At 35.3% G+C, this 144,179-nt stretch overlaps 1 protein-coding gene across 2 annotated transcripts; it reads right to left on the reverse strand.

The window, feature by feature from the left end:
* Nucleotides 1–8,155: 8,155 nt before the first annotated feature.
* On the reverse strand, nucleotides 8,156–84,580 carry LOC149562150 (uncharacterized). 2 transcript variants are annotated; one of them, XM_089825685.1, is made up of 7 exons: nucleotides 84,562–84,580; nucleotides 84,094–84,196; nucleotides 83,951–84,022; nucleotides 35,542–35,658; nucleotides 21,476–21,510; nucleotides 8,617–8,717; nucleotides 8,156–8,504 (listed from the first exon to the last, which is right to left on the reverse strand). In XM_089825685.1, the coding sequence occupies exons 2-7, from the start codon at nucleotides 84,180–84,182 to the stop codon at nucleotides 8,418–8,420; spliced, it is 501 nt and encodes a 166-aa protein (XP_089681811.1). In that variant the 5' UTR covers nucleotides 84,183–84,196; nucleotides 84,562–84,580; the 3' UTR covers nucleotides 8,156–8,417. The 2 variants fall into 2 exon arrangements, with proteins under 2 accessions (XP_089681811.1, XP_089681810.1); XM_089825684.1 differs by lacking the exon at nucleotides 84,562–84,580 and adding an exon at nucleotides 84,303–84,364.
* Nucleotides 84,581–144,179: the final 59,599 nt, after the last annotated feature.

Below are 144,179 nucleotides of genomic sequence, written 5' to 3' on the forward strand. Positions count from 1 at the left end.
AACTTAATTTTGATGCCTCCCACCTTGTTAATAGAGAGAAGACAAGTATTGGGCTTAAGATCTTTGTGTGCAACACCCATCTCATGGCAGTAGGCCACATTGTAGCAAAGATCCCACATTAGCCCTTTCACCAAGTCATCCCTATCAATGTTCCTAAAATATAACCAGTTATGCTCATCATGATTATATGGATATATTAATGATCCTCCATGAATAGTTTTCTTGATGAATGACATCACTATCATATGCATATTCATAAACTCCATAGTAATGTAAACAATCTCATTTGCATGAGCCACACCCGAATCATCACCATTATTGTGGGTGGTGGTTAAAAGCAATATAAAAAAAACTTAATAATTTGACTAGCTGTCGCAATTGTCCTGGATGTTCTAATGGATAGCTGTCACTTACACAGCACAGTCATTGCAACCGTGTCGCAGTTACGATTTCCCATCCCGACAATGAATGTCACTTCTATAGTGCAATTGTTTCATTGACGTCATAATTGCGATGATTGACTAGAAGCTTAAACTGCAATGTCAGTACAGATTACCTCCCTATCGCAATTTGCAAGAGCAAAAGTCTGAAGTATGGTCTTGTCGCTAGGGTGATGGTTAGATGCTGCAATTGCAATGGCCTGTCATTGGTAAATTTGGGTCCAAATGTACTAGTGTCACCCTCTTCTCTTTCTTTGTTTTGGAATCAACCCAAAATTTTCATTCTTGTGTCATAACCATGAGTTGTGGTGGCTCTTGTAACTCAACCATTCTCTCCAAGAGAATTTAATATGATAGCATATTTGGTCTCAATTGATTTCAAGAACTCCTTCATGAAGCTCTTGAAAGGTGCATGTGTTGGAAACTATTGTCCACCAATATAACTAAGTGCGAGGTAGGGGGGTCAATTAGTTATGCACTTTAAACAATTTAAATCAACTTTATCAAAATTGAAACATATAACCAAAAGATATAATAGTCACAAGATGATAGCCATGCAAAGTGACACAAGATATGTTAGCTAGGGAAACCTTTGATTAGAGGGAAAACCCTGGTGGGAACAATGCTCAAAAAATGATGTACTAATATAAAAATTCCTTGTAAAAGGATATAACCCTATCAGGAGCCAAATGAATACAATCAATACATATGAATTCATGTTAGGAGACTTTGAATCTCTTTCACAAGACTCCAACCATGCCAAGAGCTAATAAGAAGTCAACTGAACCCACTACCCAATTTGCTTCAGAACGGTTCTCACTAAACAATTCAGGATAACATATCCAAGAAAATGACCTGACTAAAACAATAACTTATCTTGCCAAAACAATTCCTTTGAAGTCCTCAACATCATCCTCTACTCTGATCGTATCAAATTCACATCCAACTTCACATATAATAATGAGTATACATTTAAGCACATATAACTACTCACAACCAATGAAAATATCTTTCCTATATACCAAGTCCTAACCGCTAATTGAGTCAACCTCGAGGCTCCCCCAATGTACAATGAGTAATATAGGACCATCATAAGATATTGCAACTTACATGCTATAATACATATTACATCAATTACATAATACAACCAACTCCAAGGAATAACCCACATGTTATCCTTCACAAGTTTGCACAGAATGAAAACCGAATTCTACCATCTCAAACATGTAGTGTCTACCCCTAGTTTACATTTTTTTATTATTGTTGAACTCTTTTAGGCCAATTTATGCTTGATGATTAGTGGTATTATCTTTCAGATTATCAGATATTGTTTCATACTTGGTTGATTTTATGATGAGACTAGTTGGTACCAGTTACTTCATGTATCCATGATTATACCTTGATGATGATTATTACAATGATTTCAGCTATTTGATGATGTTAATTAGATGGATTATTATAAGCGTTTTCTTATGGATACTTACCCCATACTGCATGCGTATGGTGTGCGTGTATATTTTTTTATGTATGACATTTATGATGTGGTTAAAGAAGGAAGTCCTAGTCACCTGCTAGTCGAGATCTACACGATGCACCACTCCTTGCCATTGCTTGTTTAGCTTAGAATATATGTGTTTGTACTTGTATGAATTTTATGTAGATTGCAGGTACTGAGTATTGACTTCCTTGAATTACCAGGATGAGCGTACCCTATCGCAATATATCAATGGTAAGAGAGGGGATATAAATTCTTGAGTCCAAATCCTAACCTTTAAACCAATTGTCCTAGAAAATTAGGACAAGTATCTGAGATGATTACCCTTCTGAATGTGTCAAATGATGTAAATTCGTGATTATAACCCTTGAGTTTGATCTTGTATGTGGTATTTTATGATGGGTTTTCGTATTTTGTCTTGTAGTCTTTGGTGATTTTTCTATTAATTAAGTCAAATTAAAAGATTAAATTAATGATTTAATTTAATGGAAAATTATTATGATATTTTCAACATTTAATTATATTTAATTAATTAAGAAATTAATTAAATAATAGAATTAAATTTAAAGATGAAATAATAGTCCTATTTTGAGAGCATAATAATATTTAATTAATTTAATAATAATATATTTAGGAGATCATTTTTAAATAAAGCTAAATATTATTATTACTTAAGTTAATAAATATTTTATCAAAAAATGCTTCGAAAATAAATTAAAGGGTAAAAAAGAAATTAATTTATTAAAGATATTTAAAATTGCATAAAGTACGCATGAAGTTTTGGAAAAGTTAATAAGGAGTTAAAAGATTGTGATCAATGAGTTCCCTCGCATGATTGCACAATCAGTGCCCCAATTTTAGGGAAGAACTCCTTATCAGCAATTGAGGGTTCATTTCGCAAGGACGAAAAATTTTCAAAGAAGGGAATTTTCAAAGAGAAGGTTTTGAGAGAATATAATTCTTTCACAAATCTCCGGGTGATTGCAAATTAGCGTCAGAACCAGGTAGATCCTTGTGATTTGTTCACCTAGTTAATTATGTAATTTAAATATTCCTGTCTTCATTGTGATTGTGATTTGTTTTTCCAAATTGCGTTGTGATGAACTCTTCAATTCTTCGTTAGAAAATATCGTTATGCATGTTGAATTCTTTTGTATACGTGAGGATTAAAATATTAGCAAAAGCCTCATTCTATAAATTTAAAAATGGTTAATTAAATTGGGAAGGGTTTTGAAAGAAATAAAAAATTTAGAATATGAATTTGGCTGGTTGATCGTATTTTTCCTATCAGAGAATTGATAGAACTTTTGTAATATATATATATTAAAATTTAAATTGGGTTGGGATTTGTTTTAGAAAACAAATTTTATATAAATAATAAATAAAAAATGATTGGGTGGGCGGGGGCCACCAACCCCCCACTCCCCTTTTTACCTTTTTCCCCCCTGTTGCAGCAAGTTACTACTATGGCAGCAGTACTGATGTGATAGCAGGTACTGCTGATGCAACAGTACCCTGTTGCGATAGTCTTCTTGCCTGTCGCACAAGCCTTAAATGCATTATTATGTGTTTTCTTTTTTTTTTAAGTTTTTCTTTAAATATTATTAAATTTAATTTTATTTAAATTTAAATTATTAATAATTTTATTATTATTTATTAAATTAATTAATGATTAAAAAATATTAATTTTAAAGAATTTTATTAATAATTTTAATTATTAATTAATTATTGATTAATAATCAATTATTAATTAATTATTAATTATTGATTTAGTAATTTAGATTATTATTAATGAGTATCAATCAATAATGTTAAAACATATTTACTTTATTATTATTTAATAAATTGATTATTAATAGAATCATGAGTATTTTATTTAATGGTCGATATTTATTAATTTAATAATTTGATAGATAATTATTTTAAGTTATCATGTGATATTTAATGGGGATAATTGTGACTTCATAAATTAAGGATAAATTGTGCAAATTGTTCTAAAACTAGAATGGGTTAAGTTGTAAGGATAAACTATAAAATTCATATGTTCAAAAACTTACATTGAACGAAAATTCAAACCTTACTATTAACTCAAAACTATATTTTTAAAATCAAACCAAACTATGAAACTACATTGTTATCTGTATGTTGTCTATGTTTTGGATTTGGGTTGACTAGATTGTTGACTAGTCTTAGGACGTCTACCAGAGGCTTGGGAGTTCTGTGTTTGTGATATTATGATAATTTGATCTTTGATTTTTAAACTATAACCATGGTAATGTGTCTAATATGCTTTATGATAAGTTTTGGATCTATTGTTCGTTATTGTTTTCAATTTCTTGTGGGATAACAAGATGAATGTTATGATATAATTGTCTTGACCTTTGAGTCTTCGAACAATTATTTTTGGGATGCTTTCCAATTACTTGTAAAAAATTGTGAGGTTATTATGAATTATCTTTTAATGTTTTCCAATCACATGTATAGGACTAAGGGGAAAACTATGATTCTTTGATTTGTACTTTTATGAACTTAGGGTAGGTTATCTATATGTAATGTTGAGAAGTGGCTTGCAATGGAGGTCAAGGCCCAAAGTGGCTGCCAAGGTAACTCGTTGTAGGTTGTTTAATAAGTGAAAACACTACATTAAATAAGAGTAAAATGAACCTAATAAGAGTCTTTGTATGTTCTCGTCCATGCCTCGAGTGCTAGTACAGACTAAAATGGGAGTAGAGAGGATGCTTGGTTGCAACCATGCATCATTAGTATGCCTTGTCAATGCGAAAGGATACTAGTGCCACATAGAGTCACTAGGGGACCGAGGTCAAGTTAAACTGCCAAGGTAACTCTAGTGTTGATTCGCGTGATGACACTTGCCCTCTTGCATAGTAGATTCCCTACGTGTCTTTGTTTGCCTCTAGGTCTAGATGTCGATTTATCTTGGAACCTTTGAGTTAGATTACTTTTAGGGTTTCCTTGACTTAGATATTACTTTTGATTTTGGGATTGACATTCTATTTGAGACTTGAGACTATCTCCTAAGTGCAATGGGAGTGGACATTTTTGGGTTACCACGAGGTTAGGTGGTAGTGTTTTTTACTTTTACCATTGAGATTCGTTCGTTGATGTCATGGCTGGAGTTCCTTGTCTGTATTTCCTTTCATTCTATCTTTGTGTATTATGATGGATGGTTATATCTTTATGATGGATGATTTCACTTATTGTATTGTACTTAGTTTTATGGATCTGAAAGGGATGATGTAATCTGTTTTTATAATTGTATATTCTTTCATCCTTTCATACCTTGTGACATGTATAGTGGATGATTGTGCATTCAGAACAAATGTATATTACAAAACATGTATAACCAAAATCCAAGCCCACTGAACAAGATTTAACCTCATTGACAACATATAGCTCAATCTTCAACATATTGTCCTTTGCACACTAACATGTAACCAATCCTCTAGAAAACTTATGTAACTCACACAAAACATCATAACTCTTTCCGTGAAAATAGACATACCATAAAGATATATCCACAAATACACTGCTAACCCCACTAAATGTAATTCTGCATCGATGACCCACATTGAACAATAGTGTCTATGCCACTTTGCATACATTGTCTAGAAAGTTGATTTGTTAACATCAATGACAAACCCAAGTCATGAATGCAACACATAAACACTCGATCATCTCCCCAAGCATACTAGAAATCTCCCCAAGGCATTCATGCCAACCTGATTTTTAGTGTGGTGATAACATATAAACATTTACACATCTCTCACATCCTTAACTACTTCTTTAATCAAGTCAATCTTCCCTATCTTTGAGTACATAGTTTATGACATGCGCACAACATGAAGTCCACCAAATATGTCTATAGGTTACCTCAACAAGCCTCCCTAAAAATTTGCAAACGTGTTGCATTTGCCACTACTTTGACCACATTTTGTTGCATTACCTCCTCAATGGCCTCCCTACGAATGTGAACAATCAATTAACCTCGTTATAGGCCCTCAGTTATGACCATGATGATGAGTGGACAATGTCTAATGTATGCCCATCCATCCATAATAATTTTGCAACCTAACTCTGCCTGCTCCATTCAAACATTTATCTTGTTATATTGCCTATCCAAGATTGTGGTTCCCAATTTGTGTTCACTTAGAGGCACAAATAATGTCCATCCTCCTTTTCCACCAAGGACTCATCTCCCTATAATAAGGAGATCAAGCTACATTCAATGAAATGTCATTGACAAAGAAGAATGCACCAATGGCATCATCTAATCGATCCTTCATTTGCATGTTAATCAAATCAACAATGGGGATACTAGAACTTCTTGCCTTGTGTTTACGCATGTTGCCCTCCCTTGCTAAAATTTGGATGGATGGATGAAACTATGGAAGTTGGTACAGACATAGTCCTTGTACTTAGATGCAAGATACACATAGAAGTATCTTGGTGCCCTTGAAATTGTTGGATTACCCAAACTTGTCGCCTAGCACCTAAAGACTTAGGCACTAAAAATTCATTATCAACAAGATTGCCTCACATATTGTTTATTTCAATTCTAAATTTGACATTTTCAACATCTAATAGGAATGTGCATGCACTCACACCATATTCAATCCAAAAAAGAAGTTGTGAATTAGCTATAGTAATGCTTCCAAGCCATCCTGTGCCACAAAAATTACTTTTTCATTTTACATGTCACCATTTCAAAGTGTTTGGGGTGGAACTCTTATAGCAATATTTTTTAGAGGAGACTTTGGACCATAAGGACCCTAAACAATGGTGCCAAAATCATCTAAGAGGGGCAATCAACAAAAACTATTCCTGATACAACATAAGTAGATTGGGCTATTGGATCAGCCCCAGTGTCACTTTCCTCATGTTCAAGCTCATACCTTGATAAACTTGCACACTCAAAATAAAATTTCATGTCCTCCACTATTACTAGAGGCCCTTTAGACAATCATTTCACAAAAAAGATAAATTTCAGCCTAACTAGTACTTTAAAAAATAGAAATAAATTGTTAAATAACTAGTTTGAAGTTTCAACTTAGTTTAGAAATTGAAATATGTTTCAGCCTAACTTAATAACATTTTTTTTTAATAACAATGCATTCAAATTTTCAAAATTCAAGATTTATATTTGGTTTTTTTTTAAACGACGTGCTCAAAGAATCAAAGTTCAAACAAATTACAAAAATAAAAATATTTTTAATAAGAATCTAAAACTCAAAAAATGCATTCAACCTTCAGTGTTTTTTTTCTTTTTTGAAGTACGAAAATAAAACAAAGAAAAATATTAAAACCCTACCATGTGCTTGATAAATCTCGGTCTTCTTACTCCTCTTTTGATCTTGCAATCACTCTTTCAGACTCTTTTTCTCTCCTACCTTTCAGTTGTTGCAAAATATGAACACCAAATGAAGTATATGGACCTTATGAAAGCTTAGAGAGCCCTATGGGACCCACGTCATTTTAGGTTCCTCACAAACCATTTTTTTAAAAAAAGACTTTAAAATTTTGACTTTTTGCGGCCCTCGGCCAGCCACACCTTGTCACGTCCTAGGTGCAAGTAAGGGGCTTCTAGAAGTTCCCAAGTACCATCCTACAAGACCTGAGTTTCAGAGCTTCCACGCAATGCAAGTATAGGTGTCATTGTGGTACAACGGAGCTGCAACAGTAGTGAGGGTACTTGGGTATGCGGAATACCTGTCCCAAGGCCGTCCCATCACCCAGTACTCTACGGTTTTGGGTCGGGTGTGCATCCCTAGGTTTCACTTATATTATAAAAAACGCTTGCATAACATGGAACTGAACATTCTTTTAATTCATTTTCAGTTGAGTTTCTCGAGGCACGTATTGTAAGTGTCAACCCCCAAAATATGAGGGGGTAACAAATGAAGAATGAAAAATAAAAAAATCTAGATATCCAGAAATTCAAGCTAGGAGCACTGTTTTTCAAGAGTGGTGAGGGCAACATATCCTTTTCTGACGAAAAACTGAAAAAATTCCCTCTGAAGGACGAGGTCTCATGCACTATATTTGTACTGATGTCCAGCAAAGCTATAACGTTTGGTTTTGTTTTCCTTTAAATGTCATCCATATAGAACCATTTTCTACATTATAACTTACACAGGTTTTTATTTTATGTTTCCATAGATTTTTATGGCTGATGTTAATTTCCAATTTTATCCACATCAAATTTGAACTAAAACCCAGTGAAGCGCCATATATTACAAATATTTCTATCAAAGGGAAGTTCCAACAACGTTCAAAATAAATGTGTCATGAAGAATGCCCACTCTGGATCATCTTTAGGCATTGCATTGATTTGACCCATGTTACAGTAGCAATCAGGTAAATAACAGAAAATGACCTTCAGAAAGGCTCAACATCACATCCCCATCATAGAGTAACAAGGCATTTCAACACTGTTACAATATTCAAATAACAGCCATGTACTACTAGCTGGAAATTCCTAATGGCAAAAATGCACCAGCAACCACTCTGCCCTCTTCATTAAGAAAATTGAATGTTGCCGCTGCATTCCACTGTGAGAAACTCACAAACGTCAAATATTAATGAAACATGTCATTTTAAACACAAGGAAGCAACTAATTTCAAGTGTGGAAGTCAAATAAAAGGAAGACAATTAATTATTACCGAATCAACAGATTCCACTTTCATGCCATTGGTACGAAGAAAATTTCTGATGCCTGGATCTACCAACTCGCTGCGTTTTCCAGATCCAATTACTAGTATCTCTGTCACAAACAAGATCATAGGTCACCTCTTCAGAAACAACCAGTTTTGACATCTAATATGGTGTATTGAGGATTTATCTGAAAAATAACTCTCCATAGTTTTCTTGAATAAAACACTGCAAATTATCTGATTGTCTCTGCAGTACTAAAATTTAAAATGAAACCAAGAAGCATGTGCTGTACATTCATCCAGAGATCTTAAAGTCATTATACACCAACTTTGTTTACAAAAGAAGAATATGAATCACTCCAATGTCAGAAAAGACAAACAAGATTGAATTCTGTTTACCTACAACTACAAGTTAACATGACACAAAGTGAAAAGATTTAGAGGAAGATGCCATTTTGTGTAAATGACGGGTCCAACTTTTCCACCAAAACATATTTTAACAAAATAATCAAGTAGGAAATAAATAAACAGGCTAAACCAAGGAAAGAACATGATACTGAAGGAAACAAGGTTAATGCAAGTTATGAGCACAGAAAAGTTTAGAAACTAAGAAACATGAAACATGAAACAGGATACCTTGGGCATGTTATAGGGGCCCATGGGGTCAAGGTCCATCAAGAAAAGATTATTGAATTGGCCGCACCTAGAAATGTTTCTGATTTGAGAGGACTCCTCAGTTTATATTCTTATTACAGGAGACTTGTTAAGAGGTTTTCTCAGCTTGCAACACCACTCATAGATCTCACCAAAAAGAGTACTTCTGGGTGGTCAGATGATGCAAAGGCAATATTTGACAAGGTTAAGCAGATCATGAGCACTTGTCCCATGATGTTGGAGTGTGATGTTCTTGGTGTGGGTGAGGGTATAGGTGCAGTGCTCATGCAGGATAGGCACCCCATTGCTTATTAGAGCATGAAATTCAAGGAGCATAAGAGATTTGTATTCCACCTACAATAAGGAGATGATGGCCATTATGAATGCTTTGGCCAAGTTCACGCAATACTTGGTAGAAGCACGATTCATGGTGAAAACAAACCATAACAATTTGCAACACTTTTTGGCACAGCAGGAGCTGAATGAGTGACAACAAAAGTGGATCAGCAAGGTCCAAGCTCATCATTTTAACATCAAGCATGGCAAAGGGAAGAGCAATGTGATTGCAAATGCACTATCCAAGAGGCCGACTAGTGGTACCTGTGCTATGTCAAAGATTTCAACTGATTGGAAATCTCATCTTTTAGTTGAATTCCAAAAACACATTTGCTTGTGAGTTTATGGATGAGCGGGTTCAAGATGACACGTACAGGATGATGTGATATATTATAAAAACACAATTTATTTATTTTTAGATTCCAAACTTAAGGACAAGATTGTGCAGGTCATACATAATAGAGTGTTAGTGAGTCTTCCTGAGTACTTTATGACATAGAGGCAACTTAGAGGGACGTTGACTTGGAAGGGTCTCAAGAATGATGCCATTAAGAAGGCCAAGGATTGCTTTGATTGTCAACAGAAAAAATCTGAGTACATGTATCCAGCTGGTTTGTTGCAGCCCTTACCGGTCTCCAAGAAGGAAAGGTAAAGTATATCCATGGATTTTATCATAGGTCTTCCCAGAGTGCAAAGTAAGGATGGCATATTTGTGGTGGTAGACAAGTTGACAAAATATGCTCACTTCTACGCTATTGCAACTGATTAGTTAAGGATAGCATATTTGTGGTGGTTGACAGGTTGACAAAATATGTTCACTTCTACGCTATTGCAGCTGATTGGACAGCCTCAAAGGTAGCAGAGTTTTTTTTAGAGAGGTTTTCAGATTGCATGGTCTACCTAAGACCATTGTTAGTGACAAGGACAAGTTTCTTAGCATATTTTGGCAGGAGTTCAAACTAGCCGGGACACATTTGACTCCTAGTACCAGCTACCATCCTCAAATGGATGTCCAAATGAAAATGGTTTAAAAAATGGTTGGAAAGGTTATCTCCACAACTATGTATTAGGACAACACCAAGCATGGGTTAAATGGTTGTCCTTGAGCAAGTATTGCTACAACTTTGTAAAGTTTCTGCAAATTCTAGTGCTTCAGATCTGAGATAATACCTTTTTCTTTGTTGCTGTTCTGATCTTTCTTTTCTTCAGAATGTAGGAGGTAATTTTCAGAAATTAAATGCTATTCTTAAACTTGTTTTTCTCTGCAATAATTCGTATAGGATAGTGTTGATTACGAAGCAGACATCTCTATTTTGTGTGTCCTTAAACCTTCAACAACAACCTACCTAAATACCATACCAAACGGGTATGTCCCTAGAAGGGACATGACCCTATCTAGGTCGGCCTAGAATGTCTCTTCAAGATCACCACCCAGTCAAGGTAACTAACATGTAAACAAAACTTAACTAAAACTAGTTGAGATTAATACACTTAATTACTAGAAGGGACGCCGATCATGTCTAATAGAAACAATATATATTCTAGGCATTTAATAAGGTATTCTAACAATGCTAAGGTCTGTGCGATCTGCACATTCATACCAGTACGTGATCAGAGTTATAGTTTAAACTAACTTGACATATCACATGACCATTGGTTCAACTCCTTTTAGAGCACTGTATGATTATGATCCTTTGTCTTTCTTAGATGTGGCATTAGCTGACAGCAAGACTCCTTTAGCAAAAGACTGGTTACAGAATTAGCAAGATATCCTTGTAGCTCTCGGGCAGAATATGCAGCGAGCTCAAAATCGGCAGAAATTTATGCTGATGCCATAGGAATGAGAGGTTTTCTGAAGTCAGTGGCATGGTGTCTCTACATCTTCAGCCCTACAAGAATTCATTGAAGAAGAGTGGTACGGAGAAACTTAGACCCATGGTTTACAAGCCCTACAAGGTGGTGAAATATCCCAAACTGGATATTTACTCGATTTTTCCTCCAAATATATTCAGAACTAAACATATGTAGATGAATTACACAATACAATAAAAACCAGCAAAAACTCCAACAAATATTAAACCATTCTTTCTCAAAATGATACTTAGGATTCAAGCATATAAAAATGCATTACAAACCCACAATATAAAACCATAAAACTCTAATAAAATTCATCAAAAATGTTATTGCATTGTACATCAGCAATACAATAACCAGCATTTAGAATCCAATCTTAAACACAAAGTTTACAGTCAGATTGGAGCACCCAGAGAAGAACTTGTAAGCACATACGAGACACCTGAAGTGACGTCTCCACGGACAATGGGTTTGCGTCCACTGTCTACCAGCACGAAGGCTACATCCTCACACTGTTTGAAAGATGAAGCTTTCTGAATACTCTCACAAGAGAGAAACTAAAATCTGAATAATAAATCAAGCATGCCAAATGAATGAGTCCCATCTCCTTTTATCTTCACAGCTGTGACTCTTTGATTCCCTTCTTGGCCTTTCGTCTTATCTCTCTTTGTCCTTTTTACCCTACTTTATAATATTAATTTGACCTTTTATAATTTGAGACCACGCTATCCAAGTCAATTTTAATATTATACAAATATGTCTTTAAATTTTCTAATGTCCCAAAAGGGGGACATCACAAATCTCCCCTTCTTGAAATTGCTTGTCCTCAAGCAATCAGTACCAGGATCCATATGAATCTACAAGTAGGTCTACAGCCCAAACTGAAAACGAATTCGGCCATGCTGCAAAGCACGGTGCCACTCTGTAATCCATTCGTCAACTAGATCCTTGGATCCCATATAACTCTATGAAAAAATGTTGCACGTGTAAACTGTACAACTCCAATCATCATTGCATCCAGCCTCAAACTAAATAGAACTACAACCAAGTCCCCAACAAGCCATAGGTACATACAATCAACACCTGGATCCCAAACCATGTCATAACCAACCGATATGATAAGGTAGAAATGTATCAATGAACTATGCATAACCCAGTAGATGGTGACAACCTGACCTAAATAGATTATGTAAGAAACAAGTTGCTCAAAAACTGAAAGTAACACCTTGGGCGCATCAAATACTATACTGTCATCATCAATCTAGAGAACTCCTAGGTACATAGGTACTATGAATAAGAATGAAGCTAAAAAACCGTTCCTTGAGATTGAAACATAACTCTTATCAATACTACACCAAAATCTATCCAAAGGCCGATGTATGTAATTCAACCAACTCCTCTATGTCGTGAAATCAGGAACCCTATTTGGACTGATCCAATGACAAACAATTGTAGTCAATTCACCACTCTCATCCTGTGACCAAGATTCGTTGTTAGGAGTTGTACCCAGATCCAAAATTCTGAAATCAAAATCATCCTCTTCATGGCAATCAAAAGGAGTTCCCCTATTTATCACAAAAAGGGGATTATCGAAAGTCCAATCAGCATCAACTTCAAACAAAGGGTTGTCTACAAGCTGAATGTGATTTGAAGTTTTGGCACTTGATCGTTTGGGGTAGCTATCCAAGTCATATGTTTGCTGAATGCTATCAAGTTCATCAATCACTTCTTGGAAAAACTCCTAGCTCTCTTTATCCTCATGTTCCTGAGAGTGATTCATGGTCCTAATCTGATTTTCTACTTCCTCAAGGGAAAACTAAGCATCATCTAATGCCTCATGAGTATACATAAGCTCTCTATTGAGCTCCATAATCTCATTCCTTTCTTTATTCAGCTAATCAACATGTATTTTAACAACCTTAAGAATGTCATCCCAGTCGGAAAACAAATATAAATAATTTGATTTCATAGTTTCAAAAGCTGTTTTAATCACTTGCAAATCAGAAACAAGCCAACCTGCTTCCACTCCCTTTTGAACCTTCCTGTAGAGATCTTCCACCATCTTGTAAGTGTTGTCATAATGTACCAATGATGCCACAACCATATCATTACTAACCTTCAACTAATTCTTAAAAGTATGCATTTCATTATTGTCCTATTGAAGCGGTTCATCGTCTTGTAGTGTCATCTTAGATTGTTACACTAAATTCATGTCATGGGTATCAGAAATATATGGTTCATAATACAAAGATTCCAATTTTTTATTACCTCGTGTGCAACCAACCTCATCAACTTGCTTGTCAAAGCTAACCTCCAAATCACCAACAAAGAAATTTGAACCCTGTGTAACATCTTCTACATGATCGCGAGAAGGCTGCAAATCAATGGTAGTTGACTGCTCTTTTTCAAGAAACTCTATTCGATGGTTTTGGTTTGCCGAAAATTCTTCATACACACCTTTGTGCTGGTCTTTTGCAAGGAGATCCTTAACCAATTCCAAATACTTTCTTTTTGCCATATCAATCTTATTTTGTTAATCTAGATGAAAATCCATGTAACCACTCAATGATAAATCATTCTGAATTCGGATTGGTGGGAGTTTCTTATATTCTCTATAAATGTTGAGTATTTCTGCTCTTATATCGGATTCATAATTCTGGACTAACTATGCTTGTAGCTTCATAGTACCTTTCCTGATTTTATCTAAACCTTATGAGGAAGATAAATCATTTTGGCCAACACGATTTAATTTTAATAATCCAGAGTCATCAAGTCTATGTGCTTTAATGACCTCAATCACCTCCTCAGGGAAGAGATTTTCTACCTCCTCTATGTCAGTCAGCTTCCTCAAGTCTTCCGTCTAGCGCTATTGCTGAAGAAAATTCTTGTTACCTCTGATAGGTTTGGATTTGTCTCCTTGGTTTGCAAAAAATAGCAGAGTCAAACAAGTGTGATCACTAGTAAGCTTACAATAGGTACACAATTTTATTTGATTTTGCCATTTCTAACACGGTTATGGATGAGCGAACCTTTTTTTTTCAATGCCATGGAACCTCCAATGTCTAACAAATGTCCCTAAAACAAAATCATTAAATGACTGCATCAAAAGTCACTTTCTTCGAATGTCTGTCAATAGAATACCCCAGAAACCAAATCCGTGTTCTGCACAAATTCATTAGAGTTTACCAACTTTGCCTTCAATTTGACAACATGATGAGGTAATAAAGAATTTCAACACCGCTTGATTAATGAATGACCATGCACCGCCGCTATAGACCCTGTTAGGGGAAGTGTCATTCCCTATATAATCCTATGTTGCTTCCACCTACTTCAAACTGTGTGATTTATCAGCTACCTTCCAGGAGAAATACAATATATGACGTGATTATGATATCTGCTCTTGCCTGGATGATACTCTCTGTCTTGTTCATCTAATTTGATCATCGGCTCTACAGTGTTCGACGCTACAATGATGATCCTCCGTTAACCTTTGCTATCACCCGAGTAGCTTCCAACTGAATCCTCTTTCATTGTTATGCCAATGTGAATCCCAAAATGTCATACATCTCCCTCTACCATCGATGGTTGCTTGGAATTTCCTACTTCAACCAAACTCTTCCACCCATAAACAAATTTACTAGATTGCGGACACTTGTCGTCTCAAGTCTTTTCAAGTTACAATTACAAGATGATTTCAAATTTACAAATGAAAATTACATTTGCTTCCAAATGTTCGAAGATGTTGGGCAAGAAGATGTTACTACTCCACCCAATCTCATGCACCCAATGACATTTGTTACTCCCTTATCCTCTATTCTCCTACAACTTTTCGATTATAGGAGTTAGCTTAAGTCTGATACCTATACTCGGCAATTTCTTTGTAACAGTAGCGAATTTATTAAAGTATCCAAAAACAACAACAAACTAGGATTCTAAGTGGGTGCAATGCAATCAAGTTCTGCAAAGTTGTTTGCTTGACGGTTCCTACTAAACTTCACAGCACACCAATCTCCCGTTAACATGGATGATGTAATGTAGAGTTTTCATGTCCCCAATCTTGGTCCCAATGTTTGCTTGACGTTAATATGGGGAGCATCGAACAAGCTATTTGTCAAAACTAATAGCTTTGAGTTACACGACACCACATATACCTTCCTGTGACTTAGCTTTCAACCTTTGCGATGGCATGATGAAACAAATAACATTTCACGGCGTAGCTCGGTTTGAGACAGCTAGATGACACCTTGTCATTTCTTTCCTACCAATCACAGTCTTTGACCAAACTCGAAACCTTCCAACTCCGCCAGTCGTGAGAAATGAAGCGACATGGCAATCCAATGAGCCAGTTCTTTCGTGGATTCAGGTTCGATTTATAATTCTCATCTTGAATCTTTAAACAATAGATGATACTCTTTATGCATTGCAAGCGGTTGCCATTACATAGCACGTAGTTCCTTGTTTTGGACCTTCAAGAAATAATAGGCAGAGTAAAGGCAAGGTTCATAACAATGATTCAACATCAGAAACCTTTGCATCCAACAATGACAATTTCATTTCCTCCTATAACCTCATGTGCTCCTTGACGGCAAAAAGGCAGGAAATCCCTGTTTTAAATCACCAGAATGTTTTCTAATTTCTTATCTTCTATGCAGAGGTGGCATAATTTTATGTATTCAACTAGGTCTGGAATCTTCTGTTCTTCTTGAATGTGTCAAGTCTTGCAAGTGTTTAGTGCCCTAGTTTCTTGAATGTGCTTATAGACCTACATATTAATATTGATCACAAACCACCTTCAAGGGATGTATTCTATGCCCTTGAGATAAAATTTCAGCATGTTATTCACTTCAATATTCAACACCAGTGTTCTTTTGCTTGGAGTCCCGATTCCCATTGCAGTCGTTGTTCACTTCCATTCACCTCTTTTAGAGTAGCATCCTGAAATAGATGTAAATGTTGATGGGCTTGAATCCTACCCTCTTAAGACAAGTGTTTGATTTGTCTTCTCCACCTCTAGAACTTGACTTTTAACTCCTTATCTCTTCCTTTTATAGATTGTTCTCAATTTTGCAGAATGTTCAAGAACTCACAAAATTCCTAATGTCTTCTTTGATAAAAATCTGGGGGTAAATGGTATCAAACTAGCTGAGCTTGATAATGTAGACCCTAGCTGGAGGCTGCACAAATATTCTTGTTTGTAGTAAGCTAGTTTATTTTCAACTTCTGATCACCACACTCCGATTTTGTTCTTCTGTCATCCGACCTTAGTCTTGCATCTATATTTGCTATCCCACGATACTGAAAAATAGTTTTCCAAATTCTATGCTAAAACTCCACAAATAAAACCGTCACCCTTAAAGTGATATTCTAGTAGCGTTGTACTTTAAATATTCACTCGGACTAATTAAAATCTTTACTATAGATTTGTCTTTACAGCCCGTTCTGAACATACATCTTAGATAAAAGAATCTCTCATACATATTTTGGGTTCTCAAAATGATAAATTCCTTTCTATAATTGTGTTTCACAATAAACTCCACAAGTTCAAGAATTAAATAAAACTTCTCTTACTTTTAAACCTCATAGAACAACGAGATACACCGGTTATAAAAAAACCCTTGTGAATCTCAGTTTTTTGCAAATTCCACAGGATGGTAGGATCTTTGGCTCTGATACCACTGAAATATCCCAAACCAAATATTTATTCATTTTTTCCTCCAAATATATTCAGAACCAAACATATGCAGATGAATTACAAAATACAATAAAAACCAGCAGAAAATCCAACAGATATTAAACCGTTCTTTCTCAAAATGATACTCAGGATTCAAGCATATAAATATGCATTACAGACCCACAATATAAAACTAGAAAACTCTAATAAAATTCCTCAAAAATGTTATTGCATTATACATCAGCAATACAATAACCAACATTTAGAATCCAATCTTAAACACAGAGTTAACAATTAGATTGGAACACTCAAAGAAGAACCTGAAAACACATACAAGACACCTGAATCCACGAACAATGGGTTTCCGTCCACTATCTGCCAACACGAGGGCTACATCCTCACACTGGCTGAAAACTTAAGCTTTCCAAATACTCTTGCAAGAGAGAAACTGAAATTTGAATAATAAATCAAGCATGCCAAATGAATGAGTCTCATCTCCTCTTATCTTCACAGTTGCGACTCTTCAATTCCCTTCCTGGCCTTTCGTCTTATCTCTCTCTGTCCTTTTTAGCCCACTTTATAATATTAATTTGACCTTTCATAATTTGAGTCCACGCTCTTCAAGTCAATTTTAATATAATACAAATATGTCTTTAACTTTTCTAATGTCCCAAAAGGGGGACATTACAGGCGGTGAAGAGAGTAGGCAAAGTAGCTTACGAGCTTGAGCTACTAAGGGAAGTCATATCCACAATATCTTCCACGTTTCTTGCCTTGAGAATGCCATTGGGTAAAATACTATGAGTATACCGAGTCTACACCCTCTGGTTGAGGAACAAAAGGTGGAGTTGGTACCCATAGAAGTGTTGGAGGTAAGAGAGAGACAATTGAGAAACAAGTCTATTAGAAAGTATCCAGTATGCTGGAAGGATTTGCCCATTGCAGATGCAACCTGAGAGGGTCAGCACATACCTCAAGAACACAACACAACAATTGCTTAAGGGCAAACAACTTTGGGAAGGAAGGACTGTCATGTCCCCTCCCATAGAGTGACCATTTGAACATACACTTATCCTATTTTGCGTCCCAATAGGCTAATGTTGTAATCAAGGGACAATGTGCGACCAAATATAGATATTATTATTTTCTATGTGGTTAAAAGTGTCTTACTATTCCAACATTTGAAAACTATATTTGGTTTTTATTCCTTGCTCGATGGCAAATCCTGGTGTTATTGACATTGGTCGGTGTCTTGTATTCATATTGGCGTATTCCAACAATTAAGTTATTTTGTGTGTTTCAAATATAATGGACTTCAATGACAAATCCACGAGATGTTACATTCAGGAGATTTTGCTTGTGATTTGTTGCATGTCGAGAGCTTTGCAACACCGGTCTTCTTCTTCCTATGGCTTAATATGGATGATCAGGGCTGTGGGAAAGGAATATCGGAGAATTCAGAAAAAGAAAACTAATCACCATTCCAGTGACTGCAAATCTTTCCTAAGGACGAGGCCCCTTCAAGAATTGAGGTTGGATGTAGCCCCAACCTTATGTATGAAACTACCTTTGATCGTATGGATTTGGTCTGAGATTAGCAATGGGAAACATGTGATATTTCTGATGTTTGGCTCACTGTAGTTCTGCTTTGATGGTTCTGCAAATACAGAACACTTGACCTGGTTGCAGTCACATAGTGGGGTTGCAGAAGACATGTTGAGGTTTTCGAGAATATTGGTTTAAAGGATATTTTGTGCGTGGGAAGCAGTGTTAGTAGTTACTGCATCCAAGCTGCCCACATGGCTCAATACTGGAAGACAAGTTCCCAACCATAGTTGCGTCGGGTGTAATCAACCTTGACTGGGCCATAAGAATCAGACAAAGGCTTCTGGTAGCTATCTGCAGAAAGACCTCAAACTTTCATAACTGGTCAGTGTAATCCTATTAGTTCTGGTCTGTGACATCGGGTTAGCAACAAGGAGACGAGATTTCTAGTGGACTGTAAACTAGAGAAACTTTTTACGAGTAATCAATGTCCAGGTGCTGTCTCCCATATCTTATTCCCTATTGAAAAACAGATTATTTGTAAGCATGCATCCATGAATAGAATGTTAAATCAGTCTTCCATATGAAACACCATGAGTTGCATCTCTGGATATTTCATGGGTAAAGGGGAATATTACTGGCTTATGTATGGAGTGAACAAATGAATTGAATAGTTTCCATTGCATACCTGGATGTATTGTAAATCGTCATTTCTGATTTATTTCTTTAAGAGTGCAATATTTGCATTAGACGTTCAAGCAATAATCTACAGGACAGTCTGAAATTTCTTTATTTTTGACAACTAGAATTTGGTGAAAAGCTCAGTGTGTAACTTAAAACAATAACATATTTATTGAGTCAGCATAATTTGGTAGCTTAGCACACACAGGGATACTACAAGAAGAAATAAAATAACAAGCTCATAAAGAACATAAGAAAAAAAACAGAATCCTTCTACTACTTTCCAAAAGAATTTGAGATCTCTTCTAAAGATGATAATCATAAGAGAAGGTCAGTTCAAGTTGTAAGAAATTTGATCATGATGAACACAAATGTATGAAGAAAAAATGATCAGCTAACACATTCTTGAGAAGATTAATATCAGCATTCCTGATTCTAACACTATGGGTTTATTAAATTTATGGTCTTAATAATTACATATAGGAGAGGAAAGGAAAAGAGCCTTATAGTTGCTACCACTCCAGCTTCTACATGGATATTTGAATTTTGTTCTTTGAACCACATGCCTTCATCATAAGATAATTTCTAAACTGTGTCCCTCATTCCATGCCACCGATATTGATGTGAGACAGCTCTTTAGTCGATGTAGGAAAGGGTTTGTTGACATGGGTGAGGAAACATTCCATTATGTTTTATGTGTGCCCTCATTTTCAACCAATCTCTTATTAGAATATCAAATCATTCACACTAGTTCCAATGATCAAGTTGAGTTCTTTCCTAATTCTATGGTTATCTGAGCATTGCACAGGGATTTTATAGAGTCAATCTGGAAGACAGATCATCAATCCAGACTATACGCCTTCTCTTATTTTGATCTTGATTCTGCTTCAGCAGCACTTCTCAATCACATTAACCGATTGAACATCAACTGACTTCGACACTTCAGGAAAATTTGTAAATTAGGTCAAATTTTTTTTGAAAAATATCAAGAAAATATGTTGTTGAGATAGCTTTCTATTAAAACAAAAAAAATTAGATTTATGATAATTTGAGTTCAATTTATCCATGTCAAAACGAACATATGTCTGAATTACGATTGATGTCACTTCAAAACTTCATAAACCATACAATATTCAACCAAATTGAATCAAACCAAATGAATCCTCAATGATGTGACAAGAATGTGGAAGGAGTGATTTAGTCATCTGAACTACCAATATTTATACAAACTAAGCTAGCAAAGCATAGTTATAAATTTGATTAGAGTCCTCTTTTCTGACAAAACTTGTCATGGTTGCAAATTGGATCCATGATTACTTGATGATGAATTAGCTGAACAAGAAGGAAGTGTAGCAGCATATGAGGCAGAAGGTGAGGTCAGTCGGTCATCAGTGGCAAGTTCATCACATACACAACTTGGTCTTATCATTATAGATGAGGCACCTGCTCAGACTCCTATTGAGGCTACTGTAGCTGTACTATCCACTTAAGCAACACCCACACAATGGGAAAAACCAGAAGCAATAAACTTTTTTGAGATTTAGTCATAACAAAACTTATAATTTATAACCTTTATTGATACTGAAACTTGAACCTCATATGTATTCAAAGGTTGAAAATGTTTTTGGTCTATGATCATGTATTAAACTCAATTTTTTTATTTATATATGATGAAAATCAATATTATGTTCTGCAAATTTAGCATACATGTGTGTTTCTGAATAATTTTTTAAAAAATTATGTACTTTCAAATGTTCAATAAATTTGTCACATTTTTCCTTGAGTTTTTGTTGAGCAAGTTCTTAAAATTAATGACATGCTCAGTTATTATCAAGTGTTTTCAGCTATGTTTATTGTAATCAATTTAAAAAAATTCTTAATGGAAGAATGTTGTAGAATAATTTCTACCAAACAGTCATAGTAAAATGATTTTGTAAACAAGAAAATAATAAATATTGACCAGCCAGACATTTTATATACTTCACAGTTAATTATAACCTTCAAGAGCAACATAAACAAACTCTGCCTTTAAAATAGTTTGCAGGGATGAAATAAAAACACCACTTCTAAGTCAAAGCTTCAATGGTAAGAGTACATCAAGTATAAGTTTATTGGTTAAAAAGTCACCTGGAGTGGGTTGTAAGACCTGAAAAATGGACAAACTGCAAAATCCAAAAAGAATTCCAGCCAGCAATTAGCATTATGAAAAAAAATTCCAAAAGAAAAACCTTCATTGACCTGTGATTGAAAAAAAAGTTTTCCAATAATTACATTACTAGTTGTACCATTATCTTGTAATCCTTGAACTGTCATTATATATTTGTTAGAATTCAAAAGACATTTTATCATTTTTCCTTGCTAAGAAAGAGGGTTGCTTGACATAACTTCTTAAACATAATATAATGCAATCAAACAATAACAAACATTGCCTTTCTCTAATATATTTTGTTTGCGTCCTCTACCTTTTTTACATAAGTTTTCACACCATTGCTCTATTGTAAATGGAGACCCCCTCTTTTTGCTTTGGCAGTAGTAATGGTCTTAGTTGTGTAGAACACGGTTACAATCCTAAGAGGGGAGGGGGTGAATTAGGATTGTTCAAAACAATTTTAATCCAAATTGATTTGCTTTGAGGTTATTGTTTTAAGCATAGTTTTTAACTTGATATCAACAGTATAGAAAATTGAGAAGACCATAAAAGAAATAATACACAATATGTGACATGGAAACCCAATATGAGAATCTACAGTCCTAATCCAGTCTAATAAATGTTATATTCTGCTACAACTTTAAGGGCTCCAGCCCCTAGGAGCAACAACCCCTTTTATAGTGCAACAACTCTATGAACTTGAGCACTTACTCTATCTTTCTGGACTGCAATCCAGTTACACATATATCTGAAGTACATTGAATCAATAGTTCTTCTGTGATAAAGTCTTTGTAAAACAATTATTCAAGACAATCTGAATCTTCTTATAAACTGTATCAAATGTTCAACATAATAACTTCACCCTGTTAATATATTGCCAGAATGTCTGAATACTGTATTGTGTTTCTGACTGTGATAGACTATTGTGTGATTAACCAATCTGGAATTAAAGTTTTGTTCTCAAAATAAATTACCAGTACAGCTATCCAATGGTAGAATATCACAATACTTCTTTCTATTTGACTGGGTACAACAAGAATTCTGAAAGTAACATACCAGAATGACCTCTGATCACAATACCTCTACTTGGAATCCACTTTTAGATTATCTTGTAATTTGCTTTGCTTCCTGCATTAATTCTTACACATTTGTGACATTACTTCAAACATTCTTTTCAAACAGATAAAACCAAATCTCTTCTGGTATGCTTATATCTCTTGTATCTGTGCTGCTATTTTATTATGTCAGACTTCTTTCTTCAGCCAAATTCACTTTCATCTTATGACCTTTGCAATCGTACAAAGCATGTTTATAAACACTTATTCAGTTGCAACTGTTTTTTGTTATTATTTGATAAGGATTAATAATTAGATAATGAATCAACACCATCAGAACTTTCCACCATTTCAACATAGCTTACTTAGACTCAAAAATATTCCTTAATACTTTTGTCTTATACAGCTATTAATAAACCAATACATGCAACAACAGAATTTAATGGGTCCTGCTTTGTTCGTGACTGTCCTGTCTGAGTGTGTGTCCGATAAAAGCTTCCTCCACGATGAATATATTTCTTACCAATTCCATGGTTCAAACTAATCATCTTAATTTTCCTGCTAGGGTGTGTGCCCAATAGAATGAAACTTTGACCTGCTGAGTAGCCTGCCTGTCTGTGTGTCTAATAAGACAAAATTCTTTAAAATCTGACTTCAACCATTCAAATGTACATGTACATACAAGTGAAGCATACAGAGTATTACAGACACTAGCATCATTTCTTATTCATTATCGGGAGTTTTATTATCAAACATATAAAATGAAACCTTCATATATACTTTGTTGGCAATATCTGAAGAAGTTTCCATGTCAAGGATAATACTGTTACACATAGTAACACAAGGATGCGTCCCCCCCTTTTTGCCCCACGTCCCGGAGACTTCAACGCACCAGGGACTTGGGAACTCTGTCCCCCCGTCCCTAGTGGCACCACCAAATTCCGCCACCTCCACCAAGGATGGGGGACATCTAGATGTTGACTATTTGCAGATTTGACTATTTATGTTTAATGTTCGATGTTCCAATTCAATGCAATGTTCAAGTATTCACTCTTTTACATCTTTATATCTTATGTTGCAATACATATTTTCATAACTAGCATTTTAAGTACCATATGCATATATATACCCCCCCCCCCCCCTCCTATCCCCCACTGTCGTCCCCCTGCTGTCCCCTCACCATCCCCAAATTTAGGCCCCTCTGTCCCCCCATCCTGGTGTTTACCGTATGGATTAATTAAGTAACGCACACAGGAAATAAACACGAACACGAACAGCAAACAGCAGAACTCTTATTATTATTCGCATATGCCAACAATACATTATGCTTCCATGATTAGATATACGATGATTACAATGCTTTCCGAAAGGGTTATAAATACTTTCCGAAGAACCTTCCCGAAGGTATCCGTCAGCCAGATACATTATGTCCGCTACATAACAAAAACCTTTCCGAAGGGACCCGTCGGCCGATACACAATTTCCTTCCCGAAGGGACCCGTCGGTTGATACACAATTTCCTTTCCGAAGGGACCCATCGGCTGATACGCAATTTCTTCCCGACGACATCATCCCCCCCAAAAAGAAAAGTCGTCTCCTGACGACGATAGAACAAAACTCAAACAACAAATACAACATTGATTTGCCACATCACTTTCACATATATCCCGTTGCATCTATAGCCTTTGCTAACACAATACTGACTCCTCAAGCTGACCTTGATAGCCACCTGTGCTGCTTCCTCTGCTTCCAACTCCTTGGTACCTTGAGCCAAGTGTCGCTGCACTGCCTCCAACTGGATGATCAGCTCCTCCCGAGCTCTCTACGCATCCACCAAGACAGCCTCACGGCCAACACCTCCTCTCAGTGCTTCTGGTACACAGACACTCCATGCCTGCAGCAGCTCCAAGTCTTCACAACTGGTCAGACTCCCACGACTGATATCCGCAACGACTGGGGGTCCAGGGGGCAACGCCCCCGGCGGGGTTGAGGGGCAGTGCCCCCGCGGGGTCCTGTAGTACAAGGCGGGGTCGAGGGGCAGCGCCCCTCGCCGCCAAGACCAAATTAGCACTCTGAAGCCCACACAAAACTGCACGGAACACACCATTTCTGTCATTTTCTGCCGATTCTACACTCTTTCTGGCAATCGTTGGTTCTTCCTCTACACTGTGGCATCATCTGATCCTCATTCTGAGCATTCTTGATTTGTCGACTTTTTTTTTTTTAGAAAACCTCTTGTCACCCTTCTGTGCTACCAAATAGCAAGTAGAAGCCGTACGCAAAAACCCCACTCTTCAGAATTTGTAATCTTGCAATCCAAATCCGTACACATGATATGCTTGAAAAATCCGTACAATTACCTCACATTCCAAATTGTAATTTTCGTATGCTATCTTTACTTCCAAATTCCATACACCGTATGACCAAAACCTGCAGTGTCAATGGCTTTCCTCAAAAATCCGTACAATGGAAATTAACAATTGGCTCCAAATTCCATATGTTAACCTGGAGTATTGCCAAATTCGAAATTTACAAAATGTATGCTCGCAAACTCCATAAATCCGTACGGTGAAAAAGTCCATACATTCTCAGTCTATTGAAATCCATACGGTGGTCTTGTCTTCAAACCCGTACTTCACATTTGCAACCGTACTATACATTAATTTATCTAGAAAGCCGTACACCATCCTTCAGACATTGAAAACCGTATGGTAGTCTTTCCTTCAAGTATGAAGCTGTACGGTACTTTTCCTGAAAATTTTAAGGCACTCCTTTCCCTGAAAATCGTACGGTACATAAGGAAGCCGTACGATATTCTTCCATCCACTAAGAAATCTGTACGTTGCTTATGGAAGTCGTACGGTACTCCTTCCTTCACTGTGAAATGCGTACGGCACTTTTAAAAACCGTACAACACTTTAAAAACCGTACACTGCATTAAAAAACCGTACATCAAATATGAAAACTGTATGGTACTTTTCCCTTCAGATTTGACACCATACAGTACTGTTTTCTTCAAATATTGAAACCCGTACACCAAAAAGAAAACCGTACACTTGCTGGAAATCCGTACAGTAGAAAGCCGTACATCTCATATTTTATAATATGAAAAAGCCGTACTTCCTCCAAAACCGTACGGTGAACAGTTACGAATCCGTACGGTGCTTTGTTTCCAAAATCCGTACAGTAGCTCCCAACTTAAAAACTGTACAACTCAAAAACCAAGTGAAAACCGTACGGTGAGCAGACAAAATCCGTACAGTACTTTTTTTTCATTTTTTTTTTTAAAAAAAAAATAAATTTTTTGAACAACTATGTACAATATTTACATAGATACAGTACTTACAGTCTTCCTCTCTTAGTTGTTCATCCATGAAGGTGCGTTACTTCTGTCATGGCAGACATTCAACTTCGACCTATTCACTGTGTCGGCAACTTCCTTTCCGTCTAGCATCCATTGTTTTACTGCTCCATTATCACCCACTTCCCGAATTTGATATGGTCCGACCCACTTAACTCTGAACTTGCTTGGGTTGATCTTATTCCGTCCATCATCCCTCAACGCCAACTGTCCTGGTTGAAACCTGCTACGCCTGTTCTGTGTCATCTCCATATCGCCCAGTTTGTTCCCAAAGCTCTGTACCATGGACTCCGTCAGCTGCCCCTTCTGGCTGTGAATAACACGTCCACTCCGTATTGCTGCAACTTTTATTAAACCCTTCCTCTTTGTTGCTTGTGCAGACCGTATCGTGTGTCTTCTTTGCCACCGATACCTTTCTGCTATATCTATGGTTCGACGTAATACTTTCTTCCTGCGCAGTCGTATAGTAGAAACTTTCCTTCTTTTGGGTTCGTACTATATGTTCTGTCCTTCAGCTTCAGTCATATTCGCGTTTTCTTCTTCGACTTCTCTGTGTTGCTTCGAAGATTCATTTCTTCCTTCGGCTTCTCTGTGTTCCTTCAAATATTCATTTCCTCCGTCGGCTTCTCTGTGTTTCTTCGGACCATCATTTCCTCCTTCGGCTTCTCTGTGTTCCTTCGGACATTCATTTCCTTCTTTCTTACCTTCGTCGATCCTTAGCATATTACAACTTGGAAAGAGCTCGTAATCCTCTATCTGCCAATGGTAAAGACCATTTACTGAATCCAAATCGTCATCTCCTTCCAATCGTAGGACTCCCTCCTAATCGGGTTCCATAATCTGCCTCCTCTCGTCGTCTTCTCCTTCAAAATCCGATGATAGAGCTTCTTCTCCAACCATCTAAGTGTGTAGATCGATGACATACTTCCGGCCTTTGCTTTCGAGTGATAAAGTATTTTTCTTCCAATCGTGCTTTGCCTTGGCTTGTATTAGCCATCCCCGGCCCAGAATGGCATCATATCCTCTTCGCTTCAGTGGGATCACGACAAAGTCCAACAGGAATGGCTGTGTTCCAATCATCACTAGTTGTGCTGTTAGGACTCCCAATGGCTTGATTCCATGTTGATCGGCCGTTAGCAGCTGGAATGTAGGTGGCCATAATGTCGGCTGTCCTAACTTTTTCCAAGTGTCTTCAGGCAACACATTGACACCAAACCCTCCGTCCACAATTGTTTCCATCAATACAGTCCCGAGAATTCCCATTTCGACGACTGTTGGATGACGTCCGGATGAGAGGGCTAACAACATCGGATCTTCTGCACTTGCACCACTTTCCTTCTCCTTTTTGTCCACTATACTTGCTCCACTTTCCTGCTTCCTTCCATGTTCTCCTGGTAGTTGAGCAGCGGGAAAAAATGTTTGTGAGTGCCGATCGGAGCTGAGGCATAGTGAGCAACAGATCACTTATCCTGACAGGTATCTCGGTTTGCAAAATTTGCCGGACAATGTTCTGTTCTGCGTAGTTCCGTATGGAAGTACTCGACGTGTCCTTCAGGTGTGTCGTTTCTGCCTGTGTTGCTTTCTGGATCTCTACCCGTGCTTCCTCCAGTCTCTTCTTTTCTTCCGCCGGGTCGGGGTACACTTTCGCTTGCTTCCGTGTGATGGCCAAAACCTCTTCTTCGTCCGTCCCGACGGTGATCAAGTTTACTCCCGACTTCGGACACCTAGCATCTTCATGATCACCAGGTCCACACCCTCTGCATAACAACTTCGGTGTGTTCGCCGTTGTACACTCTCGGGCGAAGTGACCCTGTAGATTGCATGCGCGGCATTGAACAATTGGTCGACCATTCGCATCATACTGAATTCGACTCCTTCTGCCTATATTGTTGTTGCTGCTATTGTTGTTATTTTGACCGTGCCGGTTGTTTCTGTTTGTACTGGTGTTCCCGTTCCCTCCTGACAGGGATGCCTCTTGTGTCAGGAACACTTGCTGGGGTGTTCTGGTTTTCAAGTTGAAAGGGCATTCCTTTACCGAGTGTCCCAGGATCTGGCATATTTCACAAAATTGATCTTTCGGGCAGGATCCCTTCATATGGCCTTCTTTCTTACACTCCGTGCACCATAGGTCATTGCCCTTAGTCTCCTTGTTCATGTTTTTGAATTCCTTCATCATCTGCATCATATCCTTCTGGAGGGCACGGACCTTCCTGTTGCTTCCCTCGTCATCGTTGTTATCCTCTCCTGAAGATGCATCGTCATCTGAATCGGACGAGCTGTTCTTCTTCTTCTTCTTTGTCTTCTGGTCACTTTCGAGGTTCATTGCCCGATTGTACGCTTCATCGTATGTTGATGGTGGCACGATCTTCATCTTTTTCCGCAGCTTCGAGTGAAGGCCTTCAATGAACCATCTTTTCTGGAGCCCATCTGCCGGCTTATTCTCCATTTTACTGATTAAGTCCTTCAATCTCCTAGCAAAGACCCATACTGTTTCATTCTTCTTTTGCTTGGTATTGAATATCTTCGCTACAATTTCATTATCATCGCGCAAAAGTTGAAATTCTGCTATGAACTCCTTAATGTTATCCCAACTATTTAATTTTTGTGGATCAGCATCAGTAAACCAATCAATCGCAACACCCCGTAGGGTAGCAGAAAATTGTCGGATCCATTCGTTTGTATCTGTTATGCCATTTGCCCTCCAAATTGTTTCACATGTCTTACAATGTCGAATGGGATCAGCTGCTTCATCACCATCAAATTTAGGCAATTTTTCCTTCGGACCTGCCATTATCACTGTATGTTGGGGGTTTTGTTGTGTACCTGCGCTGTTTTGCACTCCCGCGCTGTTTTGAGCACCCGTGTTGTTCTGAGCTCCTACGCTGTTTTGAACACCTGCGCTGTTCTGCACACCTGCGTTGTTCTCTACACCCGCACTGTTTTTTGCTTCCGCACTGTTTTCAATACCCGCGCTGTTTTCTGCTTCCGCATTGTTTTCAACACCCGCGCTGTTTGGTGAAGAAGAGGGTTTGTCAACCGAAGTTGTTCGTTCCGGAAGTATATCTCGAACGAAGAGGTCACTCCACGCTCGTGCTCCCTCGGCACTCCGAGCTATGCGAGTCGATCTCCTTCCGTCAGGATTCTCTTCCTGTGGCGTATGCAAGTTCAGAAACTCCTCCCTCACTTCTTCCACCAACTCAAGCTGTTGTCGAGTCTCCTTCAACAATCCTTCCGCGTTCTTGTTTCCGTCGGCAATTTTTTGAAATCTCTTTCAACGCTCTGTCTGCTGAGCCAGAATTAAATTTTCCTGCGCAACGCGTATGTCATCTTTTTCCTTCAGCTTATTCTTATCTTTGTTCAATTGATTCGGCATTTAATTCATATCCGCCTGCGTGTGTACCAGGTCCATCGGGCAATGGAGCCAAATGTTTACTGCATAGATTAATTAAAAAACAGACAATGAATACGAACATGAACAGAAAACATTAGAACTCTTATTATTATTCGTATATGCCAACAGTACATTATGCTTCCATGATCAGATATACGATGATTACAATGATTTCCGAAGGGGTTATAAATACTTTCCGAAGAACCTTCCCGAAGGTATCCGTCAGCCAGATACATTATGTCCGCTACATAACAAAAACCTTTCCGAAGGGACCCGTCGGCCAATACACAATTTCCTTCCCGAAGGGACCCGTCGGCTGATACACAATTTCCTTTCCGAAGGGACCTGTCGGCTGATACGCAATTTCTTCCCGACGACACCTGGAAACTTGTCCCCCCATTTTGTCGTCCCCCAATCCCGCGGGGCGGTGTTTAATACATGAATATTCAGAAAATAATATCAATCATCCTTTTTGATTTAGTTAATTACGTACTACAGGTTGCAGATAAACAAATTGTATAAGTCAATCAAATGTGCCGAAGTTATGAATTGTGTCTCCAGTTGTCAATCACATCTGCACAACCATGAATGACTGTTCCAGCAAACAGTTACCTGTAAGTTATCAGTATTTCAATATTATATCTTCTGACATCAATGACATTGCTAACAAGTTGGCCTTGGTAGCAATTTCAAAGTCTCCCAGACAGTCAAATGAGTTTGGACAACTTTTCACCCACTTAAGGGTTAGGCTGGTTGACAAGTTGAAATGGAGAAGCATGTGAGATGAGAATGCTCAATCACTTTAAAATCAAGACAAAGATGAATCAGGATAATTGCCAAAAAAGAAGTCATCTAAAGGATTAAACTAAGGTTGATTCACAGATGAAAATATGAAGTTTTGGAGACTTAGACAAAGAAGAAATAAGGAGAAATGAGTAGGAGAATGAGGTTGCAAATGAAGAGTGAAGAATGGATCTTCAAGTCTAAACCTTCGCAACAAGGGGTCGGATTCCGACACCCTCTCTGACACCTAACAGGGAGAAAATTTCCATTCTATGAATTTGCTGGTGATGAAAAAAGGAAAAAAAAAGGTTCGAGATGAGTTTTCTTCCAAGTTTAATCAGATTTGAAAGGGATGAAAGGATCGACTGCCCAACAAAACGTGAAAATCAGATCCTTAATGAAAAGAAAATCTCTGATCATGACTTACAAATTGAAATGAAATAAACCAAGAGCGATCGAAATGAAATTGTTGACCAAGAGAGGAGTTTTGAAGCGAAATTGTTGGAGAGGAAAAAAATTGAAATGTAATGAGGGAGGGACAAGAAGGGGACAAGAACAGGGCAGCATTCGATCCCTTCTTGTCCAAGCTTGGACAAAGAGAGATCAGATTCCAAACCCCTCTAGTCCAGTTGTGGACAAAGCACCTACAAATCCTACCACCCCTTTTCTGGGCAAACAATTCAGGTTCACCCATAAAATCACCTCCAAGGTCAATCATAAGGTGAAAATCAATCATTTCAAAGGCAAAAAAAGGAATTTTTATCAATAAAAAACCTGAATTTAGCCCAGGTTGGCTTGATTAGGGGGCGAGGAGAAAGAAATCTCATAATTAATAACATTTTCAGTTCCCTAGGAAAGTCAACCTAGGGTGAGGGTGGTGAGCTTCACCTTGGCTGCCTATTTATGAGAGCAAAGATCATTTCAAATCAACAAAGAAAGAGCAAAACAAGAGGTACGAACTTCAAGCAGGAACAGATCAGTCAAGAGTAGCAGTCAAATTTCACAAACCACAGTTCAAATCTGGAAGAAGCATCAATTTCAGACCTTAGCAACATCAAGTCCATCAAATCTAGGCTGTAAACCTCATAAATTTAAAGAAAATCAGACGCTAGATGATAAACTTGAAGATCGGAGCTTTAAACTCAAAAATTCAGGGCAATCAGCAAGATAGGAAAATTTGATAGTAATTTTGACACAAACGGAAGTTATAGATACATGAAAAATCTACCTTTACAAGGTCTTCTAAGCAGGGAATTCACTTGAAATCATTATTTTAGCAAAGGGAGCAATCAGATTCATGGATTAGAGCATTCAATTTTGTTATTTTTGGCATTCCGTAAGGTTGGATTCAGTTGCACTGATTTTCCTTCTTCACTTGGCAAGTTTGATTTTATAAAGAGCTACAGAATCCAAGCTTTTGACAAATGTTGTTGTCTTGTTTTACAAGGAAAGGAAAGTGGAGGAGTTGACGATTAAAAGAGGCTATGGAAATATTTCATAAAAAATTTAAAAGAATAAGATCATGCTCGAGACTACAAACAAGAATAGCGATGTGATTGATTTACAATCCTTCAATGGCTTGCCTGCTGCTGCAAGATACTTAAGTCCGCAATACTTCAATGGCTTAAGATGTTATCCTCTGGTATTCACCAACATACTCCGCCTTCATTTGCATGACCATTTCACATCCCTGATTTAAGAACTTCATTCATTTCCCTATGACGAGTACGCCATTGCGTAAAATTAGGGTACTGCCTGTGCCAATTTTAATCTGCACTCTTCTTTAAAAACATTCTAATATCTGATTGCGTACATATGGCTGCCATCACTATATGTCAGAATTTGACAGGTCAGAATTTGTTGGACTGACTCTTTCTCAGTAGTACTTGGATGTTCCAACTCGTAGTTTCTTAAATGAAGACTTTTTTAAAGCTTCCCTGAATAGCTTAATGGTTCCTTCTAATTGCAGCTACAACAACAACCAAAATGAAAAAACTGGGACTCTTCAAGGTCGGTGCACTAGTCTGCAAATTCGTATCTCAAGGGAGATAACATTCAAATGTCAGTTGGACATCCAGAAATGGCTAGAGGAGATAACAGTATAGAAAATGATAATTTTAGATGCCAATATGTAATTTACATTTTTCTGATTACATTCACGACAACTCCTTTCAACGTTTTCAATTAACAAAAATTACTTAACTCGATTCCTAGAAATATTGTTTCTTAGAGGGTAGAATCTGTTGTCTACACAAACTCGGCTGCAGTAATGTCACTTATTGGATGACTCCATGACATAAACACTTCGACTCACCTAGTTTTCTTCTGCTAATTGGAAGATAGAACCTGCTTCTCTCTTGAACCCAATGGAATTCCCTAACTCGAAATTCTTCTCTCTTGAGCACATTCAACAACCTCTCTATCTTCTGTTACCATTCATCATGTATCAACAAATATGTCGCTCTAACTTTGAATAATTGTAAAGCATTTCATGAAGCATATGTTTTTTGTCCAAAAATAATGCCAAGGAAATATTCCTGTTACCAACTCCGATGGTAGTCAAAATTGGTTCAAATTATTGTCTTTAATGCATCAGCTTCTCTCATAACGTACGACAATTTGTATATTGCAATCCCGATTAATTATGAACTTCCTATTTAGACAAATGGACTACCGAACTCCAACTCATGAACCAAACAACTACTGAAGTATTTCACCCATTATCATGCACTCATATGATCAGTTCCTTTCTGTCCCTTTCTATTTAGACACAACACGATAATCATGAATAATCCTTTTGCATAAAATCTAATGGTTGGATGAGACGACCACAAGAAGAGTGCCCATTTGAACACAAATCACTGAATTCCCAACTTGTGACGCTTCAAGGAGTCGTTCAAATACTGCTCGATTCCCTTAGCAAATAAACTCCTCGTTCCTAACACTTCAGATACTGTGAGTGTTACCAGCTCAGTTTAATAAATGCTCTGCATCCAATATTCATATGCGTTCAAGATGAAACATTTGCATTAGCTCTACCAGAATTCTTGATGGTTCTCAATAGCTCGCACCATGATAACTACGTTAACAAGAGGCAATCTCTCTACAAGAGATGCTCCACATTGATGTCCCTCTGTTCCTCTAAGCTCGTTCTTGCTCACAGAAATCACGGTTCAAAAGAGATGTCATTAATGGGAATTGCCTACTCACCCTCATATGCACATCATCTTGCCAACAATTTTGGTTATGATGCTTATGCTTCAAAGAGATATCAAAACCCATACTAAAACACACTAGCTTAACTATTGTATCCACCCAACATTAATTGATCATTAGATGTCGCTTTAGACTTTGAGGAAATTACGATATAAACAAAATATGTTTAATCTTTTGGCTCTGACTATAGTCTGTAAAAAATTATGGTTATATAATAGTTCCATGCAATCACCAAAAATAGTCGGCTCTATAATATATTCTTCCTTTATACTCCCTCCATTTTAATTCTTTTCATACTCCTTTGTTTAATTCTTTGAAATTAATACATCCGGGCCCCTTGATACATCTTTGGCAAACATATTGCTAGGAACAACCCAGATATAATATGCGATATATATTTGTCCCTCAAAAGTAAAATAAATAAATAAATGTTGCTTGGTGATCCTTCCAGCGAGTTAAATTATTTGATGGAAATAATTTTAAAACAGTCCTGTGAATTCTATCAAACACCTGCAGTCTTGAGAAGGAAGCTAAATCAAGTACAGAGACTTGATAATATTTCTTACCCTTTATAGAATTTATACCTCAATAATCTAAATGCAATCTATGTTTTGAAAACATACACCTTTTGATAAAACCTTCTGTAATTTTTTCTCTAAATAACCTTCACATGATGGCAAGATCAATGCTCTAATACCACTGTAATATCCCAGTTAGATATTCTCTCCAATTTTTTCACAGATAGTTTTCAGAATATAAACATATATCCTTGCAAATAAACCAACAGAAATAACTAGCAATAAACCATAAAATGCTCATAGAATTTACTCAAAATGTTATTGCATTATAAAACAGCAATACAATAACTAGATATCACATCCAGTCTTAAATACAGAAAATACAGTCAGAATGGAAATAACAATAAAATGCACCTGTAATCCCAAAAGTGTGAATTCGGATATGAATCGGGGCTACGTCAAATCCACCCAAGAAAAGCTCGAAGGTTTCCGTCCTTAGGATCCTCAACAAGAGAAAGCTAGCAGCTTCCCAAAGTTCTCCAAAGAGAAACCAGAAAATCAATCTCAAATCCAAGCATTCCCAGAATGAGTCTCCCTTCCTTCTTTTAATGCATCAAGTTGTGACTCTTCCACTTATTCTACATAGTCTTCTTGTTATCTTGTCATTTCGTCTTTGATTAATGTCCCTTTAATATTAAATTGACCCTTTTAATTCTGCACTAAGCTCTCATAAGCCAAATTAAATATTTCATGAGTTTGACTTTAGAATTCTTAATGTCCCAAAAGGGGGACATTACAACTTGTATCTATAGATGGAGTTGATGAAATAGTAGTTTTTTGAATACCCTTCAAGCATACCATAGAAGATTGCACTAGGTGAGTGAAACAGATGACAAGATTGCATCTGGTAGAGTTACAAAGATATTCACAAAACCTTGCATCCCAGCATAGAATTGGTAGTTTAGAACCATAAGTTTATGTTCATAGAAAGTTGGGAAGTCAAAATATTTTCATTGCACATTGAGAAGCCATACATTTGCAATTCAAGTTGATGAATCTTAGTGAACTAGCATAAGTCCCCTCATGAAACCAGCATATCAAATCATTACAATTGAGTTAAGTCCGCCAGTTGAAGGAACCTTGGAGGCATGTCGATAATTTTTCCTTGAAATCTTTAGAATATATGATGTCTTTGTTCAAGAGAGTTGAAAATTTGATATTCCACTTTGGAATATTGAGTCTTTGATTCTCCATCTTGTAGTGGCATAAAACTCATATCAACAGTAATGAATCAGAAGGTTCCTACCTTGTGCAGCAAGGCTAATCATTGTGACATGATAACTAAAAAAACTAGCCATGCAAGAGCAATTAAGTTTTAATTAAACCAAATTCAGATTATTAGTTTATTTTTCTGAAAAATCAATCAATTATAACAATCATAATTTAGAATGAAAGCAGACTTGACTAGCCAAATTATGAAATTTAGCCCCTTTTCTTAAGCATATTAGGCAGCTCTTTATACATCAGCTTCTTTGCATCCTCTGAAGTCGATGGAAAGTACATCATAGGTTCTTTGGCCACCTTCTCAAGATACAATTTAGACAGACAGAATCCATGTTGGAGGAATTCTAAGGTAACTTCATGATAAATGAAAGAAAAATGTTTCCCTGCACAATAAGCAAATGTAGAAGCTAAAGAAAACAACTCCAATAAAAATTACCTGTCAGAAGTTACATCGGCTAGCCGTCGAGGACTCCATGAAAGAATCAAATTGTTTACGCAGATCAAAGAACCTTCATATTGCACTCCATTGGCCACAAATCCTGTATCTGTACATCTGAATGATCAAGCATGAAGGATTAAGCACTTTCTTGGCAAATGCTCCTACCACATGTACCACATGTACTAAAACTATTCACTACCAACAACTACAACAATGCAAAATAATTTATGAGTAAACCACATGTATCTTGCAACAATTGATTCGATAATCTCTTCTAGTACTAATTCCACAAAGAATATGTACATGAAAACATCATACTCGCAACATGTAGAAAGGAACCATCTGCAAGAGATATGCAGCCATCTTGTACAAAAATAAACGTGACATAGTATAGAAATAAAAATGTCTTCACAATTATGTATGCAATGCATATTTAAGTTCACTATATTATGTCCATTACAGATTTGCACATGATACTCTAGACAAACTTGATACATTACTATAATCCTACCATCTCAAAACATGCATCCAAAACAAAGAAAGAGTAAGAAGTTAGAAAAACACTTTCAAAGGTCATAAATATAACCTGAGTTACCGATGCACCCAGGATTGGCTCGGAGGTGGAAGCGAATGCGGGTGGAGCCGGATGCTGGTCTTGAAGCCTTGTGGATGCCTCTCAGATGCAACACAGGGCTTCCCAAGCACTTCTGTGGACATTTTGAAGAATATTTCAAGGATAAAAAATGGTTCATATCCCACATACCGGAAAGTAATTCCCTGCATTTTAGCTGGCAAATCTATTTCACATTGAGGGTTTTGATTTCTTACTAATATTCTTTCAGTTTAAAAAGCAGAATACATCTATAACCAGTTATTTTATCTCACATATTCCTGTCTGTTCAATGTGTGTCTTATGTTTTTTTCCATGTATATTTATAGAGATTGCTTAGCATTTAAGGGGAAAAAAACATTAAATTTAGTAGTGTACATATTTTATTTATATATATATTTTTTAAATATTAATAGTACTCATTTGACTTAATTAAATAATTATCCAATTTTTTGCTATTTAAATATGGAACCGACGAATTAAAGTCATTTAATTGTTGTTTGATTAATTTAACATTATATTTATAATCTTATAGAATATTTGAATTTCAATTTGAATATGTATGTATACACACACAAACGCATCCACATCCCCCCAAAAAAAACCCGCATTTGCGCACCAACATCTGGATTCGCATTTGAATCGGTAACTAAGTATATAACCTTACCAACCTGTACCTAAACCAACAATCAAATCAAGACTCTCAAAACAATCTACATTAGACATTTCTATAATCTTGCCTTTGTTATACACTTAATTTATCAATACCATTGAAAAGTGCAAGTCACTGAAACTATTGACTACATATGTTCCCTGTTGAAATTGATGAAAGATCAACCCCACAGCTCCCAAGAATCACCTGTATGCAAACACTTTCCATAGAAAGAGAGGAGCAAAAGCTACAGAGGCTGGAATTGTCAGATCCACAGATGAGAAATTCTTGATGAGCAAAAAAAGAGATTGCTATTATCAAAAGTGAATGAACTTAATTACAAAGAGAGATTGTCCTTATAAAGGGGATCAAAACTCTAACAGGTAACTAACCTAGGTTGCATGATAATAATTAATAAAAAAATTAATTATTATATGCCCAAAGTTTAGCTTAAATAAACTAGAGATAATAAGTGACTTAATAATTAAATCAAATATGATTTATTTAATAAGAAAATACTTTATTACTCTAACACCCCCCGTTTAAGATAAACTTAGGGAGTAGCTAAAAACATAGAAACTACTACTGAAAGTAAATTTGGGTCCCGGCAAACAAAACCTGATGAGGTACCCAAACACAACCAAATCTTTGAAAAGAGGAGAAATAGAGAAAACCACATGGGAAGAACCCTACTCTAAAAAGAGATAAATAATGTTGAAAAAAACTAGTGAAGGACTGAAGAAGCCTCCAAACTAGGGAATGTCCCAGAAGATAGGAACAAAAGATGATCATGGAGAATGCCACTGAAGCATGTAGAAGCTACAAAGCTCTATTAAAAAAATTGCTGATCTGAAGAGCCTCTACTGTAATACAACTTGACCAGGTAGAGAAGACTATAATCTGCATCGAATCAAGAGGCACACAAAGGCAAACAATTGAACTCGAAGATACAAATAGCATGAAATACCAAAGCCTGAAGAGTTGATCAATCGAACATGGAAGGCTGCAACCAAAGTAAGAACGAAAAGAAAAGTGACTATATGGTAAATGATCCATCTCACTGAAATGCATAGGTATCCAGCCACTGCATCCACCTAGTACATAGGAACAAAAATTGAATACATAGCTCACTCCAATCGAACCAAGGAAGCATGACAAACAACAAAAGAACCCCCCTAATGCAAACAACAGTGAGGTGGCAAGCAATTAGAAAAGTGGGCCAAATGCACTGCATATCAAGCAACCACGATCAAGATGCACAAAAGAGTACTGTGTACTGCAGTGATCAATCTCTGACACGTCATGAGGCTAATGTCACAGAAAGGAAACTCACCAGACAAAGGAAGATGGCAAAAAAAGGCAAAACCTTAACCCCCCATGGCATTTTAATCAAAGTAGTGCATGTGCAATAAGGCACAAGATATGGTGAATCCTAAGAATACAATAATCTGCATGAGTGTCCTCGGATGACACTGCTTGAATCAGAAGGCAAAACAAGGCAAAACAACTGAAATGAAAATATAGATGCAATATGGCACTTTATCTCAGTGTGTTTGCAAGAATGCATACAAATAATGTCTAAATAGACTAGAAGAGACATGAGGCTGATACAACATAGAGTACAACCCATGATGAATCATTTGAAGCAACGAAATCAATCCCTAAACCTGAAACAACCAAGATATCCACTAGAATGCAAAATTGCAAAAAAAAATGAATAGAATGTGCCTAGAGCAAAACTTGGAAAAACAACCAGCATTACTAGACAGAGCTTTGAAAGACCTTTCCAACAATATAAAGAAATCCTAAATCGGAGATTGAATGCTCAAGATATGTCTCCTGGAGTGAAAAATAGAACTCCTGACTTTGACAGCAAAAATAGGCATCAAAAAAACACCAAAACTTAAAATAACATGCACCACTAGAACGGGCTCGACACCAGCTTTCAGGCAATATCTCGTTTGCGAAAAACAAAGTCCAGATGAACAAGTTATGACCAAAAAACCACATGTAGGTACAAAAAGAGCTAGAAAGACAAAAAAATTTAAAATTACTGCCTTGGGATCCGTGTCAAAATGCATTGGGAAACATACCCACCAGTACAGAAAACACCTCGAGGAGCGTGCCAAAATGCATCGGGAAACATACCCACTAGTACAAAAATCACCTCAAGGAGCGTGCCAATTTTTGTACAAAATTTGTCTTGATTTCCAAACCAAAATTTGCGTGGCAAAAACCTCGACTTATGTGCTGAAAAATCTCAATTTTTGTGCTGAAATTTTTTAATTTCTATGCAAAAAATTATCAAATGGTTACCTCATGCCCAATCTGGGAGCAATATGTTTTAGCTTTTGATTCCAGCTGTGTCCAAATTGGAAAAAATTTATATGAAAATAGGGGTTTTGGGGCGCTCTGAACTCAACGGTGAGGTCTATTTAGGCTCAAAATGCACCCAAAAAAGGTGATCACCCAGATCCAATACAAAAAAACTTTGAAAAATGAAACCCTTTGAAAGAAAAAAAACAAATCTAAAAGTTAGGCCAACCCTGTCATAAATAGAACAGGGGCATGAAGATCAGGAGCTCTGATACCATATTGAAGTTGATGAAAGATCTGTTAGAAATAGGGATTACTGAAGTGGGGAGGTGAATTAGTGATCTACAAACTTTAGTCGCCAATTAGATATTATTTCTTACTTTAAACCATACATAACAAAGTAATAAAGTAATCTTGAACAGTAACAGTAACCATGCACAAAGATAACTCATAACACCATATTTTGTTAACTAGGGAAACCCTCGCCAAGAGAAAACCCCAATGAGGATGATACCCACTAGATAATATACTGATATATAAGTTCCTTGTTAAAGGATGGACCCTGTTAGGAGTCAATGAGCAAATTTAGTATAAGGAGTCTGAGTTAGGAGATTCCAACCCTATTAGGAGTTGTAGTACAGTAGATGCAAGATGAGCCCACTGCCCAAACATGCACTTTCAATTACAAGAAGAGCTCACTACTCAAACAAGTAATCAAACTTTTGGAAAATAAGTACTGTAACTTCTTCCTCGACTGATCTCTAATCTTCAGCTTGATTTTGGATCATAAAATAGCTTTTACAAAACTTCGCATATATCACTTTCACAAAAGTTTTCAAAACAATTACTCAACATCACAATTACATGATAGCACGCTTGAATCACATTTCTCATCGCAATATGTTCTTGCATAAATACCATGCCTTTACAAAAATTGCTACTAGGTTGGCTAAGACCACAATACACTTTTGCAACTTAGAGTAAACATCTAGGATGTCGGCACTAATTGGACAAGTAATTATTTTGTAAACAAAAATAATACTTTTCTTCAATTCCACTATCTTGTTTCATTAAAACACGAATATCTTTGTTCCATATAGTCCGTATTGACTTCCAAGGTTATACACATCATCATCAACATGTATACAATCTCCATCTAACTTTGCTAGTCATAATATGACATCAGCAACAAGTTATAAATAAAACAATAAACTATTATATACCAAATTCCATACTTAGACAATTTTTTGAGTACCAAAAGCTAAGTATCTTTATTTCCAAGGTTTCTTATGAGCATGTACATCATGTGTTGCCATAAATGACAACAATTACATATCTCCATTAGCCAATTGTCATCAATCTCCACCTTTGGCATTGATGGCAACAAAATAGGAAAAATTGGCTACGTGACAAAAGCTACATCTATTATTTTTGTTAAGTTTTAGTCACCATTGGATATTATTTCTTGCTTTAAACCATACATAACAAAGTAATAAAGTAATGTTGAACAGTAATAGTAACTATGCACAAAGATAACTCATAACACCATATTTTGTTAACTAGGGAAACCCTCATGAAGAGAAAACCCCAATGAGGATGATATCCACTAGATAATATACTGATATATAAGTTCCTTGTTAGAGGATGGACCCTGTTAAGAGTCAATGAGCAAATTTAGTATAAGGAGTCCCTGTTAGGAGACTTTGAATCCCTTTTAGGAGATTCCAACCCTATTAAGAGTTGTAGTACATGAGATGCAAGATGAGCCCACTGCCCAAACATGCACTTTCAATTACAAGAAGAGCTCACTATCCAAACAAGTAATCAAACTTTTGGAAAATAAGTACTGTAACTTCTTCCTCGACTAATCTCTAATCTTCAGCTTGATCTTGGATCACAAAATAGCTTTTACAAAACTTTGCATAGATCACTTTCACAAAAGTTCGCAAAACAATTACTCAACATCACAATTACATGATAGCACGCTTGAATCACATTTCTCATCGCAATATGTTCTTGCATAAATACCATGCCTTTACACAAATTGCTACTAGGTCGGCTAAGACCACAATACACTTTTCCAACTTAGAGTAAACATCTAGGATGTCGGCACTAATTGGACAATTGACTAATTTGTAAACAAAAATAATCCTTTCCTTCAATTCCACTGTCTTGTTTCATTAAAACACAAATATCTTTATTCCATACAGTCTGTACTGACTTCCGAGGTTATAATCGTCATCATCAACATGTATACAATCTCCATCTAACTTTGCTAGTCATAATATGACATCAGCAACAAGTTATAAATAAAACAATACACTATTGTATACCAAATTCCATACTCAGACAATTTTTTGAGTACCAAAAGCTAAGTATCTTTATTTCCAAGGTTTCCTATGAGCGTGTACATCATGTGTTGCCATAAATAACAACAATTACATATCTCCATTAGCCAATTGTCAACAATCTCCACCTTTGGCATTGATGGCAACAAAATAGGAAAAAATGGCTAAGTAACAAAAACTACATCTATTATTTTTGTTAAGTTTTTACATATGCTCCCCCTTACAATATACTTTACACTTTTATCTTCTCTTTACCTGATTTAAAAATTTTCTCATTGTATCTCTCCCCTTTGACATCAATGACAAAGATCAAAATGTCAAAAATTGTTCAAAATTGTCCATCTACTATCAAAAATGTTGTCCTTCTGCCTTAGGCTAATAAGATCTTCATGCAATCATCAAAATTTGTTTTCAAACTGTCCATACCTTTACTCCATGTCTCCTTGGTGGATTTAGTAGAGGTGAGAATTGCACATAAGGCATATGATGCAATCTCAACTACATTAAGGTTTGAATAGAAAAAGTTAGAACAAGTTTCCTTGGCCTTGACACATTCCTCCAACTGTTTTTCAACAAAAGATACTTTCAGAGCAATAGACTCTCTAAAATCCGATATTCTCTTCAAAACTTGTTCCTTCTGAAGTTCCAATTTCCTGATATCATTGTGAATATTGGCCACTTGTCCTTCAAAATAATCAATCTTACAAGATGGATGTTGAATCTGGCTAGATAGAGCCTCTAGCTCACTCATCTTTCCTCCAATCTAACTGTCAATGTCTTTAGTCAGTTTATACGATAGAGTACACTTAACGTACAATATCTTACCATCCTGTTGACACTTCTGAAGTTCCTTGATAAAAGTATCAAGACTTATCAAATCATTCTTAATAATTTGACAAATGGTGTTAAACAAGTTAGCATCATGTGAAATTTGTGCCTTTTCTTCTATAACACTTAACAAATTAGCAAATTCTTCATCAAATGACTTTAGTATTGCCTGTGCCCTTTTCTAGATCTACTTCTGTGTGCTACACTGCCAGAGTACTATGTAGTCTGTCAATAACCTCCATCAAGGTTTTTTGCAAGTTGTTCACTATTCTATTCTTTTGAATAAGTTTTGACATGGATGAGATCAAATCAGTTTGATCATCATCATCAGTTGCTAGGCTGGCAAGTGAAAGCGGAGTAGATGAACTAGAAGGTTTAGTGTCATCCTCCCTTTGCTTCTTGGTTGCCTCTTTGACCCTTCTTACTTCTTCTTTCTTTTCTCTTTCCTTCTTTTCATTTTCTCTCTTCTCTTCCTCTTCCAATTTCTTCTTCTTGTCTTCCTCTGTTTTCTTTCTTATTTCTTCTTCTGCTATTCTTTTCTTTTCCTCCTCTTCCTTTCTTTTCTTCTCATCCTCAAGCAATTTCTGCTTGGCCTCTTCTATTTTCCTCTTCTCTTCTTCTAGTAATCTTTTTTCCTCTTCAATTTGCCTCAGTTTGTCTTCAATATCCTCGATATTAGGTTCATTAAGTTTGGAACCTTCAAATGGATTAGTATCATCAATGTTAATGGTAACATTAGTTTGATCTATCTGCATAGTGTCACCGCTTACTGACACTTCCAAGGTTCTGGGTGCTCATGCATATGCTGCCTTAGAGTCTGTCAACATTTGACTTATTGTTGCCGCAGTTTCACTTCTTGTCTTTCTCACCCACCATAAACAAAAATGGTCTCACTTTATTTCTTAGATAAGGTGCAAGATTGTTCAATAATCTCTTAATCTCTTCTTCATCATCAATCTTGCAAATTGTTCTTAGCATAGACTTTCGAAGTTCTAAATCTTCTTCTCTTGTTGGTGCCTTCTTCTCAATAAGTACATTATAGACTTTATGGTTTAGTATGCCCTCAATATCCTTCAATTTCAGATTATTTGCTATAATGTATCTCACAGTAGAGATATCAATCTAATCTTTCTCAAAATTGCTATACAAATCATAAAATTTGTTCATCTAAACAAAGTTACCCTCAGTAGCAATAGCTGAGTTTATCTTTTCTATCTTCGGCTTCCAGGATTGTCGAGCTTTTCCTGTTGATTGCTTAAACATTGTCACCTTCTCTGCTTTCTTAACTTCTTGTTCTTGTTCTTGTTCTTCTTCATCACTAGACTCGACAATTGTCAATAATCTCTTTTGTCTTTTGCCTGGTCCAGTGGCTTGTTGCTTAACCCTTTTAGTTTTTGTGGTCATCACTACCACTAATCTCTCAATTTTTTCTTCAACTCACTTGGTTGCACATCTGACACTGTTGCATACAGAATGCTTTGTTCCTAAGATGTCTCTACAACAGATACTGACAAGGGTTGTATATTCAGTATGCCTTGATTCATGGTTTGCCTGAATGCCTCAGACTCACTCTCAATCATACCGGCCTCTAATAGAGCTTTCTTCATAATAGTTTCTATCTTCTTGTGAGAAGCCTTCTCCAAGGATGCCTGATAAGCTGACAAGGTAATCTCATTATATGTTCCAAATCTGTATTCTGCTTTATCTTTCTCTACTTTCAACAAAAAATCTATATATCCAAACACAATATCATCACTCAATTCATAACCTAAAGGATCAAGAAATGTTTCCTGAGGTTCTACTACTTGTATATAAGTAAAATTTGTATCAACCATAACACAAATGTCATCTTTAAATCTATCTACAATTGCAGATGCAATTCTGAGTTTCTGTCTCATTTCATTCTGAAATGTCCTCATTATTAGGTTTCCACGATCAAATATCTTATCTGCAGGATGTCTTCTACATACTTCTGTGATCTTCTCCATTGTACATCTACCACTGCTCATTATCTCTATGACTGATAAATATGAAAATCTTTTAAGCACATGAAAGAATGTGATTGATTAGTGACTGAAATCTAAACACACCATTCTTAGTCCTTTGATCTTTTCAAGGTTCTCAAATAGTTGCATTCTCAGAATTTCACTGAGGTTTACTTGTGCCTTCTCAATACATATCTTATATTGCATAGATGAATCCAACTAATAATTCATCAATCTTTGAGCTTGCACATACAAAGTAGGCAATAATTCTACTAAGGAATCTTATATCATCTTGCTTAATGGTGTTGATCACCATGGCCTTTCCATTGTACACTGCTTTTGTATAACTTTCAACTTTCTTATTAACCATTTTCTCACCTATAGGTATGCTGCCTTGTTTACTAAGACCAGTTACCTCATGAATAAGGTCGACAGAAATATCAACTACACCATCTTGCATCCACAGTTTCCCATCATGTATTTTGTTTAATATGATTTGTGTCCACTCATCTGTGTCCAATTCTCTATACAAATTGTATTTGAATAGGCTTAATTCCTTCAAGTTTCCAAATCCGAGTTTCACAGTCATATCGTGATTGAAAACTAATTCCATATCCTTGTTCATGTATCCACTCCCAATTGATTCAAACTTGTTACGATAACTTCCTATATCTTCCAAATATACTACATTGTTCGAAGTAATGGATAATCTAGTCAATCTTCTGACAAACAAAAAAGAATCTGATATTCCACCAATAACAGTCATAGGCATAGAGTAGCACAAGGTTCAAATCTGATTAGAATAAGAAAAGTGGAGACAAATGACTTTATAACACTAAAACAAGGCGTCTTTGAACTGCAAGTTTTAATTGGACTACAAATGTCCTGTCTATTGGTGGAAAGACTAGATCTGATAAACTTTATTAACTGGTACTAAAGTCAGATATCCTGCCAGACTAGAGACATCAACCACTTCCATCCTTTGTTTTCTCCAATAGGCTGTAATTTATCTCTAAAATTTCATTTAAATGGTTGTATTTCCCAATTTAGGCAAGTAGTAAGTCTCTAGATTTTGCAATGTGGAATTTCATGATGCTGAATAAAGCCACAACTAGCTCCAAACAGCTAACAACAAAGTTGGCTTCTTATGGTTGGGGGCCTGTCCCACGCAACTAAGGAAATCTTGTGGAGGTTGCAAGTCTTCCGGTGATGGCTGACTATAAGGATAGGCAGCTTGGATAATTGGATTGACTTGAGATATCTAGAACCTAGCTTGGGTGGACCCATGCTGTAATGACCACCCTATATTTTAAACTAAATATTTTTGGCCAATAAAATCACAGTTTTGGGCACAGACCTTTCATCTAACAGTTCATGTTCTGTTGATTGGGTGTGCTATTTTTGCACAGTGATGGTTTAACTAAAATATGCACACTTGCAAAATTTATGAAGCAATTTCAACATAAATACACATGAAAAGTCACTTTCTTAAATAACTGTCCTCATTTAACAGAATGCTTAGATGGTGCAAGAGCACCCTAGGTGGTACCACCTTTGTGGTCAACATGGTCAAAGTTTGATTTTGCTTCCTTTTGTCTTGTTTCATAATAATGTGATCATTTTGGGCCATTTGGACTCATTGTGAAAGTTTGGGATCAAGTGGTTCAAAAATGTAAAAGTTGTCAATGTTGTTATGACAACTTTCCTTGTTAAGTGACAACTTTATAAAAGTTGGTAATGGGTAGTTGTAGGATGGTTGCAGAGGTATAATTGGGTTAAAGTAAAAATTTGATCGTCCAACTAAAATCAATGGTAGGTGTGTGTAGATTGAACAAGATTTTCAATTAAAACTTGAATTTTTCCTGCAATTTTTAACATTCAATCCTGTTCTTTTGCAGGGTATGGATCTGTACGACATTGCATGGAACGGAAATTGATTGGGACTAATAAAGGGATGAATTATCTTTTTTTTGAAGTTGGTTTGGTGGGATTTCATTGAGTGGAAAGAAAATTATGGCCATTTTATCATGGGCAGTTCCATAAGACTTCTTTTTTCTGGAAGTTGCAAGTTGTTGCACCACATTGTACAGACTGTATATTCCATATCTTGATCGCACACCAATTGGGATTGAAAGATATATGAATCTACTTTCTAATTCATTTGGTCTAATCAATTTTTGTTAAGTTTTAAGTGAATTATTGTCATTTCATTTAAAGTTGGTCTGAAACCCCAGAGAGGGTAATCAGTGGCCTAAAATAATGTATTACACTCCATTCCACCAGTAGAAAATGTTAAAATTTGGTGGAATGGTAGTTTCTAGCATATATTTTCAGATTCCATGCTTGCAGGTCTGAAGAGTTCTTTTGGAAGCGCATATAAAGGATTGCATATCTGATATCCTCATGTATCACACAAAGAGAGGCCAGTAAGAAGATATAATTTGCATTATTGAAGTCAGAGAATTGAATTACCCATTGATGATGTCAAGATGATGTGCGGGACCCTGCCAAGCCAAGTAATAAGTTTGGGTGTCACAATATTTTTGAGGGAGCCCTGTGTAAGTGACTGTATTTATGCAACTGCATGTCTCAGTGATATCTTAACAGTAACTTATTTACCTATGTTACAAACCAGTCTCAGAGAAAGTTCCTTGTTATTGTTATCTCTAAGATTTAAATACTGTGCTAAATTTTGAGATGGATACCATACTTAACAGCCCAATCGCTTATCCTCAACCCCATAAATGCTAAAGCATTATCAAATATAATTGACTCAGTAACACCAATCCTGGTCACCAAGTCATCATAAAAATTCAATACAACTGATTTCGTTGGCATCTTTCAAAGCCACGACTTTTGTCCACCTTGTGAAGTAATCAGTGGTTGTGAGTATCCACTTATGTCCTGCAATGACTGGTGGATTTATAGGGTCTATGAAATCAAGCCCCATCTTATGAAGGGTTCTTCCACTTATATTGGCAGACGATGGATGGTTGGCAGCCTCTCTTTTCTTGCAAAAACTGCACACTTCACACACTTCCTTGACCACACATAAGCATCTTTGAACAAGTTGGGCCAGTAATCTTCCAAGTTGTTGTTCTTGGAGAAAAATGTCCATCAGCAACTCCATCATGTAACTCATGAAGAACCTTTCCACCTGGCCTCCATCAATGCACCCTAACAACATACCATTGAGGTCTTTCCAAAACAATACATCTCCAATCAGCACATAGGATATTGACTATAATCTGAAATATCTCCTTTTAGCTCTATTTATATTGGCAGGAACACACCATTTTGCAAAAATTTAACCATGTCGCTTACCCAACTGCTTCCTTCAATTGGTTCACCTTCCCGCTGCTCATCCTGGATAACTAGAACTGCTTCCTTCTCTGCTAGAATAGACCACTCAGCTAGTTGTTCACACAGTCCTTTACCCCTAACTAGCCTTATTATTTTAACTCTAGTGATCCACCCTGCTCTTTTCTTATTCAGATCCTTACTTAGAAGAAACTCCTTCACATTAGGGTCAGCCACCATGAGACGTACTTTGCTATTAGACACTAGCGGTTTAAACTTTTAAAGATCCTAATGACAGATAGAGCATGCTTTTCGACAAAACTATACCTTTTTTCATACTCCTCCAATCCTTGACTATAAAAAAGAAATAGGCTGCTCAAAACCTTCCTCGTTTCCTTGAACCAAGATTGCAGAGATAGTATCAAAACTGTCACACACACACACAAAATAAAATTCTTAGCAAAATTAGGATTGACTAGTGTAGGTCCTTCTGTTAAAACTTGCTTAATAGCTTAAAAATTCTGCTTCCCCTCTCTAGTCCAGCCAAAATCAGTGTCCTTTCTGAGCATGGTTGTCAAAGGCTTCATCAAATCATATTCAGATCCTTGCTATTTTAATGTCCACATGATATTCCATAACTCTAGTTATCCACCCTGCTCTTTTCTTATTCAGATCCTTACTTAGAAGAAACTCCACATTAAGGCCAGCCACCATGAGACGTACTTTGCTATTAGATGCTAATGGTTTAAACTGTTTAAAGCTCCTAGTGATAGATAGAACATGCATTTCAACAAAACTATACCTCTGTTCATCCTCCTCCAATCCTTGACTATAAAAAGCAATAGGCTGCTCAAAACCTTCCTTGTTTTCTTGAACCAAGATTGTAGAGATAGTATCAAAACTGCCACACAGAATATAATTCCTAGCAAAATTAGGACTGACTATCGTAGGTGCTTCTGTTAACGCCCGCTTAATAGCTTCAAAATTGTGCTTCCCCTCTCTAGTCCAGCTAAAAAACAATGTTCTTTCTGAGCATGGCTGTCAAAGGCTTCATCAAATCAGCAATATCATGAATAAATCTTTGCAGAAAATTAATTGTACCTAAAAAAACTCTGCAGTCCCTTCTTGTGATTTGGTAAGGGCAACTCCAAATTAGCTTTAACTCTCTCAAGATCAATTGTGGTCCCTTCCTTAGATGCAACATACCCCAGCAACCTATCTTCATGAACTGCGAATACACACTTTGGGATTTAAAGAGATTCCAAACTCTCTGCACCTTTCAAAAATCTGTCTTAGGTGATCTTTATGGTCCTTAGCTACCTCTGAAAACACCACTATATCATCTAGATACACCAAGATGATCTTGTACATCAGATTATGACATGCCATATCCATGGCTTCATGGAAGGTAGCCCCTGTATTGGACTAAACCAAAAGGCGTTTTCTGGTAAGCCATAGTTCTCCACTTCATGATGAAGGTTGTTTTATATTGATCTTCGTTTGTAATCAAAAATTGATTATAACAACTATAATCATTTTACAAGGAGAAAAGTTCTGAACCTGAAACAAATTGAACAGTTTGCTCCATAGATGGCAGGGGATGTTGGTCTTTCAATGGTGCCCTCTATAGATCTCTGAAATCAACACAAAGTCTCAATTCTCCGTTCTTCTTCCTAACACGAACTAGATTTGAAACCCGTGAAGTACATTTGACAGGAAAGATAATGTTGCTTTCTATCAATTTGTCCAACTCTTTTTGCGTCAATGGTTCTCATTTGGGGTTTATAGCCTCTTTTTTTGGGGTAACAAGCTTAGTGTTTGGATCTTATTCATTGTGTGGTGGGCTAGTTGTGGGTTAAAACCCTTTAAATCTCCATACTCCCATGCAAAAACATCATTAAACTCCTAGAAAAGTTGCACAAAGGAATGCCTTTCCAGGGCTGCACATAACTTTCCCAACGTAAGCATTTTTTTCCTTCAAAACCTCCACCTCTTCATAGTGATCTTGCTGAATTTGTCCACTGGATTTTGGTTTTCGAGCTTCATCACGAGTGTTAAAAACTGATTCAAGAATGACAAGACCTTTTGGCACTTTATTGTTTCTAAGCTGGATGATCTAGTCATCATACTGATGTTGAAGCTTGTCCTGATTTACTTGTGAAAACTCAGCCTCCTCTCTAATGAAATTCACAATTTGTTGATCACTTTCAAAGACCTACCAATGAATATCATTGTCAGGTACAGCAGGTCTAACAAGAAGTTTAATATGTGGGTTCCATTTATCTTTGCTAATCTCCTTTGGAATATCAGATTTGATAACTGTGCTAGCCAATCTGTTAACGCACTTGTTCTTATTTTGTGGTATAGAGATTAAATTGAAAGCATCAAAATCCTCTATGAGGTTCCACACTTTGTGATTATATGATTTCAGCAAATTATTCTTGGTTGCATTCAGATTTATGACCTGATTCACCATTGATTCATTGTCCCCATACACTTTTAAACAATCAACCCCCTTCCTCCTTGCCCATTCCATCCCAAAAATGAGGGCTTCATACTCAACTATATTTTTCAACCAGCTGAAATAAAATCTGCAGGTTGAATAATATTTCTGCCCACAAGGAGAAACTAACACACATCCTCCACTAACCCCTACTCTTCTTCTCAATCCATCCAAAAACAATTCCCAGATCCCCTGTTCATCACATTGACCAGTACCTTTTACCAGATTGGGCATAATTGCATCGGACTCATAAATGACAAAGTTACCTAAATCAACATGTTTTACTTTCTCATACTGAATTTCAACCTGATTTTGACTAGCCCTTCATCCAAAAGAATATTCAGTATATCATCTATTTGTGTTTGACTCTCCTAATCAGTAGGTTGGTCTTCTAGTTCGGCAACAAGGAGATTTGCATTTATTGGGCTTGGATTATGATATGGTATGATATGATAGATTTTAATGACGTCCACGAGGCTAAAGTAGCCTATGGGACTCACACAATCACCCCCCCAAGGTAGGAGCGGAACTAATCTAGCTGCAAAGTTTTGGTTAACTTGTCTCTCCTTTGCTGAAGTTTGATAATCAGAGCCGCTGTTCCCTTCACTTGATCCTCCTCGAATAAGTAGTTTAAGTCCCTGTTCAATGTTGTATTTAGCAATAGGCTCAGGTTGGATTGTTACTTTAGTCTCATAGTTTGTCCTAGACAACGTGTGACCAATCAAAGGACAAATATTTAGAAAGACACAAGGCAGAGTGAGGTGGCAGCTCAATGATGTAAACATCTTGTGGAATTCTAAAAATGGGGCGCACTTGCAAAGTTAAAATCAAGCCCGTAATGACCCCTACAATATTGACTGTTGTCCTGTCTAACTGCATAACCCCCTTCTCAAGCGGCTCATACACCCAACTTCTCCAAGATTTTCTTGGGCATGACCGAGCTGCTAACGCTCGAGTCTATCATATAGTTGTGGACAAGATCTTTCCCTATGATTAATGAGACATAAAACGAATGGGGCTTGGGCTTGGGTACTTCTTGTTCCTTAACATCAATTACAGAATTTGTAAGGATCACCCTCGACTTGTCTTGCTTGGGCAAATTGGTTAAACTCAAATCAGATAGGGTTGGCTGAAGCAAGTCATTTTTGCCAGGGATAGATAATGAATCCCGCATAGACATAGAGACACTAGCTTTTTTCATATGATCTTGGATATTAAAAATGCAGGATAGGAACCTTCCTTTGACTTTTTAAGAGAGGCACTCTCAATGTGAACAACTGGCATGTTTGCTTGAGCAGTGGTTTTTTGTTGGACTTTGTTTTGTTGTTGCTGGTCACTCTGCATAATGGGCACATTAGGAACTCCTGGCTGTGGATCACCTCCTGCAACTTTGTTAAAATTGGTCCAGCACTTGTAGAAAGCCTAATATCACCTTAACTCCTTCATGACAGTTGGTTAACCAGTGATGAAGCTTGCACAACCTTCTGCCCTACATCACGCATTCTTTTCTTACTTCTTGTGTTGTCTATGATTGATGGACAAACATGGTTCACTCCACCAAAACCATCAGCTTCCCAATTAAGGAGTGTTGCCTCTGGTTGTTCTTCCTTTTGTTGTAATGCAGCCTCTTTTGTTGTGATTGGTTGTGGACTTGGAACAGTTTGTACCATCAAAGCTTGGTTGATAATACTATCTGTACATGTGTTTTGATTGTGCAATTGATTACAAGTGTAACTCCACTCCAAATCTTGAGCTAGATTACTATTGACCGGCCTATTGTTCAGAGGTCTTTGTCCATGATTATTTTGCTGATAAAACATTACTATTGACCGGCCTATTGTTCAGAGGTCTTTGTCCATGATTATTTTGCTGATAAAACAGCCTGTTCCCTATTAGATTTTATCAGTAAATAGGCTGATAAGGGGATTGATAAGGTCTAAAATTCTGATTCTGTTGCTTTTTGATATTCACCAATTCATTACCAAAATTTCTGTAATAACCCCTTTATCTCTTGTAGCTCACTGGATTGAAATGGAATGTCACTTGTTGGTACACTTGCCTGCGAAGTAGGTGCTGGTAATGTAGGTGCAGCCGGTAAAACCACCAAAGGGATTTCTTGTAATGGCACCACTGGTTGTACAACTGGTGCTATAGGAAAGATGGGCATAGGTGGCCTTAAAGCTATTTGCCCAACTTGTGTTATTTTCAGCTCTAATAGATATCTGATAGTTTCCAGGAAGCATATTACCTCTAAAGGATTGTATCATAAATGCAATATTGTTGTTAAATGCTTGTAGGCAGTACAAAAATACATGCTCAACAGTTGGTCTCACTGTGGTAGGAATACATTCCCAAGTTTTGTGAAATCTAAAACTAAAACCAAACACTTGTTTGCAGGGAGTCCTATTAATAGTAGATAGTTGTTCTACTAATGATGAGTGGTCTGAATTGTCTTTTTTGAAGCCTCACTGCGACCTGTCATAGCATAGATATTTTACTTGCATTTTGATACTCAGGATTTGGATATTTTGACATTCATTCGAGACTTAGATGGACAGTGGCTTATATTATCTATTCATTTTGGCATTTACAGTAGTGATTTCCATCTATGATATGTATTAAGAACCAAATTTTTGTATGGGATGATTGAACAAATACGGATGCAACTTTACACATGGTAGGATAGAAATTAGATTTTGATGTGATGCAAAATGCTAATTCGATCATGTTGTTTTAAGATTAAATGTGATATGTGGATTTTGATATTTTTATGTTTTGAAATGATTAAGAAAAGAAATTTAATTAAATTATGTAATATGGATTACATAATATTGGAATTTGTATGCATTGATGATATGTATTTTATGTGACCTTTCTTTGGACTACTAATGCTCAAGTTTAGTGTGCAGGAAGTGGAACCATGGAAATTATCGAGAAAACAAGATTCAAACTCATGTAAACACAATTTAGCCAAGGCAAATCTTTGGAAGATTCAAAAGCCTCATTGTGATGTATTTTATTTCGTAAATGTAAGCTTGCATGTGTGTAAAAATTTTAATCTCAAAGATGCATTAGGGAAATGTCATGATGATGTGTAATGTGCTTGATGTGTCACTTGACACTTGTAGATTGTTGTGTGTTAATGACATGTCACCTAGGGTTTTGTGTCATGGTAGCATTTAACCCTTAAACTAATTACCTTGTTAAAGATTAAGTAAACCCACTTGACAAGGGATAGGATGAGTCAATATCAAAGGAAAATTCGAATTTAGACTTGACTAGGGTTTTCAAGGGTCATTAGGTGGTCCCAAAGTGTCCTTTGTGTGAAAATAAGCTACCCATATGTTAGTATAACATGTTAGAGGCCTAAATTTGACCATGTTAATGCTTAGCTAGCCTGGGGGGTGCCTTTACCAATGCATTCTTCCACAAATTCGAAAATTGAGTTGTCACGTGAGTTCTTCCCCATGTTTTCACTAAGTCAAAAATAGCAAACTTGGGGGGTGGGGGGGGCAAGGTTGTAAGACGTAGTGGCTTGATGTTTTTGCCAAAATAGATAGTGGGAGAGCCTTTTTAGGGGGACTTGGACAAACTAGTGGAGTGTTCACCCACTCTCTAAGTTTAGAGACAGTTAGGGTTTTGGGAGAGAAGCTAAGGAGAAGGGAGCTCTTCATCAACTATCATTGCCTTTAGCTTGGACCAAGGTTGGTGCTAAAACCATGACCATCTTTTGCATTTGCATAATGAAGCAGAAAGCATGTATGATTGTTGTGGGTTTCATGCATTGTCATTGTCAATCCTTGTATTGTGTTGTGGTGGTAAAATTGTGATTTGTGTTGCATGTATTTTCTTGATTTTTCTTTCTTGATCTCTTTGTTTTGTTTTGGGATGTTGAATTGTTAATGGGTGTGAAGGCTTCACTCACCCTTGGGAGGGAAGAGCAGCCTTGGGTGAAGGGGTTGATTGGGCTCAACATTGTAGTTGAGAGAGATTACCTCATAGTGAGGAGTTGTTTCTTCTTTCATAGAGTATGGGCTCCATTGAAGCCATATGCCTTTTGTGTTTTGGAGGAATAAGGGGATTGTGTAAGGAGGAGAATTTTTTTATGATAGCCTTGGAAGGCAAAAATGCAATTGCAGTTTGATATTTGTATTATGGATATGGCATTCTCCTCTTTGAAGAGTCCACCTTCACCCAATGTATTCATGATTCCAATGATGAATCAATGTGCAAGCCATGGGAGGGATTGTTATGTGTTGTGTTGTGTGGTTGTATGCATTAGCAGTTGTTGTGTGTTTATCCCATTTGGGCTTTGTTTCCCTAGCTCGGTGAGTGGCCTCTTGGGAGGTGAGCCTCCATGGTTTCTAGTTTTGTGTTGTTTTGCAGGTTTTGTGAGAATGGATCCTAGGAAGAAATTAGGGTTTTACCCTTGGCATGGTTGAAGAATCAAGTGTTGTAATTTGTTGTGATGTCAAACTTCTATTGTTGTTCCTTGAAATGTGGAAGGGATTTACTCCCTATTGTATATTATTGTAAATGTGAAAGTGAGATTTGATGCTATGTATATAACTGACATTGTAAGAGAAAGATTGTATCCCTTTCATTGTTGTATAGGAAGGAAGGAAACAGCTCATGTAGAGATCTAGCCATTGTTGTGAGTCCATGTAGAAGTTATGTAAATTTATTACTTTTCTTATGTAGGTTCATATTTCCATCAATAGTTGAATCTTATATATATCTCATGTGAGAAAATCATTGTAAGAGTTACTCAATGTAGATTTAAGTGATTTCATTTCAAGATTCTCTATTATGTGTTTTGATACAATGGAAATAAAAGTTCATGTGTTGCAAGAGTTCATTTGAGTGCATGGAAAATGATTCATTATGTTTTCAATAAGAAAGAGATTCCATATATATTTCTATTCATCCCTAGAAACATGTAAATTTGATCTTGTACATTAGAGTTTAAACTTTGAGTTATTTAGTACCATTAAATCACTAGACTATAATGATGCAAAGAATCACATCAACTTATCACCAAAGAAATCCTCTTGATTTCATAATAGTAATAGAAGAAAATTAGCTCCAATGTAATAAGTAGTCAAAAATCTACATGAGAAAGTATGGTGTAGGTGCACATTTCACTTCTCTGGAAATTGTATGGTAATGGGAAAAAGTAAATCTCTGCCTGTTATAGACTAATAAAATAATCAGAAGCTTATGCCTAGGGTATTGACCTATGAAGAAAGAAGAAAACCATTGGATAATAAGGGACTTAGGAATATAGGACTAATAACCATCCCATTAAATTATATAACTGCACATGTTAAAGTTTCCATGGGAGTCTTGTGACATTATGTCATGAATCTACACTTGGAAAATCAATGTCAATATTTGTACCCCATAATATTACCACTCAAAAAGCCCTAAAAAAAAACTAAAAAAATAATGTGACCCTAGGCGTCCCTTTCCAAGGATAAAGAAAATTAGATATACTAGTATGTGGGAGGGACAATGGTCCCCACCTTCCCAATCGCCTTACACCTTTGAAAGTACCTAGGCACTTGAAGAGTGTCCTTCCCTCTATAACACATGTCAGGGGACCTTCTAGGCATCTCCACCTTAGAAAAGCACTCATCCCATTTTGGCACCTTGCACCCCACGACTCCCCTAGCATTTAAAGCATGAGTTATTCCTCCTTTTCCATCATTGCAAATCAACCCAACACTTCTTGGGAGAAACAATCCATTAAAAAGGTATATGCATAGAGAAAAAGGTGTTTTATGAAAAAAGGAGCCTTGAAGGTCAATGATCTCCTCCTTCCCAACGTCTCATCTTGGACAAGACGTGACAAGGGAGACGCCACCTTGCTCACACCACCTTGATCCTCGAATCCATACACATGAGGATAGGGAAAGCATGGGTGAGAGTGGTGAAAGAGGTTGATGTGTTGGCGGTTTTGGGGGAAGGGATTTAGAGAGTCAAGAAGAGTATAAGGAATAAGGTAGTGGGCCACGTGGTTTAGTAGGGAGTTAGGGTAGTTAGTAGTTAGAATTTAACTAGTGAGTAAATAGTGTCAGTACTAAAATAAGTTAAGGTTTATATTAGTAATAAAGGTGAAGTGGTAAATAGGTAATGTATTTAAGCAAAGTAATTGGTAAGTACATTATATATGTTTAGTAATACAATTAAAAGTATAATACTAGGTGGTAAAATTAATAGGTAGTGTATAGTGAATTTTTTTAAAATTTATAATTAAGTATTAAATTAATTTGTTAGATGTTAAGGATAATAGTTAGTAGTAAAAAGGATAGCATGGATAGAATTAAATTAAAGGATAAGTTGCAGTAGTACAATTTAGTAGTTATTAGTAGTATGAAATTAAGGGCCAATAATCACATATCAATATAGGGTCCTCTTACCTATTATATTCCCATGGTGCTAATAATGAACTTATGCACTTAGGTCATAATAGTAAGGATGGAAGCAAACATTATACATACTAGTCACGTACGCACTGCATAGCTAGAAAAGTAGGAACTCATTAAAACATTTATTTTGAATTATGGAATTTGGAATGGAAAAGATTGAATTGTGGTTGTTTAAGGAACGTTGGCATTATATGTTACAGCACAATGTGTATTAGAATGAATAGTCACATCCATTTTAGTGTGTTGCAATAGCACAAAACCCAAGTTCCCTATCGATTTATGGATAGAGTATCATAAGGAGAGAACCATTAGACCTTGCCTCCGAACTAGGATCTTGCATTCTTTTGTCTACATCCTATTATTATATGCAACATAATTATTTTTCTCAGGATATCTAAAACCTAGTTGGAAATGTTAATGCAAATTGAAACTGTTAACCATACTACTCTACATCAAGTTAACCAATTTAAGGATCACCTTCAATTCATCGATTGAAGTATGTATCACCCTAATGGACATAACTTCTAACCGAAAATCCTAAGTAAATGTATACCAATCACCAACCTACTCGATAACTCAGTTTCAACATGTGCATGTCATTATGTGATTCCTCAAGTTTAGCTTAATAATAATAATAATAATTAATAAATAAATATATAATTATTATAATAAAAAAAATTAGTTGTGTTTTTGCCTTGTAAAAATTTGGGCATTACATCTTTAAAGAAATCACACAATTCTGCGCCCAATTGATCCCAACTAATGATTGTTCCTACAGCCAGCCTTCTATACCATTCCAAGGCTTTTTGCTAATAATCTTACAGCTACATTGTCCTGTGTGACATGTAGAGCACACAAATTTGCAACATCCTATATGTGCTCTACATGTGTAATTTGATCTTCTCCTAAGAAATACAGCAGGCTCTTAAGGGCAGCCACTGGTATGTCATTATCTTGAGCCAAATTCAAGGGGTTGGCTTGATTGAAGGCAACAAAAGCTCGTGTCATGGGAGCTTATAGAACTTGTCTTCCTGGTGCACAAAACATTGGTGTACCAGAACAGGTATTTGTTGTAGCAGCAGCTAAAGTAGTAGAAAATATTGAAAATGTTGAGCTTAGTGGAGCAGTACTTGAACTTGCTGAAGAAACTCTTGTTGTAGGAGTCGTTGATTTTGCTCTCCTTGTATATACTAAAGTCTCTTGGACTCTTTCAACTATTCTCCCTCTTCCTCTCGATGGAGACAATTCTTTGTATTGAAAATTTTTAGAACTACTCCTTGTCTGCACTCTTCTCATAAATCATACATACACTAATCTCGATTGCACTGCTAAGAGTCGCCAGATGCGTAGCACCCTGTACCTCAAACAAGTAAATTTTTAGTTGTACACACCAATAACAATAAGGAAAATACAGAAGACAGAGCTATGAAAAGTGCTTCGGGTCCCACCAGGCATACCAAAACTGTAATCTCTCAAATTTGCACCTTGTGCTAGGTTTTACAAACTATACACTTCTAGAGAAAACATGTGATTATTCCAAGGTAGTTGGTAACCTATATCTGGAATAAACCTCCGGAGAAGGTTAGCTTCCTAAGGTGTCACCTACAAACTAATTTTCTATTCAGACAAAGAGTTCAAGAAATGACATTAACAGAAAAATGATAAAATAAATTGAATTCAAAATGTTGTAAAATGAGGTGATACACCAAAATGCTGTGAAAAACACCAAAATGCAATCATGAACTCACACAACCCGTTACTCTAATGCCTGTGCATAAGTATTTCACACAAAGGTTTGAGAAATTATGTACTTAGGAAGGAAAGACAAGCTCTCACTACACAAAACGATGACGATTTACGATTTCTTTAACACAAACTGTAACCTGCATCAAAAAACCTCAAAACGACAGAGAAGGCACAAACATGAGACAAAAACTAGATGGAAAAAAACTAGATTTTCACTAATAGTCCTATCAATCATAAACTCAATACACTAGCTGAAAACTGCGTGAAAATGATCTCCAATATATTAGTGTCTGCAAAAATGAGTTACAGGACAAATGCCAGCATGAGCCAAGGACTGAGAAAATAGTCACTAAGTCTCCAAAGCTGCATAAACAAGAACTAACTGAAAGTGAGTGCCAAAAGTCACTAAGTACAAACCTACAACCAACTTGGGTCGGATGCAGAAGGATAGGCTGAAAAATAGCTCCTAGCACCCTCTGAAAATGAAGTCAAAACATGGAATAAGTCACCTCAAGTCATAACCACCTGAACAACTCATCAAAACCTTCCTAAAAAGGCTCCACTAGACAATAAAGACTCTTTAAAGCTCTTAGAAAAGTTGGAAACGACTCCAAAATGCTCTCCAAGACCCCTATATACCTCGTTATGTCTTCAATCAGAAAGCAACTTCCAAGAGAAAGTCTTCATAACTCAATCCCTATCTCCAAGCACCCTCATAAAACCCAGTCATTTCTCTTTTGAACCATAAATATCTATTTTGCATCTCAAATTTATATTGAAGTGATTAATCAACATCACTTCTAACATAATTTAAACATACATATGATGCAATTAATAAAAACCATTAAGCACAAGTGCTCCTTTACTTTGTATTATTCGAGTGATATTAACAGTATGATTAAAAAGAAAAATCACCTATTAATATTATCTTGCATTAATCATTACAAAATAATAAGAGGAACATTTAAGTACAATCCTGTAATACTCTAAATAAAAAGACCCCCTTAGACATTAGATTTAGAAGTTTGAAACGAAATCAGGCAAAAAACAAATAACATCAAATGCCTCTAATTCACGAAGTTTCTAGGGTTAGGATGAAACCCTAAAACAAAAAAGCTTAGCTCATAAAATTTTCACATTTTCTTCCTTCTAGAATTCTTTAGAGACCACCATGAGGGTTACCCACAAGGAAACTTGCTAGAGATTCCTGCAAAAAGATCAAAGTTCAAGGAGCTGAATATCAAGTCTCTGAAAATTTTGAACGTCTTTTCTGCTGGTAAGCTTTGGGCCCCATGTATGAGGGTTTGATGATGAGATTTTCTGCGAACTTTTGATGCTTGTAAGACTTTCTCCTGCAGATTTTCTTCATTTCTTTGCTTTGTTGATAGAAATGAACTTTGAACTTAAATAAAAATTTGTATCAAATGTTCTATCTGCAGCTTGATACCTAGATGCTTGAGCCAAATACTTGTATTTATAAAGCCACCCTATCTTATTTGTCTGATTCTTTTCAAACTGGAAGATTTTTGCTTTCTTGGTCATCATTCATGAGGGTTCTGAGATGAATCTTCTGATTTAATTATTTCTTTCCTCAAAAAAATGAGCTTTTTTCTTCCAATCGAGATCTCTCTGCTTTTGACACATTGTGCTTACATGAGGGTTTTGGTATTCTGTTCATTTGAACTCCATGTTTGAAATTTTTCATGCTTGGTGGATTTGAACTCAGTTTGTAATTTCTCTGTATACTTTTGCATTTTCTCTCGAGGTTTATAGCTCTACTCATTTATGTGACTTCAATTCTTTGTTGAATCTGAACATTCTATTTGAATATTGGATGGTTGTAGAGGGCTATTCTTTTTTTATGTTATGTTTTACAATTGTTTGAACCTACAAATGAAAATGATATTTCCAGTTGGGTAAAACATTATATTTTGCCATTTGATGCTTCTGATACTTAGCATTTTCTGGGTTGTGGTCCTTGCTCGAACTGGGTATTTTGTTTCGTAAACAACTAATAAAGATAAACCCACCATTATGTATTTCATTGCTGTGCCTTTTTGGGGGCGTCTCTTCTAACTTAAGGCTTTCTATTGCTGGTCGAATATTGTTGTTCTCTATATCTGCAGACATGTCTTGACCCTGCATAGAAGTTTCCCCTGTGCATCGCAGTTCTCAAAAACCTTGAAACTAAACTTGATTCACATACATTTCTGTTGAATTCTCAGTTTCCATTTGAGGGGGCCTTTCCAAGGTCCATCCAAAAGTTCTGTTGTGTTGAAGGAATTGGTTCATTTGATTTCTTATCAAATGATTTGTATTTGATGACAACAATGTACTTCTTGATTCACCTCAAATTGTTTTACTGCTCTATAGTCAATCACTTGTCTTTGAGTGTAGCATTTAGAAATCTCTGTTCATTATGACCTCATTATAAGTACACACATATGTTGCCTCTTTTAGGAGAATGAACAATATTCCTAATTGCAAGCAACTGTTAAAGATTGTAGCTGCGATAGAGATATTTATCTCTGGAAATATGGACGTTATTTCCATTATAGTCACCTTCAGCTGAAAAGGACACTCATGTTTAAATTGTAATATTAAATCTAATGACATGTGTCATTCGATATGTGTTAAGCCATTGAAATTTGAAGAGTTATAATTAATTATAGGAGTTATGGGAATCTCAAGAGACTTTGGTTATAATGTGAAGAGTCTCTCCTATTGTTATATATACGCATCAAACAAAGGATATTGTACACTTTGAACTTTTATTATCAATAAAATGATCTTTTGTTGTGTGGCTGGGTTTTTCCCTTCATTCTAGAATGGTTTTCCCAAGATGTCTTCTGGTGTTGATTTTCTCTCCTGTGATTTCTTTATTGCTGCATTTCATCTTTAGTTTTTGGGCTCTAGTTTTAACATAGTATTAGAGCCAAGTTTGATAACAATTTATAAGGAAGTTTTGCAATATTGAGTATATACATTTTTTTAATTGCTCTATTTGTATGGGTGCTTGAGTTCAATTGTATGTTGTGTTGTCCTTCGATGACACTATCAAGGATTCGAGTTGTTTTGCAACTTGTAATGGCATGGAGATTTTCATTCAACTTAAATCAGAGCTTTCACGTATTTTTGACATCGTACTCCTTGATGTCATGTCATGTTTTTTTTGCATTGGGGTTATTTGATGTCATATTATTTCTTCTTTGTGTCAATTTGTAGTTATTTTGTCCTATTATGTTTGTAATAGCTATTTCTTTTTGATATTGGGAGGTATCCATATTTTTTTTATTTTGGTCGTGCCTTTTGTTTCGAAAGACAACCCTTGTGACAATTTACACTTTCTGCCTGAATGCTTTTCACATTATCGGGAGGAGATAATCAAAGTGGAAACAATTTCATTGGAGTCTAATCTAAAAAAATTCTTATAGGAACCAAATATATGCAAAGTGCATAGATTATCTCCAGGTTGCTTGTGGAAATATATTTAAGAGGCGTCAAGATTTTTCAAAATCCTTTCAAGTGGCTCTCATTTTGTATGTTGCTGACCTGTCAGGAGCTGTTTTGTTGGCAATATTGGTTACCGTGATTTATAAGCTGCGAATTTATACTAACATGTTTCAAAAAACTTTGGATTTGGTTTCATTTCAAATGCTCATCTACAGGTGTCATCGTATCAAGCTCGACATCAGCAATGACTTGGAGTATTCTTCGCAATCAACTATTTTGTGTTACCGGTTTGCATAAAATGTGTAACTCATCGACTTGGTGTATTCTTCGCAATCAACTATTTTGCGTTAACGTTTTGCATAAAATGTGTAACTCATCTTGGCTACATAGTTACTAGCATCAGTTACACTCAGCATCCGCAATGTAAAGGAGTTTCCCCATAAATGGTGAGTGTATGACAAGGAAGCTCATGATTTGACCGCAATCGTCAATTACCTTATTGTGAAACATCTGTTACAACTGTACCACCGTCAAGCAAGGATAATAGAAGTCAATCGATTTGTATGGGAAGTCAAGCATTCTTGGTCATTATGACTCAAACCCTACTCAGAAGACATTCTAGACCAAAGACTCATATGCCCAAAGTCTATGCAAGAATTTCTATCGGGCATGGAAAAAGCTATGGCTATTTGATTTCAAGTGTTGTTGAAGGCCACCAACCATATAAACAGTAGCATTGACTAGAGAAGGCACTAGGGGATCTGTTTCCCAAGTGTGAGCGCTATTTTGGGATCAAGAACTTTGGAAATATTTTTTAATGCATTAGTGTTCTTCAAGTAATTTATAAAACTTTATCAATTGATTAAAGCCATGAGTTTTATTGTTGCATTTAATCTGGGCTATGCGGGAGTTTGAGATTACAAATGTTTTCATGGAATTTTGTAGTTATCATTTCTTTTCTCTTAATGGTTTGATCTATTACGATGGGTGAATACGGGATTTTGAAAGTCTAAGATTCATGTAATCAATCAGATCATCTGATTTGATTGTGAGTATTGAACCTTATTCAAAAGCGACCTTCCCTACGCACAATTCATTTTATGCCCACAGGATTTGGGGTCTAGGAATGCATTTGTTAAACTTGCTTCTGGATTTCTTGAGATTGCCCTGCAGTATTACTTGTGACTCAAAGAATGTTTACAAGGCAAGATCGCTCTGAAAGTTTTGTTATTCCGGATGCAAATTTTGGGATCTTAGCCCTAATATGCATGCTAATAACATCTAGTAGTCCTCATTTGTTTGGTGGGTTCTGATGGAACTCTAAAAATTTTGCAAAATTTAGGTCCCATTTATGATGTTAAAAAAAAGGGGATAATCATTCATGCCAAAGTCAAAGATATAACAAGAAATGCATACATTGTTGAATATGCATTGATATAATAATTTTATCATTAATATGAATATATTTGATATATGTTTAATTGCCGAAGGCAAAATCTGAAATAGCTTTGATATAAGCTACAGATATGAATATCATTTAGAGATCTTAAGAAGGCTTCAGATTTGAAGAACTTGAAACAGCAATTAAAGTGTGTGAATCAAGAAAAACCCTGAAGCATCACACTAGCATACAGAACAATATGAATACTCTCAAATCACAGAGGCAAGACACAACAAGTAGCAGCAGCAGCAACAGGAGAGACTCTGATGGAGTCTTCAAATTTCTGCAAATTTAGGACCCGATTGGTAATCATAAAGAGTGGAATTAACAAAGCATTTACATTGACCAAGTTTTGCAGCAAACATATCATTCTTAGTCAAAGTCTGTCAAAGTGATACTGATACTGCAATCAAGATACAACAGCACACAATATTGAATTGACTTATAAATGTTTGAAGTCTCAAGCCATAGTGATATGTACAAACAAAATATGGTATATTGGTCGAAAAACCATTTATTCAAAGGAGTACAATCTCAAAGTAAGACCAAGTTGGAAACGGTAAATAAGAAATCTCAGATTTCAGCCAATGATGGAAATCAAAGGCTTCAGAGATCAGCACCACAACAGCACTTGAATGGAGTAAAGCTACAATAGTAGATTAAATGAAATATGTTTATCACAGGATAGAACAAAATCATGGGTTTCAAACCTATGTCAATGAAGAGTCACAATAAGCATAAGGAAATCGCTGACTTGGCTGAGTCTCACCCTAGTGTTCCCGCACTGAATACACAATGGATATGATAACAATAATCTTGAAGAGAATATTTTACATTAATGGAGGAAGTGATGAATTGGACTAATTCTGAAAAGTGTCATTACCTATTTTCAGAGCCTTGGTACAGAAGCATTGAGTTTTGTATTGGCCTCCAACAATGACATTTACGAGATATGGTGTTTGGAGGTAGACATAAGCCCAGGTCCAATAGCAGAAGTTCCTCAGTGAATTAAAGTAATTCTATTGCGCTTGATACTATATATCAAAATTCATTTAAGGAAGACACGAGGACATTGGTTGCCTTCTGTGTTATACATAAAACTCTTTCCTTCTCACCCGACTTCTCGCAGAAGCAAAAAGCCGATTCTGAAGTGTGAAGGCAGAGAAGAAAACAACGGCTGGAGGAACACGTCTTGCGCAAAAGCATGTTTTTGAATGCACGTAACCGATGAAGAAACATTACAAATATAAAGATTTGTGTTTGATTCGTAAAAGGGAAGGTATTAGATGCACAACAAAATATTTATTAAAAGATTAAAGTCATTAAAAGTTGTAGCTACGACTATGTTAGAGTAGGATTATTTAAATAAAGAGGTGCAATTGGGCAAAATAAAAGTCACAACTTTAAAACAAGATAGGATATAAATATGAGTTTATTATTTCAGATAGATGATTGTAAGAGACATATCCGAACATTCAGACATTCAATAGAAAAGAAGTATTTTATATTTACTGTATGGAGAGATAAGGGCAATAATATGATTTTATAATAAAATTCCATTATTTTATTATTATAAAATTATTTTATTTTAATAATAAAATAAAATGTCTTTTGTTTACCTTTAATGGCGTGGAGATTTAAACTGCAGGCGAATCGTCCTTCATAATTATATTTTAAAATTCTACATATGATTTTGTTATCAGATAAGTAGACATGGTCAATTAAGCATTTTAAATTTGACCATCACAGGTGTTGTGAAATATTTAATTGTTTCCACAGCTGTGTCCAGTTTGTCTCGGTAGAGTTAAAATTCAATCTGGACTAATTTAAGATTGCATCATAATTGGTCTGTCGCATCTAGATTATCAAAATTATTGGCAGTACAAATGCATTGAACATTATGAAGTTGTATGTAAAAATTCTCCGAAGTTGACTCTATCGCCCGGATAAGCGAAGGCACTGGTCTTTTATTTGAAGTCAAAAAATCTATAATATTCCTCCTCCAAGCATCAAATTCGTTATTTACAAAATTTATACAAAACATTCAATCATCAAGTATTCAGCATCCAGTTTCAGTTTCATTCTTATCAAGTTCAAGGATCTTGCCAGCCGAGGAACTTGCAAAGTTTAAATTTGCTATAAGAAAACCCTTGAATTGAGTAGTCAGCGTTCAAGGTGAAGGTTTACCTGCCTGGGTGTAGCGGAGCCCGAAGTGCAGGGGAATCTAAGTGATTTCCGTTCGTTGGCCAAAACTGATTGAGAAGTCCTATCAGAGAAGTGGCAGGCTCTTGGATTTCCAATCTGCGGTTTTGGGAACCAACAGGTTCTCTAGAGGTGCCACTTTCTATCTCCTATTTCTGACAAGGTGGTGTTAGATCTCAGTAAAACAATCCAAGATTTCCAGGGTAGCTTGCAAACATGAGCTGTAATGAGTTCAGTGGGAGTTTATAGTGAACACATAAGACTACTATGGTGTCATGTAAGGATGCAAGATTGGCCTATGAAAAAATCAAGTTCCTTCTATTGGATGTGAAGCATAATAATGTTTTATTGTAGGCTTGAATTCTTATACATTCAAACATCAAAGATAAGTCTTTGATTTACTTGAATATTTGATCGTGAATTTTATGTTACTAGAAATAGTATGCCTTTGATATTGATATTCTCTCTTGGTTGTAGGATGCAACAAGATAAGGATTATAGCTCCAAAAGGAGATGTTGAGCTTTAGAGAGAGATTTTAGCTTAGAGGGAGGTTATATGACATGACTAAAAACAATTGGAATCAAGGGAGTTCTCATAATAAATAAATAAATAAATAAAACACCTTTTCTTTTACATGCTTTGGTATAGTAAATTTTTTTGAGACTCATATTGGAAAAGAGTTTCAATTATGATTTTATGAGCTATGATCCATGTGAAACCAACAATAAAATTTTAAGATCAGCTATGATAACTCTTTCACTATGCAATAGTGAACATCATGTTGAGAGAATCCATGATGTCATCACGTTGAGAGATTCCATGATGGGAGTTGGATGTCATGTTGAGAGATTCCATGACAGTTCACGTTGAGAGAGTTTGTGATTAAAGCTTTAGTTGTGAGTCTTACAAATCGTACATGTTGAGTGATTCTATGATGATTAACAACGATAAACTGTTATAGGTTTTCATATGGAGTGATTCTATGATTATTAACAATAAGTAATTGTTACAGGTTGTCATGTTGAAAGATTCCATGATGATAAACAATAAGTAATTGTTATAGTTTTTCATGTTGAGTGATTCCATGATTATTAACTATGAGTAATTGCTATAGGTTTTCATGTTGAGTGATTCCATAATGATTAACAATGAGTAATTGTTACAAGTTTTCATGTTGAGTGATTCCATGAATTGTATAGGATATATGAGATGAGAATTTATAATTGACATTTTGGTTACAGTCTTGTGCGATTGTTCAGCTAAAGATCTCTCTCTCGCTAAGAGGCAGTGTTAAAGATTGTAGCTGTGATTGAGATCTTTATCTTTAAAAATATTGATGTTATTTCCATTATAGTCACCTTTAGCTGAAAAGGACACTCATGTTTAAATTGTAATATTAAATCTAATAACATGTGTCATTCGATATGCGTTGTGTCATTGAAATTCGAAGAGTTATAATTAATTATAGGAGTTATGGGAATCTCAAGAGACCTTCGGCTATAATGTAAAGAGTTTCTCCTATTGTTATATATTCGCATCAAGCAAAGGATATTGTACACTTGAACTTTTATTATCAATAAAATGATCTTTTGTTGTGTGGTTGGGTTTTTCCCTTCATTCTAGAAGCGTTTTCCCAGGATATCTTCTGGTGTTGATTTTCTCTCTTATGATTTCTTTATTGTTGTATTTCATCTTTAGTTTCTGGGCTCTAGTTTTAACAACCACCCTACACTACATATTATGATATAGTTTCATCATTTTGGCATGTCTTTCCATGTTTGACATTATCTAACACATTCATGTTAATGATTTTCCTTTTCATTCTATTGTCAATGCTCCTATAGTAGCATTTTTTAACCACATGATTTGATATTAATCTATGATATAGAGGTGTCACCATAGGGTATCTATGGTATCACCATTATTTGCATTGGTCATTGAACTTTGACTAGAACTGTACTTTATCAGCACCTTATGACCATAATTGGAGCCCACTATAGCTACATTTGCACAAATGATTCCACATTTTCATTTTTTAATTACAATAACATCCCTTTGATAAAGCAAAACTGTACCATGAAGTTGCTTCTTGAATAATCCATTGCATATTGGAATGCTTTGTTTTTGTTTGATCATTTGACTGTTGCTCATTCACCCTCCAAACAGATTGGCTTATGTCACCCTTGTCTACCTTATCTTTAGTTACAGGTATCTTAAATTCATTAATGCTCTACGAGTAGGTATGGTGGACCACCCTCTGCGAGTAGGCATGGTGGAAATGCATTCCTCTATGGGAGAAGTTTGAGGCGAAAGCCCTTGTTCCACCCTCTGCAAGTGGGCATGGTGGAAATGCTTTCGTCTCTTGGAGAAGTCTAAGATGAAATCCCTCATTCCACACTCTACAAGTGGGTGTGGTGGATCACCCTCTGCAAGTAGGCATGGTGAAAGTCATGTGTGTGACTCCGTGGCTTTAATTTTGTGTGCATTTGAAGTAACTATGGTGAATTACGTTATGCTGAGATAACATATATTTATGAGAATATATGTGAATTGACATCTTTGGTTGCAGTTATGTGTCTGCCTGACTAAAGATCTCTCTCTTGCTAAGAGGGTGTTTTGAAGATTGCATTTGCAATAGAGATCTTTATCTCTGATCTTATGAAATAGAAATTTGTTTGTTATGACTGTTATGGTCATCTTAAGCTGAAAGAGACATTTGTAATAATATTTAAAGATAATATTATATAAAAAGATGTGTCATATGTCATGCGAAGAGGCATGCATATGTAAATATGAAATGTCGAATATTTGGAAATATGAAGGGAAGAGTATTAGAAATTTGAAAGCACCTCCGTGTGTTATATGAAGAGTCTCATTCCAATCTATTTATATGATTGCTCAGTGTATTATTGTAATCAAGTGAAAGCTTTGTACTTGAACATTTTACTATCAATAAAAGAGATATTTTGCTGGTGTGGCTAGGTTTTGCCCTTCAAGTGGAAGGGGTTTCCCAAGATAAATGTATTGAGGCTATTGTGTATTGTTTATACTCTTTTATTGTTGTTTGTCTTTATTTCTGGGCAAAAACTTAAGGGAGCTTTAATGGGTGTCCATTGAATCCTCCTATTTTTAAGTAGGTGAATCTCAAAAGTTGAATGAAGAAACTACCATATCTTTTAATTAGTGTTGCCGTTTTTGTTGATATTCTCTGTGCTAGATTGTCTTGCAGCCTCCTTACTGTCAGCATAGTGAACGCATCATTGACCCCCCTGAAATGTATATGGCTTTCCTATAGTTCAAGCAGAGCATAGTGATCATATATCTGAGTGTTTTGATTAAGCACTCCTCTAGTGCTAAGACCCGATCATGACCTTATACTTGCTATAGCATACATCAGATATGATGATGTGAAAGTGTTGGCTAACCTCAAAGTCGACCAGCTGAGATCATGGAGGCTATCACTGATGATGTTTCCCCAATCGATAACTTGTTTTCCAGCTGAGATGACAATGATAAAGAGATACATCCAAATCTCAAATTCTAAAGATTTTGCCCATGAGCCAGTGAAGTAAGATTATCAGATTTGAAATCTCATCAATGAAGAGGGAATGATAAAGCTGTTTTGGAAGTTGAAATTGTCCTCCCCTCAATACCAATAACCTTTTCTTGCCAAATTTTTCCAACATTTGCTTCAGTACTCACTGAAGTATTCCAATGCCCTTTCTTGCTGATATTTGAGCATTGCTCTCTATATGGCAACTTGAGAACCATTGCTAAGTAGATCGCAACAGTTTTGGCTATTAAGTGGTCATCAAGTCTTCTGATTTCCCTTGCTTCCATGTTGTAAACCTTTACACATTCAATTATTAGATCTGGACATCGCACAGCTATTGGAAAACAAGCTGCATGTGCTAACCCGCTTTCAACTGTTCCATAAGCAAGAGTAGATGCATTTTCCTTCGTCACTGATTTCCAGAATTGTTTAAGGTCAACATGACCCAGCTTGGTATCAGAAATGTTTTGTGAAGTGGTCTGTATCATCGAGGCATAGTCATACCCTTGATAGTTGTACTTCATGATGAGCAGCTTTTAAAAATCAATATCTTTTAAATGCCTCTCTTGTGTTCTCTAATAGTTACTGTTTACAGAATCCAGATAACTTATTCTTAAGGCTATTCTGATGGGATTTACTTTTTTCTCATATCTGCATTCTCTCCTCTTAAAGATTTGCCGCAACTATAAGTTTTCCTCAGCTAGGTTGATGCTCTACAAGTAACGGGCTTCACATGCCTTATTTGTATTTAGAAGTTTAGCATGCATATTTGTGCTCTGATAGATCATTACACTTCATTCAACGATTCATTTAGGCAACTTGGCAAGGTTGTTAAATTGATCCGCATCCACAAACTGCACTTAGTTCTGAGTTTCAAGTCCTTTAGATTGAATCTATTCCCTGTGATTTATCTGAATGGGTCATACCATAAGACAATATCTCTTTGAAAAGCTTTACATAACAGCACAATCTTTTCCTCATACGCTGCTCTAATTTGAGCCACCGCATATATAAGAGTCTAAATTGCAAGAAAATGAATTCACATCTGCAATAAGTACTTGCTTTGAGGATCTCAATGAGATGGTCTGGGTTTACAGCCCAATCAAACTCCCATTTCAATCCTTCTCTGACTGATATTACTCGTGCTTGCTAATGAACTGTCCATATTGCATACAAGCTTATCAACAGACTGAACACACTATGTGTGAATCTTTATGGAGAAGGTCGTCTCTGTGGGAAAAACGATCAGCTTTCATTATTTGAGAAAAGAGTGGGGGGGAGGGGTTAGTTATAATAACTAACTACATTATTTGTGCAAGTTTGAGACATGTCATGTCTCTTTTCCATCATTGGCAATTTTGATATGTTTTGCAACTTCTTTAAACTTGCAAAAAGCCACCAACTCGTGCTAATCTGTCACATTTCAGTACCTATTGGCATCTTTAACAACTTAATGATGAAACCAACAAACATTTGGAGAGCTCAACAATATTGAGGAACTGCAATTCTGCTTTTCAAATGCCAATTTTATTTCCACAAAAACTTTAGCAATCTGTTCATTCATTGATGACACGTTCCTTTCGTATTCAACATCAACTTTGAAGGGAGCGAGTGATACGGTTGTCATAATTATTTTGTGTCGGCACATGTAGGTGTTTTGGATCAGGGAGTTCAATCAGTTTCAAAAAAAAATGGGAACTCTCTATAGTGCTGCTAACTTTCACATGTTTCGCCAATGTAGCATACACGTAACCATCTCAAGCAAGGAGTATGACATAGAACCTGTCCATGTAACTGCCACCAATCTAAATAGAATCATGAAAAAGACATTTGCGATGATATCTCTTTAAGCCATTCTGTCAAGCAGCGCATTGTCTAAGATTTCACATTTCATATGCATGTATATTTGTAACATTTATAACTGTCATATATGATAAGAGATTCATGGCCGATATGCTTTGATGCGTGCTCATAACCCCTGCAAATTTTTTCTTTTGACATGGTATTTGGCTTTACCCTAGCCAATTTCAAGTTCTTGAAAGTTTCCAAAGCCTTATCAATAATTCTATTTGATATATATCCTATGACTATGGCATTTGATGAACCGACACCCCTTTGACAAATTACAAAATAGCTGGTTGTGTTGGCTATGATTCCACATTTGAATGCATGTTCAACCACAGTGACATATGTAATATTCTTTAGAGTTTTTAATTGGCCTATTACACTGGTTTGATGGTGTCAAGAACCATTCCTTCAAGATAGCTCACATTCGCTGTCTATGCTTTACTGCGCCTGAAACTACGACATGCAATTTTATCCAAAAGATGATGATAGAATGATAGGCTTGGGCATCATTTTGTGCCACATTTTTTTCTAAATAGTTCATGCTTATCGTGCTACTCACTTCTTTCTAGAATAGGCAATGTGGTTTAATTTTAATACTAGCAAATCTTGGATCATAATATTACGATAATAGATAGCTTCTATTATTAGTTAATTGTTATCTATTTGTAATCTATTGTAAATATTAGAATGTTTCTAATATTTAGTTAAGTTGTAGATAACTGTTAATTTTCTATTAGCTAGAATAGAAAGTTTCTATTCTTTACGATCGTTTCCTAAGGAAACATTATTTCATTCTTTTGTATATATTGACCTCTCGGTCTTTGTTAATATTAAGCAAATATTTTACCAATTACTTCGTAAGATGGTAACAAAACCAATACTTTAAAAAAAATGACAAATTTATAATTTATTTCGAAATTATTTGCTCAAATTGTTCAAAATTATTTCTGATTCTTTCTCTACAACCCATTTAGGGTTTCTGTTTTTAAAAAATTGACTGCAGAAAATTGTGTTTTTTCCATGGTCATGAGGAGTCCTGTCTCCCCCCTAAAAGACACATCTCGGAGATGGAGACGCATCTAGGAGACTTTTTTAGTCTCTTGAGACTTCATGCTGAAGTCTCCCAATCTCCTAATCCAAAAAGTAAAGTCTCCTTAAAGTCTCCTGATAAAAAATAAATGTAAAAAATAATATTAAATTATTTATGCATTTTAGCTGTCATTTTAATGTTTTTGATGCAAAAATTAAGACCAATGATAATTTAAATGATTTTTCGGAGAGTATGATAGCTGAAGACCTTGAGATGGATGATCACAACCTTGTGGAGTAGATGATAGTACCATCAACATACTAGTACTAAATAGATTTTGGTTTTTGTTTAACGTACTTAGTTCATTTTTTTTGCATATCGGCGATTTAACATCAAACTATACTTTTTTCAATTTAAAAATTTGATATGTAATGATAATCTTAGTGATTATCAATCTGATATGATGACGATCAGATGCAATATTTAGAAAACAAGTATGACTATGAGATACAATAATGTGATTATGTGAGTCTTGAAATATTCAGAACCTCAATATGCAATGCAAAATTGGATTTAATGTGACATTACTATTATTATTTACTTTACTCATTTAGTTTTACACTATTAGTATTTTGTATTTAGTATTAGACTCTTTAAACTATTAAAAAAAATTGCCATCTCCAAGTACCCCATCTCCTATTTTTGAAAAATTGGCATATCGGTACCAATACTAGTACCTGAGACCTCCAAGTCTCCCCGTCTCCCGGTGACCTTGGTTTTTTCTTATGCAATTATCCAAATACAGAAAAACGTGTTTTTTGTGAAAAATCCAATTGAAATCACTATTTTAAGGAGGATCCATCAATTTGTAGCGGTTTAGTGTTCAAGTGCAGATTTCTACTATGTTTTGTGTGCAACCACGACTTGGTATATGGAAGCCCTCGCTGGTTTTCAAAGCCATTATTTTACAGTCGTTTATGCTGGTCATGCGCCTGATTACCACCATTTTTGGGTGACAAATCTCCATTTTTTGGTGACAAATCTTCATCTTCAATACCATCTCCATTTTTTCTACCTGCAAATCATCATTTTTCTACAATCTTTTCCTTCCATGACAAGCGAGTAGGGTTTTGTTTGAAAACCCTAATTTTCTAGCTCGAATTTTTTTTTTTTTATTATAGATTTTTGGTGGGTTTTTTGAGAGCTCAACAGGGTTGTCATCAGATTTTTTTCAATGCCTCAATTTTTGAGCCAATGGATCCAAAAATCAACAACATATTCTTTTTGGGTTTTTTGAGCTCTACTCTGAGTACTCCTTCAATTTTTTTGGATCTTCTGTATTTTTGCCTCGAAGTACATGCCTTCACAGATTTTCACACTTTTTCATTGAAAAACGTGCTATGGCATCTCTAACTAATATTCTGCTCGAGAGCAATTCAAAATTCAATGGTCAAAATTCTGGCACTTGGAAGCAATAGATAATAGCAATTTTTGAATATTGGAATACTGATCAGATTGTTTTTGGTGTTACACAACGTCTGACTGACACTGATATTGATCAAGATACATGGGATCTGAATAATTGGGAGGCAGAGGCCGTTATGCTTCCCAAATTATATGTAGTTGATGATCAAATCTCTTAGATTCCATCTAGCAAGACAGCTCTTGAGATATGGGCAAATCTCAAGAATCTTCATGGGACTTCTAACAAAACTAGAGCTTTCTTTTTGAAGAACACTTTGTTTTCTATTATCATATATGAGCGAACATCGCTCCAGGCTCACCTGAATAGATTTCAAGAAATCGTGATCAGTTGCTTGTCATTGGTCACAAGATGGAGGAAGAGGACATTGTGGTCATAACTCTCAGGAGTTTACCCAAGTCCTAAAGCATTTTATCGAGATCCTCAACATCACTTTTGCTGGTGTTGATCTAAAATTCACAAATCTCTGCACACTTTTGCTTCAACAAGATTGATGGAAACAACAATTAAGTAGCAATTCTAGCTCCACCACCACAGAGCAAGCCTTTGCTAATAAATCCTTTCAAAAGGATAAAGGCTAGTCTTACCAGTCTTCTCAGCAGAAGTCCTCTGCTCCAACTTCATAAGGGTCCCAGAAAAAGAACATTTAGTGCAACTATTGCCACAAGTTTGGTCACATGAAGGTTGAATGTCAGAAATGCTTAGCTTCCCAATCTAAGCAATCAAGTTTGCAGCCCAAAGCGAACAGTGCAAAGCACACTGAGCAAACAAAATCTGGCTTTACCGCCTTCATGGCTAAAAGACTTGTAGATCGTGTGAAGTTGTTTGCCTGGCATATTGATTCAGGTGCCTCTAATCATTTCACCCACCGCAGAGATTGGTTCACTGACTACCAACCTTATTCAAATTCTATTATTTTGGGTGGCGGAGAAGAGTACACCGTTGTCGGCAAAGGAAAGATTCAGATTCAGTCTGTTGGGAGGAATCTCATTTTACTCGTTGTGTACTACATTCTAGGGATGAAACTAAATCTATTTTTACTCGGTCAGTTGCTTCAATTCACATCAGTGTACCATCACTGATAAGGCGAATCAGTCTATTGCTGTAGTAGGTCTTAAGGATCATGGTCTTTTTCGACTTACTATTTTTGGTGATTCTCAAGTCTTAGCTATGGCTGCTCAACAATCTTCTGTTAGCACACTTTGGTATCAGTGGTATGGGCATTTAAATGTCCATTATCTCTCATGGCTTGCTTGGGAAGAGCTTGATCTCGGAGTGCCAGAGATTTAGACTCGGTAGCTCCGAGTTTGTGATGCATGCCACGCTAGGAAGCAGCATTGCACACCTTTCACCAGTGGCAATTCATGGCGAGCGTCTCAAGTACTTCAGCTTGTTCATGTCGATATTTGCGGCCCTATGGCCACTCCTGCTCTTGGGTCGAAGTATTTTCTGTTGTTTGTTGATGATTTCAATAGAAAAATGTGGGCATATTTTCTTTAAAAAAAAATCAAATTCATTTATTGTATTTCAGAAGTTTAAACCTTTAATTAAAAAAGAGTTTGGGAAATCTATTATTACTGATAGGGCGACTCAATCTATTGTTGCAGTGGTTCTTTAAGGATCGTGGTCTTTTCTGACTTACTGATTTTGGTGATTCTCGAGACTTGGCTATGGTTGTGTTATGAAGTTCTCACAACATCACCCCAAAACTTTGGGGACCCCCTTTTTTCAATCACCTTGGCAAATTTTTGGATTGTCCAACAATTTTGATTTGATTTTTTGAGCCTTGGACACCTTAAAGCCAGTGGGGAGAGGTTTAGCTTATTTTCACCCAGTTCCAACTTGATTTTCCAGAATGACCAATTTCATCCTTAGGCCAAACAAAATTTCAAAGAGCAACATTTGGCAAGATAAAATTGTAAATTCGTACTTAGAGGTTTTCTTTTGAAAATTCGGATATAACTATGTAAATTTGACTAATTTTCAAAAGGGAAATTTTGTTAAATTTGAGTTCTGGAAAATCTTAAATTTTTCTTTGGTGAAAAATTAATTTTGTGGAGATGAAGTCAAATTGCAAAATCGATTTTAGACTCTAGAAATGATTTTTTATTTTTGTCAAAAAAATTTAAATGGCATAGCAAAATCGATTTGGATAAAAATTGCAAAAAATTGACTTTAATGGATTAAAATTGCCTTGAAAAAATTTACGCCTTTAATGAAATTGGTAATTTAATATTGAAAAATGGCCTTTGGTTAGCCAAAGTCCGATTTTAATGACATATTAATTACTAAGTCCTCATTAATGGAAATATTTAACGTCTCTAAGGCATTATTTAATTTCTTTTTGCAATTTGGATCTGATTGGCAATTTAAAAAAGTAAAATTCATCTTGGCAAAGTTAATTTTGAGCTTAGCATTTAATTGGGGGCCATGACTTGTGCACTAATTAATTTATTTTTGCTTTCAGGGTCCCAATCGGCCAGCTAGGGAGGATGAACAAATTGGGTATAAAAAGAAACTCTTTCCTCTCATTTCTTCACTTCTCACTCTTCCTCCTCAAGGTGTTGGCAATTTTGGCAAAAGGCAGTCCTCTCTTCATTTTGGGCGAATTTAGACTTGGAGCAGCTCTTCTATCCTTTGGCAATTTCTCTTGAGAGGCAGATTTTTGCATTGTTGGGCAATTTTTGCTTGTATTTAGGCATTTTCAGACCTTGGCGGATTTTTGTGGAGGGCAGACCTAGGTTTTTATGCCATAGGTGATTTATGATGGAGGTCTGACTTTCTCCATTTGGGACTGTATTTTTACATCAGACCTAGGTGATTTCAGTTTGGAAGAGATACATGATGAAAGTCTGATTTTTGAGGCAAAGGTGGACAATTACGAAAGATTAAAATTCTGATTTGAAAGGGGTTTGAAGTTCTTGAAGTCTGATCCTAAATTCCAAAAGAAAGATCCGGCTATTGGTAGAGGTGACTTTTAATCATTTAGAGTTGAAAGGGGTCCTTAAGCTTACTTCCTTCTTTCGATCTTGTCTAGATATTGTCTCCCTTGGTTCTCCTTGCATTCATTGTCCACCACTTTACCATTCCGTAATAGGGCAACAAGATGGAGGATGGTAGTGCAAGCAAAAATCCTAAGAGAACAAATACTAAGAAAGACAAAGAGGATATGATGCCCAAAACAACTTTCTTCTCAAAAATGAGGCGAATAACCGATACCAATGTCAGTACAGTAAACATGATACAGGTAAAAATCCAAAAAGAGACCCAGCTATTGGTAAAGGGTAACTTCAAATCATTTAGAGTTGAAAGAGATCCTTAAGCTGATTTCCTTCTTTTGTTCTTCTCTAGATATTGTCTCCCTTGGTTCTTCTTGCATTCATTATCCACCACTCAACCATCATATCATAGGTTGACGAGATGGTAGATGTTAGTGCAAGCAAGAATCCTAAGGGAACAAATACTAAGAAAGACAAAGAGGATATGATGCCCAAAACAACTTTCTTCTCTAAAATGAGGCGAATAACCGATACCAATGTCAGTATGATACAGGTAAAGGATAAGCTAAAGGAAGGACAATCTCCCTTAGCAAAGAAGATATACAGAAGGCAGTTGCACATCACAACCCAAGCGTCGACACTTCCATTTCAACCATGATGAGCGACGTTGGGATGGCACTTGATTTTGAAGATATCAGAGAAGAGGATATCAATGAGACAAGACTTGGATAGAGATTGGATGAGCTAGAAAAGGCTGCTATCAAGAAGAAACATTTGAACACCCTTTCCTCCCTAAGCGCTTTCATTGGATTTGCAAAAGAGTATGAGAAGGATCACGAGAAGACACTACAAGCAGCAAGCAGCGTGATGAACTCAGTGGAGCTCAAGATAAAGCATACACCTTGTCCTCCCATGGAAGAAATCAACAAAAGGCTAGCTAGGTTCATTGCCTTAGCTAAAAGAATGAAAGAAAAAGGGAGAGTTATATTAGAAGATCATTTAACGTAAGCCCAAGTGGCAATTTCTCTTTCTTCTAAAATAGGACAAGCGTCTATTTCTGATTGGCCGCCATTTTGGTGCCTTCTCATTGGTTGCCACTTTTACACTTTTTTCATTGGTCCATTGACGAGGTGGCATCTTCTCATTGGCCAATGGGGTGGCAACCCTAATTAGGGTTTCTAGGATTCAATCTGGATCATCGGTTTTGCCTCTTTATCTCTACCATTGGTTGTACATTTTGGCCTCTATATAAGGCCATTTTCTCTCATTTGTAAAGGGGGAGAAAATTGTTGCATAAGATAATGCCAAAATCGCTTTCTTTCTCATTGTTGTGACTTACATGGTGATTAAGAGCCTTCGGTATTATTGCATGGTTTCTACTTCCAAATAGTTAGAGTAGCATTTGTGAAGGAGTTATGTTGGAGAATTGTTGCCAAGATACTATCAAAATTGTTCTCTATTCATTGTTGTGACTTGCATGGTGGATATACATGATCATTTTGGTGTATTGCATGGTTCTTCTCATCTCTCAAATTAAAGCAGGATTTCATTTCATGTTGTTAGAGTAGAAGTAGATGGCTAATTGTATGGTGATGTTAGTGAATGTTTGATAGGGATCAATACTAGACCACTAGCGTCCTAGCGGCTTGTTGGGAAGCCTTGTGTGGCAAACTAGTTTATTTTTTCCTTTGAATCATTGCATCTATGAAGGTGGGGCCGCTGGTTAGCTTTCATTAGATTTGATCCCCATCCATTTGCTAACCTTTCCATTCATAGGAGTAGGAGTAGAATAGTGAGTAGTTGAAGGAGTAGGAGTAGAATAGCGAGTAGTTGGGTAGTCAAATTTCACTCTAAGAAGGTTACGAAGGTAGAAGTCATTAGAACCATTATTGCCTCCTTGCGCAATCAACATTATCTAGCGCTACATCCTCCCCATCACCGTCACCATCAACATCACCTGGCACTCATACAAAATCATCACTATCTCACCAAAAACCCAAGTCATCCTCGAATGAATAGCGTAAGGCCGCCTACGTGATTACCAGCAAATCACATCGATAAAACTAAGCGAGTATCCACAAGTGTAAGGAACATTGGAGTTATTCTCATATCCCATGAGCATTAACTTTTCAAGAGAGGAATTGTGTGTTTGATACTCTGTATCAAATATTCAATTGCTAATATGTTATGTAGTGGTACAAAACTCGCATCAACATTATCTGGCGCTACATCCTCCCCATCACTGTCACCATCAACATCACCTGGCACTCATACAAAATCATCACTAACTCACCAAAAACCCAAGTCATCCTCTAATGAATAGTGTAAGGCCGCCTACGTGATTACCAGCAAATCACATCGATAAAACTAAGCGAGCATCCACAAGTGTAAGGAACATTGGAGTTATTCTCATATCCCATGAGCAATAACTTTTCAAAAGAGGAATTGTATGTTTGATACTCCGTATCAAATATTCAATTACTAATATGTTATGTAAGTGATATAAAACTCGCATCAACAGGTTGCTCGGGGGTCTTCTATTACCACACTTTGGTATCACTAGTATGGACATTTAAATGTGCATTATCTCTCACAGCTTGCTTAGGAAGAGCTTGTCCTCGGAGTGCCAGAGATTCAGACTCGGTAGCTTGGAGTTTATGATGCATGTCAAGCTAGGAAGCAACATTGCACACCTTTCACCAATGGTGATTCATGGCGAGCTTCTCAGGTACTTCAACTTGTTCATGCCGATATCTACGGCCCTATGGCAACTCCTTTTGTTCTTGGGTACAGGTATTTTTTGTTGTTTGTTGATGATTTTAGTAGAAAATTGTGGGTATATTTTCTTTAAAATAAATCAGATGCATTTACTGTATTTTAGAAGTTTAAACCTTTAGTTGAAAAAGAGTTTGGAAAATCTAGTATTACTCTTAGGTCAAACAATGGGGGGAGTTTTGTTTTAATGAATTCTCTAGCTTCTTGGATACTCATGGCATCAAACACCAGTTAACCACACCCCACACACCACAACAGAACGGTGTATTTGAATGTCAGAACAAAACAATCACTAAGATGGCTCAATCCATGCTCAAACACAAGCATGTTCTGAAGAAGTTATGGGCAGAAGTTGTTAACACTATAGTTTATATTTTGAACAGGTCACCCACAATAGTGGTCAAAGTTAAGACTCTGAAAGAGGCCTAGTCAGGGCACAAGCCCAGAATCAGTGACTTGAATTTTTTTTGCTCTCTTGCATTTGTTTGGATCCCTGATGCGTCACACGCCAAGTTAGATGCCAAGAGTTAGAAACTCTTGCTTGTTGGATATGGTAGTCTTCACAAAGCCTATCACTTGATCGACACTAAGACATCTCATCTCCTGTATAGTTGTGATGTAGTCTTTGATGAGTAGCAAGGACTATTCATGCAGGTTTCTCCTATTCCTGATCCAATAAACTAGCCTATGAAGGCTCATGATTTGGGAGTGAGCATTTCATTAGGTCCACCTGATGGGAGGACTCCAATAGCTCCTGTAGCTCCAGTTATACTAGTAATCCTTGTACAAACCCCTCTAGCTTCTCCTGCAAGATCACCCATATTTGTAGATGTTTCACCTGAGTTTGATCGAGATTCTTCTAATGAAGAACCTGATCATAGAGCATCTACTGATACTAATGTTGGTCATTCTCCTCTCCGACCTAAGTGGTGGGCTAAAACACTTGTTGATTTTTGTGATGATGAGCTCATTGATGGAGAACTATTCGAAAAAAAAAGCAAACCTACGGAGTTTGTTAACTTTTCTCTCATGGCCAACATTCACTATGTGTTTGAACCTCAAACATACTCTTAGGCTAAAGGAATTTCAGAGTGGGAACAGGCCATGACATCTAAACACCAGAGCCTGTTGAAGAATAACACCTAGATCCTTTCTGATCTTCCACCAGGGAAGAAACCCATTGGTTGCAAAATGGTTTTACAAAATCAAATACAAATCTGATCGTACTTTGGATAAGAACAAAGTTCATTTAGTTGCAAAGGGCTTTTCTTAGCATCAAGGCATTGATTATGAGGAGACCTTTGATCCTACTGCAAAGATGAGCACAATCAAATTAGTCCTAGCCATGGCAACACAATTTGGTTGGAAGGTCCATCAAATGGATGTCAAGAGTGCTTACCTGAATGGTGATCTCTATGAAAAGGTCTACGTGATGCAAACTCTTGGTTTCAAGGTTGTCGGTAAAGAACATCAGGTTCTCAAATTAGTGAAAGGTCTCTATGGCTTGAAGCAGGCCCCTCGGGCATGTTACATAAAAATTGATAAGTAACTCAGTGATCAAAGCTTCCAAACAAGTTCTTCATACTCAAAATTTGTACATCAAGACTACTAACAGTGACATCATCCTTCTAGTTATTTATGTGGATGATTTGATCATCACTAGCAGTTCGGCATCTTTGATTCAAAAAATCAAATAGAATTTATGCCAGTATTTTGACACGAGTGACCATGGACTCATGCATTATTGTCTAGGTGTTGAGGTTTGGCAACAGTCTTCTAGTATATTCATCTCTCAATCCAAAAATGTCAGGGCTCTATTAGACAAATTCTATATGCAGGATTGCAAGCCTGCATCTACACCCATGGAGAAAGGTCTCAAGTTATCAGCCACATCTGATTCTCCTCGCATTAATGATATACATATAGGCAACTAGTAGGCAGCTCATCTACCTCTCTGCGACTAGGCCTAATATCAGCTTTGCAATCAGCTACATCTCTCACTTTAGGATAGCTCCCAAGGTTGATCATTGGATGGCAGCAAACGGTGTGCTTCATTATGTGAAGAACACTATCGATTATGGACTTCTTTACTCTCAGAATTCTAATCCTAGACTCAGTGGGTGTCACATATTCAAATTGGGCAGGCGCTATTGACAATAAAAAGTCAACTTTTGGATACATGTTCAATTTGGGATCCGATGTCATCACATGGACCAGTAAGAAGAAGCAGGCAGTTTCTCTCTCCTCCATAGAGGCTGAATAAAGAGGGAATGTTAAGGCAGGATGTGAAGTTGTTTGGCTTCATTGAATGCTTGCAGGACCGACTACTTTGTTTGTTGATAATAAAAGTGTTATCAAATTAGCATGGAATCCAATCTTTCATGAACGAACCAAGCATTTGGATGTTCACTATCACTACTTATGCCAGCTGGTTGAAGACGTGACAATAGACTTGCAGTATGTTCCTACAACAAACCAGACTGCAGACATTCTCACCAAGCCTCTTGGTCCTAATAAGTTTGTCAAATTTAAATGATAGCTTAGCGTTGTGGATAGATTAACCATTAAGGGAGGGTGTTACAATAATAGATAGTTTATATTATTAGTTAACGGTTATCTATTTGTAATCTATTGTAAATATTAGAATGTTTCTAATATTTAGTTAGGTTGTAGATAACTATTAGTTTTATATTAGATAGATGAGAAATTTTTTATTCTTTGTGATCATTTCCTAAGGAAACATCGTTTCATTCTTCTGTATATATTGACCTCTTGATCTTTGTTAATATTAAGCAAGTATTTTACCAGTTACTTCGTAATAAATGATAATCGCCACCTTTGGGCTTGTTGATTCTTTTCATAACTTTGGGCAACTTTGATAGTCGCTATAACCATTTTATATTTCCCTTCACATTGATATCATGTTCTTGACATCAACATCTTATTCAGCTTTAACAAATGCCCAATGAAACATACAATTATTTTAACATGGGAAATTGGCTCAAGTATTTGTAGGTTTTGGCCTTTCTGAATTACTTTCTAACCTTGCCTTCAATGACAAAATATATGTTTCTAGGAAAGGTATTCAACATGCAAGTTGCAGGCAGTTATTGTAAACATTCATCTAACATGTCACTACTCCCTCTCATCAGCATCATAGAGTCTATTTGAGACTCTTCATTGCTTCAGTTCATTTGCGAATTTCATCAGAGATTTTCACAACTTGTGCAAACTCTCCCAAATTACCAATGATAACACATATCGAGTGGTTGAAGGCAGTTTCAAAGTTCATTGAATGTCCACTTGAACACTGACCAAGTTATCGGCTTTTTTAAACAACTTCTGCAACTATTTTTGATCGTCAAACTTGCATTGAAATAACCACTCCCCCACTTTCTATCAGAGCTTTTAATTACTTTGAAAAGTTTTCCCAATGACCAAGAAAACATATGATGAGAGTTATTTCATTTAGCATTTTGGTATTACAGAAAACTTTTGAAACTTTTAAAATCTCTCAATAAGGTTGTTTTGATCATTTGAACATGTTTTGAGATTATATGAAACATCTAACACACATATTTAGGGAGGCATGGAAGTTTAAGAAATATTTTCAACAAACCATCTCGAATGTTTACGTCTTAAAAACCAATTCTCACATTTGGCTTTCAGCCTCTTCAAATACTTCTATGACTTAGCAAACTGACTGATATAATACTTTTATCAATGCTGAAAGACATATATGACTTCATCACTGGTTTATGTCACTTAAGGGATTTTGAGAGATCAATGTTATAAACAGATTGCAATAAAAGTATGTCAGTCTTGATTAAACAATGATAAGCCCACTTGATAATTTGTCATGTTGGCAAAACTTGGCTACCTCTTCTTGGCTTTTCAAATCACATCGACAACCTCCATTTTCCTTTTTCTATAAGTTTTGGAAAAATTATCAATCAAAATTTCATTGTCAAAGATCAAATAAGTCTCCATGTTGAATTGTGAACTCCATCTCCTTAACATTTCTAATGCAAATATAATATATAAACCTTTCGAGGCTCTTGATGAAAATTTGACTATTGGTTTAGAAGCTCTCCACACTTTACAACATGTACTTTTGTGTATGGTTGCCAAATCTAATGATGACTTCTTGTTGACCCTTTGCCAATGTTTTGAAGTATGCTTGACAAGATTTATAAATAATTAGAGGAAACTCACCAAACAATTGAAATCATACAATGAATGATCTTGGAAATATCCTTACAAAACAGTCGTACTTGTAACCAAATAATGAATATGGAAGTTCAAAATTTGACTGGTTTAAAATTGAGGCCAACAATAATGCATATAATATTGTTCCAGCTCGGCTTGTTCCCTAAATCTAAAGATGAAACTGTAGAACGAAGTTCATCGAGCCATGATATCAAATCGTGGCAATAACAGACGCCTAGCTTGCCATGCTAATCCCATTGGAACCAACTACGATTTTGCGAGGAATTAGGTCTTACTATAAGGGTGCAAGATAGATAGATAGATAGATAAAATTTTAACGTCCACGAGGCTAAAAATAGCCTATGGGACAGCAAGACAACTCAAGCAGACTTAAGTAGCGCTGTTCGCCTCTTGTGTAGACTAATGATGAGCCCCCCCAATTGCTCAATGTACTCTTCGTTGAACAGGTTATGCCAAGAACTGTCACATATAGTATCCGCAAACTTATCCCTGCTATCCTTGTAGGCCTCACATTCTAGAATAAAAATTGACTAAGTATTAAAATTAACTCTTCCCACAGATGGTCTAATTTAAAAAGAGCCATGAAAAAAGGTTTCAGTTTTAGTGGAAATATTTTTTACTAATGAAAGGAAAAATATAGAATCAATGGATAAAACGGTAAATGAAGCTGACCCTTCGATGCGAATTCGGTCTTCCGGGACACCAGGCAAAACATTGATCTGATCGTAAATGGAAAATGTCCGCCTGCAAATTTATTAGAGATTATTTAAAAGGATTTTTTTCTTCAAAGATGGGAGTGCTGAAGATAATAGAACCTGAAAGACGGCGAAGATGTGGCGTTTATTTTGTTGCCCAATGCTCGCAGCGCAGAGGTAAGACCTTTTGCCGACAATTTCGCGGCCATTTCTTCTGTTTTTGCTGGCAGTGTGCAATTACAAAGAATAGTTCAATTACGGAAAAGAAAAAAATATTTTTTTACAATTATAAGTAAAAGATATACTCTATTGGACATTTTTATTATTACTTCAAAGAGTGCAGGTTAGTTGAAGATGTTTTATTGACTTGATCATATGAAAACTCTCTCTTATTTCTAGTGATTTAATCATATGAACCTAATTGTATCTTCAAGTAAGGATGACAGAAGAAGATCCATACCAACATGCAACTAAGAGATCTACCAAAAGCACACAAGAAACAGTCCAATTATATATATTATGCAAATCACTTCCAATTATTAATTGTATTTTCAAGTAAGAATGACAAAGAAGATCTCAGAGATCTACCAAAAGTACAGAGGAGATAGTCCAATTATATATTATGCAAACCACCTCCAATTATTTATATTCTTCTTATCCTCCTCTTTCTCTTCTACTTGGTCTTTTTCATTTATGTCTTTTTTGTTTCTTCTTCTCCTTTTCCTTCTTGTCCTTTTAGTTCCACTTCTTCTCCTTCCCCAGTTTCACCTTCTTCGACTACTGCTCTTGCTCCTCTTCTTTTTCTTTTTCTACTCATTTTCTTCATTTCCATTTCCTTTTTCTTCTTATTCCGCCCTCCTCCTTCACCTCCTTTTCCTCCCCACATTTGTCCTCTTCCTCTTGCTTCATTTTCTTCTTCATCCTCTTCTACATATTTATCTACTCATGTGCTTTCTCCACCTCCTTGTCCTTTATCTTAGGTTTCACTTTGTTTGACTATTCAAATTTTAAAAGTATCAAAAAAATAAAACTATAGTATCCAAGTTTGGTAATCATTAAATTTCAAATATATATATATATATATATATATATATATATATATATATATATATATATATATATATATATATATATATATATATATATATTTCAAAATGAATATATATTTTAGTTTCAAAATACAAAATAGATGTATGTACATTTATTCATGAAGAGATTCTCTAGTCTCGCCGATGTGGAGATTGTCGGTGGTGAGCCTTTGTTTACAATCTCACCATACCTTTGCGTTGATTTCAAAATTATCTAGTGTGAAAACTAGCATTGATGAATTGTCATAGATAGCTTTGGACAACATGAAAAGGGCTCCCTGATCACTAATAAGTTCCAACATTATTGCCTAAAAGTTTATGCATCATCTTTCCATTCCATTACGAACGAACATTATATCTAGATATATTTTTTACACAAAATAAATCAACTTATATTTACTCAAAATTCAAATTGAATAAACTAACCAACTAATAGAAAGAACCCATTAATTAAACCTAAGTAAACTTAATATAATTCTTAAACCATTTTTGCAAAGCATTTTTTGTTGTTTGATGTGTAAAGGTTGTATGTAGGTTTGCTTGATTTTTTATTTTTTCTTCAAGAGGCTTGTATGGAGGCTTTTTCTTAAAGCAAGGTCTTCATTTTAAGGTTGCATTGATTGGGGAAATTTATTCTTCAATCATGTAGATAATCTTTCAAGTGGCTTGAATAAGATTATAATGGTTTTGACCATTAAAGGTGAGTATTTTCCTTACAAGGAGTGACCACAAGCTCATGCTTGTAGTCCGACCAAATGTTTTAAAGGAAGATGTCAATTTTTTGGCCAATCATGCCTTGATTTGCAAATTTATGGGTATACAAGTTTCATTCCCCTTTTTGGAATAATGGGCCAAAAAGGATGAAATGGATGTTAGCTACAAATAGTATTTCCTTGTGTGTTCCTCTTGCATTTCAAATAAAAACAAGGCTTTTGAAGGATGACCATATTTTTAAAATTAAGTTGGGATTTTTATCAAGCAATGACATGTTATATTCAATTCAATGGAGGAGCTTCCATCAAGGGATCCAGTTTGGGTATGACTTTTATGGTTCCCACTAGAATTTTGGAGACGTGACATTTCATTTGGTGACCCTACTTCTTGGCAAACAATGAACCCATCATAACAAACTATGGACAAAAAGGTAATCACTTTCACTCACATTTATTTTTAAATTATTTTGGCTAAGTCTTTACCATATTCTATGGAAAATCATCTTAGATCTACCTCTTGGATTCAACAGCTTGATTGTGAAACCCCACATTTTCATTATTATGTTCATCATGAATATGATCAATTGCAGTGGATGTGTCCTAAATCTAATTATTTGGGGAATTTAAGTAATGGGAAACCATATCCACCTTGTAAACATGATATATAAAAAGCTCTTACATAGGAAGATAAAGAGGGATATCCTGATCAAAGACAAAAACAAGGGAAGAGAGAAGAAGAGAACTCCAAAGGATACATAGGTTGATGAGGGGTTCAACATATTTGATGCTCTAGAAGAGATACACCATTTTGATGAGGCCCTTACATGGTTGCCTTATACTAAAAAAACCCATGAGTACAAAACTTATAATTGGTGATAAAGAAAACACAATTCTTACCAATACATAGGTTGGAGCCTTGGGCATTCAATCAAACACAGATATTTCCTTGCTAGATTTAATTGATTAGGTACTAAGTGAGGGTAAAAGAGTGATAGATTGTCTAGGGTTAGCCAGGTTTATCACTACTTCAAAGAAAGATCCTTGGGAGATTGATAAAAATAATGAAACCTTGTATGTTCTTGGGTTACAACAAAAATCTTTCAAAAAGGGGATTCATGTGAAGCCTCCTGAGGTAGTGAGAAAAAAGATAAGGAAAAAGTGAAACTAGTGGTGAGGCATTAGTTGGGTATGGGCCAATGAAGAGTATTCATTCTTATTTCTCTCCATCCCAAAAATGATTGCCTCTCAATCCTATAAAAATGGTATTCATGATCCAATTCATTTTCTCTATCATAATATGTCTTCATCTAAGAGATTAAGAAGTGAATAGAGGGTGTGTTGAGCTTGGCTTTAATGATTTGGATAAGAGGCCATTATTAGTGCACCTCGAGGTAGTTCTAACGGTGTGGCTAACCTCTAGGACCCACAAAATGTTTCTTATATGTGGTGGATTTCTAGTAGATCTTTGATGTCTTTGGTTGCCTCAAGCTTACAATTTGGTAAAGTTATTCTCCTTGCAAATGTGTATGCTCAAACTGATCTTTAAAAAAAAATGTGATGTGGTCTCATATCATAGTTATGTCTCTTTCTCATTATCTTCCTTGGATCCTTCTAAGGAATTTTAGCATTGATGAGAAGAGGGAAGGTGTTGTTATGCTTGAGCATTCTTTTAGGCTCTTGCAAGATAATATAGATCTTTTAAACCTCATGGACATAAATCTATTTAATGTCTTGGAATAGCAGGAGATGAGGAGTTGATTTAGTTTCTAAAAGGTTAGTGTTTGATTTTTGGGTTGAATACTTTTGGACCATAGGTTTAAGATCTTTGAGTGAAAATCCGTGTATCATTTATAGATCAAAATTTTAACTAGATTCTTCATAAGCTACAAAATATTTGTTTCAAAATCAAACATATGTGGCTTCAAGACTCTTTGTATGAATTAATGGACGAATGGTAACCCAAGGAAAGCCTATGTACATGCCTACTAGTTTTTCTTTTTCAAAGAGGCTCCAATTTGTTAAGTATATACTATAAAGATGGAATAGGAAATGTTATGGCAATGTATTCAAGGCTAAATAAAATGCTCAATCACACTTAGATGACATTAGTCACTACATCTAGGAGCATAGAGCTAAGATGCAAATTCTTCAATTTAGAAGTTGTAATTATGAAAGATTTAATAAAATAGGAGTTATTTGAGGAGATATTATGTAAACATAAGTCTTCTATTGATTGGTTATACGAAGGAGATAGAAACACTTATTTTTTCATAATTCTATTAAGGATAAGAGGTGAGGGAATCTTGGTATATCTCTTAGGTAATTTGAAGGAATCAACCTTCATCCTTTGTGATAATTTGAGAGATATCATTCACTACTATTTCATTCTATTTATTGAAGATGTCCCTCTAGCACAAGACGACAAATTTTTTATTTTGGAATGCATTCATATGTTGTTTTAGTAAGCACTATGCAAATTTTGAAGGGACCCATTTTACAAAATGATGCTTACATAGATAGGTAAATAAAATCTCACGACCAAAAGAAAAAAACAAGAAAAAAAAAAAAACTAGTAACAAGATAATAGAATAAAGCTTCTCAATCAAATTCACATCAACCATCGCCCCTTCATGATAAAGGCCTTCAAGTTTCCCAACTATTGTATTGATACTTTCAACATAACTCTTAACCACTTTGTGGTCATATGTAGTAGGAAGGGATATGAGGTTTCCTTAATTTTTTGAAGCTTATTCATAGATTTTTTACTCTTCCATCATAATCCTTGTTGAAGTTCTCTTTTAACTTTATAATCATGTTGTCAAAATCCTTCTTGAGGTCATTAACAATGTTAACAGCTTTTTGCATGGAATCAAGAATAGTTTCCTTTCTTTTGCACTCTAGTGTATTGAGCATTATAGTTACCATGTTTTGTATCAACTAGATGGATCTTTATATTGATCTCTTTGATTTTGTTGAAAATCCACTTTTTGCATCCTAAAATAGTTAATTGTTAAGTCTTGAGCTATGACAAGAACATCATCCTAACTTTCTCTATCCAAATTAAGATAAGGGAATCCATATAAATATCCATAGGAAAAGGTATTGTCTTAGTCATATTAGTGGCAGACAAAAATTTATCAAATAGTATAGGATGACCCTAGATTAGAATTAGTCATAGAATAGGGGATTTTCCAACTTTCTTTGAATTACGGATTCTTTTTTTTCCTCTTCAACTCAGAGTCTAGATCATCCATTTAAAAATCCTAGTTCTCCTAGTCAATGAAGTGGTTTTTGAGCTCTTTATCCTTAGTACCCATCTCATTAGAAGAATCAAGGGCTAGTAAGGATAGAGAACATTATGTTTGCATATGTTCCAAGACTAATTACAACAAACCCTTATGAAGGAAAAAATACTTTCTTCTTTTTTATTATGCTCCTTAATGTTGGCATTAATAGAAAATTACAAATAAAAAAGAATTAAAATATTCACTATATGCATAAAATAGTTGAACAAAAAAAGATGATGCTCAAAAGCCTAGTATACTCACCATCTAGGTTAAATTTAATTCATAATGCAGACACCTAAAATCGACCTATTTCTAGTGTGTGACAATTTCACTAATAATCTAGTCCTTCTACTAAATTCAAAATTTATAACTCCCTCCAATTTCATACTTAGGTAACTTCAATAAATTACTTAATTGTTAAACATCTAACTCATTTTCATTATACTTCTTTAAAATTAATCAAATTATTATTATTTGATTATTCTCTTATTCTTTTACATTAATTGAATAATTACATTATTTAATTAATATTTCTTCTCTGTCCTTATTATATTTATATAATAATTATGATTAATTCATCAATTTCTCCTAATTATTAAATAAATATCAATTTATTTTATTTACTAATATTTTTTCTCGTAGATAAATAAGTTTTATTTATTTATCTATACTCTCTATGTGCAATTGAATGAGCTTGTTAATTTATTTAATTTGATTTATTCTTCTAGTTACAACTCATTTAAACAGATCTGGTTCCTCTGAAACAATTTTTTTTTTTTAAAAACAAAAAAGTTTTTTTTTTAAACTAGTATCCTATTTGTAACATGTCTAATGCATCAGATACGTAAGAAAAATAATTCAATTAGTTTATTTAGATATTTTGATTCAAATTTATTTATTGAATACAACAAGATTTTCTTCCTTTAAATTGATACTAGAAGGTTTTACAATTGTCTTGAAAGTTTTTTTAATATTGAAATCACTTACAAATATTGTGCTTATTCAAGAAACAACATGAGACTTACAATCTTATTCAAGCTCCTTACGAGCAACCACACTAGAAACAACAATTGGAAGACCAAGAGTCACAACTTAGAATCCACCTTTTAAAATGAGACAAATACAACCAATAGAAGACCAAGAGTCACAACTTATAATTCCACAAAGATGTCCCTCTCGGGGTTTGAACCAAGGTCTCCATAATGAGAACTCATTGCTTCAACCAACTAAGATAAACCCCCTTGGACTTGTCTTGAAAGTTTTTCTCGCAATGCAACATTTCATAAAAGGAATGGATGGATGGAATGGTTTCAGATCCATCCATTGCACATTTCCTTTTATGGAGGATAAATTACCACATTCTATTTATATATCAAATATATGAGTTCCCTACTTAATTCAACTAAAAAAATTACTTCAAATATTTTGTTAACTAAGTCTCAAACTACTCTTCAATCACCTTCCCTAAATTTTCAATCATTTTTTATGATTCTCTAAGCTATTTACTTCTCTAGTCAATCTATTCAGTCCGTTGATCAATATATTTTGTTGACAAACCAATATATCCAGTCAACTATCTAATCTATTCACTTCATTCTCCAAACCAATAAGCTAATAGATCAATCAATTTTCTCGACAAGTCAATCAATTGGGATCATTGTTCAATCAATTGAAGTTCAAATCTTCAATCAAAGTCAATCAATCCCATCAATCATCTAATCCTAATTGAAATTTTATAAATTCCTATATAATGAAATTTTATTTTCATAATTTGTAACCACAATTTGAAATACACATTTGTTAGGAATAACAATGCACAAGATATAACTTGGGGTAGGGTCGAGTGAATCAATTGTATGATTCGTATCACCCCACCAGTGAACCTAAGAGCATTAACCAAACATGTTATGAAATTTACTGAATAATTTTTTTCTTAAAAATTTATACAACATTAATGGTAACAATGCAACAATAATATAATTGAAAATACATTACATATACATAAAGGTAATACAACATTGATTAAATTTCTTAAGGGTTCCTTAATGTTGAATTGAATACCTGTTAATTATATTAATTAGATTAATCTTAAGTACAATATTCCCACAACCATAAATGAATATCAAATAATTCAACTCATAAATAAATGCATACATATAGTTGATATCATAACATATACATTGCACAAGTCACAAGGTATGTAACAATATGTTGGAAATACAATAGGGAAGTAAAATCTAAGGGGGGGGTGAATCAACACTTAAAACTTTTAACCTCTACAATTATTCACCACACATCCATCTCATAGTCTATGCATATAAACTAAAATACCAAATTAAGCACATACATCCATAGCATGAAAGTAAATATTCAACACATATATGACACAAGATATTTGGTTTCCCATAAACCCTCTAAGGAGAAGGTAAAATTGGAGTAGGGATGACACCCAAAAATCTTCACTACTATAGTAATAAAGTGTATCCAATGAAGGTTACAACGTTTGACCATGAAACATTATCTACCCTATGAAAGGTTTGCCCTATTAAAGGATTACAAGATTGCTAGATCTTACCCTGTTAAAGGATTTAAACACCATGCTAAAAGTGTGCCTAGTAAGAGGACTTAAATTTACAATAAGTAAGCACCCTATTAAAGGATTTACAACAACCTATTAAGACTACTCTTTTAAGAGATTTAACTGATTCACTTGTTAAAATGTCTTAGTAATGATCTTTCGGTTAACACTCTGCTACTTGATGTTAGATCACCTCTATTATTGATGTGTACTTTATCCTTTTTTATCAGATGTACCTCTATTGTCCTCTTATTCATTTCCTTTGTTCTCCTTTAATTTATTTTGCAGTGTAACTCAATTCATAACACTTTAAGTGCCATGAATGCTCTATTTGTGCATGCAATCTCTCTTCAATTCTCCTTAGCATTCCTTAGAGAGTTTAGGGTTTATCTTTCTTAAGAAGACCTAGGTGATTTAGGGTTAGGTATGAATCAATGGTAGTGATTCACCCATGTCGTTGCTTAAACCTTCCCCTATTCTGATTGGATGCATGTAATGGATAGGGATTCACAATTAAGATTCATCATTATCAACAAAGATCATAAAACAATACTTAAGTTGGCTAAAAAATGGTTTACATAGTAGTTTGTGCCAATACAAACAACTATGTCAAAATTGTATTTCTTGGCATCTGAAGTCCTTGGTGCTTGGCACTAATTGTAACTTCAATATTGTCACTTGGCATCTGAATGACTCAACATGCACTGCTTGCTTGACACTTGAATCACTCAACACATACTATCTGCTCGACATCTAAGTGACTTGACACTTGAGTGGCTCAACACTCATTGTTTACTCAGCATGCTCTATCTTATATGTTATGCTTGGCATATGTTACTTGTTCGGTATGAACTAAGTAAATGACTTAAGTGTATAGACACTCATTTGTCAAAACCAATATGAGATCAACAATCTCCCCTTTGACATGAGTGTCAAAAACACTTGGCCATGCATTAATGATCTTATCCTTACGAGCATAACTTAGATATCTAGTATCTATTTGACTTCTATACAAAAATTTCAAAAATACCAAAATTTTGCAACACGTGACTTATCAGTCATACCTCAAAATTTCATAACTCCCTCTAAGTTGATTGTTCTGTGCTATACTATATATATGATACTCTTTATCTTTCTCCCTCTAAGTAGATTATCTATGTCTCTGTTTCCCTCATACTCTTTCTCATTATTACTCCCCCTTTTCTCTTACTCCCCCTTTTTCTTACTCCCCAATTTGACACTTATGTCAATGGGTTATACACTGATAGTGTGCTTGTCCGAAAATGGTTTGTAGATATCTAAGATAATCCATAGAGCTACATCCCAATTATCACAAGCTACCTCCAATGACTTGATTTGGATGGCCAGCTTGGTAGCAAGGTGTACTAAGCCTTCATATGTAGAAAGATGAGAATCTTTCTTCGTGAGAGTTTTAGTGTAGGCTAGTTCCTTGTGCAGTATCTCCATGTGTGGAGTCAACGTAGACTAGATGCATATCAGTTTAGCCATGATGTTGGTTTCACCTATATGTAATGTTGTTAACTGACTTCGGGATTGTAGGAGGGTGTTGAAGTGTTTCTCACTTTAGGCTAAAAACTTTGGTAGAGTTATGCCAAATGTTTGCATAATGCTCTCCAAGTTTAGGATATGACTCCTAACTTCCCTTGTGAAGAGTGTAGTATTTTTCAATTTGGTATACAAAGAGAAAATATTCTCTAGTGTCTTCTTCACATTCTCTATTTTGGTTGCTAATTCAACCTATTTCAGTGCAATAGCACTTGATATCTTTTGATCAACCTTATGTTGGAATTTTCTCTCAAACCATTCAAGTAGTTTGACATTAGAATCTAGGTCTGTGTCATTTAGCTTCTCCACTAAGTTGGTTAACTGTTCTATTATTGACTTGTTTTCCTTTGGCGCCGACAAACTGAATGCATCAATAAAAATGTCTTTGATATCAATCAGAGCTTGTTTATGCCTATGCTCCTATTTGAGAAATTCTTGATTCTTCTTCTTTGCTAGGGCTTCCAGGAGTATGCCCATCTACTCAATAGTAATAGTTGCAAAATCAAATTTGGGCAACTCAATTACCTCATCCAGATTGACATCAACAAACGATGTAACTTTAGCTTCCTCGGATGTACTTGGACTCAACCTTGAGGATTGTAATGGTGTAGCTTCTATGCTCGGCCTTTGAAGAGCTTGACTAGGAGGAGTGGCAGATTCTGGTAATCTTACCAATGTTTGTATTACTAATTGCTCCTCTGGCTTTATTGTCAAGCTTGACTCTTCAAATGTGTCCTTCTCTTTCTCTATATTACTAGTAACACCTTGATTTTGTGTTGTAGGTGTAGGAGTATCTACCTGGCCTATTTGAACTTGAATTTCTTCACTCTTCTTTTTCTCATCTTTTTGCTCTCCATTTGTCTCACCCTTGTCATGTACACTTTCCTTTATAGTGACTAAGATTAGAGTACTTTGTGCCAATGTACTAATGGTAGAAGTAGTTGTCTCCTTCCTTTGATATACCACAAGGGGTAATGTTGGTTGTATCATTGTGAATTGAGGAGGAGCTGAAGGTGTAATTTTTTTTTGTACAGCCTCCCCTATAGATACCTTATCTGCCTTCTCAATCTCATCAATGCTCACCAGTACAAGATTCTCACAAAGTTTGGCGTGGGTGGTGGATTCCACAAAAATCTTATTCAAGTCATCCTCTATGAGGGGATTGATGTTCTAAGTGACTATATTAAAAAAATCCTTATAGTATCATCTTCTATGTCCACCTCATGTGAAGGACTAACACTCGGCACTAGTGTATATGGTACACTCTACTATGTTGGTTGTTCATCCTCAGCTGGTGTCTGTATGTCTATGTTCATGTTTGTGCCTCCCTCAACTATATCTTGTTCAATGCCTTCTTCTTTTTCTCCTTCTTTTTCCTCACCTACCTCAATAAGTGCCTACAATATTGTCTGGGATGTTGTCAAACCATATAGTGATTTCCACATCAAAGTAGTCTTTTGTACAACATCCTCAATGCTATTCTACAATATACTGAATGCCCTATATTTTAGTGCAAATTTTCCAGTATGTTTCTTAATGGCTTTTGCCATTGCACCCTTACTTAGTTCTAGTATTTCCTGGGCAAGTGTTGTTTCTCTTATTTGTTTTTTAGTATCTAGGCAATAGTACCACTTCTGCTCAACTCTCTCATACAAAATTTTGGGTATGGAGTTGGCAAGTTCAAGAGGATCCTTTTAAAATATTTTCATCATGGCATATACTACCTCTTCAACTTGATTATTTTCAATCTTCCCAAGATTTTCAAACTCAATGTGAGAGAATCTAGATAAATTAGCATTATTTCTAATATTCTCACATAGATTATCCAAATCTAAAGAAGAATTGTGACTTACCATTTGAAACTGGATGTTGTCATTAGATTCAGTTGGAGCTACATATTTTCTCCTCAGTCTCTTCTAAGATTCTTCACCCTTGCTAGTTTGACTAGCTCTCTTCTCCTTTGGCTTGGCTACTTCCTTAGCCTTTAGTGAAGTGGCCCTTGTGCTAGCCCTTGTTGTAGGTATATAGGATGAGTAGATTTTGCAACCTTCTTTGGTTTGCTTACTACTGGTGCTTTAGCTTTTCTTTTCTTCTTTTCAGTAGCTATAGGTGCTTCATTGGCTTCTTCTCCCTTAGCACCTTCTACAATTTCTACTTTCTCTTCTTGTTGGTCCTCTCCTTGACCTTGGGTGATGGCAAGTGGTGCTTGGATAGGTGCATTCTCTTCTTCTTCTTCATCATTATCTTCTTCTTCCATTCACCAAATTTCTCTTTCAGTTTCTTTATCATCTTATTCTTTTTCCAAATTACTAAAGCAATATTCAAGTCCATTGTGATTTTTGATTTCACCACATCATAGTTTCCAAAAGTTGTAGCCTTCTTGTCCACTTCTTCTGCAAGTAATGTTGTTATTGTCGTAGAGGCTACATCAATGTTGATTTCATATCCCAATGGTCTTAACCATCTAACTCTAAGAACTGTTGCCTGGACATATGTATAGTCAATGTCAACTAGGAAGAAAACATCATTAAAATGTTTCTCCACTAGTGAAATTGGTTTCCTCAGTCTTTTCTTCATTGACTTTCCCAATTTGTAGACTTCCATCTCAAAGATCTTTTCTCAAATCATCACTTTAATCTTTTAACCTCTAAAACTATTCACCACACATCCATCTCACAGTCTATGCATATAAACTAAAATACCAAATTAAGCATATACATCCATAACATGAAAGTAAATATTCAACACATATATGACACAAGATATTTGGTTACCCAGAAACCCTCCAAGGAGAAGGTAAAACTGGGGTAGCAATGACACCTACAAATCTTCACTACTGTAGTAATAAAGTGTATCCAATGAAGGTTATAATGTTTGACCATGAAACATGATCTACCTTATGAAAGGTTTTCCCCATTAAAGGCTTACAAGATTGTTAGATCTTACCCTATTAAAGGATTTAAACACCTTGCTAAAAGTGTGTCTGGTAAGAGGAATTTAACTTACAATGAAGTAAGCACCCTATTAAAGGATTTGCAATAGCCTTTTAAGACTACTATTTTAAGAGATTTAATTGATTCACTTATTAAAATGTCTTAGCAATGATCCTTCAGTTAGCACTCTGCTGCTTGATGTCAGATCACCTCTATACTAATGTGTACTTGATCCTTTTTGATTAGATGTACCTCTATTGTCCTTTGATTCCTTTCCTCTATTCTCCTTTAATTTATTTTTCAATGTAACTCAATTCATAACACCTTAATCACCATGAATGTTCTGTTTGCGCATGTAAACTCTCTTCAATTCTCCTTAGTATTCCTTAGAGAGTTTAGGGTTTATCTTCCTTAAGAAGACCTAGGTGATTTAGGGTTAGGTATGAATCAACAGTAGTGATTCACCCATATTGCCACTTAAACCTTCCCTTTTTTTGATTGGATGCATGCAACCCATAGGAATTCACAATTAAGATTCATCATTATCAACAAAGATTGTAAAACAATACTTACGTTAGCTCAAAAATGGTTTACATAGAAGTTTGTGCCAATACAAAAAACTATATCAAAATTGTATTACTTGACATTTAAAATCCTTGGTGCACATCACAAACTATAACTTTAATGTTGTCACTCGGCATCTGAATGATTGACATGCACTGCTTGCTTGGCACTTGAATCACTCGATACATACTATCTGCTTGGCATCTGAGTAACTTGACACTCACTATTTACTAGGCATGCTCTATCTTATATGTTATGCTTGAAATATGTTACTTGTTCCCTATGAATTAAGTAAATGACTTAAGTGTATAGACACTCATTTGTCAAAAATAATATGAGATCAACAATAATAACTAAGTACAAAAACACCATAATGCCCCATAAAGAGCTCAAATGATACAAAAATTAACATTTGAAGATAAGAGCATGTCTCCAACAAGATGAACCAGAAGATATAACTACTTCATGAACATCCAACATTAGTACAAGTCTATTAGAATTTCAATGATAATAGAATCATTACCACTTGACTATGTGTAATCCAAATGGCCCACTCTCACCATGTCAAGGAGATAACATCAGATCTCACTTGTATAACAAACTATAAAGTCGATACAAATCCTATGCAAGGGATCATGAAATATCTCTATCTCAAGTGATGCAACACATACAATAAAGATGATCCTAAAGGGAACCAACACATATATAGAAAACCTAAGATGCATATGGGGAAGTGTCATCACATGAGAAAACTCTAAGGTTACATTGGTAGTCTCTTTGGAGCGCAACCCCTAATGAATCTATGTGAGATTACTAACCTTTGATACAAACAATGATTGCTAACTATGCAAGACCTTGATCAAGCATCTTCCTCCACTCACATCCTTACTAGCATGTAAAGTATGGAAAGAAAAATTATATTATTAATTTTTTTTTAAAACCCTATTTGATGTGTAGTATTATCACTTAACTAAGTTAGTTACAATGAGCTACCCTAGCAACCATTTAGAGCCCTAAACCCCCATTACAAGTCACTTCCCCACTATACACCTAGATAACCCCCTAATGCTCCATTTAAAAGAAACAAAAAAAACAAGGATAAAATAATTCCACAAAGTATTCTCATAAACCATAATTATGAAAGTCACCAAAGTAAAGTAGTGGAGCGTAGGAAGAATATCACATCCATACAAGATTCTACCATCCACCTCAATATAAATATTTTTCAAAGTTCATCCATCTAATAATAGATATCTCACTATCATAGTAATAATCCATAAAATCTAATAACACAAGATCAATTATAATCAAACATCAATAACATCCATCTCTTATATGGAATACATAATCCGTAATACAAAATAACATAGTAGGGAATACAAGGTGACCAAGTAATTCAAACTCAACAAAATAATGTTCATGATCCCTTTTGGTTAAATAACATAATGATCAAGACAACTAACCATATTAACAAATACACTCCAAAACTATACATGGACTAATTGAGACACAAAAATAGTTGTATCTTTCATATAGAAAATAAAACCCCTAAACCTCTAGTTTCATAATTCCTAAAAGCCAACTCATTCTTCCCTACCAACATCAATACATAACAAGAAAGTATACAAAACATCCCAATCACATTCAATTCATAGTAATCATAGCCACCAACTATGTGGTATTGGTAACTAAAAACATGGAGAGAGGGAGAGGTAGAGGTCGAGGGAGCGATTGGGAAGCTTTTGTTCAAAATTCAAACCTGGTTTCAGGCGGGAATCCTCAGGGGGGAGGATCTAAGGAACCAGGTATGAAGGAGGGCCTTCAAGCAGAGTGTGGAGAAGAGGAAAATGGGGATGGGGACCCACGTGCTGATGATGAAGACCACATCAAGCCAAAAATGCAAAAAAATGTGGTTAGGCTAGGGAATCTTCTAGTGAAATGGGCCTCACTCTTTGGCATCAAACCATCTGGTAAGTCATCTTTCCCTCCGATTAAGATTTTTTCAAGCCTGGAAAAGGGATCATGCACGATTTCTATTCCAAATGAATTAGTTGATCATAGCATAGCTTCGATGGCTTCCATGCTGGTTGGAAATTTTCTCGGCCAGAGACCAAACATAGATGTGGTGCATTACTTCACCTTGAAGAAATGGCATCTAAAAGGTCAGGTCAGCATTACTGTGATGGCTAAGGGGTTTGTCTCTTTTGACTTCACTTGTAATGAGGACATGGCCAATATTCTGTGTGAAGTGCCCTGGAGTATAGAACAAGCAACTCTGGTGTTGTTGTACACTCGAAAGTGTCCCACTCTAAACCCTTCTATCCAAACGATTCCATGAGTTTGGAATGCTTGGATGCCGGCTTAGAGCTCCCTATCCACGGAGTGCAAGAGAGTATATTTCAAGAATAAGAAGGCTCTCAGATGAGCCTTAGAGATACTCTTCTTGCTAGTAAACCATGCAATGGGAGGTTCCAAAGACAAGATGAAAGAATGCAAATGTCCCAAGGAGTTCCTCAAGAATGCAATGCAAATGAAGATTAAGCTAGGATGAGAATGCCAAATGCAGTTATGCTAAAACATGTATGAGAGTGTTACAATCCAAATATTAAGCTATGTGAGAGATTATTGCAAAATAGAAGCTAAACTAACATGCAACATGAATCTAAGCTAAAATGCCATGGATGAGAGAATGTAGACAAGGAAGAGAAGTTCTCCACAAAGCTCCAAAGAAACCTATTAAAAAATCAGCAGCATAACAATATTCAAAATGAGGATTGATTGAGGGGGAAAGCTCTCTCCTTTTTAAAGATGTATGGACGGTAGAGATCAAGATGAAGATGGTGGATGATCAACGGTGGAATTTGAAAAGAGGAGTGATCCATGTGCACACACAAATCAACCAATAGAATATAAGTTGACTTGTCATATAAGACAAAAGTCACAAAGCCTTTTCTTTTAATTGCAAAATAGAAAAAGGACTTTATGTGTGCACTTTAAGTGGGTTAGAAGAATGGGGTCTTTTATTTAATTAAAAGGGGACATGTTCTTTTAATCAAATAATGAACTTAGGATAGCATAGTCAAACTATAGGTTATAATCAAATAAATTGATTATTAGCAATTTGGTCTAGGTAAATGATTAAATTAATTTAGCTAAAATGCTGAGAAGGGGGCTAATAGTCTAGATGACCATTTTTAGGTGATTACAGTTGCAGAAGTGGTCTTCTAAATTGGACCTAAATGAATCCTTTTTTCAGCAAGCTTCAGTATGGGTTAGACTCCCTAAGCTACCTTTGGAATTCTGGAACAAGGATATTTTTATGGGTGTGGCCAGTTCCTTTGGAGAATTATTATCTATTGATCCTATTACAACATCTAAGAGCAGACTTACCTATGTGAGGATATGTATAGGTGTAAGGGAGGGGGATGCTATGCTGGAAGTGGTGTGCTTTGAGTCTAAGCTTGGTACTCACATTCAACAGTTGGACTATGAGAGCATACCTTTTGGTTGCTATCATTGTTTTAAGACTGGACATCAAGCTTTTCAATGCCCAAAAGCAAAGATGGACAAGAAGAAGAAGCCTCTCCCTTCTCTCAATAGGGACACGAAAATTTGGAATAGGAAGACTGCTAGCAAAGGCCACAAGGATGACTCTATTATGGATGGTCAAAAGGCTGAAGAAGTAAAGAAGGAAATTACTCATGTGCTAGCACCTTTTGTTGCAATAACTCAGACCAAAGATAAGAAGGATTGTCCCCATTCTGAAGAGCTTGCCCAAAAATCTTCAAATGTTGAAGTTTTCGTAGATCTGAAGGAAAAGCCAGAGGCAAAATCCCTAGAAGGAAACCAAGTTGTCTTTCATGAGTCAGAAGACTCTTAGATTGTGGAAGGGGTAGCAGATTTGCAATAGGTAAAACCTGTGGTTAAAGATTGCAAGGGAACTGCCCAACAAATTATGAAGGAAGCAGATTTGGAAGGAGTCCTTGAGTTGGAAAGGAGAAGTATTTTGGCTGCTAAAGACAAAGAAATGGATAGAGCCAATAATGATATAATTATCTATCAAGGCCCAGAGGATAATTTTGTTTCATCTAGAGTAGAAGCAGAAAGCTTTGTGGAGAATAAGAATGAAGTTTTGGTGAGGGTGCTCGTTAATAGGGAGGATCCTCCTAGAACTCCAAAGAAATATCAAATTGTATCTAGGTCTTTGGAAACTGTCTTGGAAAGAGAAGCTTTTCTTTTCCCTAAGCCTAGGAATAAATATATTAGAGAACCATCTTTGGCCTCTCTAGTGGAGACAAGAAGCAACTGCAGACCGAATGTGGGATTAGAGGCTAAAAAGGGTAGAAGATCAAAGAAGCATTCCAGAGAGGAGGAGACCAGAAGATGCATGGCGAGTGGGTGCCAGAGAACTATTCAAGAGTATTCCAAGATTGGAAAATGAAGATCATATCATGGAATATAAGGGGCTTAAATGAAGCCCAAAAATAGGAAATTATTAGGTATTTGATCAGAGATCAAAGACTTGATATCTTGATGATCCAAGAAACTAAGATGAAAAGTGAATCTCTAAGGAAAATTAAGTTTAGTAGCATGATAAGTGGGGAGGCTTCAGATGTTGAGGGTACCTTTGGTGGCCTACTGACCCTATTTAATACCAAGCATTTCAGAGTTGAAGCAGTGTTTAATGAGGGTAATATTCTTCTTTGTCATGTTCATCATATTCAATCCAATGAAAATTGGTTTTTGTTGAATTTATATGCTCCAAACAATAAATAAGATAGAAAGAATCACTGGACTAAAGTAGGTAACCTGGTACATGGTAGTAATCTAAAGAAAGGCATCATTATGGGAGATTTCAACACTCCTCTTGTGGATAGGGAGAAGATGGGTGGTCTGATTCCCGACTGGGAAAGTAAACAAGACGTCTCTAACTTCATCAATGGTATGGATTTTATGGACCTAGATCTTATGGGAGGTGCCTTTACTTGGTCTAACAAATGCTTGGGGAAGGATTGCATCTAGGTCAAATTGGACAGAGCTCTAATCTCCCCTGATTGGCTAATGTCTTTCTTTTGTAGGTTAGCTCTTCTGCTTAGAATGGGTTCTGATCATTCTCCTATATCCCTCTCGGTTGCTCCTATAGAGCCTAGAAGGAACCCCCCCTTCAGATTCAAAAAAATGTGGACCTCTCATCCTAATCTTTTGGAAAAAGTCAAATTTTGGTGGAGTTTAGATGTGGAAGGAAATGCTATGTTCAGAGTCGCCAGGAAACTGAGCAATGTTAATAGAATGGTTAAGGTTTGGAATAAGACTGATTTTGGCCATATCTTCCATGAGAAAGATGTATTGTTTGACAAACTTATTTCTGTTCAAGCCTCTATTTAGCAGGACAGGTATGATGAGCTTAGTAAGGAGGATGATTTGTCTATTCTTACAAACCTACATAACATCATCAGCAAAGAGGAGAAGTTCTGGAGGCAAAGATCTAGGGTTAACTGGCTCAAAGATGGTGATCAAAATTCAAAGTTCTTTCATCTTACCACCCTCAAGCATAGAGCTAATAATAGAATTGATTGTATCATGAAAGGGCGGAATCTGATGACTAAGGAAAAGGAAATATTAGTTGAAGTCGTCTCCTTCTTCTTGTCTCTCTTATCTTGGGATCCTCTTCTATCTAAGGTGGACCAGGAAGACTTGGTTGTTTCTATTCCTTAGATTATCCAACCTCTTCATAACTTTATGCTTCGTGTCATTCCTTATGCTATTGAAGTTCATGAAGCTCTCTTTTCCTTGCCTACGGATAAATCTCCTAGCCCTGATAGGTTCCCTACCTTCATTTTTCAGATGTATTGGCAAGTGGTGATGGAAGATGTGGTGAAGGTAGTTCAGGAATTCTTTGAAGCCAGGAGCATTCTTAAAGAGATTAACTCCACTTTTCTCGTCCTCATCCCTAAGGTGCATGGGGCTAACTCTTTTGACAAGTTCAGACCTATTAGCTTCTGCAATTCCTTTTATAAGATTATCTCGAGAGTTCTTACCTCTAGGTTGCTCAAGCTCCTCCCTTTGATCATTTCAGAGCAACAAATCGGTTTTGTCTCGGCAGACAGATTTTAGACTCAATCATGATGGTGCATGAAGTGATCCACTCTTTGGAAGTTGGCAAATAAGAAGGGATACTGCTTAAACTAGACCTTTCTAAAGCCTATGATCTAGTTGACTGGACTTTTCTTGATATGACACTCAAGGCTTTTGGTTTTGATGTCAAAGTTTGCAAACTGATTTCTCAGCTTGTCACTACTTCCTCTCTTGTTGTGTTGGTTAACGAAGCCCCTTTAGATTTTTTCAAACCCTCAAGAGGGTTGTGGTAGGGGGATCCTCTCTCACCTATTCTCTTCATTATCCTGGCTGAATGTATGGGAAGGCTTATTGAGAGAAAAAATAAAGAAGGTAGAATCAAAGGGCTAAAACCTTCCTCCAAAAGTGATCTTTTTTTGCATCAACACTTCGTTGATGATACTATCATGGGGGGAGAGGTTTCTATGCAGGAGGAAAAAGCCATGAAGGATGTCTTGGATATCTACTCCAAAGGGTCAGGCCAACTAATTAATTGGGATAAGAGCTCCTTATATTTTACTAACACTCTAGAGGATAGACAGAGGAAAATCTCTAGGATTCTGGATTGTAATGTGGGAAATTTTCCCTCTACCTATCTTGGGCTTCCTTTGGGTTCGACTACTCCTGACTCCTTCTTGAATGGCATTATGGATAGGTTCAGTAAAAAGCTTGTAGGCTAGAAAGGATCTATCCTTAGTCAAGTTGGCAAATGTCAGCTAGTTAAATCCACCCTTCAGAATTTGCCAATGTACGCCTTAAGCCTCTTTATGATCCCAGTTAAATTCGCAGAGAGGATGGAGAAAATTCAAAGGGATTTCCTATAGTCAGGTGTTGAAGGGAAAAAAAGATACCCTCCAGTTGCCTGGGACAAAGTCTACCTTCCTAAGCACTATGGAGGTCTTGGCATAAGGAAGCTTTCTCACCTTAACTTAGGCTCTTTTGGCAAAGCAATTATGGTGTATCTTCAACAGTACTGGGGAATGGAGAGACACATTGGTCAACAAGTACATTAAGGGGCCTTATATCCAGTTCTCCCTCTTTAGTGAGGACATTCCTAAAGTTTCTGCAATTTGGAATGGTTTACTTAAAGCTAAGGACCTAGCAAAGGCCAAAGTTTCTTGGAAATTGGGAAATGGGGAGGATATCCAGTTATGGTTGGATAATTGGCTTTTTCAGGGCCCCCTAATGAACAATCTGGTCTATGATGTTTGGGCAAACCATTGTATCCAACTTTTTGGGCTGAAAGTCAATAATTATAGGAACGACCAAGGTTGGATAGATCTATCTATAATCTTTGAAGATCTAAGTCCAATCATGTTAATGTTAAATTCAATGGTTCTCAGCAATGACAGGGATGAAATGATCTGGGGGGACAACTCAGTGGTAATTACTTTGTTGCTTTTGGGTATATGGCTCTTTGGAGCTTTAAAGAGAGACCTCCTTGGTTGAAAGCTTGGATCCCAGACCTCACTCCAAAAATCAATATATTTTATTGGTTGGCTTTATAGAACAAAATTCTCAATCAAGACAACCTATTAAAAAGAGGTCAGATTCTGCCAAGCAGATGTAGTTTATGTAAGAACCAGCTGGAAATTGGTAATCACTTGTTCATTCACTGTACCTTCTCTAGGGAGGTTTGGAACTTCCTGACCTAAGACTTAGGGATTAGCTAGTGCATGCCAGATAATCTCCTAGACTTGTTTTGCCAATGGAAATCCTTGTTCTATTCCCCTATTTTGCATGATTTAGGTACTTGGATCTTACCCCACTTTTGCTGGAGCATATGGAAGGAGAGAAATAATAGAATCTTCAAAGACAGAGAGGAACCTTCCAGTGTCCTCGAGAAAATGATTAACAAAAATATAAAGGAAAACTACCTAGTAAGGAAGGGGGGAGATATCGAAATGGGCAGCAGGAAAATGGAGAAGGAAAAAGAAAGACTGTTAAAAAGATAGGAAGCCAACTGGAGGGATGGCATAAAGCCAATTTTGACATGGCCTCAAAGGGAAATCTTGTCTCCTCGGGATGTGAAGGCATTATTAGGAATGAATTCGGGGATGGAGTTGTGGCCTTTTCTCTGCTGCTTGGATTCCAAACTAATCACTTTGCGAAAGCAAATGCGGCTTGTCATGTGGTGAAACTGGCTTTTGAAGTTGGAGTTACCAATTTATGGCTTGAAGGGGACTCGAATAATATTATTAAAAGTTTAAATGGAAAATCTCATTATTCTTGGTTGATTGCAAATCTTATTAATGAGACATGTGAGACTCTTGCTAAATTTGAAAGAGTCCATGTCACTCATGTTTTCCAGGAAGCAAACCCGATGGTAGATTGGTTTGCAAATAATGGTGTCCAATCCAACCAAAAAATGACCTGGCAACTAGGAAAGAGTTTTTCGGTGAATGTGAAGAGTCTAATTGAGTTGGATAAGATCCAAGGGAGTATGAAGGAGATCAAACTGCTATTATGAATAGGAAAGGCTTATGGGGAAAGGGTACAACTCATAAAGGCTACATTGGTAAATGCAAGAAGTGGGAATTATTACATTTTATTCAACACGCTTCATGGGTCTTTTGTTGCATTCATAATCTAAGCAAAGACAAGAACTATTTTTTCAACCGCCCTCAAAATCACGGAGAACCCTATCAGGTGGTGAGGCCTCAAAGAGTTGTGCTTATGAGAATTGTGGAAGAGAAAAGTACCGAAATGGTGGGAGAAAGGTGCAGAAAAGAACCGATAGGAAAAATGGAGAAATGGAGAAGCAGGGAGAAAGTTTGGGAGTAGCTGGTTCAGGGTGAGATTTCAAGGTATATCATGAAGCTGCATGGCTACAACTAAAATGTGACTGATAGCATGGTCAATTCATGGAAGGATGGTAGAGTCAAGGTGAATGGGATCACTTTTTTGATAACGGAGGAGGTGATCTCGGCTGTGACTAAGATTCCAATGGTGGGCTTTAAGTTCTTTAGGGATAAAAAGCTTTCGGCCAGTTCTGTGAAGGACTTTTTTGACTATTCTAAGGAGTTGAATGCCTGAAAAAAAGTGATACATTTTATGATCCAAAGTCTATAATGAAGATTTGGAGGTATGTTCTGCGCATTGTCATTGAGTACATTACTCTTGACCCTAGGTTTGATCGTGTTGACACCCACCATTTTGTTCTTCTAAATCATTTTTGTCATGATAGCAAAGTTTCTTTCCCTTTCTATTTGTTGAATTCTATGAGCAAGGCGGTGTCAAGCTTCAAAAAGAAACCCTTTGCTAACCCTACTCTGCATGAGGAGCTCTTACTACTCATCTATGAGCACTTCAAGGCTCAAATGATTAGTAACATCTCGTCGCAGGCTGGGAATGAGGAAATTGATAGCTCTAGCTATTCCTCTGACTTGGATGATATTCAGAGCATTAGTTCCGAGGAAGGAGCACTTACATTCGCGAGTAAAAAAGCTTTTCCAAATGTTAAGAAGTCTCCCTCTCCCATCATCCCTAGAAGAATTAGCCCTAGAGATCATGGTCAGAAGAAGTTTGAGAAGAAGGAAAATGACACCTGTGATGAAGAGGAGGCAATGGAGTTTGAAGAAGAGGAAAAGGAAAGGCAAGAGTAAAAAATGGAATCCCAGGGTGGGAAGAAATGCAAGAGGGTGGGCATGGAGGATGAGAGATTGCAGCAGGACCTGGACTCTTCCCCAATCCCTCTCTCCCTTGTCCATCCCTAGGCCCATCCAGAGGAGCAGACTCAGGATAGTTTTGGTGCTAAGTGTGGGGAGGTGTTGGCCAAAGATAGGAGGAAAGCATGGAGAAATTTTAATGTGAGGACCTCAAAAATGGGTATTTTCAGGGAAATGATGAACCCCCAGATCTTGGTGGACAATAAGGAGGAACCGCATCTTGAAGAGCTCATTAACCCTATGATAGTGGCTATCTTTGATAATACCAGGAAATCTTGGATGAACCTCTTGAACAATGCCCACAACAACATGGTTGATAATTTTAGGTCAATCAAGTGGATTTTTCCTGAGCTTGAGGAGGTTAAGGAGAAGGTGGTTCAAATGGAAGGAGCCAGGAATCTTAAGGGCCTGGAGAGAGGGATAGATTATGATGATAGGCATAGCTTGGTGGAAAGGAAGATCCATAATCTGGAGAATTATAATCATAATCTGTCAAGCCAGATGATCTCACTGCTCAACTCAACCAATAACAACATTTTATCTTTAACTAAGTGGCTTAAAGATAGAGGCATGCAGGGGGATGTGGAAGGAAAAGACATGGGTAAAGCCAGATCTGATGAAGACAATACCACTGGTATCACCTTTTCTACTATGGACTAGGAAGATCTTAGGACTCACCAGCAGGAGGCCAAGGAGAACAAGATTGTTCAGGAGGCTGCATAGGTCATGCAGGAGCTAGAAAGAAAGATCGAGGAGTAGTTCCTGCTTTTTTCCTTTTTGGCTGGCTTTTTGTTTTGACTTTTGGCTGTCTCATTTTGTCTTTTTGGTTTGGCCTTTTCTTTGGCCTTTGTTTATTTGGCTGGGCCTTGTGCTACTTCAGCCTTTAGACTTGTTTCTTTTGTGGCTGGGCTTCTAATGCTTATTATTAGCCTGATTTGTATTAACTCTCGGGTTTCAAGATCCCTGTAAAACTTGTTTATCTAATAAAAAACTATGTGGTATTGGTTTTAATCTCACTTTAAATTAGTTATAATCCAAGAACTTTTTTTAATTAATTAAATTAATTATATCCTAAAATAGGATCTAACTTTAAAATACAAGCTTATCATATTTTACCTTGATTAATAAAAAACATTTTAACATATAAAGTTTATTAAATACCAATACCAATTCTATTTTTAGAATATCATTCTAAATTCCATTTAAGTTCAACCTTAATATTTTTCTTCCCCTTTAATTCAAAGTGTAATAAGATATCCTCTAATGGTGTCTCTCCCTATCATATAGAGCTTTGATGGTTATCTTTCAACATAATGAGCTCTTTATCAACGTTTAATATATATGTTCCTAAATATTATTGGAATTAGGCTATTTTGTGGGAATGGTTGTCTAATAATCTGCCCAAGGCACACTAGATTTTTGTTGGTAATTTTAATATGGTAAAGAAAAAGGAAGATAAGTTTGGGGGAGTTCTTCATTGTTTGAAAGGCAATGAACAATGTTTTAGGTTAATTTCAAGAGGAAATTTGGAAAGGCAATGAACAATCCTTTGGCTCTCAAAAAGAACCCCTTATCTAATATTTGGTTTACATGGTGAAATAATCAAGCTGGGTCCTAAAGAGTGTATTGTAGATTAGATAGGATTTATATTGAAGAGCACATATTCTTTGTAGAAAAATAGGATGGACACACTCCTGTGAATGTGTCCCCCTCTTCTATGTCAGATCATCATCTAATATATGTCAGAGTGTGTGTCGATAGTGTTGATGTCTAAGCCTATATTGTTGACTAGTCTCCAAACACTTAGTAATTTACTAGGCAAGATTACAAGGTCATTATTGCAACTGAGTTATCTAGTAAAGGTCGAGCATAAAAAGCTTATACCTAGCAGGATAGTGATTGTTGAGTATTCAATAATGATCGAGTAGATGTACACGTCAAGCGATATAGTTGAAATTGAGCACATTGACAATTTTTTGATTGTCTAGCAAGCATGAATATAGAAGCCGAGTGGCAACATGAAGAAGTCTACATGATCGAGCGTTAGGGCATTCAAGTGCTAAGTAGTTCAATTTTGACATATAAGTTTGTAATGACACAAACAAATATATAAACCATTTTGGCCAACTTTTACATAACATTTGATTTTTGTAGATCTAGCTAAGAAGATGATCACACCTCATTTTAGAAGGTAATGATCCCAAGATATGCAATTCAACCAATCAGAAAATGGGATAGAAATGACAAAATATGATGAATTATAAACTGTTAATCAATATCTAGAACATTTACAGAACATCTATTTAAGGAGGATTCTAACCCTAGAATAGTGTGTGAGAGAGAGAAGAAGTGAAGATGAAATTTGAAAGAAGACTAGATAGAGAGCCATAAGAGCAATGGAGTAGATAGAGTTATCAGATTAGGGGATTAGATCAGAGATATAGCAAATAGGAGACCCAAGATTAACTTACAGAGGAAACCAAGGGTCAAGTACTGAATCAATTATTGTTAACTATGACAAGGTAAATATCTTAATAGAGTGGTTTTAATAGACCTATGTAAACCTCCTAATAGAGTCCTTACTTCATTGTGAGTGTAAAATCCTTTAACAAGGTGAGACCTAATAGTCTCTAAATTTTTTAATAGGGTAGAATCCTCATGGGGTAGATTGTATCTTATGATCAAACATCGTAACCCTAATAGGTTAACTTTATTGTTGCAATAGTGAAGATTCGTGGGTTTCATCCCCACCCTAGTTTTACCTTCATCTTGAAGTGTTTCTAGGTTACCAAATCATTGTGTTATGCATTGAAATCTTTTAGGAATGTGGTGTATTTCATTTATGTTTCAGCATTATAGTTTTAATGGTAGATCTATTATATGAGATGAATTAGGTATGGATTTATGAAATTGATTTTGAAGACAAGAATTTAAGATCATGATTCACCTGTCCCCCCCCCCCCCCCCCCCCCAACCTTAATTTCTTTTTTCCCATATACTCATTACAATAAATAGAATTCATGTTGATAGAAGACAGAGTAATGCAAGGTTCAAACTTAATGCTTACTTACTTAAGAAAGAGGATAATGATGATGTCATTAGCATGATAACTATTCTTTGTAAGTTATGTAACCCTGATTTGAAAACTAAAGATAGGTGGAGTATTCTTGTGGATTCTTGGAGGAATATTTATTAGATCATAAGAAAAAAATAAGCCATAGATAGAAATAGAGAGGAGCAATAGCTTCAAAGATATTTAAACCTTATTGAGAAAGAACTTCAATTGAAGGGATGTGATCCAAAACTAGAAGAGAGATTAGCCAAAACCAAATGCCATCTAAGAAAGAACCAACAATTAAAAATTAAAGATGAGAAGATTAGAGCTAGAATGAATTGGATGAAGGATGAAGACAGTGGGTCTAGTTTCTTTAACATCATTAGAGCCAAACACAAAAAGAGAGACGACTGAGGAAATTCAGGCTAATGGTGATATCACTAATGATCCTAAGTGTATTAAAGATTTTTTTTTGCATTCTATAAGGATCTCTTTACTAAAAATTTTACCAAAGAGAACTACTATAGGCTTGAACAATGCCTCAAGTTGATTCCCAAGAAAATTTCTAATATTGAAGCTAAAAGGATAGATATGCCATTATCTCTTGAAGAAATTAAAGTTGTTATACTTTCTCTTTCTAATGATAAATATCTTAGCCTTGATGGTATTCCTACTAAATTTTATAAGCATGATGTGTAATGGATTCCCTCCGAACTCTTAGAAGTCTATGAAAATGCATTTAAGGTTGGGTCTCTAGGTACTAATATCAATAGAGGGGTTATCAAATTGTTACCTAAAGGGGGAGATAAGTCCCAAGTCAAGAATTAGAGGCCAATCACATTATTAATTTTTTCTTACAAGATTGTGTCTAAAGCTCTGGCTAATGGAATTGGGAACCTATTAAATGAATTTATATCCACAATTCTGGATTTATTAAGGGAAGGTTTATTCTTGAGAATCAGATCATGAGTTGGGAAGCTATGCATTGGGCCAATAATGATGATTAAAATGTAGTGATGGTGTTACTTGATTTTGAAAAATCATATGACCAAAATGGCCATTTGTGAAGGGTATACTTCAGGCCTTTGGCTTTCCTTCTTGTTTTTGAAAATGAATTGATATTTTTCTAAAAGACTCCTCTACTATGATTGATGTTAATGGTGATACCATTGATAGTATAACTCGATAAAGATCCATTAGACAAGGGTGTTCAACTACACCTTATCTATTTGTGATAGTTGATGATATTTGTATGACAGTTTTAGGTTTACTCACTTAGGGCCCCTGGTTAAAGGTATCACTCTTCCTAATCAAGAGGTTTTATTTAATACTCATTTTGTAGATGATACATTATTGTATTTTGAGTTAGAGGAAGGTAAATTTGAAAACATGGTTAACATACTTGTATATTTTTGTGAGGTCTTTGGGGCCAAAATTGCTTCTCATAAATCATCCATTATAGGATGGTCCCTCTCCCCCCCCAAATTGGAGAGTTAACAAAGGATGGCAATGGTTAGGACCAAATGATATTGTCAGATATTTGGGTATGCCTTTCTCTATTGGTCCCTCTCTTAAAGACATGTGGAATTGGATCTTTTCTAAATTGATAAAAAAAAACCTAAAATGAAAAACTCATATGCTCTCTCTAGCTAGTAGAGTTCGAGTGGTCCAAAAAGTTCTTTATGCACACTACATCTATTTTTTATTTGCTTGGTTATTTGCCAATTATCAAAATGCTATCTTGGAAAAAATCACGAGGGACTTCCTGTAATTAGATGGTATTGAGAACAAAAAAAGGCACTGCGTAAAGTTGGAATGATCTTGCATTCCCAAGGATAAAGGGGATCTAGGTATCAGAGACCTCAAGGCCCATAGTATTGCAATAGCCTCTAAATGGATTGTGAATACCTTGTCAAGAGATAAACTATGGAAAGTTCTGGTTAGGAATAATATAGACAAAAAAAGGTAAGAGTTGGATTGATATTCCTTTATGCGATAAAGGGTTTGGTAACTTTCAGTTGGCAATGTTTGGTTCCAAAAAAATTCAATCTATTTGGAAGCCATGGATCTAGATTAGAACTCTTATCTTAGGGAGGGGTCCATTTGGGGGTTATCCTACATATTCAATTTTGGATAGATCTTTATGGTGGGGGTGGAGACTAATTGCAAACTTTTGGCTCTTACTCAAAGTTGTTCTGCCAAGAATTGGTCTTTTATTTTGACATTTCTCTTGTTAGAGACACTATGGTTGGAAAGTGGTCAGGGAAATGAGAAGAGATCTTTGGTAAACATCACATTCCTAACACTTAAAGAAATTTTTTTTTCTCTATAATTAGCAAATTTGTGGGCATTTTTCCTAGCTATACTATGAATAGTGAATAGTATTTGAGGTGGATCAAGTGGAAAGATTGTTCTAGTTTCAATACTATTTCTACTAAGCAGGTCTATAATATTCTTAAAGATGATTGTTCTATCTTTGACAATGTGAACCTTGGTTGGGGGGCTAAAACTATTGATCTCTGGATGGTAGTTTACCTTTAACCTTGTTTGAAACTCTCCCTGTGAGCCTAAAAAGTCTTGCTTTAGGTGGTTGTTGTTTTTGAGGAAACCTGTTATTAGTAATACTTTACCTTGTGAGTTGGGTTTCCTATTGATTGTGGTGCTTTCTCTATTCCTGAATCTTTTGAACACTTATTTTTTAACTGTCCTTTTGCTTGAGGTGTGTGATCTATCTTCTTTGGGTCTCCCATTGTGTGGAATGACAATCCTGCTCTATCATAAAGTGAAGTCTTAACTAGGTTTGTAGAGTCCTTTGACCTCAAGCCTAACACTTTTTGGTTTGTTCTTACTTGTGAGATTTTGTGGTTTCTTTGGAAGGAGAGAAATGGAGAGATTTTCCAAAAGAGAAGGCAACTTACTAAGTTTGGATGTAAACTCATTCATTTTTATATTATGTCATAGGTTGTTGCAACCTTAGAGATTCCTAGAGAGAAGTTCATGGTGCTGATGAGAGAGGGGCAAGTCATGATCCACAAAAAAAGATATTGTCTCATGCCAGTAGTTCTCCATTTACAAGGATATGCTCAATCAAAGAGAAATGGACAACCTAAACTAGTTCATTGAGAAGCTTAGTATTGAATACAAATCTAGTGTTGACTACAAGGTGCACCGTGATGAAGCATTACCAAGACATGGAAAGAGACAAGACATTGTTGAACACTTCTTTCAGGCCTTTTTGGTGTTAGGATCATGTTTTTGTATTAACAAGACTATATGAATGTTGAATACTCCAAATGTAGATGTGTAATGATTACTGGCTACTACATATATGCAGGTGTTTATAGTAGTTCTTTTTTGAAACCTAATGCTAGCTAAGATTCTAAACTCTTTTAAGGCACTAGTTCTAATATTTGTATTATTGCAACTTAGAAGTTTTTACTGTTGTAAGTTAGCTTTTTTCTCTATGTTAATAGAAGAAAAAAGAATTAAATTATAATTATAATTAAATTATTTATGATTTCATACATAATATCGGATAACCATAACAAAATAATTTGTAAATTGTACTATATAACTCCTTTCAAACATAACTAAAATATAATTAAATATTTATTAACATAACTACACTTACATTGAAAAAAATATTATAGTTATATGCAACTAATAGTTAAACTCAACTTAATTCTATAAATAAAAATATTAATATTAAAACCCATTGATAAGAAAAAATAAGTAATATTTATTTTATTTTTTGAAATAAATATATAATAATAATAATAATTTTTTTTTTCTTAATTTTTCAAATAAAAAATTATTTTTTAATAATTTCAAAAATTAGTACTTTATTTAAAATTTAAAATAAATATGCATGCATTATTTTCACATGACTATGTACCTTTAAAAATATGCAAGAATTATATATTTATTTTTCTAAAATGTATGTGTTCATTCTCACATGCATAAATATATTTATTTACGTCTATATATAGTATTTTTTAGAAACATAGTTCTTTTCTTGATGTAATGTATTTTATTTATAGAGTATAGAATATAGAAATATATATCTCGACATTTAAGTTTTCTTTGTCATATATTATTTTCCTAGATATTTAATTCAACTTCAAATTTGTATAATAATTTAATTATCTATGATTTTCAATTTGATTTAATTTCATAATTTCTTTAAGAAAGAATTCAATCAAACCCTAATTGGATGAATATTCATAGTTTCTAAAGAGTTTTGATAGGTTTCATACATCATAGTTTTCTCTAATTTGAATATTGTTGATTTATGGAGGAGTAAACTAGATACTGGGGGAGGGGGGAGTGAATTAGAATCTATAACAATTTATACCTTTTCATAGATTCATCCACTTCCAATAATAACTTATGCATGTGATACAATAAATGTAAACTTGTTGTATCATGTAAGTCAATTCAATCACATGCATTAAAGTAATAACACATAACACATTATTTTTTACCCAGAAACCCTTCGAGGTGAAGGTAAAACTAGGGTGGGGATGACACCCAGTTAACCAGTTAAGGTTACAATGTTTGACCATAACATGTTATCTTCTCTGTGAGGAGTCTATCCTATTAAAGACTTAAGAAACTGTTAGGTTTGACCTTGTTAGAGGATTTGACACTTACAACTAAGTAAGGACTTTGTTAGGAGATTTACAAAGATTTGTTAAGACCACTCTATTAAGAGATTTACCATGATTCAAGTCTGTTAAAACTAACTCAGTATTTGACTCTTGATTGTCTCTGCAAGCTAATTTTGATTCATCTCCTTTCTAACCAATCCTCTTCTCTAATATGATAACTCCCTTCCACTTCCACTACTTATGAATAGGTCACTTTTTCTATTAGATGATAACAAGACCCTTGAATGACTTTTAATCTTCTCCTCTCCAATCGTCACACACACACACACACACATGACCACTTGCTACTGATCTAGGTTAAGATCATCACTATATAAAGATTCCATGAAGAGTCTTCTAGATGGTTCCATGTTTTGCCTCTCTATCATGATCATTGAACATACACATGTGGATATATGATCCACGCCATGTAAATGTTCTATAACAACCTCAACAAGTATTAAATGTTCTATAACAACCTCTTATAATCCTTTTGCCTAAAACTTTGTTCCATTCTTGACTTTTATATAAACTTTGCATTGCTTAGCCTCTACTATAACTAGTGCTCAACATTGTTGTTGCTCAGCCTTTATTAACCTTCTATCGCTCGACATATACTATGTTCAACACATACCATATCACTCAATACTTATATACTTGGAATTTCACTTAGTCGTTGATGATTTGCTCAGTCGTTGAATGAGCTTGATCCATATAGAAAATTGCTCTGTGACTATACTTACTCAGCTTCTATAGAATTACTCGATACATACTATCTTATGTACATGACTTGGCCTATTTAGAGTATCTTGATCATAATGATGACCATCTGACTCTACCTTGTAAATGACTAAGTGATTGACACTAATAGACAACAATATTTAGAGATACAAATAGAATACAAGGGTTTCTAGATCTAAATTTTCATAAGAATTTTCCAAACAAAAATAAACAAAAATTTCTTCTCCCAATGTCTCAAAAACAATAAAACCCAAAAAATAATTTCTCTTAATAAATTTTGATAGACAAAACCATTCATAAATGTTAACAATCAAATCAAGCACAACCCAACAAACATGGAGAAAATAATCTTTCAGAAGGAAAGATTTGAAAGGTCTTATAGACTCTACCTCAAGTCTACCAACTGAAGTATGAGACAACACAAGCTAAAATACGTGATCCAAAATACTTCTAAGTATTGAACTAACTCTTTAATTTCAATGTCAAACAACCAAAAAACCAATAAATTCTGACTTCCAAAAACACTCCCTAAAACTTGTGTAAACCTGACAATTCTAAATCTCTAAGATGACTCTTGGAACTATCTAACCTCCAAAAAGACCAAATATGACTCTCATAGAGAAACCCTAGCCCTCTAACATTTCTACCATGCAAAACCTAAAAAGGGCAACTCTACTTAAAATTAAATGATAAATATTTTTATTAATTACCTCCTTATGCACACTAATTTACTTTTATTAATTTATGTAATAATTATTCTTCTAGTTAAGTGAGTTCACTTCCACCACTTACATTTGGAACTCCCAAATCAATTATCTTAACTAGTATGCATCATTTAAAGAATTTAGTATAATTTATAATTAATATCTTTAGCCCCATCTTATATGCAAAGTTTATTGTTAATATATCAATTTACTTTATGTGCACATTTAATATAGCTTTTAATTTAATATTTAATTAATTTATATTTTATTTGGGAAAGTGGACAAGTCCACACATATATAAATATTAATAATTATCTTTTTCAAGAGCTCCTTAGGTAAAGAACTAGCAAGAAAGCCCCAATTCCCCGCTCAATTACAATATCAAAATATACGAAACCCTTGGGTAATGCGAGTTATTGAATAAATCTTAAGAACAATAATCCTAATGCTCAAAATCTCAATAATAACACTAAAGATTCAAAAACAAATGGAGGTTATACTTATTCAAAATCTCACAACAAAACCCTCATTTTTCATTAGCTATAGAACCGTTAAGATAACCAAAGATGCTCCCATTGAAAGGCCAAGAACCAAATAAATGAAGAAATTTGATAGTTTCCTCCATGTTGTGGGTTTGGTTTCAAAAAAATGGTTTGCACCTAGTTTTGTCAAAGAAGCCTTGACAATATCATTTCCATTAGCAATGAGATATAGTTTGTTGAAGATAATGGCATATTGTCCTCCACACACTTAATCACACACAACATAGGAATAAAAAAGTAAAAGGGTGGAGGTTGTAGGAATGTCATGTTTTCTTGAATTATCATAGATAAATATCTCCAATATTGCCAGTAGACAAGTAGTACCCATGAAATTGGTCAACCTTGTGGTTTCTACAATTATTTCCAAATGCACTTTATGCATTCAACTGGTGTTTATGTGACTGGTATGAACTTGTGAAGCTTAAGTTTTGCAAACTTTAGAAAGACACTAACTCAATGATGAATGGGTACTATTGACATAGTTCAATCAAATTTAGGGAGAAAACTTGTTCTCCATCACACCCAAAATTTTCAAGTAGATCAACGAGTTTATTTCCTTCCCACAAGGTATGAGAGAATGTAGAATCATCAAATGAATATATGAGCTTCCAGATACAATGCATAATGTATGATATCTACCAATTTATTAAAGGCTTAGTGAGGCAAGCGTAGATCATGATCATTGAATCACTCTCAATGTGCACCTTCATATACCCACCCTTCTTAGCTAGAACTATCCTAACTAATAAGGCATTAGCCTTTGCTACAGTATTACTTCTAGGAGAGATGGGGTTAGCCTATATAGCTTTATGTCATCTTTCATGATCCCAAATATATACTCCAATTTTGGATTCTCCCAGTTTCCTACACGAGGATCCATTAAATTTGATTTTATAGAATCCATGAGTGGGGTGAGCGGGGGGGGGGGCATTTAACTAAAGCTCTATCTATGGGTTGTTTACTCTTAAGTTGAGGAATTGTTCTCATTGGGACAAAAATGCCTTTCCATTCTCTCATTAATTTGCCATCCCAAAGTGAGAAATAATGACTACATCTATTATAAACTAGACTTGTATTCACTGAATCCACAATATTATCCTCAAGACACTCTAACACATGAGTAAGAGATGAAATCTCTTGTCTAAAAATTCATTTATTTCTCTCCCAACAAATCACCCAAATCAAATATGTGAGGATACATTTCCAAAGACAATTAAATTGTAAAGATTCAAAGCATAAAAGTGACCATGGCTAGAAAAAATCCCATCTATTATTTGGAAGAGGCATAGAATAATTTAGTTTGGAAAGAAAGAAAAATGCTAGCAATTTAGAGCAAAAGAAAAACTCAAGAATAGATGCCTGTCCATCTCAATTTCTTCATGGCAAAACACATAGTTAAAAGGTTGTGTTATACAAAGCATAGTCAATTTTTCACTTGTTAAAATCCATTTTCTTAAAGATAACCAAGAAAATAACTTGCTTTTGGTAATACTGCACTATTCTAGCAAAGGGAACATGCTCTACATATTGGTCTCCTATTGACTCTATCCTAAAGTGATGAGTAACCTTCCTTAATAGTGTACTTAGCATTTCTCAGTGGTGCCCATATGCATGAATCCTCCATATTAGATAAGAAGACTTCCCACTTTAAAAAAAAATTTGCTTCAGACACTATCATTGTGGTTCATCTGTGGGAAACTTAGAGGGAACTTTCCATAGAACTCTTCCTATGAAGATTTAAAATGCACCAACATAGTGAATTGACTTATTACCCTAAACATTTGTAGAAATATTCATTATGTCCTTAAATATTGGTGTGCAAACTAATGACAAATTTCCATTCCACGAGTGTACCCAAAATAATACTTGGAATCTATTGTGGACTTCCCAAGTAATATAGTCTCAAACTAAATCACCATATGACATTATAAAATTTCATACTATTGAACCTTTGGGAGGTTTAAGGGTTGTGAAAACATATGAAGGATCATTATTACTCAAATATTTTTGCTGCATAATTTGACACCACTTATTGTTTGGCTTTATTTACATTTTCCACACTAGTTTACCCTCAAATGCTTTATTCCTTCTGCTCAAATCATTGAGCCTTGCTCCCTTGGTAACCTTGGATCTGGGCATGGCTTTTAAGGATATAAGAGGTATCTTTTTCTCCTCTAAAAGGCTACCTTTCCAAATAAATTCTTTCTTTAATTTTTCAATTTGATGTATCAATGTGGTTGGGGCTTTGAGTACAACCAAGTAATAATTGGGAATAGATGATAAAATTGTTTTGATAAATACTATTCTACTAGATAATGACAACCACCTAGATTTCCATGCTGAAATTATACCCTTAATTCTTATAATAATGACTGACCAATATTTGAATTTTTTCCCCGATAAAAAAGGAAAGCCCAAATATGTTGATGATAAATGGTCCATTGTAAAACCCAATATATCTACAATTATACTAAAAAGAGAATCATTTTTGTGAAGAAAATAACTTTTTGATTTTTGAGCATTTACCTTTTGTCCAAACACTAAAGTGTACATATCTAACATCATTTTGATTTTCCTCACCTCTTGAATAGCATCCTTTCCAAATAATAAAGTGTCATTATCAAATAATGAGTGTGTCACAGAAATACAAGTCCCCTTAATTTGAGGTCCATGTCACAATCCCCTCTCTTTTTGAATCTTCATAGTTCTACTAAGAGCCTCAGACAGGATAATAAAAAGAATCAAGAATAGAGGGTCCCCTTGTCTAATCCCTTGTGATGAACAAAAAGATCCAGCTGAAACCCAATTAATAATAATTGAAAACCAAAATTTTGATATGCATGCCTTAACCCATTTACACCACTTTTTTGAAAAATGAAACTTTTCCAAAACTTTAAATAAAATGTCCCAATTTACTCTATCACATGCCTTCAACATATCTAGCCTTATACAAAAATGTATAGAATAGCTACCATGGATAGAATGTAGTACTCCATGTGCAACTAACACAACTTCCATTGTTTCTCTCCTAGACACAAAGCCCACTTTCTATTATAAAATGATACTAGGTATAAAGTGTTGCAATCTCAAATATACAACCTTTGTATTTTGTAAATTATATTGCAAAGAGAGATTGGGAAAAAAAAATCCAAAAGTTATAGGATCCTTGACCTTAGGGATAAGTTCTATATTGGTTGTATTGAAGTTCCCCATCATTGCTTTACCTTTCCTGGTCTCTTTAGTTGCTAACAGTAAATCCCATGAAAGAAATCCCAACAATTTTGGTAGAAACAGTTGTAAATCTATCTAGGCCTAGAGCCTTATCTGAAGGGAAAGAAAAAACAACATGTTTCAACTCATCTATTTTGAATAGAGCCATTATCTTTTTCTTGATTAGAAACCAAGGATGGGATAATATCTAGAAGTTCATTTATCTATGACTGATCTGGGATACAAGATAATGGAGGGTCCAACAATGTTTACAAAAATCTAACACCCTTAGACTAGATTCTAGTCAGATATGAGATGGGATATCCTTATTCTACTTCATGAATAGAAAAAATAGTACTAGTTTTTTGATTTTGTTTATCATAAGCATAAACCATGCTGAATAATACAAACATTAATCTCTTGTAGTTCAGTTTTGACCCAATTTTTCTCTTGAAAGATGTTCTTAGATACTCTTCCATTCTAGTTCTTAATTTGGGTTTTGACATATTTAAGCTTACTATAGAATTAAAATATTTGGGTTCCCTCTGCCTCTCAAGGCATTGACCTACCATTGAGAAAAAAGAGGGTAAAAAATGTGGGCGATAAAACCACATCTGTTTAATTTAAAAGAAGATTAACGACCTTGACCATCCAAAGATGAAGTTGGTTTAATAACTAAACCTATTAGGAAATGGTTTGAATCAAGAAAAGTAAAAATCTTTAACTCAATGTTGACACTCTAAGTTTTCCATGACAAAGATATTAAAAACCAGTCAAGCATTTCTACAATTTGAAGGAAACCCATTCTTTTGTTGGACCAAGTAAAGATTCCTAACTTTGGTACTACATCCCGTGATGCATTATCTTCTACAAATACTTAAAAGTCCTGAATTGTTCTAATTGGAGGATAAATACCACCTCATATATTTGTTGTATTAATAATGGTGTTAAAGTCTCCACCAAAAATGAAATTTAGATCTTGTTGATTTTGGATAATTTGCATTAAAATATCCCATAATTCCTTCTTATCAAGTGTTTGTATTGGGCCATATACATTGAAGAGATAAAAAGAGATCTAAAAACTCTGTATCAAAGATTACTTTAGTGGGAAATCTTTGCCATTTGGCAATCCCATCTGATGGGTCGATCGTCATTTGGCGAATAGCACATACAACATAGGCCAACCGCATCGATAGATATTTATTAGATTTGGGTTCAACGCCTGTGGTAGTTGCCCATTAGTTATCACATGATTGGTCAAAAATATCGGTCCAATTGCCAATGCAATATACATTTTGGATACATTTATTTTAAACATTTTGCCAGCTTTTGCATGTTTGTTTCTTATTGGCCCATGTTATTTTTCCATTACTACAACTAAATAATTTTCCCTTGGGTTGGGCGTCACCTACCATTTTCCAAACATGTGTCGACCACCAGCCCCGTTTAGCCAACTATTTCATATTGTGGGCTTGAATAGGAAGGTGCGCTTCACCTACATTTGACATTCTTGCTTATTAATCCCATGTAATTTTTCAACCTAGATTGGACTATAAGATATTATTATTCTACACAATCCACTATTTTCTGGTCTGGAGACTAGCATTTCTTATTGTTGTTGAAGTTTCAAAGTGTTGAGTGCATTGCCCACTAACTCGTGGTGACCTTGGTTTTTGTAAAAGGCAAGTGATTTTTAATTTTTTTTATGTTGATAGTGGTACTACCGTACTGGTATAGTGGTATTGGTTATTTTTTTAGTTTTACCATTGGTGACTGGACATCTCAGATGCTAAGATAGCCAAAGCCTATAGATTTGCAAATTATATTGGGTAGTACTATAGACTGTAGTACCATTTTTTGGAGAATGAATCATATTATTGTTATGATATGTAGTTTAAGTACTCTACTATCACTATTTACAGGTCTTTGAGTTGTCACTATTTGAGTCTTTTGTTCAACATTTAAGTTGATTTATTTTTTGCATCTTTTATCGGTTTGTAATGTCAAACAAGAGGGGTAACAAGGGTTCTAGTAGGATCCCTGATTACCAAAACACAGAAGCATAGCAACATGTTTTGGTGGTGAAATGTTGGCAGCCTACAAGATTCACAAGTTAGATCTCCAGTGCTTTTTGAAAAAGGATATTCATCACAAGTTGGAGACTTAGACCGTATTGAAGTTCAAGTTGTTGAACCTGATATCTTAGTCGAGAATGAACTTGAACATGATTTAGAGGCACTTCCCCTAAGTAGGGAGTTAGAAACTGATATTATAGAGTTGGATTCAGTCTCAGACCAGTCGGGTGAGAAAACCAAAAGTGATTCCATAAATCATGTTCATGCACAAAAGGGAAAAAGAAAATTGGAATCAAAGAAAGATTGATCTCGTTGGGATCTGTCCAAAAGGAATTTTTAGTTAGAATGGGTGGAAAAGTACTGGTTCATTGAACCAATGCCCAATCCAATTGACGGTAAGCCTCTTGTAGAATGTAGATGTAAGATTTGCACAGAGATAACAAAGAAGGAGAAGAGGTTGAAGCTTAAACTTGATACCATAGAAAAGCATGTGGGTAAAGTTTACAAAAAGGAAACTATAGATGGAGTTGAAAAATCCATGCTAACTTGGAAAACAAAGGACAACTGTCTGCATATTAGGAATGCCAAAATATACGAGTTACACCAGCAAATATGGGAGAAGCATTTTGTAGTATAAGGTTCCATTGAAGATTTCATTGGGAAAGCAATGGAAGTACAAAATATGGGAAAATTAGTTCAATTAAGTGTGGTCTTTTATATTTTGAGTAGAGGACGTCCTATGATAGACTACCCTTCAATTACTATCTTATTCTACTTTTTCAAACTTTGAAACTATCTGAATAGTCACTAGTCAGTAAACAACGGGTGGGAATGGGCTAGATGTCTTGCACAGGTTGAAAAAGAAGATATGAAGGAAAAAATAAAACACTCAAATTTCATTGCACCATCTCTAGATGAAGTTACAACAATTGATAATACTTCTTGGGTGTGCATGCATGTTTATACTATAAACAATCTTTTTCGTCAACCCTTTCTACTATCTGTTGCTAAATTGAATTGTAGTACAACAACTAAAAATTTATATGATTTATAAAAGAGTACTCTAATTGAATGTGGAGGTTTGGATAAAATGGAGATTTCCAAAAAGTTGGTGTGTGTTGGAGAGGATGGAGCTTTAGTTATGCAAGGTCATAAAGGTGATCCTTGCAAAAAGATCAAGAATGATTTGGCACCCTATGCTATTCTCATTCATTACATGGCCCATCAAATAAATCTAGCTTTTGGAATTGTCAGCAATTTTGGCTATGTAAGTAAAGTGGAATCTCTAATCAAAGAGATTTACCAATACTTTTGTCAAAGTCCAAAACAAGTCCGAGAATTTCAACACTTTTCTCAAGGACTTACTAATGGGAAGAAGCTTCTTAAAGACAATGATACCTGATGGATCTCTTTGGATGGACTAGTGCATTGAGTAATCTTTGAATATCCTTTATTGCTTGTACTAATCCACTTTGTTCGAGATAAATTCCCTTGGCTAGATTCAAGTCTAACTAATGTTAAGATACTCTTAACTTTAGCAGTTGTTCTCCCCATGCTGCAGGACATGAGAAATATTATAAAAAGGGTTCAAAAAAGAGCTATGTACATTGCAAAATATAATAAGCTGTGTAAAATGACATATAATAGCCTAGATACTCTATATCGATTACTACCATTAGATGAATCAAAGTTTGCAAAGTGGATAGAAATCACAGATTTGAACAATCCTTAGATTTTTTTACATATTGGTGCAAATGATGAGGTTTATGCCAGGGCATGTGGAGTTGACATACCAATGTAGTGCTATGCCCACGTCAACCCCAACTCCAACTGCAACGAAGCAGGAAGCAAAGTTGAATTAGAACCAGAGAAGGTACTTTCACATGTTACAAGTGAAGACTTCAAGAAGATCAAAGACTTTGTGCTTGACTTTGTCAAGCGAGTTTGCTACAATCTTTCGTCAGAAATTAGATTTAGATTCCCCCCAGAGGAACTGCTCAAAGCAATGTCAATTGTTTTTCCACAATATTGGTCTCTAAACTATCCAACTAATTTTTGAAGAAAGATGATGACTTTGATTCAACAGTTTTGCAAACCTAAAGTAATCAATGGAGTAACTATAAATGGAATTTTAGATGAATCTCGACTAAGAGATCAATCATATTTTTTTGCAAACATAATGAGGGAACAATATGATCTTATGGAGAACCTAAATGAAGAGGGAGCGATAACAAAGCTTTGGAAAAACCTTAGTGAGAGCGATCAGTTGAGAGAGTCAATACCAGAATATTTAAAGCTTACCAATTTATGTTTGACAATGATATTAGGTTCAGTGGAGGATGAGAGAGTTTTTAGTACTTTGGGCTTCCTAAAGTCAAAGGTTAGAAAAAAATTAGAGAAAATTTTGGATAATTGTTTGAGGCTCTATAATTCTAGGTATGAGGTAGAAAGTTTCCTTTATGACAAGGCTCTTAGCATTTGGAGAAACCAATGTCAAAGAAGAGGGATTGCTAACATTTTAGACCCAAGTGGCAGTGGTAGTGGCGGTGGCAGTGATTCATGTCTTGATATTGGAAGCAATGAAGATGATGTTGACCTTGGCATGCATATTGATGCTAATAGTGAATCTAAAGAAAACACAATGAACAATGAAATGTTATATGCAATAAATGAGGAGGATTCTGATGATAGTGATGCTGAGTCAGTCTAGGTGGATTGGAAACTATAGTAGCTTCTCAACCTCAAATTATAACTTCTGCGTGAGTCAAGTAGTAGGCTAGTAGTAGTAGCTCTGATCTAAGACTCTATCTACTAATTAATTATGTTTTTAGAAGTCAATTTATAGCCTTCATTCACTATCGTTTTATAGATGCTTAAATTTTTTTTTTGAACATGTTGATGTTATAAACTTACATGTTGAGATTTCATTGATTTTATTCTTTTAACATGTTGAGATTTTCATTGATTCTAGTTTCTTTTAGAAATTATAACATAGTACATTTAATAGAATAAGCTCTATTTTAAAAAAAAAAGTATTATAGTTTATAATTATAAATCAGCTTGTACAACATAATACATCTAATAATTACAAATAATTACAACCCTTTGCAAATTACTCGATGTCAAATTGAAATGACCATTGACCATGAATTCCCTTTTTATAGATACACAGGAGCAACAATAGTTGTAGGTCAGTTTGTAATTGTATACATAATTAGATTATTACTACATAATACATTATGTGTGTAAAACATAGTTTCAAGAATCACGACGATTCACACAATTCGATGATTCGATTCACAATTCGATTCGAGCTTGCTGATTTTGATCCGATTTTGATTCTTGTTACTTTACAATCACATTGCCAATTGTACAATTTTTTCAAGTAGTAGGACTAGGGAAATTTTTTCCATCTGCTCTATGTAGTAATAGTATGCCAGTTCCTGGCTGCCCAACTATCCTGATATGGTGGCTCTTGATTCTTGTAACAATTAACATTAAACAAAGTTGAAATTAAATCCAAAATTTGAAATTAAAGAGGAATATAACACAAAAATTATAGTACTATCACTTACTAAGTTGTTACTTCTTAGTGCTATTAGCTATGAGTCATGACTGCCAATGACAACAACAGTAGCAATTTCAGTTTGAGAAAATGACCCAACTTCAAAGAATTTCTTTAGGGTGCTCCATTCTGCATCATTTGGAAGCTCCATTTGTTTGAGGTTGTAGCTAAATAGTTGTAACCTCATCAACAATAAATACTTCTAAGAGATATTTTTACATGAATCAAAAAATTTATCTATAACTTCATTCATTGTTGACAGTGGTTTGATGCAACTTGCAATTCTTTCTGGAGTCGTTTCCTCAGGCAAGTTTCCTAAATCAAAATTCATGCTATCCTGCAACCTTTTCATGTAATTTTCTTTTCCAATGTTTATGTCATCTAAGTTAGCTAGATTTGGTAATCCAACAGTTAGCAAGTTCAGTATGATGTTATTCATCTTCATCAATTCTTTGGAAGTAGATTTGAGAGCTTCACCTATTTTCGTTACTTGTTCACAATGGTGACCGACTTCAATGGTCATTACAGAGGCATCCAAGTGATTGTTTATTCCACGGTTTTCCAAATCCCTATTACTGGATCTCTTTATTTTATTCAAAATTTGGTTAGAAAGATTTTTTAAGGAATTGGTGAAGATTTGTCTTTTACCCACAATGTCACTTTTTACATTTTCAAAGACAAGTCTGAGATTGCTATTTAAATCAAGCCATTCAAACAAACTATCACTATTCTTCATTATTTTGTCCCAATTTTCTTGTTTGATAAGCTTAACTATGTTTATTATAGTATCCTTCACATGATGGTCCTTGGAAGAGGTCATTCTATTTTCTATCATTACATTCTCCATCTTTTTCTTCATTATAGACATCTCTTTTTCACTCTTTTTGTGTATTTCCTCTAGTTTCCCTTTCTAATTAGTTGCTCTCTTCCTCTCATCCTCCAATTTCTTCTTCAAATCTTGGATTGTATTTGTAGTAGTTACTTCTTTTTTCTTCTCATCCTTGAGTTCCCTTTTCAAATCATGGATTGTCTTTGTAGTAGACTCCTCCTTTTTCTTTGCACTATCCAATTCCTTCTTCAAATCACGGAGTCTTTGAGTAGACTCCTCTTTCTTTGCGTTCTCCAATTTCTTTCTCAAATTGAGGATTTTCTTTGTAGCTCACTCCTCTTTTTTCTTTGCATTCTCCAATTCCCTCCTCACATGGTGGATTGTGTTAGTGCTTGCAGTAGCATTAGACTCCTTTTTCTTCGCATTCTCAAATTCCTTCCTCAAATCATTGATAATTTTTGTAGTTGACTCCTCTTTTTGTTTCATATTCTCCAATTGCTTATTCAAATTGTGGATTATGTTTGCACTAGACTCCTCTTTTTTCTTCTCATTCCCCAAATCCTTTTGCAAATTAAAAACCATATTTTCCTTAGATTCGGAATGTTTCTTTTCATTCTCCAATTCAGTCTTCAAAATATTATTTTCCTTGACAACATAGTCTAGGTCAGTTTTTAATTTATTTTTGTCCTGTGCACTACTCTCTACAGACTTGAACAACTATGTAGTAGAGGCTTGTTCATGTTGAAGTCTTTTTTGGCACTCATCCAATTCTTTAGTCAATTTTTGCACTTGTTCATTCATCTTTTCTTGCTGGACAATTGCCTTCATAGGAGAAGATTTCTTTATCCTATTTTGCAATTCTTTTAACCTATTGTCTGATACTTTCTCCTTTGCCTTCACATTATCAAGGTCTGCCTATAACTTTTCTATTTGCTTTGTAAGTCTTTTGTTTTCCCTCTCTGCTTTCAGAAGTGCAGAGTAGACCATTTTGTTGCTTTCTTTTGACATATTGATTTTGTCAATATTTTTTACTTTTGACCAATCCATTTGAAGACTGGTAACTTGTATATCATTAGGATTTATTACATTTTGTGGTGGATTATTATCTCTACCCAGGGGCACAACAACCATGAAGTTCATTATTTCATTGTTTGGATCATATGTTGGAAATATTATGTTAGTAGATCCTTGAAATTTAGCAACTGCATCACTTTTCAAAGTCTTCATAATTTTCCTATTTCTTTCACTTGTATGTTCAAACTTTGATGCAAACTCGTTCAAACTAAAATCTAGGTTTGTTGACACAATTGAGTGTTTGAAAGGTGAATTATTAGCTGTATCATTGTATGCTTCTCCAACTCCAGTTAAACTTACTCCACCTACAATTGTATTTTGAGGATTTCCAATAGATTGAAGATGGCCCATTCCAAATCTTAGCATTTTAGGACTGTTTTTTAGGTTTTGTACAGAAGCTACTGGTGCATACATTGGTGAAGTAATTGTTGACATTGTTGGCAGTGTAATTGTCATAACTTTTTGCTTTTTTGCACAAGGTTCATCCATGCTAGTGTCAATGCCAGTGCTAATGGGATCAACTACAACTGGATTTGAAGATTTAACAAATAATGTTTTGGGATGACCTTTAGAAGTAGAGGTATAATGCTTTTTACCCTTTCTAGATGAATCATCTTTAGAGAGTCCAATAATTGGATTACATCCTCTTTTGGGTGGGTCTGGTACTAGAACTAGATTCCAAATCCCTTCACCACGTGCACTAATGGGTCCTATACCTTCATAACCCTTTTTTTGTACCATAATTGCCCCTTTACTATACATTTGTTTAAAAAAATCACTCATTTGAAGTGTAACAATATCTCTGCCCCTGGTTGACCTAGAATCCTGAATACCTTGAATGTCAACATCAAACTCGAGGTCCTTCTGCCTTTCATTATCACTATCACTGCCAAAATCATATAGTACAATTGGATGCTCTTTATTCCAATAATTGTTGAAAAGTTCATCCTCCTCTATTTCATCAAAATCAACTGATGTCATTGGTTCACCTAAATTTTGCCTCATTTTCCAAAAATCAATCATCTTGGTTTGACACCACATTTCAACTATGCATGCCTCTTTAATTTTTTTCGACATAGACCTTTTAGAAGGTTCATATGCTTTCTTGTAGAAATTTAAGTATGTTGGAGGCTCTGATTTGTGCAATGTCGTAGTTTGGGATGACAATTCTTGCATTGAAATATTATTCTCTATTGCATGTTTCTCCATCTCTTTCTTAACCTCATTCCATGAATCCTTGTTTTTAAACTTTTCTATCAATGACATCTCCTAATGTTGATATTTGCTCATAGAGTTCCCATTGGCAACAAGTCTCATTTTTATTATGTTCAGTGGATCATAATTCCAGTGACTAACAAACTCAAAGCCAAAAAAAGTTACCAATTTATTTGTCACTTTGAAAGCCTTTCTCTCAAATGTGAGCCCTCCAATTGTGAAAGGCAAGGAAGGAAATATCATTTTCTTTTGTTGTCCATTGAAAAGTTCATCTGTGCTCTCTATCTTTCGTACATATTTCAGTGCAAAAACCCTTTCTGTAACATGCATTGGAAGTTTGTATGGTTCAACCACTGAACCATAAAACCTTAAGACAGTGTACTCTTCCATGAAGAACCAGTCAGCCAATTGAATTTGATTTCACAGTTGAATGCAATCTTTACAAGACACATGCAATCTAGGCATTGAAGTGCCTACGACTTTTTGGTAAATAGGTGCCAAAAAGAAGTCTACAAAATGGTTGTAGTTTTTATTTATAGTAGTCATCCTCATCTTATGTGTCCACTCATATACTAGACTTGGAGTCTTTGATTTCTTTTAGATTTTCTCATCAAACTTATAAACCTCAATATCAAGCTTGTTGTTCTCTATCTCAAATATTGGACAATGCTTTGCTAAAAGAAGGTAGCACAAGTAACTTGTGAACCTAAATGTCTTCGTCTTGCCTGTAGTTGTACTTTGTTTAATCATCTGTAATTGTTGTTGCATAGATTCAACAATGTGCTAAACAAAATTATATCTTACATCCACCTTCTCAACTCACTGACCTCGACAATGGATATTATAAATCATTTCAAGAACACTGGCCCCCACTTCCTTGTTACTGTCCAATCCCAGACAAAATGATAACAAAGAAATAGTATTTTGAACCCATGGCACAAAAATATCATACTGATAAGGAGGCTTATGGTCTATGTCTAGTGTAACGCTAGTAGAGGACTCGTAGTTTATTACACCCTTAATAAATGAATCTTAAAAAACCCTTTCCAATTTGTTATAAGCCTATGCTAGTTTATCCAAGTCAATGCACTCATTAGAGCTTTATGGTTTAAACACTAGCCCTAGGTCTAACAGAGTGAAAAATTCACTCTTAGTTATGGATAAAATTTCCTCCTAAGTGTTTTAGTTTACAATTGCCTTTCTATTTTCATCATAATTCTGAGTGCATAGCATTACAATTTCAGGGCAAGGGAATACTTTGGGTACACCGAGGTTTGCTAATCTAGTAACCAGAGCAGCTAGTTTATTTGAATGTGCATGAATACTATTGTTATATTTGTAATAATTTCTCCCCTTCTGTGCATCTTTCCACTTATTAAACAATGAATGTATAATTTCCATGATTCCTAAGTCTCCATGGATAAAGAATAAAAATATGATGACATTCATTGGTGAAACTTGGGGTTTGATGCACTTGCCTAAGTTCTATAATGTGTTTCTTTTCCTTTATGCTTGCACTCGTATGGGAGGTTTTTGACTTTGTTTTGCGCATGCCTGCTATTGGTTATTACACAAAATTCTTCTTTAGGCACTATTTAAAATAATTGTAAAGTGTAAACTTAAGATAGTTAAAATCAAGATTTCTATTGCTACAAATTGCAATGAAAAAAGTTAAAAAAAAATTAAATACCCAGAATTAAGATTGGATAATTGGTGTTGTTGTCTGATACTCAAGTTTCACACTTTTAGTCTTCAGAATACAAAATGGAATTCTACCAATCTGAGAAAATTTGAAATTTGAAAACGCTATCGTATCGGACTTTAAAAATAATGAACATACATGGGAAGGTTTATAGTTAAAAAGAAAGTATTAAGTAATTAATAGTCTTAGGTACTTTATTAATAGTATGTACAATGTACATGTAAACGACATAAAGAGTCAAGACTCAATAATTTAGTAATGTACATAACAATAATAAAAAATTTTAAAAAGAAAAAAATTATTCATTTTAAATAAATAAATTAATAAAAATAGAACTTAATTATCGATGATTCGATATGATTTTCGGATGAATTTGTGGAGTGATATCGCTGTTGTCAAGAGTCATCCGAAATTGTGACATGCATATGTCAATTGTGACACTTGTTAAGGACACATGTCACAATTCTGGATGAATCAGGCACTTGGGAAAGCATTTCCCAAATTGGCCTGAAATTCATCTTGGGTCGTTGATCTTTCTTTTAGTCAATGGTTGGGATTTTAATTTTTGGGTAGAATCTTATAGTACACGTGTCCCGATTTCGGGTTAATTTAATTATTGATATTCAATGAAGATATATTAAATTTTATAAAATAAAATTGGTGCAAGATATGAAACAAGTGCCACTAGTACTTGCCTTCAATTTTTAGAAAAATGTAATTTAAATTTAATAAATTTATTATAATATATAAAATATTTTAATTAATAAAAATGTAATATAATTATATATTTTTGTAATGACGTTAATTTAAATTTAAATTTAAATTTTATTCATAAATATATTATATAATCATTGATATATATGTTCTATTACATATATATCATATGGTTATAATTATATTAATAATTATATTATATGTTCTATTATATAATAAATAATTATAAATAAAAAATAATAATATTTTTATAATAATAATAAATTTTAAATGATTATCTAATATAAGTAATATTATTTTTAATTGAATGACAAAAAAAAAATTATAATTTATAAAAAATACATTATTACAATATAAAATATAAACCAATGCACTTATATTAAAAAAAAAAATATTAACATTAATGAATCACAATGAAAATGAAATATTTAGCTCCTAGCCCTAAGCCTAGTAGTTACTAGCAAGTATTAATAATTATTAATAAACTATAATGGCAATAGTTTAATTTAAATAAAATAAATAAAATTAAAAAATATAATTACAAATGTTATATTTTTATTCATATTTATTATTTAGTTTCAAAATAAAAATGTAATATAGTTTAATTATCTATAAATTATTAACATATATTGATAATTGTGATAATTGTTATAAACACAATTATTAATAATATTAATTGAGTCTTCCGATTGGCAATGATCGGACACATGTCACAATTTCGAATGAATCTAGGCACATGGGAAAGCATTCTCCAAATCAGCCCAAAATTCATCTCGGGCTGTCGATCCATCTTTTATGCAATAGTCAAGATTTTAGGCAAAATCTTTAAAATAAGGAAGGATTCGAAGGATACATTATTTCAATCCATAAGTTTGTATATCGATGGCATTCTGGTGTAGGTCTAATGGAGTTGACCTTCATTTTTAAAATTGCAAAGCAACAAAAAACACTGTTTGTGAGTGTGGCGGATCATCGGTTGAAGAAAATGGTAAAATATTCTTTGGAGGCAGTGATTCAAGCTATGCAGGAGACATTAGGGCCATTTTTCCATGGAGTTGACCACCGTTGGAAGGTTCAAGTGGATATAGCAGTAATGATAATGGTGTGGGGTTTACATGTTGAAGAGCATGAGCAAATTGTGGCATGGGTAATGAGGGAGCTTTTTGAGGAAGCTCTAATCCCAAATTTGGATGTGTTATTGGAATGGGCGCATTTAGGATGGGCATTTGATTTTAGTGAAGGATATGCAAATGAGGAAGAAGGTGTTGAAAAAGGGATTTTTTCCTTTGTAAACTGGCCGCGTGGGTAGATAGATCAAGAAGCTTACACAAATGAGCGTCACCATGCATGGCATGCACTCAAATGTGCAATCTTGGCCCACAAGGAACAAAAGAAGGTGGCCACCATTCTACAAATGATTAGCAAGGATGTTGTAGCAGAACGAATCAATGATTGTGTTTTTTGGGATCTTCAAGGATTATTCGCATGATGACCTAGGAGAGGTCTTTTTTAGAAAGGGGTGATGGCTTTCAAGAAAATCATCCTAGTAGAGGCTTTTTGTTTTTAGAATGTATAGGTGATATTTTTTTTTGTAAAGGATGGTCCCTTAGAAAGAATTAAGGACCTTATAATCAGATGTAATTATTATTATAATATTAATAAAATCAAACTTATTACCGATAAAAAAATTTAAAAAAAAATTATAATAGTTTTAATATATATAAATAAAGGATTTTCTTTTCTATTATAGAATTGATTTTCTTTTCTATCATAAGCTTTTTATTGTAAAGATCATATGAAAAATTCAATAAAGAAATATTAAATTTTATAAAATAAAATTGGTGCAAGATATCATGAAATAATAATAATGACAATAGTTTAATATAAATATGTAAGGCCCACACTAGCACCATATTCTAGATCCGGATGAAATAAATATGGTTAGGAGTTAAACGAGTTATGATTTACATTTTGTTTTTTTAGTAATAATAATTTAAGGGATCCTATAGGAGACTAATGTAGATTTTGACACTCTATCCAGTAACATTAGGTCGATAAGATAAAACCACATGGAAATGAGATTTAAAATGTTCAAGACAAGAACTTGACCATGAGACACTATGGATGATCTAGTAGGCAGTTAGGAAGGATAAAATAACATTCAGCCTACTAAGAATAACTATGAGCATAGGTTATGATGATAATCAGACATATGGGTATGTTTGAAATCAGTGCTAAATTATTATGACATAATTAATGAAACAGTCTAACAGTCTATGGAATTAAACCTGCAAAATCACATAAACCTCTCATAATGTGATAAAGGAATATTGCTAGGAACATCGCTACGTTTAACTTGATCTAAAGTTACTAGTTAACCGATCTGTACATTAGTGATTTTCTCTTAGGACATATATGTTAAGATCCATTTTATATTGGTTTTATGATTTACTAAAGATGACCTAGAGTTTCATTGTTATGTGAGAAAAAGTTGTGATGATACTCTAATTGAAAATGATTTATATTAAGAAAGACCACTGTTGATACATATATTCGATATTTCAATGTTTTAAATATTTTGTGAGAATGATAATGCAATGTTTTGAAAATATGCACTTAGATGAAAGTTAAATGGAATATGATATTGCAATGTTTATGGATAGTGCTTAGAATAGAAATGATTAGATGACAATTAATTGTATACATTAATGAGAAGTATGAGATATTGGATCTATGTTGTACGTGTTTGTATTATCTTATATTATTATATTGGGTTACTAATGTTTAAATTGAGTGTGCAGGAAAGTTGAACCATGGAGATTAATGGGGAAACAAGGTCCAATCTTATGTGAACACAGTTAAGCCAAGGTGAATCTTTGGAAGATTCTAAACCTCGTTGTATTGTGTTTCTTTCGTAATGTGATTGTGCATGAGTGTTATAGTTAGAGAGCATGATTAATTAGGGGCATGTCATCGTAATGTGTAAAGTTCTTTTTATGTGTGAGTGTGTCATTTGACACTTGTATTGTCTATGTGTAAATGACATGTCAAATAGGATTCTTTGGCATGAAGTCACTTAACCTAAGCCTAATCCTCATTGTGAAATCAATTAAATCACCTTGGAGATGTTAGGACGAGTCACCTTCATGATGGTATTCAAGTTATAAGGGATAGGAAGTTTAGAGAGAGCCTAAAGTGATTCCCAAGTGTTAATTTTGTGAAAATAAGTTACCCACATGGTAATAGTATGAGTTAGGGGTTTAAATATAACCATAAGTGGGTCTAGGGGACCATCAAAAAAAGTCATTTCCAAGCCAATTCAAAATTTATGTTGTCACATGACTTCTTCCCTCATTACACCACTCGGTTTAAGTTCTCATTGGTGGAAAGATACAAAAAGTAAGAGAGGTAGGTGAGGATGAAAGTGGAGGTCTTTAAAGGGAGCTTGTGCCAACCTTGGTGATTATCCACCCACTCTCTAATCTTAGAGACAAATAGGGATTGGAAAGGGGAAGTTTGGAAACCAAGTAGGAAGAGGTCTTCATTCCATTGCCATAGCTTGTAAGTAGGTTAGTGCTTCATGCCATGCTATCTTTATATCTTATAGCTGAAATGGAAAATTGTAAGAGTGCCTTTTGTAGGATTGTTCTTGGGTTTCTTGTGTTGTGTTGTAGTGTGAGAGTGTGTTTTGCTCATGAAATTTCTTGGGGTTCCTTTAAACTTTTCTTGTGTCATTTGATTGTTGAAATTTGTTCATGGGTGTGGAGGCTTCACTCACCCTTGGGAGGGAAGAGCAAGCCTTGGGTGAAGGGGTTAGTTGGGCTTGAGATATAGTCGAGAACCTTGTTGTATGGCCTCCATTGTATGCCATATGTTTTCATAATTGTTATGGACAGAAAGGAGAGTGATGGTGTGGTAAGAAGGTTGATGAAGTATGGAAATTCAAGGATGCTTTGGTTGATGGTAGTATGATTGGAGGATGGTTATGAAAGCCCCGAAAGGGCATGAAAACTTGTTGTTTGTGGAAGCCCTGAAAGGGCATGAAAATTGTTATTTTAGCTTTGGTATGTAATGGCAAGTCTCCTAATTGAAAGCCCACCTTCACCCAATGTTTATGATTCCAATTGTGAATCATTGTGCAAACCTTGGTTGGGGTTGTAAATGTGTTGCTAAATGTGTGATCTTGTTAGTTCATGTTGCTGTGGTGATGTTTGGATGTATCCCGGTTGAGCCTTGTTTCCCCTAGCACGGGGGTGGTCTCCTTGAGGCCTAGGTTGGGAGGTGAGCCTCCATGGTTATCTATTTGTCTCTCTCTCTTGTGTAGGTATTCTCTTTGGAGAGTTTGGAAGTTTGATATTATGGAGTCCATATCTTGCTTACGAGAAGTTACATTATTATTGTGTTGAAAAGGGGAGATAAATCTCCATTGTTTATGTGAGAGAATTTTTAATGTAGAGTGTAGTGTTGTTTTCATTTCATATGTTCTTAGGGAGAGAAGTTGATGTATCTATATCATACATGATCTATCCATTGATTTATAGAATTCATGCTTGATATTGTATTGAAAGAAATTTTAGAGGATCATGTTAGAGAAGATATGTTGGACTGATGTTGTCCCATTCAGACTTAATTTGGAATGTGGAGAAAGAAGAATTTGAGTATCTTGAGATTACAATAAGAATGAAATTGAACTTTGCCACCTTGATACCTTATTTTTTTTATTGCATAAGGGATAATTAAAAGTTTGATGTTTAGTAATAGAATTGATAAAGAAGTAAGGTATGCAATTGATAGAAAGAATGGTAGATAGTTTTAAATCTTGGTATTGAATGATATTAAAGAAAATGAAAATATTTGATGTATTAAAAGTTAGATCAACACTTCTTGAGTTCTATTTTTTTAATTTGATTTCTCCAGCATGTTTTTCCATATGTTGTTTTAAATGGAATCCCTTGTAATAAGTTTATTAATTTAAATGGTAAGATCAAGTTTAATAATTCATAACATATCATTGTAATAATATATGATGGATGACCCCTATTAAGGGAGAAGAAAATCAAAATAATACATATAAAGTGTATGGAACATAAAAACTAACTACCTGAAGGTGCCCATTTATCTCTCTAGAATTTATATGGAGGGGTAACTAAATTCCCTCTCTCAATTATAGAGTATTATTTTATTGGCTAAGAACCTACCTAGGATTCTACCTAGCTAGAAATGAAATTAAAAAAAAAAAACAAATAATGGACTGTATGACATAAATGTCTTATCACTATTCATAAGGAAACAAATTGAAATATATATAAACATATATACAATAGTGCTAGAATTAATGTCATTATTGACTCTTGGGACATCTTTTAGAATACTTAGGCACCATCTTTATGATCATAAGCAAAGTCAACAAAAAAAAAAGTAAAATATGAATATGCAATCATTCCTAGGCGTCATCTCCTAGGGGCATGGAAGAAGAGTACCTTGGTCTTAAATAGAGCTGACAATATCTTGAACTCCCTTCACCTTCATGACAGCGACATCCATCTAAAGTTTGGGGAAAAAAACTTAGTTGAGGGTGCATATGGAAGTGCGCACCATCTTCCATTGTCCTCTCACCTACTCCCACTCATTCCTAGGTGCCCATGTGGCAAGTTAATATAATGGAAAGTGGGTGCATTTTATTGTGTTAAGTTTTCAAACAAAACAAAATTTGCCCAAAGTCAAGTAGACCTAAAGCATGCGCTTGGAAAAAGAGGTAAGCTTAAATTGCATGATGTTGAGTGATATGATAGCCTATAACATCCTAATGATGTAAGCCAAGACCCCTAGCTTAGGCAAAATAGGAATAATAAAGTGGTAGTTATAGGTGGGATTGAATCTTAACTTAATTTTTGTTTGAAATTTAAATGTGACATATAAATTAACAAAGTTATGTTATAGTGGATATTAATATATAAATGGGTTATAGTTGTTTGATCATTTAAATGGTTATATTAATATGTTATTGAATTTAAGACATTTGATTCTAGCATAAAGGTGATTAAAGGTATGTGGGGGTGTAATGGGTAGCTAGAGTTATATAATATATTATTATATTATTTATGTTATATTATATTCTTTCGATATATATTATTTATATTATATTATAATATTTGGATATATTATATTATTTAGTGGTTATTATGGTCAAGAGTAGTATAGACAAGATAAACAAGTAGGACACTTAATTTTGGAGATGCCGATAAATAATTGCTTGGCTATTGCCATTGTTCCTAGCCATAATTAATGATGTTCTAAGGTATGAGATTGGATGGTGATATGATCGGGTTAATATTTGCACAATAATGCCAAGTATAGTAGCTTGATTTAATATTAAATAATAATAATGTTAGCATTTAGGGAGGATGTAACTAGGAATAGAGGTATAGGTGCTTTTAAGTTAAAACTATACTACTAGTTAACTCATAATAGTAAGTAAAATAATAAGTAGTATAATGATAACCCGAATACTGATAGAAATGTATTGATTAATGTTTCATCCTCTCGTTGCAATCCTCTGTGCTATCACCGCTACATTCGCATAAGAAGAATCACATCTGCCGATCAGAGTGTCCTGGTTTGAGTTCAAAAGAATACGGGCTCATAACTTCACTTTTCGAGTAGAGCCTTTTGATCCATTAACGAACCCTGACAACTCCAAGTTTAAATACGGATAGTGTATCCTTTAATCTGATCGACAAATTCAGTTAGGTAATTACCAAAGCTTCATCATAAATTGTAAACCTAGAATGCAACTCACACTTTTAATTATATAGAGTAATAGTCAAGTATAACCGCAACCCGATAGGAGTATAATCCCCCTTCACAGTGCACACCAAATCATTTAGCTAATCAAGAAACGTTAATGTATTTTATGAGAAACAAAAAAAATTTGCTTGTGTTATTCCGTTGAAATTTATGGCATGACAAAATAAAATAATTACAATTTAAAAATATAATTGAAAATGCTATATTTTTATTCATATTTATTATTTAGTTTGAAAATTAAAATATAATATAGCTAAAATATCTATAAATTATTAAAATTTGACATATATTGAAAATTGTGATAATTGTTTATAAACTATTCTTCATCATTTAAATGATTTCATAATGAAAAAGAAGTTAGGAATAGGTGACAAGATAGGTATGAAATAAAAATTTGATACATAATTAATCAAAATAATATTTAAACTTTGTTAAGGTTATAATCTATTAATCTTTGGTTTTCCTTGAAGCTCCATTTGTTTTAACCAATCAGATTAAACAAAAATAGTTAATTATTAATAGTTAATTATTAACAGTTAACTATTTTTAACCAAGTCACAAACTAATAGTAACATTTCAACAGTGCATTGAGAATCAAGATGCTAAAAAAAATTTTACAAAGTCATAGACTAATAAGAACAATGATTTGAGAAGCCAAAAACTATTATTTTCCTTGATAATATTTTAGACTATACAATGTACATAGTACTGATTCATAGCATAGATATTCAAAATAGCTGATAAATTAGCCTGGTTTTACTATTTTGTAATTTAAGAAAAAGGGCAAAGCCCAATCCAAAGAAAAGTATCAATATCTTTAAAACATTTTTTTGCCCTTAGGGCAACGGGTAAGGAAACAATATTCAAAAACAGGGCTGAGGGAATAGGGAACCAACGAACCAAGGAGGCTAGAAGCATGAGCGAGCTGAGGGGCCGAGGGCTTGAAGCCTTAATCAAAAAGATCTTCAAGTTCGTCCATGGGGAATCTGTTGGAGAAGATGATGTCATTAAACTCATCTAGCCATGTGAAGTTGATCTCACTGATGTCGTCCAACAACAACCATTTCTGTAGGAAATCACTTCTGAGCTACACCCACTTTCGATGGTGAGTCAATTGTCATTCATTCATGCTGAGCAAGAAATGATGTTTATATATAATGCACCCTACGCCTTCCTCCTAGCACTTGTCTGCTACATCTACAAAAGGGATGCCAATGCCTGGCCCTAGTATCTGCTTGACCAATACAAGAATTTTGACATCATCTTTTAAAAACATTATGCAAAAGAATCAACATGTCTATTTGACTGCCTCCAAGGTTGAGAAGAGATGCGAGGAAGTAGGAGGTAATATTCGTGGACACATGGTACCTCTTACCATTTCTCAAGAATTCATGGCTGAGTACCATGAATATAGCATGGTGGATAAAAGGACTTCAGGCATCTACCTTGCAAACCATGGCAAGGGCATTGTCAGGAATCATGCCTAGAAAGGGCTTTTGTAGAGCCATTGTAGTGCATTTGAGGTGAATTGGCATATCCATGACTAAGATTCAAGAAACTCTGCAAACTGCTACTACAAATCAAATTCAAATTGAAGAATATGAGAAATGATAACAAAAGAGGAATTGAAGAGGCTATTTAATGGCAGTTGCATTTAATTCTTTGGCATTTACGCATCTTTCATATCTTATTTTTTTGTATTCCTATTAATTTTCAAGTGTGTGAAACATCAAAATGTACTGGCATTAATGTCAAATAGTTGATAGTGCCTGATATCGAGTAATGATTTCCATGCACACCTTTCCATGTGTCTCCATTCCAAAGAATTACGTGCGATTCTAGGTCTTTTCAAGCGAGTGGCCCCAAGATGCATCTTCTATCATTGATATCCAACTAATCAACGATCAATAAAACTATTGTATTTACTATTAGCAATACAAAAGTGACGGTAGCCAACTTGGTAATAGTGACATTGACGTAATGATGTTATGACATTATTAATAACACACCTAAGACAGTACACAAGTTGATACTTGAAGTGACTACTTAGTAATCAGTACAGTCACTAGCCAATACCTGTGCAAGTTTTGCTTTCAGATTAAATAATTTTTTAGTTTACCACTGAAGATTAGCTAAGACCATTATTATTCATTTTCCCACAAAACAAGTAATTCACCTCTAATGAGAATCAAGTATGTATGCAACTCAATTGGACTCTTATGGAGCGCAAGGGCAAGGGCAACGACGTCGACGCTAGGGGTAAGGGGGTTGACCAACAACATCTCAGGTGCGAGGGGGTTTCTCATGGCCTAGCTCATCAACAGTAGCACCATTACATGTGTGAGGGGAAGCTGCGTGGCCTGGAGAAGCATCAACATAGGTGGGAGGGAAAATCTCATGGCAACATGCGACAAGAACATGGCAACATGCGACAAGAACAGGGTAATCAAATTGGCTCTAATTCTATCTTTCATGAATTTTCTTCCATTTTCTCATCTACCCCTATTGTCCAACCGGCTTGGGATCATGACCTCATACAAATTTTTTCTTCTACACTAGTGGTACAACCAATCGATTCTATGTCTAACCCTTTTCTGTTTCAGAGATGCCCTTTCAGAGATGTTAATTCTAAATGGCTTCCAAATATCACTGATAAGTCTATTTTCAAAGGGAAAGCAATTGTTCATCCTGCCAAACCCTTTTTCCTTAACCCTCATTTTTATGATCGAAGGTCACAATTGAGATCTAAAGGTTCACAAGCTACAAACCTTGGATTCTCACCCTATTTTGAAAAGGTTGAATCTTCTATCCATGCTCAACAACCTTAGCCTCCAAAATCTTTTGGGCGGGAAATTTTTTTCTCATAATAATCATTCAATGAATCGTTCGTTCTAGAGAAATGCTTTAGATTCATTAGTTCCTACAAAGGCAAATATGCAATATAAATCTACACTTGCACAGAGAAGTCCAAAGAAAAAGATCTTCAAAAAGCAACCAATTTTTGATATTTGTGAAGGTGCTCCTCACAATTTACCTGTCCAAATGCAATTTGTCTAGATGCAACACAGTTTGACTCAAGAGAAGTTAGATTTGAGAATTCATAGAGCCCCCTTCATACCAAAAAAGATTTGGAGAAAGAAAGCTCAGGGTAAATTAGATCAAGGCCTTCCAAATTTTGCACCTGACCAACAGTTGCAGGACACTAGTCAAGAGAAATATCAAAATTATAAGGATCAAGATCCTTTGAATTCTTCTCAACAACAGTTGCATGTTACTTTTTCAAATCAAATGTTGCAGAGCTCGATCTCTACTCTTCAACATATAGCTCTCATAGGTAAGTTTTCTATTGCTTCTTTATCTTTTATGGATATCAAGAATTGGGCTTTCACATGCTGGTTTGGACTTAAAGATATTTTTTATCATGACTTGGACTCCAATTTTTTTATTGCTATTTTTAATTCGAAAGATGAAAGAGATGTTGTTAATAAGCATAATGGTTGGTTTTGTCAAGGAGTGGGATTATATACCATGTTGTGGATTCCAAATTTTAATCCAGGAGATATTAACATCCAATTCTTTCCACATTGGATTTCTTTTCCTTCTCTGCCTTTGGAATATTGTGATCCTGAGATTGTGGAATTTATAGCTAACAAGTTGGGTATTTTTTTGAAACATGATTTGATTCCATATGAGTGCCCTCAAATGGAAGTCAGGGTTTGTTTATTGAGTAATATGCACAAACCATTTCCTAAATCTATTGCTCTCATATCCAAATGGGGGAAATGGATGCAATCAGTTAAGGTGTAGGATTCCTCTGTGATTCAAAAATTTCAAGATAAATTTGGTCACTTCAGTTTTATGTGCCAAACTGGACAAGAGGATGTTTTACAAGTTTGTCTCGATCACTATTCAGACCCCAATATTTCCTCTCAAAAAATTTCTTTGATGGACTGCCACACTTCTGCGGCCAATAACACTCTCTCCATGTTAGGGGATCAAGATGATACATTAGATATATTGCATAATATGTACACAACGAACATGCATATAGGTGAATTTATGGCAATCTCATTAATGGTTTATCTTCAACAATTTCTTTGGATTATGGCTTTCTTCTAATGTGTGTGCTTCAATAGTAAAATTTTTTTTTTGGAGTTTGTCCCTTCATCTTCTATGGATTCCTTTAAAGATGTGAGATCCAAGTTACTCCCTCTGATAGACTTTCAACATTGTGTATCTCCAAAGTCACTCAATTTGATCGATTTTTAGAATAGAAGATTCTCACTTTCATTGCTAGGGCGGCCTATTTGGTGCCTCTCTATTCATCCTTCTCCTATGATATTGACTTTTATTCGTGATCAAATTTTGTCTAAAATTACCAATTCTATTATTTTTGATATTGCCAAAGAAGAAGGTGTGCAAGCTGAGGATTATAATTCACCTGTAATTGACTCCCTGGTTCAAGAATTTCAATTTTGGAATAAATTGATCCCAAGTCAGGCATTTGAAAAATAGATAGTTCTTAACCAATTTCCTTAGGATTCTGGCACAGGAAATGTAGGTTTAATGGTAGAAGATCCCTTGGGACTAGAGGCTAATCTCTATCAGCTAGTGCAAAAGTCTTCGGTATCATTTCCTAAAGAACCTTAGTCTCAAGATCTTCACAATCAAGATACTTTCAAAATTTAGCCTCTATCAATATTGCAATATTTGTCTACAATAACTCCTACTACTAAAACACCCAAGGCATGAGGTAGACCGAAGGGTTCCAAGATAAGAACAAAAATTGCTGCAAGTATTCAAACAACTTTGGACAATAGCTTCACTATTATTAAAAGATCGACAAGGAGAACTAGGTATTCTCCTTGTCTCCAATGAAAATCAGTTCTTGGAATGTCAAAGGTTTAAATGCCTCTGACAAGAGGCAAAGAATCAAACAAGTTATTGATTCTTTACAGGCAGATATTATTTTATTGTAGGAAACTAAATTGTCCCAACATAACTTTGATAAAATAGTTGCTAATTGGAAAAAATGGAACTCTTATCATATGCAAGGATTGGGTGCTTCTAGAGGTTTAGCAGTTCTTTGGAATCCTCTTATAGCTAATTCACAGCTCCTCCAACAAGAAAACAATTGGCAGATGCTTCATATAACTGCATTTGACATATCTTTTATCCTCATTAATGTATATGGACCTGCTTCATCTAAGGATAAAGCATGTTTATGGGATTCTATCACATGATCTCTTTAAATGCAAGAGCACCTGCAAGTGGTTATTGGAGGTGATTTTAATGCTTTATTATCTCAATCCAAGAAAATTGGAGGTATTATCCCCCCCCCCTAAAATGATACAAGATTTTAATGCTTTTGTGGATAATAACAATCTGACGGATGTTCACCCAAATAATGGCTCATTTACCTGGACTAATAAGAGATATGGATTTGCTAATATTGTTGCTCATCTAGGCAAATTTCTCTTATCAAATGATCAAAAGTTGAGTTGCTCAAATATTTCCTTAGAAATCCTTACATTACCAGGATCTGATCATTTTCCTATATCTTTAAGCCTCATTTGCAATAACAAATGTTTGAAACAACACTTTCACTCTTCATTCAAATTTGAAAGTATGTGGCTCAGGCATCCAAAATTTCTACATATTATCCAACAGTGGTTGAATGAAGTTCCTATGGAAGGTCTTAAAATGCATTAGTTTGCTATGAAGCTAAAATATGTCAAATCCCAAATTAGAATCTGGAATCAAAAGGTTTTCAAAAATGTGTTCCACCAAAAGGTAGAAGTTAAGGAACAGTTAGTAGTAGTATAAAATCAGATCATCCAGTAGGGAATGAATGAAGAAGCATATTCTTCTCAAAAGAATCTACAATCACAATGGGAGGACCTGTGTGCTAAAGAAGAGATGTACTGGAGACAAAAATCTCAAGAATTATGATTCCAGGATGGAGACATAAATACAAAGTTTTTCCATAATTTAGCTAAGCAAAAAAGAATTAATAGTACAATATTCCATATAAAAGATGCTACCTCTGGTGACCTCCTGTCCAATGAAAATCTTATCAGAAATGAAGTTGTCAAATTTTTTAAAAACCTTCTTGCGCTTGACATTTTGCTTGATCCTTCTGTGTCACAAGTGGACGAACTTCTTGATTCTATTCCAAAATTGATTACAGAACAAGACAATGATATTTTGATGGCTCCCTTCACTATTCAAGAAATTTGAAAGGTTGTATTTTCATTTCTGCTTGACAAAGCCTCTGGTCCAGATGGTTTTATTGCATTGTTCTACCAAAGTTGCTGGAATATAATTGGATGGGATTTATTGGCAGCTGTTGAAGAATCTAGAAGATCTAAACATATGTTGAAATATTTTAACACTACCAATATTTCCATTATTCCAAAAAATTAAGGATCCCCAAACTTTTGCAGATTTTTGACCAATTTTGTTATGCAATTTATCCTATAAGATTATCACTAAAGCCATATATCTTAGGATTCAACATCTTATTCCACGTATTATTTCTCCAAAACAAGGTGGATTTGTCCTGGGAAGGGAAACCATGGAAAGGGCTCTCGTGGCTCATGAAGTTCTCCACTCTACTAAATCAAGCAATTCTTCAAATTTTGTTATTAAACTAGATATGATGAAAGCTTATGATAGAGTTTGCTGGAAATTTTTGCTTCAAGTTCTTGATGAAATGGGTTTTTCAAAAAATTGGTGCAAATGGATTAAGGCATGTATTTTGGGAGCTTGGTTTTCACTGATCATTAATGGTAAGCCTATGGGTTTTTTTCC

Source organism: Cupressus sempervirens, chromosome 4 (genome assembly GCF_028749045.1).
Source record: "Cupressus sempervirens isolate cs-2001-9-10 chromosome 4, ASM2874904v1, whole genome shotgun sequence".
NCBI lineage: Eukaryota > Viridiplantae > Streptophyta > Pinopsida > Cupressales > Cupressaceae > Cupressus > Cupressus sempervirens.

Bases quoted from the DNA above. Each gene is read 5' to 3' on its own strand.
- LOC149562150 (XM_089825685.1), bottom strand. From the start codon at position 84,182: ATGGCCGCGAAATTGTCGGCAAAAGGTCTTACCTCTGCGCTGCGAGCA. The intron at 35,659-83,950 runs GTCAGCTTCATT...TTGATCATTCAG, and splicing joins GACCGAATTCGCATCGAAGG to ATGTACAGATACAGGATTTG. The intron at 8,718-21,475 runs GTGACTTTTTAA...TGTTTGTGACAG, and splicing joins GGTCTTACAACCCACTCCAG to AGATACTAGTAATTGGATCT.